General features: G+C 33.4%; 6 protein-coding genes across 12 annotated transcripts; 3 read left to right on the top strand and 3 right to left on the bottom strand.

The window, feature by feature from the left end:
• Positions 1 to 2,352: 2,352 nt before the first annotated feature.
• Positions 2,353 to 20,964, bottom strand: LOC145319381 (uncharacterized). Its single transcript, XM_080161491.1, has 7 exons — positions 20,848 to 20,964; positions 19,869 to 20,012; positions 18,956 to 19,106; positions 18,227 to 18,266; positions 3,770 to 3,855; positions 3,262 to 3,369; positions 2,353 to 2,487 (listed from the first exon to the last, which is right to left on the bottom strand). Exons 1-6 carry the CDS (start codon positions 20,868 to 20,870, stop codon positions 3,274 to 3,276), a joined length of 540 nt encoding a protein of 179 aa, XP_080017617.1. The 5' UTR covers positions 20,871 to 20,964; the 3' UTR covers positions 2,353 to 2,487; positions 3,262 to 3,273.
• Positions 20,965 to 24,924: 3,960 nt separating this feature from the next.
• On the top strand, positions 24,925 to 39,363 carry LOC145319382 (rhodanese domain-containing protein CG4456-like). Of its 6 annotated transcripts, none has more exons than XM_080161496.1 (8): positions 24,968 to 25,040; positions 27,341 to 27,422; positions 27,801 to 27,843; positions 28,182 to 28,250; positions 28,658 to 28,709; positions 38,677 to 38,784; positions 39,066 to 39,097; positions 39,155 to 39,363. In XM_080161496.1, the coding sequence occupies exons 2-8, from the start codon at positions 27,353 to 27,355 to the stop codon at positions 39,156 to 39,158; spliced, it is 378 nt and encodes a 125-aa protein (XP_080017622.1). In that variant the 5' UTR covers positions 24,968 to 25,040; positions 27,341 to 27,352; the 3' UTR covers positions 39,159 to 39,363. The 6 variants fall into 6 exon arrangements, with proteins under 6 accessions (XP_080017623.1, XP_080017621.1, XP_080017622.1 ...); XM_080161493.1 differs by lacking the exon at positions 24,968 to 25,040 and adding an exon at positions 25,344 to 25,485; XM_080161497.1 differs by lacking the exon at positions 39,066 to 39,097 and having other exon boundaries at positions 24,925 to 25,040.
• Positions 39,364 to 41,770: 2,407 nt separating this feature from the next.
• LOC145319365 (uncharacterized) lies at positions 41,771 to 103,168 on the bottom strand. 2 transcript variants are annotated; one of them, XM_080161466.1, is made up of 19 exons: positions 103,012 to 103,168; positions 57,789 to 57,876; positions 56,816 to 56,888; positions 56,276 to 56,327; positions 55,666 to 55,798; positions 54,475 to 54,548; positions 54,108 to 54,161; positions 53,580 to 53,702; positions 46,097 to 46,240; positions 45,621 to 45,694; positions 45,243 to 45,312; positions 44,766 to 44,842; positions 44,467 to 44,505; positions 44,278 to 44,318; positions 43,656 to 43,828; positions 43,438 to 43,565; positions 43,136 to 43,355; positions 42,929 to 43,072; positions 41,771 to 42,589 (listed from the first exon to the last, which is right to left on the bottom strand). In XM_080161466.1, exons 1-19 carry the CDS (start codon positions 103,021 to 103,023, stop codon positions 42,419 to 42,421), a joined length of 1,890 nt encoding a protein of 629 aa, XP_080017592.1. In that variant the 5' UTR covers positions 103,024 to 103,168; the 3' UTR covers positions 41,771 to 42,418. The 2 variants fall into 2 exon arrangements, with proteins under 2 accessions (XP_080017592.1, XP_080017593.1); XM_080161467.1 differs by lacking the exon at positions 44,467 to 44,505.
• A 4,831-nt stretch (positions 103,169 to 107,999) lies between these two features.
• LOC145320125 (degenerin unc-8-like) lies at positions 108,000 to 120,537 on the top strand. Its single transcript, XM_080162565.1, has 20 exons — positions 108,000 to 108,043; positions 108,981 to 109,038; positions 111,151 to 111,199; positions 111,469 to 111,529; positions 112,029 to 112,046; positions 112,512 to 112,549; positions 112,651 to 112,696; positions 113,130 to 113,199; positions 113,529 to 113,629; positions 113,959 to 114,080; positions 115,423 to 115,492; positions 115,775 to 115,852; positions 116,707 to 116,750; positions 117,013 to 117,106; positions 117,759 to 117,869; positions 118,052 to 118,092; positions 118,278 to 118,357; positions 119,655 to 119,709; positions 119,894 to 119,993; positions 120,484 to 120,537. The coding sequence occupies exons 1-20, from the start codon at positions 108,008 to 108,010 to the stop codon at positions 120,535 to 120,537; spliced, it is 1,326 nt and encodes a 441-aa protein (XP_080018691.1). The 5' UTR covers positions 108,000 to 108,007.
• LOC145319364 (uncharacterized) lies at positions 120,387 to 122,830 on the top strand. Its single transcript, XM_080161465.1, has 5 exons — positions 120,387 to 120,526; positions 120,606 to 121,401; positions 121,671 to 121,746; positions 122,005 to 122,092; positions 122,697 to 122,830. The coding sequence occupies exons 2-5, from the start codon at positions 120,668 to 120,670 to the stop codon at positions 122,762 to 122,764; spliced, it is 966 nt and encodes a 321-aa protein (XP_080017591.1). The 5' UTR covers positions 120,387 to 120,526; positions 120,606 to 120,667; the 3' UTR covers positions 122,765 to 122,830.
• Positions 122,402 to 143,401, bottom strand: LOC145319362 (carbohydrate sulfotransferase 11-like). Its single transcript, XM_080161464.1, has 15 exons — positions 143,349 to 143,401; positions 142,147 to 142,239; positions 141,605 to 141,689; positions 141,179 to 141,219; positions 140,859 to 140,937; positions 138,987 to 139,074; positions 138,799 to 138,880; positions 136,915 to 136,968; positions 133,246 to 133,317; positions 132,495 to 132,581; positions 128,152 to 128,218; positions 126,602 to 126,673; positions 126,055 to 126,101; positions 125,143 to 125,205; positions 122,402 to 123,683 (listed from the first exon to the last, which is right to left on the bottom strand). The coding sequence occupies exons 1-15, from the start codon at positions 143,375 to 143,377 to the stop codon at positions 123,518 to 123,520; spliced, it is 1,125 nt and encodes a 374-aa protein (XP_080017590.1). The 5' UTR covers positions 143,378 to 143,401; the 3' UTR covers positions 122,402 to 123,517.
• Between the last annotated feature and the right edge of the window lie 778 nt (positions 143,402 to 144,179).

Genomic DNA, 144,179 nt, shown 5'->3' with positions numbered 1-144,179 from the left:
ATTCTTTAGGGACAGAGAATAAGGTAATACCTATATTGCAGTGCGTAGCTTTTGCACTATAGCTGCACTAATTTTCTTTCACAGGCTGCCTTTTTTGTTTTTTTTTGTAAGTACCAAAATTATGAGCTAGGAAGCTTTATTTGGGCTAGAAACAAAACAACCAATTTACATTCAACTAACTCTTACATTATTTTGCTATCCCTACACACGTGAATGACACTGCTCAATTTAATGCATTTTATTCTTAAGTTCTTCTTAGAAGCGAACTTACTCTATAACTAAGTTCTTTACTACTTTAATTTACAACAAAAGAACAATATATTTAAAACCCATTCAAAATAATTTTTTTATGTTATCAAACTACTTGGTAACTTCAAATATCTGTTCTTTAAAAAAATTTAGTCGCAGAATAAGGACATAAACCCATAGAGAGGTGGGACAATGAGATGTTTATTACACCAGTCCCAAATTTTTAATTACGTTTTCTCATTCGTTGTTTTGTAAACTTTGGGGACTTTTAATGAATTTTGATTGGTTGCTTTATTAGGTTGCGTGTCTACAGAAGGAGTAATTTTGTGTATCATCATTGGGGATTTATATCATTTTATTGGCTGTTGTCTTATCCCTTTAGATACCTATAAGTATATTTTTTTTTTTGATTTTATGACTGTTTAATTTTTATGCCCAAATAAATATGTTTGTTTACCTACATTAAACTATATATTTTCTTGCACAATGTTTTCTTTGGTTAGGTAATAATTATTATCAGCATAAGGTACCTGAATATTTTTAAAAGATTCAATCTTATTCAAAAATTCGTTTCAGAATTACAATAATTTTTGATGGACTTATAAGATAACAGATTACGGTTCTCATTTTATATTTGTATTCTTGTTTTCCACAAAATTAAGAAACACAATTTGATGTATAACTTGAAATATGTTTAAGTTTTGGATACAACAAACTTGAAATGCTTTAAATATTCTATTTGCGCTGATTCTTTTTATATAGGCCATGGCCGTCGCTTTGTCAAACAAAGTGAATTGGTAGTTGATTGGCGGATTTGTATATTTTTAAAGATATTTGCCCTCGATGCCAGACTAAACATCAAGGAATATTTGTTCTATCCTAACATCCATGGTATTAAGTAATTAAACACCCAACAGAAATTCAAATCTTTGATTACACGACTTTTGTCTGATGGAATTCATACATGTGCCATAGCATGATAATTCAACCACACTCTTACTATTATTGTCACGTCTGGCATAGATGCATTAGGTATCATTTATAACGTCTCTAGTACGACATGTTGTGGTCCAGACTTGAAACCAACACTTCACCAATTATACTAATTCAGCTTTTATTAGGGGTGTATATTCTGCATGGGCTCAGGGGGGGGGGGGGAATAAAAAATAAGTGGTTGGAGGGGAAAAAAATGTAAAAATTAAGAAAACTGAAAACATTTTTTCCATTTCGCCCCCCTCTTTGGTTAAAAAAACTAAAAAAATGTGTGGTAGGAGGGATAAAATAAATAAATATAGAGTTCTTTAAATATTTTTCTATTTACCCCCCTACTTTTAAGAAAAATCTAGGGGGGAAAAAAATAAAAATTTGTAGCAGGGGAAAAAAATAAATCTTGTGCAGAATATAGGTACACCCCTGGCTTTTATTCAGCTTATACCAACATTGAAATTAATTCAGAAAACAAGGATGACAACATCCATAAAAGCGAAGCACTGAAAAGGTAGGACAAATGGACATTGACACTTGTATAGTGTCTGAACTGAATAATCAGAATATAAAAGTAACTGCTTGATACAGGATATGTTTATGGACATACTTACATTTTTAGGACTTGATTATAGAGATGCTTCGCTTAAATATTGTTCTTTGTAGTCCCAGGAATCAATATACCAAAAATCAGATAAAACAGATAATTAGATCACATAAAAATTTGTCTTTACAAAAGTAGAAAAATCAACATGTTTAAAATGGAAGTACGGACATTCTGGTAATGATTATAGAGTTGCTACGCTTTCTAAATAGTACGTACGGACGGACCGACCCTAATTATAGAAAAGATTAGCTTTTAAAAAATCACGAAATCAAAACGTGATTTTTTAGTTGTCATTGGGGGGCAACACTTATAGACGTTAACGACCTTTCATCTGCAATCTAAATGTGATTTAATATTTATTTCGCTTGTTTGTTATACTTTATACCTGGCTTTTGTCAACTAGATATGTTGCTCCTTCTCTCTGAGTAGTAGATGAACTTACATTACAGTTAATTATAGAGTAGCTTTGACATTTCCTAGCAATGTATTATTCAACCATACAAAAATATTAATTAAAAATTAACAAAAACTTTATTTTATAAATACATTATAATAAAGATATATAATAGTATATAAATCTGTTTGTGTTTTTGATTTGTTATACATAATACAAACATATCGCCGACCTGCATACGTCCATCAACAATCTAAAAATATTTTTTTTGTAATTACAACAGCTACTTAAATATAGCAGTCAGCCGCTACTTTGCAAACTTTTCTTTCTGTTTAGGTATTAAAATAGTTATTTCACGCATCGTATTATAAACAGCTTTCCGCGGATATAGAATGTGCAATTATAAGATTAAAACCAGTTGAACGATTAAAACGATGTGCCGAAGGCACGGGCTAAAAAAACTGGTTTTAATCTAATGAAGTTATGATCGTACATTTTTAAATTCGTAGAAAGATGGATATAATACGATGCTAGACATAGTTTTTTCGTATGGATGAGAACCGGTTCCTATCCACCGGATTCGAATGAATACGAGAATAGTTATTTCTCGCATCGTATTATAAACGGCTTTCCGCGGATATATAAAGTACAATTATGAGATTAAAACTAGTTTTTTTAGCCCCGAGGTGCAAAAGGCACCGGCTAAAAAACTGGTTTTAATCTTATGATTGTACATTTCTATATTCGTAGAAAGCTGGATATAATACGATGCTAGACATAGTTTTTTCGTATGGATGAGAACCGGTACCTATCCACCGGATTCGAATGAATACGAGTTTGTTTAGCCCAGGTATGCCGAAGGCACGGGCTAAAAATCTGGTTTTAATCTTATGATTGTACATTTTTATATTCGTACAAAACTGGATAAAATACGAAGTTAGGCATAGTTTTTTGTAAGGATGAGAACCGGTTCTAATCCACCGGATATTAATCGGTTTCGAATGAATACAAGAAAAAAACTATTTACCTGTGGTGTAAACTATCTGGCTCCGCCACCACCGCTAGGGCAATCCTTGAGAATATGGCCGATACCTCCACACTTGTAGCAAGTTTTAGTTCCAGCACTAGGACAATCCTGAAAGTAAACAGGTAAGTTTTCATGAAAAAAATTATGTACCCATTCTTTCCTGTAACAAAAAAACCATAGAACACCTGGAAATTATTTCATGACTGTTAAAGCAAAAAATGTAAACCTTAAGGTATTTTTTTTAAACCTCATTGACAGAAAGACTTAAAAACTATGTGAATACTTATACTTTTGGCTAATTATTATTCTTTTTGGTCTAATACACGTAAATCAATAAAATAATAAGTTCTTTTTACACCATTCACCCCAACTCTACTATCGGCACCTCCAGTCAAAAAAAAAGATTTGACAAAGGAATTAAATGATTTGTTACCTACCTACCTAACTAAATAATAATATATTAAGTTTTTAATAATAAGCTAGGTACCTATTCTCCAAATGGTTTTACCTTTAGAATGTGTCCAATCTTGTTACAGTTGTAGCAAATGGGCTGATCACTTTCCTGAGTACAGTTACGGGCAATGTGTCCAGTTCCTATAATATAAATATTATAATGTAAAGTCACCATACTGAGTACATATACGGGCTATGTGTCCAGTTCCTATAATATAAATATTATAATGTAAAGTCACCATACTGAGTACATATACGGGCTATGTGTCCAGTTCCTATAATATAAATATTATAATGTAAAGTCACCATACTGAGTACATATACGGGCTATGTGTCCAGTTCCTATAATATAAATATTATAATATATAGTCACCATACTGAGTACAGTTACGGGCTATGTGTCCAGTTCCTATAATATAAATATTATAATGTAAAGTCACCATACTGAGTACATATACGGGCTATGTGTCCAGTTCCTATAATATAAATATTATAATGTAAAGTCACCATACTGAGTACATATACGGGCTATGTGTCCAGTTCCTATAATATAAATATTATAATGTAAAGTCACCATACTGAGTACATATACGGGCTATGTGTCCAGTTCCTATAATATAAATATTATAATGTAAAGTCACCATACTGAGTACATATACGGGCTATGTGTCCAGTTCCTATAATATAAATATTATAATGTAAAGTCACCATACTGAGTACATATACGGGCTATGTGTCCAGTTCCTATAATATAAATATTATAATGTAAAGTCACCATACTGAGTACATATACGGGCTATGTGTCCAGTTCCTATAATATAAATATTATAATGTAAAGTCACCATACTGAGTACATATACGGGATATGTGTCCAGTTCCTATAATATAAATATTATAATGTAAAGTCACCATACTGAGTACATATACGGGCTATGTGTCCAGTTCCTATAATATAAATATTATAATGTAAAGTCACCATACTGAGTACATATACGGGCTATGTGTCCAGTTCCTATAATATAAATATTATAATGTAAAGTCACCATACTGAGTACATATACGGGCTATGTGTCCAGTTCCTATAATATAAATATTATAATGTAAAGTCACCATACTGAGTACATATACGGGCTATGTGTCCAGTTCCTATAATATAAATATTATAATATATAGTCACCATACTGAGTACAGTTACGGGCTATGTGTCCAGTTCCTATAATATAAATATTATAATATATAGTCACCATACTGAGTACAGTAACGGGCTATGTGTCCAGTTCCTATAAAATAAATATTATAATATATAGTCACCATACTGAGTACATATACGGGCAATGTGTCCAGTTCCTATAATATAAATATTATAATATATAGATATTCAACTTCTAGTCTTAATCTTAAGGATGGAGGTTTTAAATTATGTTTTATAACGTTTCAGTATATCACAATGCCCATAAAATGACAGACATAGGTTGCGTAGTTACTCCATAATTCGCATATCATGCATTTCCAAATATATCCAAATAAATAGGACTTTTCCTTATTTAACAAAAGTAGCAGTAGCTAGTTTTTCAAAGAAAAGATCTACGGGGAATTATGGTAACCACTGAACCTTACTCTGTCTATATTATATTCAAAATTAGATCCCTAGTGATCGGTGTCAATTGCTTTACAAAGCAGGGAAAGATATACTGAAATAAAAAATGTCTGATTAAGCCCGTAGTAGGCTGGTGTTGTCAACATTATTTGTCAATTGTGATTAAGCCCGTAGTTGGCTGGTGCTATTTATGTAATATGTTCAAATAAATACATATTAATTTTCAAAATATATCATTTAGGCTCGTAGCAGCCGGTGTTAGTTATCTGATATTAATAATAATAGTCATAAATAAATAAAGATTAATTGTTAACTATTGTACTTGTGTTCTTTACTGCAATTTGTCCACAAAGGACTAAAATATCCAAAAGTAGCATTATTTCCAAACACTCTAATTTCAAAAAAAGAGGCAAATTTCCAAATTAATGGGGAGGGTATACCCTTGTCAGACTAAAGATTCCAACAATTCACAAAGCGCGAATTTACGTAATAATTTCAAGGCAAAGAAAAGTATAAAAGCCAAAAACATAATAAACGAGCATAAAAATAGCAATTACCAAACAAATTTTTCCAAAAATCACGAAACCTTGCCCGAAGTAGTAAATATTTCCAATACACACGAAACCTCGTCCGAAATCTCAAATATGACGGAAGTAAAAGTGACGACAGAAGCGCCAAAACTGTCGGATTATACACTGTACTCAGATTACAAAGACAATGTAATTTTATGGGACATAATTACAGATATCCCAAAAGCAAAAAGGGGGGCACTACTACTAGCAGGAATAAAGAATGAACACGCCACATTCGGCGATAACATTCAGCGGCAGCTTTTCCAAAAATATAGGCCTACAGAAATAGCTGCAAATGAGAATAGCGTTAATCTGATTATTGAGTTCTTAGACTCACACATAGGAAAACCTTCCAAGCACTTAAAATTTCAATGTCTAAGAGAAATAGTAGAATACAAAAGATCTGCAGGGCAAGAATTTGCAGAATATGCTAAACATTTTGAATATCTTGTTTCCAAAGCAGAAAATGCAGGGCTAAAAACACTATCAAGCGACATTAAAGCAGGATTCTTAATGAATAATGCCAATCTGTCTGTACAACAAATAGAGTTACTAAACTCTGTAGTTGACTTTTCTGATGACGACAACCTATACAACAATGTCAAATCAAAAATGTTTGACATGTTAACTAACGTATTTGGTCTTAAGAATGAAAATGAGTCAGATAAGTTATCAGATGCTTTTCTAGCTCAGCATGAGGAAGCATTTCTAAAATGGTCAAAAAAGAAAAGTTTCCAAAATAATAAGACCAATAACTATCCAAACAATAGTCGTACAAGGAGCGCAACAAATAATGGCTACCTACAAGCAAAATAGCTACCAAAACAACCGTACAAATGGGGCTACAAATAATTACCAAAACCAAAGACAGGATGATGGTCAAGGCACCAATCCTAAAGACGCAAGGGGGCGATCTTTACAATGCAGAAACTGCATGTCTATAAAATATTTACAAGCTCAATGTCCTTATAACTCTAATTATAGACAAAACAACCAAAACCCTAGTAGGTTTAGACAAGCCTTTGTCATAGAAGGGCAAACTTCCGAAACGGAAGACGACATTCCGGAACACATTCTGAGGGAAATAGAAAAGGCTGAAATAACGGATAAGGAAAATAGCGAAAATACCCAAGAACACATTTTCTTTACCCAAGACAAGAGTGAATTATCAAAATTCACGGCAGAGGCATTAAATGCCGCTGCGCTAGATACCTGCTGTAGCAGCAGTGTAACAGGTATGAAATGGCTAAACATATATATGCAAGCTATTCCCAAACACATCAAACATTTACTATCAGGTCCACACCATAGTAAAACGTCCTTTACTTTTGGCAATCAACAATCCCTAACCTCATTGGGTGTTTACAAAATTGCCAATGAAATTCATGAATTAGCTATTGATGTGATTGATTCTGATATTCCCTTGCTCATGTCCAAAGAGCACATGAAGAAATTAGGCATAGCCATCAACCTAATCAATGACACAGCAACAGCGAATGAAAAACCCATTGAGCTACACACCACTAGTGCCAGACATTACATCATTAACCTACTTGATCAAGATGACAAGGAGGATTCAATGGTAATGGAGCACATAATGCTAATTGATCTAGAACAAGCAACCATAAGACAACAATATCAAATGTTAGAGAAGCTCCATAGGCAATTTGGCCATGGAAGCAAATCTAAATTTGTTGACTTACTAAAAGGTGCTGAAAAATGGCATGATCACTTTGATGAAATGATTGACAAAATTATTGATGGATGTGAAGGTTGTATTCTCAAGAAAAGACTTCCAGACAGACCATCTGTAGCCTTTCCAATGGCAAATGATTTCAATCAATGTGTAGCAATGGATCTCAAGATATGGAAAGGAAAACCAATCCTTTACATGATTGACTGTTTCACAAGATACACAGTAGCTACCTTTCTCAAATCAAAGACTCCAGAAGAAGTAGTAAGAGCATTCATGACTCACTGGGTAAGATATTTTCAAAAACCTCGTGAGATCATCACAGATCAAGGAAATGAATTCACTGGATCAATCATGATGGAAGCCATGAGCAAATTGGACATAATCTGCCACACTACAGCTGCCTATAGCCTGTGGAGCAACGGATTATGTGAAAGGAATCACTATTTGGTGGACAGCATACTGCTAAGAATACTGATTAACTTCCCAGAGATGGATCTGGAGACAGCCCTCGCCTGGGCTTGCATAGCCAAGAACTCCTTATCCACAGTGTATGGATTCTCACCATTCCAATTAGTATGTGGAAGAATTCCAAGCATCCCCAACATCATTGATGAATCACCAAATGTGATTGAAATCAAGTCACACAGCAAAGCTCTTGAGGACCAACTTAGAGCAATGCATGAATGCAGAGCAGCTTTCATCAAGTCACAAAACTGTGAGAAGCTAAAACAAGCACTGAGGACAAAGATGAGAACAGCACAACACAATTACTCTCATGGAGACTACGTATATTACCGAAGAGAGAAGGATGACAAATGGCTAGGACCAGCAAAGGTAGTATACCAAGATGGCAAAGTCATTTGTGTAAGACATGGAAGATACTTTGGACAAGTCCATGCAAACAGACTGCACCCAGTCAAACCATAACTGGTAGAGAAAATAAAATCAGAGGAAACACAAGCTGGAAATACCAACACTGAAAACAACAAGGCTGAAAGTGCCAAAGATAAAGCTGAAAATGCTAACACTGAAAACAACAAGGCTGAAAGTGCCAAAGATGAAGGAACAGCAAACAAGCAATGCAATACACAAATGCAAACCAACGCTCCTACAACAACAACACAAGATACCATTGATGTTGAAAACAATATGGACGAAAATGAGGAGGAGAACATGGAAGAGACTACTGAGGAAAGAGCTCCAGATATTCAACAGAACAAGAAAAGACAAGGGAGACCAGCTAAAAAGAATAACAAGAAACAAATTGCTATTCTGAAAAGAGCTGAGAAAGTGCAAATAAAAATGGATGGAGTTTGGATAAACGCCACAGTGATAAGCAGCAGTAAAAGAACAGGAAAATATCCAAACTGGTACAACTTTGCACTAGACAATGGTCAAACAATCAGTGATGATGTAGAAAACATAGAGGTCAAGGGTATATCACCACTCTATGGGTAGTAACCAAAAAAGGAGAAGAACTGAGGGCTAGACTAACAGCAAAAGGATTCCAAGAACTGCAAGATGTACCAAAGGAATCTCCAACAATGCACAAACACACACTGAGAATCATTTTGGCAATTGCAGCAGCTAACAAGTGGAAGATCAGTGCCAGTGATGTGAAATCAGCTTTTTTCCAAGGGAATGAGCTAGATAGAGTAGTCCTGGTAAAACCACCAAAGGAGGCAAAGCTAGCCAAGAAGCTATGGAGACTAAAGAAATGTCTATATGGCCTAAGAGATGCCAGCAAGAAATGGTACGAGAAAGTAAAGAACAACCTGGAAAAACTTGGATTCAAAAAGTCAGTGTAAGATTCAGGTCTTTTCTTTCTTGAAAATAGCAGTGGATGACTAGAAGGATTGATTGGTATTCACGTGGATGACTTTATTCATTGTGGAACAGAGTACTTCAATGATGTAGTACTTAACAAAGTACTGAGTGCTTTTAAGATTGGCAAATCAGAAAGCAATTCATTCATGTACACTGGTTTCATGCTGAAGCAAGATGATCAAGGCATCAGCCTGGATCAGGAAAAATATGTTGAAGGAGTCACTGTACCAAAGATTGAAGCAAAGAGGATCAATCAAACCAAGGAGAGCATGACTCCAGATGAACTGACACTGATCAGACAGATGACAGGAGCTATAAATTGGACTGTGCGGGCAACAAGACTGGACCTAGCATTTGAATTGATAGAAGCTTCTACAAAAATGCAAGGAGGAACTGTTGCTGATCTCAAGGCAGCAAGAAAGACTCTTACAAAGATGAAGAATGTGTCGAAAGTCAGAATCGCTGATCTAAAAGATCTAAAACAAGCAGAGATTTGGGTATTTACTGACGCAAGCTTTGGTAATCTCAACAATGGAGTGGATAGTGCTCAAGGATTCATCATGTTCCTAGTAAATCCAAAGACAGGTGATTGTGCTCCAGTAGAATGGAAAGCAAACAAGATTCAGAGTCACCAACTCTACCTTAGCAGCAGAGACAATGAGTCTAACAACCGGGATTGATGCAGCAATAGCCACCAGATGGTTCCTGCAAGAAGTGCTAGGAAAGAATTTCAACTTCCCAATCACTGCTAACATCGACAATCAAGACACTCATGTGGCTGTACACAGTGCTACAGATGTAGGAGAAAGGAGACTGAGAAGGGAGATTGGAATGGTCAAGCAGTGGCTGACAGAGAAGGAGATAGAGAAGCTAGTCTGGGTACCAGGAGAGCTGCAAGCCGCAGACATCCTTACCAAGAAGGGTGTGAACCCTAGATATACCACACTTTTCTAGGATCTTGCTGTGTCAAGTATCAACTGTTGGGAATATCAAAGGATGACTCCATGCAAAATTTAAGCCGGATCCGGCCAAAACCGGCCGTGAATTTTATAAAAAACCGTTTTTTTCCGGTTTTTAGGGGGTATCTGTAAATCGATTCAGCAAGAGCAAAACCGGTTGGAGGTACAAAAAATTTTAATTCACATGAAATTTAGCCAATGCAATTGCCTACGAAAATGTACTTCATCATCAACTTGATTGGACAACTCTTTCCTCTCCTAAATGTCCATTAAAACCTCGTAAACGGCAAAAATCGCCAAAAATCACGCCTTCCGCGACGAATAACGGCTAAACGGTCAGCCGGAGGCGAATGAAACATAAATAAAGAAATGTCCGCCTCAAAAAGTTGTTCAACATCAAAGAGATGCTCGAGGTCTCTAAAACGACTCCTTCCCCTCCTTTAAGGGGAAAAACTGAAAAAACGTGATTTTCAAAAGTATGCTCACTTCGTGGGTGTGGGGGGCACTGAACCCGTCACCCCAGGGTCACCAAATATAAAGTCTAGGCGGCCCACAATGCTGAATTTTCACCAAGTGAAAGTCTTGTGTCATTATCTCTTATGAGAAAAAAGTTATTAATTAATTAAAATTTCAAATTGTGATTTTTTGATGGATTTCTTTGATGAAATGACAGGCCGGTCAATTTTTATGCCATTTTTGCGGTTTTTGGGCCGTCACGCCCAAACGGTTTGAGATAATCTCACGGGACCTTTGGCCCGACCTAAGTCTGGTTATTTGTAAGGTCTAAGAAAAAAAAATCCCGGATTGGATGAAGCACGACGTCGCTGCGCGCCGTCAAAAATCGCTGGTCGGCTCAATTTGCCCCCTCAAACTCTCACCTCGTGCCATTTTTCTGTGTAAAGATTATAATTATAATCTTTTGCGTAAGTCTGATTTTTTTCCCTAGACCTCACAAATAACCAGACTTAGGTTGGGCAAAAGGTCCTGTGAGATTATCTCAAACCGTTTGTGCGTGACGGCCCAAAAACCGCAAAAAATGGCCTAAAAATTGACCAACCTGTCATTTCATCAAAGAAATCCATCAAAAACTCACAATTTGAAATTTTAATTAATTAATAACTTTTTTCTCATAAGAGATAATGACACAAGACTTTCACTTGGTGAAAATTCAGCATTGTGGGCCGCCTAGACTTTATATTTGGTGACCCTGGGGTGACGGGTTCAGTGCCCCCCACACCCACGAAGTGAGCATACTTTTGAAAATCACGTTTTTTCATTTCTTTATTTATGTTTCATTCGCCTCCGGCTGACCGTTTAGCCGTTATTCGCCGCCGAAGGCGTGATTTTTGGCGATTTTTGCCGTTTCCGAGGTTTTAATGGACATTTAGGAGAAGAAAGAGTTGTCCAATCAAGATCATGATCATTTTACAAGCAGGAAAGTTAAGCTCTGATTACATAAGAGCAATAAAGAAAGACAACTAAGTTTTTCTAGACAAACAGAAAAGAAGAAATTAAGAGACCATCATTTCTGATGTCCCCAAGTCTCATTAATTTACGTTCTTTTACAACCAAATATTTTTTTCTCAAACACTTTCCAAAAATTTCGTGTGTTTTTCCTTTTTGTTTTTCAAAAAAATCTCATTTTTCTTTTAAAAGCACTAAGAAAAATTTTTTTTTCTCTCCCCTCATAAAATATTCAAACTATAATAACAGGATTAACATTTTCAACACAGTAAATCAGACAATAACAAAATTCTTCATATTTCCAATTCCCTTATTCCAATTATAAACATACGTGAAAGACAACTTTAAGGACTCAAGTATAACATATACAGGTTGAGTGGTAAGTAAGTTTTACCGGAAATGCCCAAGTTAAATTTCCTAATTTTCAATCGACAACGCAACTTTACAATCAAAGAGCAAACAAAAAACAAACAGCGGCATTATCTCAAAAGTGCGCATGAGCCCACTTATTTTACGGAAGCGGAACCAAACGTACGTGTTTATTTCTTATTGGTATATTTTTTCAAACAAAAGTTATAAGTTATGTGCATAAAATTATCAAAATTATCTGTTTCGGACTTTGCATCCTGTGCACACCCATCAGAAAGTATCAGCTTGTTTACAAGTCAGCTTAGGTATAATATTTCATTTTCAAAACATATTTTCTTATATTTGGACAATTCATCGGTGAATTTAATTTTAACTACGCAATTTTCAATCGGGTAAATAGTTTCAATTTTTTTTCAAATAAACATATTATCAAATGATGCAAATTATTTTTTTCTTCCTGCGTCATGCGTCGACTTCATTTTTCAGTGACCATAAAAATAAATATGATAAAGGGATAGTTTCACGAAGTGCATTTTAAAAAAATAGTGAACTGTAACTTTTTTCTATTTTAAATAACGTAGTAGTGCATAATATAAAGTTATTGATTAAAATTAAAAGATTTGACCAGGGATTTTCCTTAAAAAATGAGTTTTTCATTTTTATTTTCAACTTCGTTGCATGTTATATATGGCAAAATTTTTTTGTCATAAATACAACTTTAGATAGCATTTACTAGTTAATAGAACTTCAAACTTTTTATACAACAAAATACACAGAACAACAAAGAATGACCAATAAAATACTTAGTATAGTACTTAGAGTAGTGATCTTTTTATATGTCTTAGTAGAATATGTTAGGCATTGGATAGATATGATTGTGATAAAGAATTTTAACATTGGCCTGACCGAACATTTTTTATTTGACAATATCTAAACAAGGATGACAACATCCATAAGTAGCGAAGCATAAACAATTAAATAAGAATTTAGATATTAGTTGACAAAAGCATGAATATTAGGAAAAAATCACGAAACCTTTTCAACATTTGTTAATTTCTTAATATTTATTTATATTTCATCACTATGACTAACAGACTGACGGTCAAAGTAAATTACATACTGGATGCTCAGAACAACGGGAAATTTAATTTTGATATTTTTAACTACAAAAATTAAAAAAAAAACTGACCATAAACACCAAAGATATGAAGAAAAATGTGAAAAATATAAAAATAGCCAAAAACCTGCAAAAAGGCAGTCTGACCGCCATTGATGTGTTCTTGAAACGAAAGGAAATTTAATTTTGATATCTATAACTGAAAAACTTTGGAAATTGGGCCATAAACACCAAGGGTATGGAGAAAAATGTGAAAAATAAAAAATAGCCTAAAACCTGCTTAAAGGCAGTCTGACCGTCATAGTTGTTTTCTTGAAACGAAAGGAAATTTAATTTTGATTCTACTACTGAAAAAATTTTGGAAATCAGACCATAAACACCAAAGATAGGGAGAAAAATGTGAAAAATACAAAAATAGCCTAAAACCTGCTAAAAAGCGGTCCTATCGACATTGATGTTTTATAGTTAATTGTGCTTCTTGATAATGGGAATGTTGTCAAAAAATTTCAGCCTTTTATCTTTTATAGGAGCCGAGAAAATCACGTTTCCCCCAAACTAAGACGGACAGACGGACAGACGGACAGACGGACATACGGACAGAGGGACAGACGGACAGACGGACAGACGGACATTTCAAATTATAGAGTAGCTTCGCTACTAAAAAGTTAGTGATTTGCAACATAAATTACATTATATATATGTTGTATGGTTATTTGGTATTTCCGCGTGAGACAATGTGTATATTGTAAGTAAACCGAACGGTTTTGTTTATTTTTTTTTTAAAGAATCTAGAAAACCTGTCCTATAATGAACCGGACGTTATTTTTTATGTTTTTTAAGTAACTTGTCCTAAGGGGAACCCCTGTTCAATTTTTTTTTAACTCTTGTGAAATATGTTGAAAAAGATTCTCTAAAAATGGTTTTTGGCTATACATATTTGGAAAAAAATAGACCATTCTCATGTAATTTATGTGGCAAATCACTTAAACTTTTTTAGATATTGTCAAATAAAAAAAGTTTGGTCTGGTCAATGTTAAAAATTCTTTAACATACAATCATATCTATCCAATGCCTAATATATTCTACTAAGACATATAAAAGTTCACTACTCTAAGTACCTTAACTCTTTAAATACACTTCGTAGAACTATCCCTTTCCAAGTATAAATATGCAAAATATCGCCTTTTTTGTCTTATTTTTTAAAAACTAGACAAAAAATGTACATATTATTTAGTGAATTTATTTTTTTTCAAAAAATTATCAATTTATTATTCGCTTTCATGATAATTGAATATTTTGTTTTTCAAAAATCAAGAGGATTTTTTTTTCCAAAAATTATAACATGTCATTCTCGAGTCAAGGGCCATATTCTTAAAAGATCCATCATTATTTTTCCAAATCAATAACAATTTTCAAAAATTTCAGAATGTCGTCCAGCGCCGATAGTATCGCTCAAGAGGCCATTGAGGCTGCCCGTGGAGAGAAGCGCAAGAGCCTAGAGATGGAGGAGGCGCAGCCAATCCACATACATGTAGCTGACTACCAGCTAGAGCAATGGACCAACGAGCCGGAGATCCTATTTAAGCAAACTGGGGAAGAGTCCTTGGACCAGTTTGTAGAGGAGAACATCAGCATGATGGAGAGTGAATCGCGGCCTTTATATATCACCTATGATATTATCACTAACTTCTTCATGGAAGCATCTGAAGAGGACCTGTTTAATGCGATGAAAACCCTGATGGATTTTGCCATCGACTCTGGCCGTCACAGGGTAACCTTCTCCACAGGAAGGTACTGTGACGACTTTGAGAGGCACTGGGCCTCTCTGTCAGATGTGAACAACGAAGTCAGGCGCATGACACAGGAGGCTGGGGAGCAATCCCTCAGCCTCCACAAGTGCTTCTTGACAGTTCAAGACGGAGCACTTGCCACAAATGCGGCCGCCTACGCTGAGTTTCAGTCCAAGAAGTCCCTGGGGAGGATGCCATCGGAGCTAGCCGAGCAGACACTGCTGAATTGGATCCAACGCCATCATGCGCATGCGTATCAGCAGTCTAGACGCCCAAAACATAAGGTGTTGGCACCGCTGCCACTCCCACTCCCTGTTTCGTTGACTCATGAGTATGCTAATGACCAGTTTATGGTTAGCATATTAAAGAGTCGGGGTATGTTTCGCGGTCGCAGGACCCGCAGCTCATCAAGGAGAGCCCCGCCGAGAAGGTCATCTCATCAAACAATATCACGTGAGAGATCGGATAGTCTTGTCAGCGGCGCCAGGAATGGACCTAATGGCGCCCGCAGTCCCAACTCACTGGGGATTTTAGAGCGTTTATTGCAGAGGGTCTTGAAGGGCGGCAGGGATCAGTTTACCCGGGAACGTGAGGTGGAGAAGGTAACAGGGCGCATTGCTGCTATGTATCAGCAGAAATGCACTGATTTAACACGCCTCAGCATTGACTTTGAGTCACTACGCCTCGAAATGGACCTCCTCAAAGAAAAAGCCGAAAGTGAAAAGGAGGCTGAGATCCGCAGTCTGCGGCTGGAACTCAAGAGGCTGAAGGAAGAAGTGTCCTGGGAGAACTCGTCGTACGATAAGTTGTTCAAGATCAAAGATGCGCTGCACTTTGAGAATCTCCAGCTCAAGGAGGAGATTGAGAATATGAAGCTGAGCAAAAGAGAGAGGAGGAAGGCTAAGAAGGAGAAGAAAAGAAACAAGTAAGAGACAAATCATAAGTAATATTTGAATATGTGTTTATTACAGGTTTGCTCTCTGTACATCCGATCTCCAGTTGTCTGCAGCTTATTTTATCATATTGTTATTTATTTAATATATGTTGATATATGTTTTATCATGTCTATGCCAATAAAATAAGATGCAGCTTGGCTCTGTGTTTTAATATTATTATCATGTTGACCATTCTTACAGATTAAATTTGGAGGTTTTAAATTATGTTTTATAACGTTTCAGTATATCACAATGCCCATAAAATGACAGACATAGGTTGCGTAGTTACTCCATAATTCGCATATCACGCATTTCCAAATATATCCAAATAAATAGGACTTTTCCTTATTTAACACAATGTGTCCAGTTCCTATAATATAAATATTATAATATATAGTCACCATACTGAGTACAGTTATGGGCTATGTGTCCAGTTCCTATAATATAAATATTATTCAAATCTGATCCATCTGAAGATGTTTATTAAATATAAATCGTTAGGTGAACAATATTCACATAATTATGAGTATGCAGTTTCTTGTTTCTTACTGCGCACTCAATTCTGGCCCGTACACAATAAATCCAACAATAAGCAGCTTTTTTGAACTATTATGGGTTTTAAAAGCTGCTTCATTGTTTTAACATAAAATGTAGTTATTATACCATGTAATTTAACGGTTTAAAAATTACAATGCATAATATCATTCTTGATTTGTTGTTTTCCTTTTGTTGATACACTAGGTAATTAGGGAAAAAGAGAACTTATTTTTTTGGTGATTCTAGGTCCTACTAATTTTACAAGAGAAAAAAACTTGCTACTTCTTGCCTTTGACTATACCTATTGATATATTTGTACATATATTATTACTAATACCTAATCCAAAGAATAAATTTATAAGAGTTTTAAATTCAACTTTATCATGAGATGGCATTTCAATTTAGACTCCAAACTGGAATAGTCTCGTTGTTAAAACAAGATAGAATAAAATACCAGCATCAATAAATTTGAAAAGGCCATGTCACATTATTTATTTATTTCCATAAACTTTTACCTAGAAAAAAAAGGAAATTCTTTAATTCTGAAAAGAGCAGATCTACTATCAGAACATATTAAAAACAAGATTTTTTTCATGAGAATTTATAAAATTAAAAGTATTACTGTCCTTTAGTGTACATACATACAAACCTAATGGATTTTTTATGATTTATAATTTTTTCCTAATCCAGCAAAAAAAAGAAAATCTGATTAGGCTGGCCAAGATATGTACCTTACATTTTATTTAAACAGACAAACATACATGATACATCCTTACAATATGTGAGATAGGGCATCCAATCACTGCATAGGACGACAAAAAAATTGAATTTTTTTAGCCAAAAGATTTTAAATCTGAAACTAGGTACCTACATAAATTTTCGGGTAAGGGAAAAGATAAAGTTAATACGTAGTTCGAGTAGATTTTTTATATTTTACTTAAAGGGGGGGTTTTTAATGCAACCATCTCGTAATCAGTGAGCAAATGGCACTTAGAATTCGAATTTCCATCTGAAATTTTGCACAAGTAATCCTTGGTAGGTCTATTTTCCCTAAATCGAACAAAAAGTTGGAAAAGTAACGGCTAACGGCTGGCGGCTCAGCAGTTTTGCCATTTTTTGGATATCTATAGTACAAATTATTCACGAAACCTATCTCCACCTTATTCTTGTTGCCACTCCAAAACGCTATCAAACGGTTCTAGACGGTAGCTGTTGGTACTAGAAGTTTCAAAAATGGTTATTACTATTATTTAACATGAATTAAACCAAAAATATGTTTTAAATAGTTGATTCCTACGTAATTGATGATGAATTTACCCTGAAAATAGGTAAAAAAAAAACGGCTAAACGGCTGAGCCGCCAGCCGTTACTTTTCCAACTTTTTGTTCGATTTAGGGAAAATAGACCTACCAAGGATTACTCATGCAAAAGTTTAGATCGAAATTCGAATTCTAAGTGCCATTTGCTCACTGATTACGAGATGGTTGCATTAAACCCCCCCCCCCCCTTATTGAATAATTTAGATATATTTATTTCAAGTAACTTATCTGTTAACATACCATGTAAAAAACATCCTTGTGTGTAATTTTGAGGTAGAGATGAAGACAAAGATTATAAAATAGAGTTGCTATGCTTTCATTATTACGTACCATGGCATCTGTAGCACTTGTCCTCTTCCTCTTTGCAATCCTAAAAATATAAATAAATATTTTCTCGTATTCATTCGAATCCGGTGGATAAGAACCGGTTCTCATCCATACGAAAAAACTATGTCTAGCATCGTATTATATCCAGCCCTTCGGCACCCCGGGGCTAAAAAAAATAGTTTTATTCTTTTAAATGTACATTTTATATCCGCGAAAAGCTTTTTAATGTTTATAATACGATGCGAGAAATAACTATTAATATGTCCAAATCTGTCTTCATATTTTTCCCATAACAAGTTGTGACCACTTTACAGGAGCCAGAGCCGAATCGGACAAATTAAACCCCCCCCCAAAAAAAAAAAAAAAAATATTGACCCAACAAGATGTTATTAGCGACGAGTATATGATGCATTATTTGGTTCCAGATATTTCTAAAACTACGAGAGCCGTAAACGATACCCTTTTGTAGCTAAATGGCGGCCCCGTATCCTTTTATTTCAGAAATTATTGTATTCTCTTGAAATATGGCATATCGACGCTTGAATGAAAGTTTAGTTTTTTTATTTTGTTCAGGCCTCATTTAAAGTTGATTAAGCACATACCTAGACTGTATGATTTTAAATTGACTAGACTACACTTTTATATTCAATTTTAAACCGATATATTTGTAGGCAATGCTTAGTGTATGTAAAACATACCTAATTAAACATACCTAACTAATTGTCCACGTACTTTAGCAAAGTGTCCATAGAGGTTACACTTGTAACATTTCAATCCACCGCCGCGGCCATTGTAGTTTCTCCTCCTTGGGTCCTGCCTGTCCTGTCTCTGGCCACCGCCTCCACGCCTTTCCTCGCCCTCAGGTTTCGGCTCGGGACAGTCTCTAAAATTAAAAAACAAAATATTAACACTATGAAAGACTGCATTTATTGAAGAAATAAGGAATGCCTTAACGCGAAGGTAATAACCTAATAAAGAAAACAATCATTCTTGGTAACTAAATCAATTTTAAAAAGATGGAGACATATGATATAAATAAAAAGTATAAGTAATGAATACAAAAATAAACATTTTAAGATACTATTAAAATAATACCTTGCACTAATGGAAAGCAGTAGGTAATAAAATTCGCCATGCATACCATTAAATAACATTGAATTTGTAGAAAGTACATTTGATTTATGTGTTACGTGGAGCAATAAATACATTTTCGTCATAAATATTTGATGAAGTTGAATCTGGCTAAAACTGAGTTTAAATGTTATGCTTGTCCACACGTTTGAGTAGAAATCGATAAACCTTGGCTACATTATGTGACATAGTACAAAACAAACTCATTTAAATGAAAAGAGATATTATGTATTAATGTAGATAGAGGTCCCCTAAAACCAAGTGTATAACTATTTATTAACATCCTTCATCATAAATTAGCATAAAAAATTCTTTTAATAGTTTTTTATTAAATGAAAGAATTATGCCTTGCAATGAACAATGTTTGAAGCTTTTTCTTTAAAACTATTTCATTTTATTTAAAAGTATGTTACGAAAGAGATAACTTTTTACCGCCTCCTGCTAACCAGCCACCGAAGAATGAATGATACGCATGGAATTGTCTGTCCCTATCCCTAACTATCCCTACTTTTACCTGGCGAAATGACCGAGTTTCTCACATCTGTAGCATTTGACCTCTCTTGGATCTCTTGGCTCTCTGGGTTCTCTTGGCTTTCTCTCCCTGGGTTCTCCGCCCCCCTCAGGACAGTCGCGGGCAAAATGGCCCTCTCCATTACATCTTTAACATAAATACAAAACAATTATACAATTAAAGTATCTTTATAGGTACGTAGGACGTACAAAAGCCTTAAATTTTAAATTTATGGAGTGTCAAAAAATTGGATTATGGAGGCATTGTATAATACTATTAAGATACACCCCCCCCCCCCAAAAAAAAAAAAAGAAAATAAATATATATATATATATATTCAAAATTACTGATAAATTGATTCTAATGAGACCAGACCTAAACGAATTATTATATAGTTAACTAGTGACTACGCCCCTAGCATCTAGGGGCTAGAAAAATAGTCTAAAGCCATCACAAGACCTATGTAAAGCTTGTTAGCAAAATCCATCGTTACAGGCAAAAAAAACATGACTGCTGGATATTATAGACTAGCGGCTGCGCCTCTAGCATCTAGGGGCTCTATACCGAAGGAATATGGAAGGGCAGAAAAATAGCCTAAACCATACCTACCCGGACTTGTTGTAAAAATAAAATAGCCTAAAACCAACCCGAGACCTAAGAGTAGATTTACTGTAAAGAAGGACCACATCGGTTCAGCGATTAGCGAGATCCTTCGCTACAGACAAAAAAAGCTTATTACTTTATTTATTAGGGAAAAGGAAAAATGGAATTAACGATATTTACTTACCAAAGGGAATTTAGAAATGTTCATATAGCGTTGTTTCGAATTTTTATTTTACTTTGAAATTTTAATTAATTTTTATAATTAGGTAATTTAGATATGAAATAAGAATTAACTAGTTAGAGTCAGAAATAAATAGATATTACAATATTAATTATTAATTTTTCTGGTACTAAAATACTGAAACAAAATAAGAGCTACCTATAACAAACCATTGAAGACATTTTAAGGCCTGTTAATTGCTTTTAAAGCCAAAAAATGCTTATTCTCGCAGTATTTGAATTATTTCGAAGATACTTCTGAAGTTCTGCTCGGGATTGAAGTTGCAAAAGTAGCGTGCGTACTATCCAATGTTTATTCTTGGATTTTTAGATAGTGCAACGTTTAGTATTTTTTATTTAATATTTTTTAAATATCAGAAACAGCATTAACTTTATTTCTAATCATTTTGTTTTTAAAACAAGATCATAATTTGAAAAAATATAGTTTTAGATTTTTTTATTTAAAAAAAATAAAAATTGCAACATACTTGATCAGCTGACTTCAAAATAGGGTGTTTCAAAGTTTTGTACCGAAAAAAAATATTTTCCAAAAATAAAATATCCAAGAAAAGTATTTCTACGCTTTTAATATCTAAAACTTCATTTCATACAATTAGGGGGGACATATCAAATTTATTAGTTTGAAACACCCTAAAATTTTGTATTTAGAAGCAGACGGAAAGTTTGTTTACGTTGAAGATAAGACCGCTTCAAGTTTTATTGCCCTAAAGGCTTTTTACGTTCAAAATCAAAGATGGCATTTCAAATATTAATCAAGGTTTTGTGCATAATATGTTCTTTTTGTATTAGTGAAATTAAAGACAATAGAAGTGTTGTAATTTTATAAAAGTTGTCCAAGGATTGTAAAGGGATAGTTGCATGAAGTGCATTTCAGAAAAAATGATTTCAAGCAGCGCATAAGTTACAAGTATACAATCAAACATAAATAATTTTGTTTTACAATAAATAACAAACAATTAGACATCACTAAATTAGTCGTAATGGTGTTTTTGTGAAAATAAGTCAGCTATATAAATTGCTTTATCACAAAAATAAGATTTTCAAGTCTTGATATTTTTAAACCTACATGGTAAAAAATTGAAATTCTTTCAAATATATATGCACTGTATTTGTATTTTAAACCGTTAAACAGGAAAAAATATATAGTTAGCTAAATTCAAGTTTGAATGCATTTCGTGCAACTACACCTTTCTTTAAATAATCCTTCGTTACGTTTTTTTATATTGATTTTAATGTAGTCTCTTCTGACCGCCCCCAAGTGCTCTGATTCCAAAGAAGATGGAGAAGAAAATAGCCTAAAACAGTCCTTTCAAAACAAGACCTGTCGCTAATGATTGTATGCTTTAGAAAAAGAAAAATTTACATTTTTTCATTAAGTCTTGGAATAGGGTTTATTAATTTACAGTTAATGATTTACCTAATATTATAATATTTTTTTATTATTTTTTGTTCTTTTTCTATTACATGGAGTAGCAAGTTTTGTTAAGTTTCTTTTGCCCGTTAAGATCTCGCTAATCAATTGAGTTTTCGATTACAGAGAAGTTTCACGTGGGTCTTATGGTTTTATGGCCATATTTTAATACAAGTTTAAGTATTTTAGGCTACTTCCGTCTTCTAAATGTAAAATGTTATAGTTGCAGTCGCTAATTGAAAATAAAGTGAAGCTTTACTAGGAGTAAATTTCTCAATGTGTAGTTGCGAGAGTTATTTTACGCTTCAAATATTATTTTAGTTGCTAGGCAAATTGTACGTATTCTTTCAACTATTTTAAAGCGCAGCTTTCTGAACAATATTTACTATAGAAGGCTGGTGTAATATTTGTTCAGGGATCAATTCTCATGGGAATGGTTGAACTAACTTTCCCCTTGTAGATGGAAATCTCAATTGGTCCAGATGTCTTAGCAGAGGGCAGACGGACTGCCATATTTCTCTTTCATAGTATGATTGTTCTGAACAAATATTTAAAGCTGTTGAGATGTATGGAAATTTCCCTATTGAACTTAAAAAAATGTACTAGCACTTTTAATCAAGAATGGAGGCTAGTTTTCTGACTGTCATAATTTATTCAATAGCCGTGTCTGGTTCTAACTGAACTTTTCATGTTAAAATGTTACATTTTGATTTCATAAATAACTAACTATCCTTTTGCAATAAATTGCAATATAAATGTCATTGCGTGAGGCCAATTTTGGGATCTAATTCGAGTGATATTTAATTTTAGTACATAATTTAATTATTTAAGGATAAATCTGGATTTTACTAATACATGCTTGGTTTATATGCTGTCAATCTTGTCTTTTTAGCTGAGCTTGGCAGCCGCAACAGTATTCAACGGTTCTTGTTCAGCAAGTCTCGCTGTTAGTGTAATTTGTAGCCAAGGCAGTCGTATTTGCCGCTAAAATATAAATAAAATTAGCAGCCAAATGCAAGGTGTCTTGTTAAGTATTTTCAGCCAAATTTTTTTAGAATTTCTCTTTTTATTATTTAATTCGCCGGGAAGCCGCCGAGCCCTGCTTTTTAGCTCTTTAGTTTTGGATATAAAATTATTTATTGATATATTGAATATGGAGGGTGCATCTTAATGATTTCATGTTCAAAAATAGTAAAACTAGAGATTTTAAGTCAAGAAAATACTGGTTTATCAAGGATAAAATCAATTTACTTTAAGGGGGGGGGGGGGGTTAATGCAACCATCTCGTAATCAGTGAGCAAATGGCACTTAGAATTCGAATTTCCATCTATAATTTTGCATGAGTAATCCTTGGTAGGTCTATTTTCCCTAAATCGAACAAAAAGTTGGAAAAGTAACGGCTAACGGCTGGCGGCTCAGCTATTTTGCCATTTTTTTATATTTATACTGCAAATTAGTCACGAAACCTCTCTCAACATAATACTCTTTTCTACTCCAAAACGCTATCAAACGGTTCTAGACGGTAGCTGTTGGTACTAGAAGTTTTAAAATTGGTTATTGCTATCATTTAACATGAATTAAACCAAAAATATGTTTTAAAAAGTCGATTCCTACGTAATTGATGATGGATTTACCCTGAAAATAGGCAAAAAACGGCTGAACGGCTGAGCCGCTAGCCGTTACTTTTCCAACTTTTTGTTCGATTTAGGGAAAATAGACCTACCAAGGATTACTCCTGCAAAAGTTCAGATCGAAATTCGAATTCTAAGTGTCATTTGCTCACTGATTACGAGATGGTTGCATTAACCCCCCCCCCCCCCCTTTATGTTTGTAATCTTTCTCAAATTTGTATATTTCACTTATTAATTGACACAAAAAATATCTTATGTTTTTATTAATAGTTGTTAAAATGTGCTACTTATGTCTAATTGCCATAAGGTTAACTGTCTGATATTCTCTTTATGATTTAGACAAATTTAAATCAAATATCTAAGTTTTCAAGTCAAAGTAAAAAAAAATAATATATATTAACATGTTTAGAATGTTATCCTTCTAATATGCCTAAAAAAATCGCAATGGCATAGAGCTAGATTACTCAAACAAGAACAAAATTCTTCAGTAGAAAATGTATATAAATACTAGCGGCTTCGCCCCTAGCCTCTAGAGGCTTTGCCCCAAGAGGTATAATTTCATTTAAATAATTAAAAAGAAATTGCGGGGGGATTTTTTTTGTTGGGGGGGGGGGGGGTTGGGAGTGCCCTACCCCATAAGAAAATAGCCTAAAACCACCACAGGACCAGTAGGTATATTCCCTGAAAAGTAGAATCCGATCGGTTCAGTGGTTACCGAGATCTTAAGGGACAGAAAGACGGACAGACATCATTCTACTTTGTTTTATAGATATTTCGATTTAATCAAGCTTCCTCAATTGTATTCGTTTGAGAATTTCTGTACAACGTTTAATAGGCACTAGCGGCTACGCCCCTAGAGGAACTAGAGAAGCCACACTGTAAATGAGAACAGTGGTTAGCAAGATCTTTCAGTACAGACAGACTGACAAACACTTATTGTATTGTTACTTGTTTTTTTTTAAAAGATTTTTAATGATATGGGTGATTTTAAACAAAAATATTTAAGATACAATTTTTTTATTCTACTTTTATTTAAAGTTTTCCAGGGGCCAAATAAGGAGTCAAACGGTACTTTTACTCGATGAACTTAGCGCTTTATACTGGAAATAAGAGAAACCTGTTCATAATTCATTCTTGCGTGACAAACATGAAAACAAAACTCAGCTGATAGTACTCTCTCTCTTTCCCTCCCGTCCCGTCAATCATTTTCTCCCCAGTAATTTGGTATATAATGTGAGTTGTGTTTCATTACTTTACTTAGTTACTACAGACAGTCAAGTCAAAGCAAAGGTAATAACAACGTTTATATTGACTTTCATATTTTATCTTTGTATTAATCAGCCATACTGATCATATCCTTGAAGGGAATTTGATAATTTCAACTCTAGGATCAGATTTAATCATTGGCTTTATTTAATCCTACTTTTTAAGGACAAACAAACCTTTAATTGCACAATCTTTGCCTGGAAGGCCTTACTGTTCACGATATTTAGTTAAGTTTGTTTTTAATCCAATTTATTTTCCAATATGTTAAGTGTATGACTCAACATAATAGATGAAGATTTTAACATCTTTAGTTTTAGCCGAGATTCGAACCCGAGGGCTTTTCGTGTTAGTAATTAAAGCTTTGTTAAACTGCATTTTAATATACTTGTTATTATTGTAATAGAAAATATTAAAAATGTTATCAGTAACTAAACGATTAACTGGTGTTTTATGTAGAAATTTTCATCAGGTTTGGGAAATGTATGATAGCATTGATAACATTTGTGGGTTTGCACTGACTTATGATATTAACAAATTAGTTTTATTAAAAAATTTAAATCTAACACTACAGTAGTTAATAATTCAATGTACATGTTGATTTATTTAAACCTAGTTAACAATGATTTGGTTACTTGCTGCTTTCTAATAAAATATTGTATGTACAAAGTAGGAGAAAATATTTTGTACACTAATCTAGATTAGAATTTAGAGTTCTAACTTTTAGTTTGTGTAAGTGGTCTCGGTCTGTTTCCTATATTTTTATTTTTGTTTTTAAAAGTTTTTTTAAAGCAAATTCTAAATTTACAAAATATTTTGTTTCATATAGATTTATTTAGGAAAGACTAATGTATACTATTAAAAATACATTTATATTTTTAATTTTTCAGTCAATATATCCCTATTAAAGCAAAAATTTTAAAAATATTATCTGCAATTTACAACAAAAAAATTTCTTTACTGAGACATTGTGTTTTTTGTTAACTAACTGCATGTACTCTATCCCTGTAATTGATTAACCATTATTAACATCATTTTTTAGGGGGGGGGGGGGCACTTTTTCACCTATGATTTTTTTTATACGTCAATAGATTGAAAAGAAACAGTCTATTTTGATGTGACAGATTTAGTTGGCTAATATGTATATTGAGTAGCTTTGCAGAATTAGCTGAAAACTGTCTCATTTTATTTAGTGGTCTTCAGCGCACATCCTCATTTTTGAAAATCAAAATTATCCCTTTGAATAATTAGTTAGGAAGTTACGGCTCTGCCAGTTTAAACCATCAAATCAAGATTTATTATAAGTCACACCAGATTTAATCCAACAATTTGCAACGCCTTGGGCACCAGTTTAATTTACAATCGAATGCCTCCCTCCTTCCTGCATTTTTAGAATTAATAATGTCAATTCCTATTTTTCTATTAAAGTGTTGCTGATCTTAACTTTTTAAAGCTAATAATTCTAATTTAAACTTTGAAAACCTAAACCAAATTTGATAGAAGCATAACTGCACCTAACATCTTTTTATTCATCCCCAAAGTGGACACACAAATTCAACCTTCTTTTAACATTTAAAAAATTTCACATGCAAATGGGTAGTTGCACGAAATGCATTAAAACTTGAATTTAGTGAACTACATATTTTTTCCTATACCATGGGTTAAATTACATCTATAGGGTATATATTTGAAAGAATATCAATTTTCTACCACGTAGCTTTATAAATATCAAGACTTGAAAATCATTTTCTTATGATATATGCAACTCATATTGATGTTTTATTTTCACAAAAACAGCATGCCGGCTATTTTAGTGCTGCCTAATTGTTTAATATATATACATATGTTAGACAGTATTATTTCAACTTATGCTTGCAATCATCATTCTGAAATGCACTTCGTGCAACTATCCCTTTTCAAAAAGTTGTTTAAGTGTTCTTTTTATACCTAACCTTTTAAAAGTACATTTTTGTAAGATATCATTATTCTTGTATTATCAAATGTTTTGTTGCGGTTAAACAAACAAACTTTTGTCTTCACGTAAATGTTTATGAGATCCGTCAAACATTTTATAAATAGATGACTTTTTTTAGATTTAAAAAAATCATGCTACGCTTTACGAGTTAAGGTTAGGCGACTGAGCCTCTGACATCTAGGGGCTCTGTCTTCAAAGCCAAAAACCATCCCAGGAACTTTGATAAGCTTTTAGAAAAACACAATCAGTTCAATTATTAATAAAATTTAAAACACCAGGCAAAAAAATATCTCGCTTTTTCATGAAATAGGATTCCTAAAATAAATTAAATAAAAATTCTATATTTGTTTAGAATATAATCAGAATGTCGTCCGAAGTTGTTGGATTTGCTGAGGTGAGGAAGGCCGCTGAGGACCAGTCTGCCATCATCATGGGTAACTTTGCTCTTTTATTGTATACTTTGCCTCTATGGGCAGAACAAATAGCCTGAAACCATCCCAAGATATTTATAAAGCTCCCTTGAAAAAAACAACCAATTTTAAGTAGCAATTTCCGAGACCATGTGCTTCAGCCAAAAAAAAACTTCTTACTTTATATTATAGTCTCAAGGCTTTGCATCAAGAGGGTAGAAATCAAATTGCACTGCATTGGGGTCATTGTGGGGTCCAACTCCCTCTAAAGTTTATTAATATGTAATAAATAGAAAATATTTTAACATATATAAAATAAATAGACTTTTGTGAGCATATATAAGTTACATACCTAGAATCTGCTAATAAATATCTAAAAATTAATGGAAATTATTTTTGTAGATGTCCGTAATCCTGATGAATACGCTTCTGGTCACATTCCCAGGTATAGTGTTCTCATCATTCTCATGATAAAGTAACAGGATGTTTGTCTCTTTGTACCGAAGGATCTCGTTAACCGCTGAATCGATATGGTTCTTCTTTACAGGGTAGGATAGGGATTACGTTCCGCTAGAGGCCTCTAGGGACGTAAACCACAAATAGATATTTCCTGGCATTGTAGGTTGAAATACATTTTCATTTGACACTTGTGTTTTGTGTCTACTGCAAATGTTAGAAAACTTTTAGAAGTGTCATTCCCGCTCCCTTTTTTTATACAATAAATTATAATAATTATAGATAAATACCGATCACTTACGTATTATCATAATGTATAATTTTCAGCGCTGTTAACCTACCCCTTCCCGAGATCGGCAATGCTTTTGGTATGTCAGCCGAACAATTCAAGGAGAAGTAAGTCATTTTTCTTCAAGAAATAAATAGTTTAATAAACTCAAAAAGCCATAAGCTAAAATGCCTTTGTTGTCAATTAAGAATCAAATGTAAAGAGTTTACTCTATCTCAAATCTAGGTCCATTAAATTACAAGTTCAATGTTAAATTCACTAGGATAGAGGGTACATTGGGCTGTAATTTATATTGACCAAAAAAAACTTTGATTAAATCTTGATTGGGTCGATCATACTATCAGTGTCCAAAATTAGTACCAATATTTTTTTATTTAAAAAAGGAATAATTTTGTTTATCGCAATTTGGGCATTTACATCAGTTTATCGTCCACCCTATAAAAATTTTTAGGAATGCTGAACTCACCAAACCTAATTTGAATTTGAATTTGTTTAATTTTCCTCTTTTACTTAGGTACAATTTTGAGCAGCCCGCTAAGGATGCTGCTATTATTACCAATTGCAAGGTAAACCTTTTTTAAAAGCATAGCTTTTTTATTTAGCTCTTTCACATTCAGGATATATTTTATTGTAGGCAATAATAGTTATTTCTCGTATCGTATTATAAACGGCTTTCCGCGGATATAGAATGTACAATTATAAGATTAAAACTAGTTTTTTTAGCCCCGAGTTGCCGGAGGCACCGGCTAAAAAAACTGGTTTTAATCTTATGATTGTACATTTCTATATTCGTAGAAAACTGGATATAATACGATGCTAGACATAGTTTTTTCGTATGGATGAGAACCGGTTCCTATTTACCGGATTCGAATGAATACGAGAAAATTGGATTATCTACTTTAAAACCTTTTGTATAATACGTGTAGCAACGAATATAATCTAAAAGCGCAGCTACTCTACAATCAAAATTAGTCTCATATCTTTTACAAATGCTAAAGTTTAAATTAGGGATGGGAATCCGTCGAATTTTTGGGCCGGATTCGGATTCCGGATTCTGAAGGAATCCGTCAAAAAAAGTGACGGATTCTTGCGGATTCCGGATTCTTATTTTTGGCGGATTCCGGATTCGGATTCCGGATTCTAGCAGTATTTTAAAAGGCCGTCCATCACAGAGGAATAGCTTTTTTCGTTAATTTATCTCTATGTTACTTGGTTGAAGCGTTGACTTCCAGCATAACTAAAACATTTACATCACATTAGTAATTATTAAAATTTGTTATGTAGAATTTTTTTTTTGATCATTGCCTTCAAACAGAGGGAGTTGTAAGAAAAAAGACGGTAATTTTAGCCTACCAATTTAGAATCCGGAATCCGCTATAAAAAACGGATTCTGTAAAATACGCCATAAGTACCTTTTTAACATTAACACCATAAGAATCTAATACCACTGCACATGGCCTAGCCACAACATACTTTCAAACTCTCTCTGAAAATAAAACAAGAAGATTAAACAATATAGAAACAGAAGGTAAAAACCCCAAGAGTGTTTTTACTCTCTGAAATATAGATAAACATAATTAAGTATTAATATTTTATTACAACAAACATAGTTAAAACTTGGCCTTCCTGTTACTACACCAGGTCATATAACTTGATCTTTTACAAACATTAATACAGATATCTTTGGCCTTCCTGGCACTTCAGGTACACAATAAATCTTTGGGCTTCCTGACACTTCAGGTATTAAATAAACTCTCCATCTAAAATATGTAGACACAATGAATCACAAACATTTATATCAATTTCTTTTTGTGACTCTTTTTCTTCCCTCCTTCATACAGAGAAACCAAAGCATCATATTGTTCTGAGATCCTGTCCAACTCAGCTTTTACTTGCTTGAAGCCATCATTAAGATAATCTTTGTCAGCCTTCAGCCGCTCAACATGGTCATCTAGTTCTCTGTTATCATACCTAGACGCTTCAAGATCATTCTCCAAATCTTCTATGATCCTGTTCTTTTCCTCAATGTCTCTGTCCAGATCATATACTTCCTTCTCATAGTCTTCAGCCTTGTCCCTCCACTCTCTACTTTCGTCTTCCTTCCTTTCACATCTATTTCTCCAATAGTCTCTGTCAACCCTTAGCCTGCTTACGTCATCTGTAAGGTTGTCTATTTCACGCTCTAAAGTCATCATATTATAATTTCTTTCTCTGTCCTCTGTACGCAAACTGATCCCTTCATCAGTTGAAGCTCTTGATACAGTTCTGCTGGAGGATGTTGAAGATGCACCAGAATATGCTGCTTGAGCTGCAGTGTCTGCTTCCATATTCAACCGATGTGCCACAGATGCTCTCACCCTAACTATCATTGGATCATGTCGGGTCACTAGTCTCACGGCAGGTGTCCTACCTCTCCTGCTGAGCTGATTCATAGCTATTTCATTTACTGAAGCAGGACGCTCCCTACAGTGCTCAGGGGCTAAACCGCGACTGATTAAAATATCAAGCATGTAATCATCTGTTCTCCACCCAGGTGTAACATGTAGCGGCGGCGGGATTACTTCTCTCACACCCTGACGGCTTGCTGGCCTGTTGATGCTACAAAAACCAGTTTTGAATTGTTCAATCGTAAATTTTCTGATCTTTGCCAATCCCTCCGCTGATAAAGTTCGTCCTAGCCCCACCTTTGTTCTGTACTCCTCCCACATTGGGCCTTTACAATATAATGTGTAGCCATTACCTAAAGGTTTCATCAAAAATCTGTGCAAATTGAATGGACCCATGTTGTCCCGCAGGGTTTCTCTCCTTATGAAAACATTAAGCTCACCTATCTCCGGCCAAACATTACAATGTTCCGGGACAAAATACATGGTAGGTACCTGTAACTGATGAACTCCAATTTTTCTGTTCTCTTCAAAGATTGTGTGTAATTCCCCTTCAATGACTTCACGAGCCAATCCTCCTGCATAACGTTGATATATGCTCACAATTATTTTTTTAGGAACAATTGTGTCTCTTATGATCCTCAAAATCTCTTTGGTCGTATCAAAAATAGATGGCAAGTGCAATGTTCTCCATTCTATACCCAGATCCTTCACATTCCAGTCACTCGGGGGCATGTTTAAGTTGGAGACGATTATCTGTAAACATGGCTTACCTTTTTGCTTGACATTCACGGCTACAGGAATTTCATTTGAGTTACCTTTCACAGGTTCTGGTTCAATTGTCATTTCTATGTCTGGAGTGTCATGAGTTTTCTCCTCTACAATAGGAGTAAAAGGCTCTTGGTTGATATCCTCCTCAAAAACAGCTAGTTCCTCTTCTTCTCCAAAAATCATATCATGCTCCTCAATATTTAAATTTAAATCGCTATCCATGTTGAAAATTCTGCAATAAAAACAAAACAAAAATCAATCATCACTGTATTTTAAATGTGTAGTGATAATAATAGACTGTGGGTATTTGATAAAATAGGGATAATAAAGTATAAATTGCAGCAGTGCCAAAACAAATATTTATATACAAAACATACTTTAATCTTACAAGCTAAGAATAATTCCTTGAACTTTCCATATGCCAATACAAAAAAAAATGTATGGGAAAATAAAGACAAAAAAACTTCTTATAACGAATAACTTTCATCATAAATAAATTAAACACTTAAACCGTTCTAGAATTAAACTTAACAAATGAAAAAAAATCTTCGTGTTTCTAATTGTCACTTCTAAAAAAAACACGCTAAATTAGCAAAAAAATAACTTTTAATAATGAAGAAATTGTTTAAGTAAGAAAGAAAATTATTTCCATTCGATACGCATGCCGGTTTGTTTACATATTTGATGCGCTCGTGTGTGTGTTGTGAATTTGTTAGTTTGCGGCATTTATATAGTGATCCCAGATGCCCTAAAATGACGCGATTTTTCTGTAATTTCGTACTTTTTGGCATATGGATAAAAAAAAACTTTAATTTAATTAATTAGTGCAAGATCTTCTGCACTAATCCTACCTTCTTGTAAGATTTGCAAAATTGGCAGTTTATCTACCCCTTTTTTGGTTAATACATCTGCAATCATGTGTTTCCCACGGATCCATTTTATTTCAGTGACCATCCCCTGTTCAATCTTTTCTTTCACCATTGCAATGTCAGCTCTTAATTCTCTCTCAGTCACTTCTGATTCAGAATATACGGCTATTCTGGCTGATCTGTTGTCTGTAATTGCCTTTATTGGTAAATCAAACTTTCCATTGGACAACTCTTTTAGCTGCTTGCGTATTCCAATAGCAGCATCTAGACCCCATACCAGAGTTAACGTCTCAGCACCTAAAGTGCTGTTCACTTTGCGTTTTATCTTGTTGCTCTTCCAATCAATGGGGGCACACAGACCTGTTTTAGTATCTACTATCAGAACAATGTAACCTCCACAACTGTCAGTCTTGTCGTTAAGATTTCTGAATGCAGCATCACAATAAAGCCAAATCTGTGCATTAGCTAGGTCTTTAATAGCTGAGATTTTAATAGATGCATTGGCTTGTAGAAGTTTAGCAAGAGTCTTTTGCGCATGTGCAAGATCTTTCACTTTACCTCCTTTAAAGTGAGTTGACTGTTCTATTAAATCAAAAGAGAATTCTGGCGTTGTTGCTCGGACAGCCCAGTTCAAAATACCTGTAAGCTTCCTTAGGATAGTTAGTTCATCTTGAGTCATTTCATCCTCTTTCCTAAGTAATCTTTTGGCATCAAGATTAGGAACATCAATACCTTTGACGTAGTCTTTTTGGTCTAGAATGATACACTCTGCTGTCTGTTTCATTCTGAAACCTGTATACACAAATTCCCCTACTTCAGCTTTGCCAACTTTAAATAGACTTAGAATCTGTGGCATGATTTCTGAATTAAAAAAAGTATTACCAGCATGCAAAAAATCATCCACATGCAAACCTATAAATCCTTGTAAACTCCCATCCTTGACAAGATAAAACAAAGCTGCATCATGACTTGACTTCTTGAAACCCAATTCTTGAAGCTTTCCCTTGACTTTTAGATACCACTGTCTTGAAGCATCTTTTAATCCATATAAACATTTAAGAAGTTTCCAAATTTTATCAGCTATCTTCGCTTCTTTGGGAGGTTCCACATGAACTATCCTCTCTAAACGTGATCCTTGGAGAAATGCAGATTTTACATCTGTGGTCTCTATTATCCAACTCAAAGATACTGCTAACAGAAGTATCATTCTCATTGAGTGTTTCTGAAGGGTTGGAGAATCTTTGGGAAATTCTTCTTCCTCTTGGAAACCACGAGCTGTCAATCTTGCCCTGACTTCATCCCCTTTTTCTGTCAAGACCCAAGTGGTGGTGATCCTATCCTGTCCTACGTCATCAACTATCTCATAAGTATCAAATTCTTTTAGTTTCTCTAATTCCTTGAACTTTGCTTCCATGGCTTCAGGAGAGTTCCTTCTCTCCCTCGGTACCATCACAGCTAACACTTCTTCATCAATCCAACATGTTAAAGCATCTGCATCATTCATGATTCTGATCTGTCTGTTATTGAGATTATCTGTTATTGTATTGCCATTGTCTAGCGTTACAATCCACAATGCTTCTTCATCCTCTGTTCTTGTATGTTTCGGGTCTGAGTCATCATCAAGTATTCTTACTTCACGTCTATTGAGATCCTCATTAAAAACATATCCATTATCCATCTCCACATTGAACCATCCTTCATAAGGTCCTTTCCGTTTTCCTGCTCTATCAATGACTGTTGCTGGCTCCCATTTTCCATTCTCTTTGATCTCAATTCTGTCTCTCCTCACTACTTGCATTCCTGCTTTAATAAGATTTCCATATTCATCCTTGAGATATACCTTTCTTTTTCTCTTCTTTTGATTATTATCTTTATCATTTTCTGATATAGGTGGTGCATTTGTTGGTTCATTTGATGTTTCTATTGTTGGTTCATTTGATGAATCTGAATTGTTCTGTTCTATTGACTCTAGGGTATCAGAAGCTTCATCAATTGTGTTTGCTGTTTTTGAGGTTTCCTCCACATCTGCAGATACAGTTCCTGATCCATCACTATGTCCATTGATGTCTTTGATAAGGTTTCCATTACCTTTGCTCCTTAATCTTCTTCCATAATGATCATCATTATCATAATCAAAAAGTCTCTTTTTCTGTCCTGCTTTCATCTCCTCACCATGTTGCTGAATTTCTTGCTGTCCTGCTTTAATCTCATCACTTTGTTGCTGAATTTCTTTCTGGATTTTATTATTGTCATCTTTTTCTAGGTTATCATCCCCATTTTTGTTGAATTCTTGTCCAACTTTCAGCACTCTGTTTACACTTGCTTTGTATCCTACACCATTCTGTACTATAGATAGTACCTTTCCATCCTGGTATACTACACGAGCAGGACCTCTCCAAAACTCTTCATTTTCACGCTTGAAATAAACAACATCATTCCTATGAAAAACAGTTAGATTACACCTAATTTTGCTCTTTAATGCTCTTTTCAACCTTTCACATTTATCTTTCTTCGTAAAAGCTTCTCGGGTAGCATAAATTGCGTCAACGATATCCTTGAAACTCTTTCCTTGGTTATCATTATCCCAAGTAGCCGGGGGATCATTCAAAATATCAGGTAGTTTGATGTTTCTGCCAAAAACCAATTGATGAGATGAGAATCCCATGACATTGTTCATTGAATTCTTAGCCGTACAGGCCCAAGCAAGGGCTACTTCTAACTTGATTTGCGGCTGGTCTCTTTTGACTGATCTTGTCATGACGTCAACTGTGTAATGTGCTTTTTCCATCATGCCGTTTTGCCAAGGACTTTCGGCACCGGTACAATCAGTCCTTATGTTGAACTTGGCAGCAAGCGCTTTGATCTCTTCATTCTTAAATTCACCACCGTTGTCTGTGAGTATTAATCCTGGTGTACCAAAAATCTGAACCCAATTCATAAGCAACGCATTAACAACATCTTCTGGTTGTTTTCTTCTTATTATAGTAGCTGTAATGAATCGTGTGAAAGTGTCCATAATATATAAGATATAGATATTGTTTTTCATATCCCATACCTTTATATCCATAGCAATTGCTTCATTGAAGTCTTTGCCCAAAGGCATTGCAACGACTGGTCTATCAGGGTTTCTTCGCCTCATTAGGCACCCCTCACAATTATCTACAATGTCATCAATCATTTTTGAAAATGAATCCTTCCATTTTCCTGCTCCTTTTAACAAATCAACAAATGCTCTCTTCCTTTGATGCCCGAATTGAGCATGGATCTTCCTCAATGTTTTGAGTTGCACTTTCTCGTCTGCATTGTCAAGATCAACAACATGAGCTTCAGATAGTATTACATCATCATCATGAATCAGATCTACAATGTAATGACCTGCTGATGTTGTCTCTAGAATTAAAGGTTTACCTTTTATAAAACCTTTATCTTCTGCTAGATCTAAAGCTATTCCTAACTTTTTCATGTCACTCTTTGAAATAAGTAATGGAATGTCCGAGGTAATAGTGTCAACTTCTAGGATGTTCAATTCCCCTCCTATTCTTACCGGCAATTTGTATCTTCCTTTAGATTTTAAAGTGCCTTGATTGCCAAACATGAAGTTCCGTTTACTTGGCAGAGGCCCTTGAAGCTTCTCCTTCATTTGCTTTGGCAGAGAATTGACATAAATATCCATCCATTTCTCACCTGCGACCGTGCTGGTACAGCAGGTGTCAAGCGCACCATGATTGATCGTTTCAGATGTAAATCTACTTAATTCATCCTTATCTGCAGTATACAGATTCACGCAGAAGGCACTTTCACTATCAGATTCATTCTTGTCACTTTTTGCATCATCATTGTCTGACAGTTCAAAATAGACTTCCTTTTTCTCATCTGAGCCCTTTTCAACCATTAAAACTTTTTGAAACCTTTTGTTTCCTGCCTTGATGATGTTCTTCTTTTGCTCCTTGTTCTTGTTTTCTTGATTCTCAAAAGCATGCTGACAGTTTTCTATCAAGTGCAGAATGCTTTTGCATGCTAAGCATTCCATAATCTTTCCGTCTTTACCTATTGGGTTTGCTTTTCGTCCTCCAAAAGATCCAGAAACTGCGTTTGATTTCTTGTGATCATTGTTGCCATAGTTTTTGGTCTTTTTATAACCTTTTGAATATGAGTTTCTCCCTGCTGGGGGTTTCCAACCTTTGGCAACTAATACTTCATGCTGTTGTTCAGACATTTCTTCTGACAGAAAAGCACTTTCTTCTTTGACAGAGATTTCTGACAGAGAATTTGTTAGCATTTCTTTCAGCTTTGTCTTCATTCTTTCGTAAAGTTTGCCCTTGTTTTCTTTGAATTCTACTGTGCCATAAATAACTTTTAGATCTCTATCTTCAATCCTGCCGGCAATGAGAAGCATGAAAGCCAGACAGCTGTCTGTAAACTCCATGCCCATTTCCTTTACTTTTTTCATTCTTCTGTCAAATTCCAGAATGTACTCTCCAAAGTCTTGTCCTTGTGGTCTATCAAATCTTGTGAAGTCTCGTAAAGTCTTAATTTCTTGTAGGATCGGATCTTTCTGAAGTCTCTTTTTAAGGTATTCCATTATCAAAGTAACTCCTTTTGGATTATTTGTAATATTTTTAAGCCTAACATTTTGTTGGACTTCGGTTCTTAATCCTTCAATATTGAATCTAGATGAGTTCATAGGTATTTCCATGAATAGTGCTGGTCCTTGTTTGTGAAGTGGAAGATCCGTGGTTGCGGACCACATCTCCACACACTCTTCAAAATCATCATAATCATTGAAATCATCTAATTTTGGAATTTCTATGTTGTTTCTTCCCCCTTCATAATATTTATATTCTCCCCTTTCTTCAATTTGCGAATTTTCAATTTTTGCGGTTTGCGATTTTTCCGGTTCCTTCCGGGTTGTTGTTTTATCTGACTCTTTCTTGTCCGACATTTTTATCTGAGATCCCTGTCTTGGGGTTTATTTGATCTTTTTACCTTCTTAATTAATTTTTAAAAAAAAAATTATTTAAATAAAAAAAACTTTAGGATATGCACTGATTTTATAAAAAAAAATAAATAAAAAAACGTAATTTTAAGTAAATTAATTTAATTAGAAAAGAAATTTTAAAAAAAAACTTGCTTACGTAATGCCTTACTATCTAACAAAGAAGACGACATTTAAAAACGACATTTATCGCGAAATTTGTTGCCTTTAGTAGTATACTACTTTCCCGGCTTATGTGTTAAAAGAAATAGATTTGGTCTTTTTCTATCCTCGTTCCGCTTCGAAGAAGAAAATTTATATTCTTTTTATCTAGATTTTTATTAAAAAAAACGCAATTTAAACTTATACTATTGTACGCTTTGATCTTTGTAACTTAAAGTTACTAGCTTGCTATTACGCTATTAATAGACTTTATAAGAAGAACTTATTCCTTGGTCTTCATTTCTTTCCGTTTCGCTTTACGAAAATAATTGTTTATTACGCTATAAAAATTCTTCTCTAAACCAATAACACTTTGTTGGTTTCTTTTAGAGCTATTATATTTATATACGTTTGACGCCTTTAAACTATATATAAAATAAAAGCACTTTTACTCTTTGATCTTTCTTTTTCCGTTCCGCTTTACAGAAAAAGAGTGTTAAGTTCTGTTAGTTTTTATTTCCTTTTAGAAGCCGCTATATATAACCAAAAGCTTATAAAAAAACTTGAACTTCATGACTTCCAAGAAGTCACTATTAAACGCCTTTAATTATGACCGATAATTTTTGCTAAGATTCAATCTATTAAATTGCTTGACCTTCGTGCATTCCTACTTTTACCAAAAAAATAAGAAAAAGAGAGATGATTTTATGTGTTTTACTATGCCATGTGTGTTTTATATCAAAAACTTATGATGTGCCGTAGACCGTTTTACAACCGTTGCAAAGCTGCTACCATTGTAAAATACGCCATAAGTACCTTTTTAACATTAACACCATAAGAATCTAATACCACTGCACATGGCCTAGCCACAACATACTTTCAAACTCTCTCTGAAAATAAAACAAGAAGATTAAACAATATAGAAACAGAAGGTAAAAACCCCAAGAGTGTTTTTACTCTCTGAAATATAGATAAACATAATTAAGTATTAATATTTTATTACAACAAACATAGTTAAAACTTGGCCTTCCTGTTACTACACCAGGTCATATAACTTGATCTTTTACAAACATTAATACAGATATCTTTGGCCTTCCTGGCACTTCAGGTACACAATAAATCTTTGGGCTTCCTGACACTTCAGGTATTAAATAAACTCTCCATCTAAAATATGTAGACACAATGAATCACAAACAGATTCCGGATCCGGATTCGGATTCCAAAATAGGCCGAAAATTGGGCGGATTCCGGATTCGGATTCCGGATCCGGATTCCCATCACTAGTTTAAATATTTTGTTAATACATATAATTGTGAGACAAAATTATTGATATTGCGATTAATTTTTAATAAAATATTTTTGCTTTGTTCAGATGGGTGGTAGAGCCAGCAAAGCTATCGACGCCCTGAAGGATGCTGGTTTCTTTAACCTTCAACTATACCAAGGAAGCTACAACGATTGGACAGCACAGGGAGGAGAGGTAATACAAGGGACAAGGGATGGTACTTGTACACTGTACTAGGAGAGGTAATACAAGGGACAAGGGATGGTACTTGTACACTGTACTAGGAGAGGTAATACAAGGGACAAGGGATGGTACTTGTACACTGTACTAGGAGAGGTAATACAAGGGACAAGGGATGGTACTTGCACCAATGTACACTGTACTAGAAGAGGTAATGCAGGGGATAAGGGATGTTTAATTTATCCTTAAAAGTTTGGGGATTTGTTTGAGTATGACCAATTATTTCTTTATTTTAGACAACCTTCACTGAAAAATTATACTGGTCTAGGTAAAACATTACAATTTTTATTTTTTTTATTTTTTTATAATTATGTTTAAATTTCAGGTAGAAAAACAACATTAGAAAGGAAACAGCCCCTGGAGACAATCTAATAAATTAATAGAATTTTTAAATTAATGAAAAATTCTACACAGAACCAGCACATCCGTCCTGTTCCTATCACCTCCTGATTCACATGAACACATTCACTCATGTTCTCATTCTTAATTAATTTACATGTCCTCATTTCATGAAATAAAAGCTTTATATTTCAATTTTCATTATTTATCCTTTATCCTATTACATAAAGTAATAGGTTTTTTTTCTCTGTAACGAAGGATCTCACTAACCGCTTAACCGATTTACTTCTCCTTTTCAAGGCATCTTCATATATGTCCCAGTATGGTTTTAGGCTATTTTATTTCCGGATTTTGTCATGGGATGGTTTTAGGCCATTTTTTGCCATTTAATAGCTCTGAAATACAGAGCCCCTAGATGCCAGGGGCGCAACCGCTAGTTTATGGAAATACAGAGCCCCTAGATGCCAGGGGCGCAGCCGCTAGTCTATGATATAAGGTAAAAGGATGTCTGTCCGCCTGTCATTCTGAAGCTTAAGATCTCTCTAAATGCTCCCTTTAAATATACCTATTGGTTCAACCATGTTTGATATAACCCCTTCTCCTAATAAAATTTACTTCATTCCCAAGAAAAGAGATAGCCAGGGATCTTAAGGGATTAGACAACCTTGTAAGTAAGTTCAGCTTTAATAAATTGTTACTTGTTACTTGTTGAAAGTCATCACTTTTAAGGGAGAAAGAGGACTAAAGTCAATTTAACACCATTTATACAATACTAGCGTCTTTGCCCCTAGCACCTAGGAGCTTTGCCCCAAGAGGTAATTAAAAAAAAATTAAGTACCCCCACTAAGGTACCCCCACTAATTTCTGTTAAAAAAAAAAAATTAAGTACCCCCCCCTAAGGTGCCCCCGCTACTTTCTCTATCTAAAAACAAATGGGGGGGATTTTTTTGTTTTTGGGGGGGTTGGGGGTGTCCCACCCCCCAAGAAAATAGCCTAAAACCACCACAGGACAAGTAGGTATTCACCCTGAAGAGTAGAATCCGATCGGTTCAGTGGTTACCTAAATCTTAAGGAACGGACAGACAGACATCGTTCTCAGGGAGTAAGGGAGGGGACAATGGGCAATTAATTCAACTTAAGAGTTTTCGCTGAAAAGCAATGAAAACCAGATTTATCCAGCAAATATGACCAAAATTGTAAAGGGATCATGGTAATATAATTTAAAACAAAATTACTTCTATGAAAAAATCATTTACTTGAAAATTAAATTACCAATACAACACAATGCAATGTAGTAAACATTCTGTAATTAATCACTAGAAAAATCTTGTTTGGAAATTTGTCAACCCTTCTCATATATTTTTAACTGCTACCTAAATTCAAGGGGTTCTTAGATTTCTAATACATAAATATCACACTAGAGTTTCTAGGGTCAAGCTGGGCATAGACCGGTAAGGGGCTAAACCGGTAATTTTTGACCCACCTTCATAAAATGACCTTTATCTCCATGTTCCTTTCGAATGACAGAAAGAAACACTAAAGCAAATTTGTTTCTTATTAAATTGCCTACTTTAAAAAGTGAATGCAAATTTTGTGAGATGACTTTTAAGGGTACTTTTTGGGTCTCAAAGTCGGACGAAAATTTTTTTTTTTTCAAATAATTTTTCACCTAGGTGTATAAAGGTCAACCTACACAAATATTGGTAACACCTAGAACTGATCCGTATAAATCGTATAAACTAAGAATTGCACGCTCTTTCCAAATCCGTTGAGAGCTCAAATGTAGAGTTAATATTTTTTTTCAAAAATGACCATAGTTTGCATGGGGCTATTTTCGGTAACGTCAAAAAAAAAATTCAAAATTGATTTTTATGATCAATTTTCAGGTTTTCTTTGGTAAAATCTAAAATTCAATATGGGCTTTTTAAGAATTAGGCCAAAAAGTGAATAGAAATGTTTTTTTTGTTATAAAAAAATTAAATTTTTTTTTTACAGAAAATTTTTGTGAGAAAAAATGATGTTTGACATAGAAGGAATAGTCCGATCCTTATGAAAATTTTTGTGGATATTCCCTATAGATTTTTTTAGGTTGAAAAGATGTAACCGGATTAGCCCCACTGTGGGGTAATGTTCGGTAAAGTCCAATTATGACAAACTTCTAAAAAGTCCTAGGATAATGTCCTTTTAGGACCTTATAGTCTTTTGCATAAGCTTTCTAATGGTCTTGGTTTCATTTGAAAATATTAATATTTACCCCATTTTTTTTCTTCAAAAAACCGAAAAAATTACCGGTTTAGCCCCGCCTCACCCTATACATGAAATGACATTTTCTTGGGAAAAAATATTTGTTAAAACCAGCCATCAATAACAAATTTTTCTGTCTGCAATATTCAAAACTAACTCAGCTAGTTAGCGGGGCATTGATGCGCTAGTTCCCAAAGTCAGTCATAAACTGTTGAATTCGTGCGCATTCCCTTTACGCCAGTACCCAAAGTCTGAGACTCTTAAAAATTGAATATTCGATCCATTGTCCCCTCCCTTACTCCCTGCATCGTTCTACTTTGTATTATAGATTATACAGTTGCACAAATATCAAAAGCAATTTTACAAAATGTTATGTATTTATTTGTGTGCTTTCAAAATATCATAATAATACAAATATACTCATGAGGTACAACAGATTTATAGATACAATATCAAATGGCGCAATTAGTTTAATTTTATAGAAAGAATTGCTACGAATTTTCAAATTTTATTCTACATATTTTTATCTCCGGAAACCCTAATTGAAAAAAATTAAACTAAAGTTTTCCATAAAAAGCTTTCTTAGGTTATTCTTCTGAATGTAAATATGAGAGAAAAAAAATAACCTTTTTAAACAATTTTATTTAGCCATAACTTACATTAATATAGCCTTCATTAATGTAAAATGGACAAAAGCTGTATAATAGTTGTAATGCCCTTCAAATGTTCTTTATGCCAATGTTGTTTGTCTGTCAGAAGATTCTACAATTTTAGAAAGCCAAGCTTCTTCGCTTAGAATTCAAAGTTATATGGCAAGATTTTTTATTGAGACCATTAAGAAATAAAAAAAATAACTCCAAATTTTAGCATGCAGCAGTTAGAATTTTTTTTAAAAGCCTTTAGACCAGAAAATGTTTCCATAATTGCTGCATTTCTGCTTTAAAAAAAATAGAAAGACAAAACTGGTGCCACAAATTGAAGGCACGTTTTTCATTAATTTACTTCATTATGTGCAAACTTTGCACCAATAGACAGGCTCACACTTCTGGTTACACTTCTCCTTAGGAACTAGTCTGCAGTTTGTATCCTTCACATCCTCACACTCTTCCTTCGGTACTGTTGTACATTCTTCCTGAGGATACTCCACACAGTGCTCTACTGGTACATCATCACAAACCTAGAATATCAAAGTTTTGGATCTAAATGTAATATTGTTAATAAACTAGCTATTTTGATGTGGTAGTACTCAAACTTCCTGGACTTTGATAGTTGTTATGCTGACTGTAGTGTTCTTATGTATAGGGATTAGATACAACCAGCATCCTTACAAAATCCTACCTTCCTAATAGAAGCATACTTATTATTGCCTAATCTCGGATGGAGTAGGGCAGGTATATAACTTTTATCCATCCTATTGGATAGAATCTTTAAGTAATGTTTAACAGGAATTATATCGCCACATTTGTGAAATTGCATAAAAGTGCTCAAAAATTTAATAGGCAATGAAAATCTTAACCTGTCTAGGAACAGTTTGGCAGTGTTCTTTAGGTACATTGAAGCAGTATTCTCTTGGTACAGTGTGACACTCTTCTCTTGGCACAACATGACATTGCTGGGCAGGATAAGGATGACATTCCTCTTCTGGTATAGTTTGGCATACCTAAATTAATGATTGTGTAACATGACTATTCAATTTGTTAGATATCTTAATTTAATGTTTAACCTGTCTAGGTACTGCATGACACTTCTGATTTGGGACACTGTGACACTTCTTCTGTGGAACCTTTTGACACTTGCGCTCTGGCACCTTTTTGCATTCCTGCTTGGGAACACTGCGACACTGTTGTTTGGGTACCTCATGGCATTCCTGTTCTGGAATGTTGACGCAGTGTTGCTTGTTGACTGTGTGACAGTATTCTTCTGGAACTGATTCACAATGTTGCCTAAAATTTGATACATAGTCATAAATCCTGAGGTATAACAAGGTTTGGTTTATAATAATTATTTTCAAAATAATGCCTGTACCTTGGAATTTGAACACAGTGATCTTTGAGTACAGGAACACACTTTTCTCTGGGCTTGTCCACACAAACCTTTTCCTGCTTTGGATGACACTTCTTCTTATTGACCAATTTACACTCTTTCCTAGGTACCTACACAAATTATTATTCAGATTGTTGTTAGTTCTCAATATTTTTTTTGAAAATTATTTATTACTGAATCATTGGCAACAACAAATTCACCTTGACTGGTTTACTATGGCAGGCAAGTTTTGGCACCGTCTCACACTTCTGTTCCAAAACAGGATGGCAAACATGTTGTGGCACATTTCTACAAACTGGATGAGCTATGCTGTTGCAGACTCTGTGAGGAACTTTGTGGCATCCAGGTCCTCCATATTCTCGTCCAGTGCGTCCTAATAAAACATCGTATTTTATTTGCCCTGTTAGTGGGTTTGATCTTTTAAAGCTCTAAATCTTTAGAGAGAACATTTTTGCAATATGGTTCTTGTTCCTTGATAAAGATAGCCTATGCAGACAGGATTGGCAATGATATCTTGTTTAGGTGCATCTCTGAACCAAATCATTTTGCTTATTTGCTGTGCATGATTATATGGTCAAATGCCCTTTAGACTTCTAACCCTTTGATTGCATGACCATTGTCTAACTTTGCATTGAAATTATTTTTCCTTGTTTTTGGCAAATGCATTCGTCCTACTCTAACTATTAGTGTTGTGCACCTGACATAGCTGCAGTAGGAACCACTTTTAACAACTTTAGTTATGACCCAGTGTTTGGAAGAGATTCACTAGTTTTCTTGGTCCTAACAAACTCTTAAGAAAAGTTATGAATGGCTCCTTCATACCTGGTTCTGCTTCTCGTCTCCATCTGCCACCATATCCTCCACTAAACAAATAATATTATTAAGAAAATTACTTTTGGAGGTTTCCCTAGTGTCCAATATAATTAATACCAAATTGTGCATGATGGATGTTAAACCAATGTTGTCAGTGCAGGCTTACTCATTTCCTTAATATGTATCTATTTTCTGTACCTGGATTTCCAATGACTTGACCAAGAACCTCTAGACCTACTGTAAATAAGTTCTATTAGTAACAATCAGGTTAAAATTTTACACCCTAAATTTACTTACTTTGCTTCATGTATGTTTAATTACCTATTGGAAAATGAGCCTTTACAAATATTACATCTAAAACCATACCATGCTTTGTGGTGTGTAAAGCCTTGTGGGGTAAAACTGATATTTATTTCAAATGGCGATGACACTCCATTATTGAATGCCACTAAATCTGATTGAACGGATTAAGGACATACAAAAAAAAGAAAACTTACAAGCTGGGAAGGCACTGAGTGAGATACTCATTCTTACATACAGGTTTCTGTACATGAGTACATTCTGGTTGCACCTGTTTTAGATCCTTTGTTAAAGCTAAATACTTCATTACAATAGGAAATATTTTATCAGATTACTAATTCTATTTTATACTATTCTTACGTTGCATTTTTGTAAGTTAGATAAGTATTTATCTTTTTATTCAGACCTATTCAAGAATTTAATTATTTCTTGCAAAGATGTAAAAAATTTAGCAGCAATAGGGAATGCTTGTGCCTAACTAAATCGTATCACTGGTTGTTTAGGTGTAAACAATTTTCAGAGATTATTTGTACAAGTTCTGGGCAGGTTTTAAGCTCCCAAAAAATATAAATGATTTTTTTTTCATTCTAAAACAATAATAAAAGGAGAGGAAGCCAGGATAATTAGAAATCCTATTATCCAGGAGTTTTAATTTAAGTAAGGACTAATTCCTGAACCCCACACTGCTGGCTATGGACAGGTTTACAAACTTCTTCTGGAACTGATTTGCAATCCTGTTCAACTCTGAAATAAGATTATGTAAAATTGGACTATATTTACTCTACAAAAAACATAAAGTTGTATGTTTTTTTCTGAAGCTTCAGATTTCGATGACTAGTGAACTGATTGAATTCTCCAAATTAGGAGAGTGGTTTTAGGCTTCTTAGTTTTAAGATTTTGGGATGGCTATGCTAGGGGCGCAACCACTAATAAAGTAATATTTGAATGTCCCTGTATTTGTTTTACACATTTCTTATTTTTATTTATGAAAGCTTAAAAGAAGTTTTAAACTCAAATTTATGGATAAAATTTTTAAAACTTGATTAACTTACTTTTCATCATAGACAACATGGCATTCTTCTTCTGGTACGTCCTGGCATTCCTCCTTGGTCACCCACTCGCAGGTCTAAATTAAATCAAGGATAATAGTATCTGTGAGAGCCAAGCTCAAAGCATTTTACATTATAATCTGAATAATAGGACATGACTCGTAGTGTGACCTCAACTACTGTTTTCAAATATCTTGTGATAATTGTTGATACTACCATGTTTTTTTTTATAATTAATTTATCTTATCTTTATTGTCTTAGTTCTATCTATATAACACTATTATATTTACTCTTAAAAATGTAATTTTCTCAGCTTTGCTCATGATTTATGAACATAATTGTTCTTGTTCAATTAATAATGTTAAATTTAATTAAGTTCATGCTTTTAAAAAACATGTTGTATTATCCTTGAATATTGAGAAGCTGACTAAATATATTGAACTCTTATTCTTGCCTTAATAAAAATGGCAGGAATTTACCTTTTCTGGCAGAGTAACACATTCTCTGTCATGAACTTTTTCACACTTGGCCTCATGAATAGTCTTACAAACGTTTCTGTGGACAGTATTACATTCTTTCTCAGGGATATTCTTACACTGCGGTTTCTGCACAGTTCTGCACTCCTGTCATAAATAAAATGGTTCAAACAACAATTTAAAGTTATCATTATATAGTCCTACAACATTTGTCAACACTTCCCTAAGCTTTCAATCATATTAAATTGTGAGTGTTAATCAGCTTGTGTCCATGACACTATAATTATTAATATCAGGCCCAACAGACAGGAAGGAAAACTTACCCCCTTATTAGTTTCAAAACTAAAATCATTACTTAACAGGATGTCTGGATTTTGTGTGGTAATACGGCAGCAGACGGACGGGTAGTTTACAGAGTTGCTACGCAGTGGCTTATCAAGTCAAGCCTTCTGCACTAATCCTATTATATCACCATTCACCTCATGACCGCAGATGACCCCGTCGCGCAGCGGTCAGATTGGACTGGCTAAAATAGGGGAGGGGCACGGACACTTAGCAACCCCGCGCCCCTCAGGCAACCATACAACCGGGAGATGGTGCCTTCCCTTTTACTACAGCTTACCCCACAGATGTCTACCGCCGCGGGCTACGCCCTTGTCTCCCACACCCCCTTCAAACCTAACTTATTGTTATAATCTATTTTGTATATATATAGTAACCACCCATTGTAAATGTATTCAGTTAAATATAATTTCTGTATGAGTAAATCCTGCTAGTTTGTTTTGGTAGAATACTTCAAGGCTAGGGGCTCGTTGGATTCGAACTCGCAACCGGTGAGCTGAAACGTTTCGGCTTACCACAACTTGGTGTCAGCTGTGAGATCGAGCCCTACAGAAACTAGCCAATGGACCCTTTTGCAAGTAAGGGGACAGTCAGCTGCCAACTGAGAAGCCAACTGACCCGCGAGACGGCCTTTTTAGGTCGATTTTCCATCATTTTGAACGCATTATGTAGGCCTCTGGCCTACGGCAAGCAGATTTAGCCTGCTAAAAGCGCCAGTTTATGGCGTTTTTCCGTACCGTGTGGGAGTAGCGCTAGGTGCGCAGCCACGGTAATCGGATAATTTAGCTCAGACGGCTACAGAACTGAGTCTAAATTGGCAAGTGTAGCTGGGACAAGCCCCAGGACACCCAGGCCAAACCTACGAGACGGACAGCTAAGTGCTGGTCTCCCTGAGAAGGCAATGTGTGGCTGCGAAGCTTCAGCACACAAGTAAGGCCTACCACTGCGACGGATAGCAGAATTTGAGCCAAAGGCACGGCAGGACGGGACATTCCCTGCCGTTACCTCCCAGGATTCGAACCCGAGGCGCTGCAGGAAGGGCCATTCCCTGCCGCCATCTTTCGGGATTCGAACCAGCGGCGCTGCAGGACGGGACATTCCCTGCCGCCACCATCCATCGACCCTTGCAGGACGGACATTCCCTGCTGCCATTGCTTCCAGAATCACACCTAGAGCTCCTAGTGATAACTACACATAAGTGTTTATAAATGTCAACCAAGTGATAAAAAGAAATATAAAATTGTTGACCCAGTGAAAATTGATAAGCTCTAGTGATTCGAAGCTACAGTATAAGCCACCACCAGCGGTCTACACACACCATGGTAAGCGATACTACCATAGCTGCGGTTCGGCCACCGCCGAAGTTTCTGCCGACCCCAGCCGAGCGGGAGGCCCCCTTGTCTCAAGGGCAGGACCTCCACTTCCCCTGCCACATCAGGGTGAGGTTCCCTACTCCTGACCCTGCCCAGCACGTACAGGTTGATGCCATGGTAGATTCTGGCAACCGTGTACCAGGGTCTGCTGTTATTTCTGAACACCTCATGCACGCAATGGGCGTGCAGCGGATGTTGGTTCCAGACAACACCCAAATCCTGACTGCTAATGAGGAAGGGCAACCCCTTCAGGTAATCGGAAAATTACATGAATTATATATGGCAGTCTCACACACTCTTATACTCCATCTGTACCACGTGACTGTGGTACGGAATCTCTCACACCCTCTGAACCTAGGAGGGTACTTTCTCAAGGAGTTCGGAACTAGGCTCTGTTTCGACATGCAACCCCTCCTGCTTGTGGGTGCGTGGGGAGTTTATCCCACTCCGTGGCGTCCCCATAGACCGGGAGACAGCCGAGAGAGAGTTGAGCTACGAGGGGCCTCTGCCAGAGCAGCCGCGTGTAGTCGAGAAAGGCACGCACTGGGTGGATGCTGCGCTGAACGCCCACAGGGGGACCAACCTGCTAGCCATGGGAGTGCCCCCAGTACCCAAGGTGCCTCTGGAGAGCCTGCCAACGACGTTTCCAGCCCTCCAGCCCTCCAGAGCCTATCTTCTCCGCCGACACCTTTATCAACGGCCAGCCGTGTCCACCTGGCCCCCTCTACCTGGGGCCCCCAGCCATCCAACCGGCCAAGTCCGAGCCCAGGCCCGTCAAGTCGCGGTCTGAGGCACTCGGAGCCGCGCCCAGCCCCCAGGAATCAGCCTCTCCCGGCGCCGTGCCCGTCAAGTCATGGCCGGGCGCCCTCGGAGCCACGCATGGCTCCGACACCTCAGCCCCTCCCGGCGCCGAGCCCGTCAAATCGCGGCCGGTGGCCCCCGGAGCCGAAGCTGACCCAGTGCCAGCCACTTACAGGCTAAGTGCTGTCACTCCAACCAATGGCCAACCACCCCAACTCCGTACGGCCAAGCGGGTGGTCTTGCCTGGCCGCGGTGTCATGGCTGTCCCTGTTGAGCTAGTGGGACACCACACCAAGGATGCCATCCAGCTGTCTGCCCCAGAACAGAGGTTTGGGGAGTATCTTGTCATACCAGAAGGCCTGTATGCGCACAGGCCTGGCTCCGCCAGCGTGTTCCGAGTGCTGGTGGTAAATGAGGGGGAGATGCCTCTCCTGCTGAACGCCGGCCTCCCCGTGGCTGGGGAGCTGGTAAAGCCCAACATTCTGGAGGTCTTCGACAAACCTCCCCCTCGCATCCATTCGTTCCAAGAGCCTGTTGAGCCCCCAGATATGCAGCAGCTGTGGGCAGCCCTTGAGATGGAGGAGAACGAATTTCTGCGCAAGGACCCCCTGCCCAAGAAGGAGGTCTGGACCCTGCTGTCAGAGTACAGGGATGTCTTCTCAAACTCTACCCCAGGATGCACTGATGTAGTAGAGTTACAGCTGCGCCTTAAGCCAGGGACCCAGCCGATCCGCCAGAGATTTCGGGATCTGAACCCGCGGCAGGAGGCTGAGCTGGAAAAACAACTGGACACATGGTTGCAAGAAGGAGTCATAGAGTCTTCGGACTCAGCCTGGAGCAGCCCCCTGGTGCCTATCAAGAAGAAGGACGGGAGCACCCGCTGGGCCGTCGACTACAGGGCCCTCAACAAGTGCCTTGAGCTGGACAGCTACCCCTTGCCCAGGATCCAGCAGCTGGTAGAACGAGCTGGGGGACACCGCGTCTACAGTGCCTTAGACGCGGTGGCTGCGTACTACACCATCCGAGTGTCCGAGGATAGCCGGCCCTGCACCGCCTTCACCACCCCCAGAGGCTTGTACCAATGGAAAAGGATGCCCTTTGGCCTAGCTACCGCACCATCTGTCTACTCCAGATTTATTGCAGGGGTCCTGAACCCATTGGGCATGGCCAACCTCCAGTCATATCTTGATGACTTCCTGACCTTTCATCAAGACACCTGGGCCCACCTGGCTAGGCTCCGGGAGGTCTTGGAAGCCCACCGCAGGGGAGGAACCCGCCTCAAGCCAGCCAAGACCAAGCTGTTCCGAGCCAAAGTAGACTATCTGGGCCACACCCTCAGCCGTGAGGGGATAGCCATGCAAGAGGATTATATTGACCGCATCCTTGACTGGCCGGCCCCCATCACCCCCAAGGACCTGCTGGCGCTCCTGGGGTTCTTTGGCTACTACCGCTTGTTCATCCCCGAGTATGCCGACCTCACCTACGAGATGAATTGGCAGAAAACGGCCAAGACACTGACCTGGACAGCCGAGATGGAAGCCCAGCTGGTACAGCTCAAGGACAAGTTTCGCCAAGCCCCCATCCGAGCGCCACCCAGGTTTGACTTGCCAGCCGTGTTCCAGCTCACCACAGACTTCAGCAGCCGTGCCATCTCTGCCATACTCAGCCAATGCCAGGACGGCAAGGAGAGGCTCATTGCCGCCGTGGGGCGCAAGACAACCGACCCCGAGACTCGCTACCCGTCCTGGAAGGGAGAGATGGCCGCCATCATGTATGGGATTCGGAAATTTCACGGCATCTTGTCCTACCGTAGCTTCCAGATCAACACTGATTCCTCAGCCTTGCTACAGATGAAGTCACTGAACACATCCACAGGGATGGTGGCCCGCTGGCAGGAGGAGCTAGTGGCCCTAGATTTCACTGTCTGCCATCGTCCTGGCACCCAGAACACCAATGCTGACGCCCTCAGCCGCCGGGAGGATGATAATATGCCGACAGCGTCCGCCGAAGAATTAGCAGAACAAGCTGAATACCTCCACCACCTTTGCCAGCTAGGGGAGCCCGCAGCTGGCAGACCCTCCGCAGCACGGCTGGATCCGGCCCGAGTCTTAGAAGCCCAGACCCAGGATCCCATCCTGCTCCGTGTCCGCCAGTGGGTGGCCGACGGAAAGGCCCCAACTAAGGCTGAGCTACGAGGCAAGGACCAGAACGAGCAGCAGTATGCCAGCCGCTTCGCAGCCCTGGGACTCGACGAGCATGGCTGCCTCACCACCACCGACCAGACCCTGACAGGGGAGTGGACAAGATACCTGCTGCCTTCGGCCCTCCAGCAGGTGCGTTCTTCCTGGCCCATGGAGCCCCCATGGCTGGGCACTTTGGGATGGACGCCACTATTGCCCGCGTCGCCATGCATTTCTGGTGGCCCAACCTGTCCCGTGACGTCCGCCTGATGGTTCAGACGTGCCCTGAGTGTGTACAGAAGGTCACCAAGGAGAGGCTGAAGTTAGGAATACACGTGCCCTCCCGACAGGGGTATCCACAGCAAGTCCTGTTCATTGACCTGGTGGGGCCCCTACCAGAGACGCCAGCCGGGAACCGCTACATCCTCACCTGTCAGGATGGGTTCAGCCGGTTTGTCAGCCTCTACGCCATCCCCAACAAGCGCACTCTCACGGTGGCTGAAACCCTACTGCACCGCCACCTGGCCACGTTCGGATGCCCCCTGAAGATCCACTCCGACAATGGGATGGAGTTCACTGGCCAGGTATTCAAGGAACTGGCCTCCAAGCTCGAGATTGGCCTGACACATCCACCGCCCTACAACCCGCAGTCCAACCGGGTTGAGAGGTTCCATCGGACGCTCAACACAGGCATGCAGCTTTTCCTGGATAGAGATGACAACAACTGGGAGCCCCACTTGCCTGCTATCGCCTTCGCCTACAATACCAAGGCCTGCAGATCCACGGGCGTGACCCCTTTCCTGGCCTACTTTGGGAGAGAGGCCAAGCTCCCGGTGGACTTGGTACTCCGGCTGCCAGACACTGAATATGCCTCAGTCCCAGCCAACGTCCAAGCCCTCCTGCAACGATACCACGCCGTGTACGACGCAATCCAGCAGCGAGAGGAGGGAACCATCCGAAGGAGCGCGGCCGCTTACGAAGGCACGGCCAAATACGAAGTTGGAGACCTGGTCTGGTATCTGGCCCCCCGCCTGGTGCCAGGGAAGTCAGCCAAGATTACCAAGAGGTGGACTGGCCCTTGGAAGGTAGTGAGACGGGCCACGGACGTCCACTACGTCATCAAACCTGCCTCTCCAACAGCCAAGATCTCGGAAATCACCGCGCATGTCGGCCGACTGCGCAAATACACAGGAGATGTCACTGCCCAGCAGATTCCAACAGACATCCAAGGCGACCTGGACGGCGACGAGGACGCCACTGAGCTGCCAGCCGAAGCTGCGGCGTTGCCAGCTAGTGAACCAGGACAGTTTCCAGTGTACCAGCCGGCAGCTGCCGCCCCACAGCCGAGCGGCCAGGATCGTGACCCGGTAGAAGAGAACCTGCAGCACCAACCCAACGAACCACCGCTGGCGCCGCCAGCCCCAGAACCGCCTAGGGATGCAGTCTGGAACCCTGATGCTGACATGGAGCCCCTGCCTGCCAGCAGCGAGCCTACAGGAGAAGAAGCGGCCACTGAGATGGAAGTAGTGGCCCCAGAGGGTGAAGCTGAAGCGATGTGTCCCCTACAGATGACAGCCGTCCCCATCCGGGTGGGAGCTAAGAGGCCGAGCAACCTGGACCAGGCAGGCGCCCCCATGGAATTCTACGCGCCTTCCTCCATCGTTGTTCCCCCCTTGGGAGCCTCTAGAGTGAGCCTAGGCCTCCGTGTTCAGTTACCAGCCGAGACAGAGCTAGTCCTGCAAACAAGGCCAAACTTCCAACGACGGGGCCTGGCTGTCGCCAACCCTCAGCTGGAAGCCAACCGGGAGTTGACAATGCTGATATCCAACCACAGTCAGACCGAGCAGCGAGTGTCCCGCGGAGCCTGTATAGCCAGGGCTGTCCTGCACCGAGCTGTGCCCCAGGAAGATGTTGTCGTTCGCAGACAGAGGCTGCCGTATCCCCAGGTTCAAGGCCTGGTGGCTCGGGAGCCCCGCAGCCCTTGAAGGGGAGGTTGTGGTAATACGGCAGCAGACGGACGGGTAGTTTACAGAGTTGCTACGCAGTGGCTTATCAAGTCAAGCCTTCTGCACTAATCCTATTATATCACCATTCACCTCATGACCGCAGATGACCCCGTCGCGCAGCGGTCAGATTGGACTGGCTAAAATAGGGGAGGGGCACGGACACTTAGCAACCCCGCGCCCCTCAGGCAACTATACAACCGGGAGATGGTGCCTTCCCTTTTACTACAGCTTACCCCACAGATGTCTACCGCCGCGGGCTACGCCCTTGTCTCCCACACCCCCTTCAAACCTAACTTATTGTTATAATCTATTTTGTATATATATAGTAACCACCCATTGTAAATGTATTCAGTTAAATATAATTTCTGTATGAGTAAATCCTGCTAGTTTGTTTTGGTAGAATACTTCAAGGCTAGGGGCTCGTTGGATTCGAACTCGCAACCGGTGAGCTGAAACGTTTCGGCTTACCACATTTGTACCGAAAAACCTGGCTTGCCACTGGATAGCCTTGGCTCTCCCTCTCTCCTATTGTAGGGATCAAACTCACATCCCATAATTTAAATTACTTAAATTAAATCCAAGGAATGGGCCAATAGTATTCAAAAAATGTAAACCCGCCAGATAAGCAACTCCCTGATCGCTACTTTTGTCTTTAAGTTCTAATTGTACATGTTAATAAGTCAACTCTTAATATTGGGCAGTAGTCAGTGCTATTTTAATATCTATTTAGACGAAGTGTGGTACATACTCGAAATGTATTAACGGGTCCTTTTTTTTAACTTACTTTGCTTGGAACATTAGTACATTCATGGGCATACTCTGTCTTGCACTTCTCTTCATAAACAGTATCACACTTGTCCTCGTACACAGTGTCACATTGTTCCTCATACTCATGTTTACATTCCTGGTTAGTCAACATATCATTATAGACAGATTTATAACTAGCAATTTTCGTCATTAGCCTAGATTTTTAAATCTGTTTTTATGCCTGTTTATAAAGCTACAGTTCTTATAAAATCTACTTCATTTGGACAATTTTTATAGATTTTTAATGCAATGCTGTTCAATTATGCAATTCGCTATAATGTATTTTTGATCATATTCACGTTGAAGGTTTAAAAAAAGCAAGATTAAAATAAAATATTTACTGGCGTCTTTTTCCCTTTCATTTTGCCTTATGCATTGTTACTGCATAAAATCCTATTCTGTGGAAAAATAATTGGATATCTGTGTGCTTTTTATGATCTTGGGAACTTCAAGATTCATTCAAGGGATCCCTGACTATTATGTTTTTTGTCTAAATATTTTCCTGTTCAATAACTGTATCACATTTGTTTTTGTTAACAAGCTGACACTTTATTTCCTGGTCATTAAAACTTGGCTCTCTTTAATATTTTTTAAAAAAATTTAGGCGATGCTTTTCTTAACATCACTCAGTGTTGTTGCGGAAAACTTTTTACTATCTCGATCTTCTTTCAACCTATTTCTATTAGTGTACTTTTGTTTTGTGTGTCTGTACATTCTTTAGAGTAAATAATAAGCTACGATTTGATACATTTTACTTATCATGGTTTTGTTGTAGATTTTTCATTTTTATAAAATACAGACAGACCAACAATCAATACAATAACGCAGTATATTCTAATTGGTAATTCTCTAGAGCAAAGTTTAAATTCCTGAACAGTTTGGCAAATATTTTCATGAACAACAGAGCACTGATTCTCATACTCATGCTTGCATTCTCGTACATCCTCTACAAAATAAATTTGTTTATTTTTAAAAGCAAAGCTTTTCTATAATTAGGGTCTGTCCGTCCGTCCGACTGGAACGGATAGCTTAGTGATATAAAATCTAATTGATCTGACTTTTGGCATACTGATTCCAAGGACAACAAAGTACAATGTTATAAGCGAGGCATCTCTATAATCAAGTTCTAAAAATGTAAGTATGTCCTTAAACATTATCTTGTATTTTAGCAGTTTTGCAACAAATTTACTTAAAATTTTGTTTATACGTATACATTTATATTTTGATTTGACACTCTATGAGTGTTAATGTTTGTTTGTGCTACCGTTTCCGAGCTTCGCTTTTATGGATGTTGTCACACTTGTTTAATTAAGGTCTTTCAGCTAAGTGATAATTTTTCCCGGCCCCCTCAAATCAAATGTTTTATAGAATTTAAAAAAAAGATAGATAACAAATACATAAAACGAGATAGAAATTTTAAATATGGATCCTTCAAATGTTTTTATTTTATTTAGGTAATACAGTTCTTTATTTACCCTAATAACTCACCAATTTCCTTCCAATTGGCTCCTAAGAATAGAGTAAAACGAGAGGGAGAAAGGGTTAAATAACTGTATCTCCCCATCACAATGTCCTTGTGTCGACTCTCACTTGGTCATTGAAAATAGACCAATGGTGTTCGGAATATAACCACAGCCAAGTAGCAAAAAAATATTTAATAGCAGACAAAAAGGTAATTGAAAAAGGGAGGGAGGTAGCTATCTGTATATACATCTATACTGTAGATCTGTTCTCCCAACTATAATCATATGTTTTGTAAAAGTTAAAGTAACATAAATAAAATCTTAGATATATCAAGAAATAGTTTCACGAGGTATATTAACGAGTTAAGGAACTTTTTATTGATCCTTTTATTATATTGTTTATTTATTCAATTAGCTTATAATTAAATGGCTCTTCATGTTCACCTTTTTTAGATTACAATAAGTGTATATAAATTAGCCTTATCTGCGCGCTGTTTTACAGAACCTTAACCGCAAAGCTGAGTAAATTTTCCATGACACAATCAGCCGCAGCTGCCGACCATTTATTTCAATACTTTCCGTTGAAATGTCCCTTTATACCTGTTACACAATGATGGTCATATTGAGTGGAGCATTTCTTCTCATAAGAATGTGTACAGTGAGGTTTGTTCACTGTGGTACAATGATCCTTGGTGATTGTGTGACATTCTTTTCTTATGGTATTGTGGCACTCCTACAACACAAATATACTCATATAAAAGTAACAGGGTGTCTTTCTGTATTTCTTTCTACAGAGAAGAATCTCACTGACCGCTGAGAAACAAAGAAAAGTCCCCCCTTGAAAAAAATTCCCCTCCAATTTTTTAGAAATTTTTTTTAATTTGAGGGTTGGCTTTTACCCCAATCCCCTTTACTAAATTGCCATGTGACCACTCTAGGGGCGTATTCGCCAATAAATTATAAATTGATAATATCAAAATGAAGCTTATGAAAAATTTTATTACTAAGAATTTTAAAACTTTTAAGGTTTAGCAAGTACTAAAAAATGCAAAAATTGACTTATAGAATTGGTCCAGACAATCTTGTTTATCTCTAATAGCAGACGAGTTGTTGAAATTTATCTCTACATTGAATTGGACGGACAGATAATGTAAGTCAAAGAGATGTTCGACTACTAAAATTATAATTATTATAATAAAAAAACTTTTACCTGTGTATCTTCAATATGACAAACATCATGGCATTCCGGTTCATTAAAACACCTTAACATTAATATGTTGTACATAACTAAATTAAAAAAAAAACTATTTGGCAACACTAAATATGTTACAGTTTTGTCTATTTAAGTAATAACATGGTTCGAGCCATAATTTGAACCTATTAATATATCCCCTACAATTATATTTAAATGTATTATGTTTTCCTCAACACTTAAGGGATTAAATGCTTTACTAAAAACTAGGAGCTTCGCTCAGAGACCTTTAGTAACACTTTAAGGATAAGGGGACGACTCCCAACGTTTGATCACAATTTTAAAAAGGGAAAAATTGGATTTTTTTTCTATGTGCGATTTCTCTTCGAAGGGTGATGTGATGGTGGTACCCTTCACCAAAACAGTTATAAACATTCCCAAGACGATCACTACAAAGTTGAACCATATCGGTATATCAATTAGAAAGATCCTTGGTACACACAGACAGACACAAATTCTGTTACTTTGATAATGAAGAAAAGCTGCGCTGCTTCTAACCTGTAATCTTGTCTGTCAGCTGGAGCTAGCTTTACAAAGTTACAGTTGTCCTCCGTTGAGTTGCGAAATCCACCTATAATAAACAATCTTATATTTTTTTACAATCATCAGTAGATCACATGGATTTGAACCAAATCATGCTAAATTAAAAGTAGGTACGTATTACCTCCTGGGAAGCTACCCCCGATGTCCCCTTACTTTCTATAACAAGAATGCGAGTATTACCTCCTGGGAAGCTACCCCCACAATCCCCTTACTTTCTATAACAAGAATGCGAGTATTACCTCCTGGGAAGCTACCCCCGCTATCCCCTTACTTTTTATAACAAGAATGAAAGTATTACCTCCTGGGAAGCTACCCCCGCTATCCCCTTACTTTCTATAACAAGAATGAGAGTATTACCTCCTGGGAGGCTACCCCCGCTATCCCCTTACTTTCTATAACATTAATGAGAGTATTACTTCCTGGGAAGCTACCCCCGCTGTCCCCTTACTTTCTATAACAAGAATGAGAGTATTACCTCCTGGAAAGCTACCCCCACTATCCCCTTACTTTCTATAACAAGAATGCGAGTATTACCTCCTGGGAAGCTACCCCAGCTATCCTTTTACTTTCTATAACAAGAATGAGAGAATTACCTCCTGGGAAGCTATCCCCATACTTTCTATAACAAGAATGAGAGTATTACCTCCTGGGAAGCTACCCCCACTATCCCCTTACTTTCTATAACAAGAATGCGAGTATTACCTCCTGGGAAGCTACCCCCGCTATCCCCATACTTTCTATAACAAGAATGAGAGTATTACCTTCTGGGAAGCTACCCCGCTTTCCCCTTACTTTCTATAACAAGAATGAGAGTATGATATCCTGGGAAGCTATCCCCTTTCTTTCTATAACAAGAATGAGAGTATTACCTCCTTGGAAGCTACCCCCACTATCCCCTTACTTTCTATAACAAGAATGAGAGTATTACCTCCTGGGAAGCTACCCCCGCTGTCCCCGTACTTTCTGCCTCCAACTCCGATGATGGCTAGGAGACTAAACACAGATATCAACCAACTCTGAAACAAAAAAATACAACATAAGAATATAATTTATTATTACTTGGATCTTACACCAGATTATCATGTAATCTAATAAAGTGAAAATAACGACCCCCCTATCCCTCCCCTCAACCACTCCCTTTATCCAAATCCTTCCTTTCCTACTGGAAGAACGAAATGATCAATAAGAGATGTCCATTTTATAAACTTAAATTTACGGCATTTTTCCCTGTCATAATATCCTCGTACAATAACAAATTAATGTTGTTGGTTTCTTTTAAAAGCGAAGCAACTATATAGAGAGGTTTGTCTGTTCATCCGTCCGTCTTTCATACCACACAGTTTTCTTAAAAATTCTTTTTTCTGTCTCTTGTCTTGCTTGGGAAGTTAAACCATCCTCAACAACCTATTGTAAGAATTATATCTAACCCTTATTTTAAAGCCAAAAAATTAAAATTATAACTATTTATTTACCTATTTAAAAACATTATGACTTTTTGTGTTAAACATAATGATTTTTTTGTAGCGTTGATGTATCTAAATTTTAAATTTTGCATGCTAATTAATACGTAATATCTGTTATATTACACTTAAAAATAATCTGTCCAAATTTTTGGTGGATTTTTTGTGATGTGGCACTGCCATGTTGTCAGCAGATTAATGCAAAGATTGATGGGTAAGATTAATGCAAGATAATTTGCATGCCAAAGTGTTGCTTCAGTGAAGCTAAATTTTACAAAGATAATTACGTACAATAGTTTGAAATTATAATAAATACCAAATTAAATATCTTTCAACTAGAGACAGAGAGAATCAAGAAAGTGAGTGAGTGAAAGAGAGACAGAGAGACAGAGAGATAGATAGATAGAGAGAAAGAGAGAGACAGACAGACAGACAGACAGAGAGAGACAGAGAGAGAGAGAGAGATACAGAGATACAGAGAAAGTAAAGAGATAATTAAACATAGTTGAAATAATGAAATTAAGGCTGTAGTGCATTTTTGCGGAATAGAGAATCGAATAGAAAGCAGCAATGCAGACAGACACTCTTACTTGTAGAGAAGATTTGCTTCTTAAAATTAATATAATATAAATATATTGCTTTGTATTTAGCTAAAATATAAAGTTTTTCCTGTTATATAAACAATATACTCTAGCCATAGTGTTATTATTAAAATGGCGTTAAATTCAAGTTTTATTACTGTTTTAATTTAACTCATTTAGTTTGTTTGTATGGATACCATATGACAGAGGGATCCCTGCAGTTTTTTGCAACAAATTTATTTGCACAATATGGGAAAAGCTATCAGGGTAAAGAAATAAATTTCAAAGTCTCCAACAAAATATTTTTGCTCTTTACCTGGATGACCCTGCCAGGTTTGCTGGCATCCTGTGCCCGCCAGGATGGAGAAAAAAAATCCAACTCTCAGTTATGTGTCATACCCATACTTAAAAAGTCACGCAGTTTGGGCTCTTTATCCTTCACACACAGAAAATGAGATAGAAAAAACCGCCCCCCCCCCCCCCCCCCCGACCATTAAGGGTTAAAGGACAGTCTACAAAAGAACCTTTTTTCTTTATTTAGATATAAACCATAAATCTTTACATAATGAAAACTTAAAATCATTTCTATACCTATATTCCGTTTAGAGAAAGAGTACAAATGAAAATGAGTTTAAATTTCCTTTAAAATAAACAACAAAATTATTTTCAATTATTTTTTCTTTTATCCAATTATATTAAAATTTTGAATATATGAAAAATAGCTTAGTAAACTAAAATACATTGTTATTCAGTTAAGAGTGTCTTTTTTTCTTCAAATTCTCTGCATTTTCTATTGTAAAAAAGGAGCAGGTTGAATTATTCAATATGAGGAAAATTCTATTTCTAGGTACCATAATTATTTGAATGAGTCAGTAATTGAGGGAGAAGAAGTTTGATAGAGATATTATCTTACAGTGATAAATTACGGATTGAGAGATCGGGCCATGGAAAATAATTTAATTTTATCCAATTCCTATGTGTTTAACATTGCTTTCTATTCCGAAAAAATACTTCCCTAGCTTCCCTGAAAAAGTGGTACAGATTCCTATATACACCATTAGTCCCTCCCTCCCTGGTGATGCGTACAAGTGATACCTATTGTGCTAATATGAGATGACAGAAGGGTGGATAGGAATGAAAGGAAATAAGAGTGTAGAGATCAAATTATAACATCAACTTTAACAATATCTCTTTAATCCCTAGTGGAGCACCAATAACCCCCTATAGTACGTTATTCTTTAAAATTGTTATGTTAGGAAGGTTTATGGTTTATAAAGGTTCAGAAAAGACCTAAAGGGTTAATTAAAAAGCTAGGGGAAAAATTAGTTTTGAAGAAGGAAAAAATTTAGGGACTTTTCCCAAAAATTTAAATAGATGGTTTGGTGTTATTTTGCTTGTCGATTAAAAAGACTTTTATTTCAAATATTAAAAGAGCAAATAGTAAAATATTAAGTTAATTTAATCATCTAATATCTTATAGCAACAGAACAATTTGGTAGGTGCAAAAATGTTGTGCACGCGCGTAGAGAGAGATACTGCATTGAATCTTATATTTGTCCGTAAAGATATTGCTTACCACTGAACCGATTGAGATCTCTATTATTAAGAAGATGCACATAAGTCTCATGATGGTTTGAAGCTATTTCTCTGCCCTTCATCCACTTTGAAGATAGGGCGCAGCCGCTATTAGTGTAAAAAGATCATACTAAGATATTATAATATTGTTCTAATTTTATCAAGTAAGATTTTTAAAGAATTTTTAACAAAAGCAATTAATTTTCATTGCAGGCATTAATTATTCGCGCCTTACAAACCATTAATTACTATCAACATTCAACACTAACAAATACAAAAATCCTTAGCTTTTACAGAAATTTAAAAAAAGGAAAAACGTTTTAGAACAACGTTTTCTTATTCTTAGGCTCTACAACTTTGGGTTCTTTAGTGAATTTTGATTGGTTAATTCATTAAGTTGAGTGTCTAAACGTTTCAACTACTAATCTTTATCTGCAGATGGTGTAATTTTCTGTATCATCATTGGGTATGTACTATGTACATACATTTATCGGCAATTGTCTATAACTTTAGACCCCTAACAATTTTGTCTGTAAGTATAGGTGTTTCACTCACAATATTGTAGACTTTTATATTTATACGTAGCGCAATAAATAAAATAGTTTATAAAAAAAAGCGAAGGCGCCCCTAGCATATGGGGCTGCTCTGTATTCGGAGGGCAGAAAAATGTCATGACACTTTTCCAATATTTGAATATAACAATTGGACAAGAGGACTTTTTAATACTTTACTTATAAAGAAACTGTGAAACTAAAAAAGAGCGTAATTGTCTTTTTTCATGAAATTATACTCTTCATTGTTAAGCCTCTAATAATCGTGAAATTAAGGCTGAAGACAAACCCTAAGTATTAATGGCAGTTTAGAAAACCAGAAAACCAGACCTAATGAAAGATACAGAGTTTTATTAGAATGACCATTTATAGATTTTATAAAAACGAATAGTTATTCATTAATTCGTATTATAGACAGCTTTCCGCGGACAGTAAAATAAAAAATTATAAGATTAATTGCAGTTTAGTTACAAATCTCGTGTAAGACAAATTTACTTTATTCCTGCATTATTGTTACATAGCTTTTTTTTCTTTCCAACGCGTATTCTATTTATACTACTAACCCACCAACATAATTTTTACTATGTTATCGCAACCTTTTAAATAAAAAATTTCGGGTATAGTCGGTTTCGTGATATCGCCTCTTAAGGGGCGTTTTGACGTATTTTTACAGTAGCTTGTCTCCCATTCCTAGCGCCTTCGTGGGTTTCTAACAGTGCAGGACAATCATTAACATTTACCTAACCTAAAATAACCTATCAAAAGCTACTGTGAAAATACGATGAAAAGAGGCGATGTTAAAAAACCTACAATACACCAACTTTCCAAGCTATTAGGTCTAATAGTAGTATAAGTCAAGCCCCTTTTTTGATGATTGTAAATAAATGTGAATGCACTTTAGGAAATACCCCGGGGGCATCAAGTAAAACTCAGGAATAAAGGTATATGACAATCTTAACCAGTCAAAAATTAATTCTAGCATGTAAATTATTTTTTCGTCTACTAAGGTTTTTTTTAACATTTTGAACATTGCACTGATTTTTTTTCTAAGAATTAAATATTTTCTAGATTTTTTGCTTAGTTAAATTTTAGCTTTTTCTAAATTTATCTATTCATGTAACCCTGAGTAAATCAGAGTCTTAAAACTGTAAGATCATGTTTATTAACATTCAAAAGTAGGACATAAAAGAAATTAATTGCAAAAGTTTTTGAAGAATGTCCTATTTTTTCCTTGTTATTTATTAGTTTTAGTGTAATTCACTGTCCAATGTCCCTTTCCTCGCAAATTATTTCAAAATCGAAGCTTTACTATAATTAGGGTCGGTCCATCCGTCCGCCAGTAACAGATAGCTCTTATCGTTAATTCAGGGATGTTAGAATTGTTCCATTGATTTCAAACTTAGCATCTTCAAACTCTACAAGTGTTCATGTTCGGTTGTTATATCGTTTCAGAGCTTCGCATTTATGGATGTTGTCATCCTTGTTTTAGTTGATATTTAGAAATATTTTCGGAAAGCCCTGCTCTTAAAAGAATAATATATAGAATTAGAATAATAAATTTTCAAATAAATTGTTAAATAGAATATAAACATTACAATTTGAAAATAAGAAACAATTAAGAGAAAAAAATATTTTTTTTCATTCTTGAATTTAATTTATACAATTTTTTTTACTTTAAGAATCTAATGTAAGGTTTTAAAAATTATATTTGAACATTTTGAGGGGACTTTAATATGTATCTTATTTCATCGAAAGCTCGAGTTAGAAAAAAAACATGCCAGGATGAAATAAAGATACATGAAAGATATAAAAATATGCTTTTCAATGACTATACATTCTTTTCTGAAGATGATTAATTTCTAGAGTGATTAAGCTTTATTTAGTTAAAATACCACGGAAGATTATATCATTTGATTAGAACTAGGAGCGTATAGTCGTGGTTCTGAACAACAGGATATGAGAGCTACGCTTATTAATATTTATATCTAGTTTACTTTTTAATGCAGCAATGTTTATTTACATAATTGTATTTATTATTTTTTCGCTTTTTGAAGTGCTCATTTATTCAAGAAGCTTTTGATTCTTTTATTCTTTGTAAATGTTCTGAACTAATTTTTATTATTTTTATCAAAGATGACTTTTGAAAGCCTCTTTGAAAATCAAAAGTAAAATTCTTACTTCTCAGTTAGGTACATGAATATATTACTGTGGATTAGGAAGGCTTATTTTCTCCTATTTTTTACATATAGTTTGGTTGGGTTAAAGAGTCTTTGTGACAGATAGATAGATAATGAGAGAGACAGACAGAGAAAGAGAAATTAATTAGATAGGTGGAAAAAAAAGATAGAAAATGATTGTGTTAACTATCACAAAAAAAAACTAACAAAATAGAAAGCAGCTGAACATAAAACGAACATAATAACAGATTACTTATTGAATAGCATCGCTATTAAAGACATTAGATCTCCCAATGCACCGAAATCCATTCGTGTATCTCGCCGTTTGACAATCTTCTTCAAGCAAAGTGTTGCAATTTATTTTGCACACAAAGAAAAAAAATCTACCAAAGGAATCAAGCTTAGTCATCTAGTTATATATTTTTTTATTTAATAACCTTTTAAAAGAACAAATTTTTATAAGCGCAGCTTTTCTAAATTTAGGTTAGGCCAGCACGTCCGTGACGGATAACTCTAATTGTCAAGTATGGCATTTCAGAATCGTCCTATAGATTTAAAACAGTGAAAGTACAATTTAGAAAGCGTAACAACTTTGTAATCATAATCATCAAAAATATATCTGACGCCAACGTATTTACATGATAAAATTTCATATTTTAATGATTTTTAGAAAGATGTTTCCCAAGACGTTTAAGCACAATGTTGTAAGCTAAACATCTCAAAGAGTAAATGTTAAAAATAAAATTAAAATAAATTTAGATTGATTTTTTAATTCTTAATGATTTTCTTATTTGATAATTATTTATGTTTATTTGACAGTCTGTCTGATTTGCTAACCTTCGCTTTTTTGGTTGTTATCATCCTTTTTCTTTGAGAAATCATTAATTTAAATTTTTGGAATTCTTAGACTAATGCAAGTTAGGTGTGCAAGAATCTTAATATAAAACTAATCTGTGAATTAATTCAGGGATCTCAAGGGATAAGACAATGGCCGATAATTGATGTAATTCCCGAATGATGATACACAACATTCCCTCTTCTGCAGATTACTATATTGGTTGAAACATTTGGACACGAATCAACCAATCAAAATTCATGAAAAGTCCCTCAAAGTTGTTAAGCCAACTAATAAAAAAACTTTATTAAAAACTTTAGGGACTAGTGTAATAAATAGATCATTGACCCTTTCCTTCCTGGAAATTATTGCAAAGTACTTTATTATATGTGGAACAAAAAGCACATGATCAAAGATGGCAACATATATAAAAGCGAAGCTTAACAAATTACACAAACGCGTATTGACAATTAACGTTAAGTAGAGGTCAATAAAAATCAAATTATAGCAATTCGTCGGTTAATTTAGGCACTCAAATAAAAAATGGCTGTTGCTAAGTCCTGGTTAACACCATGATTATATTGCCCAACCTCTAAGTATAAATGGTCTGTTAATGACTTGGTAATGATTTTAACATTTGTTTGCTCTGGTTCTAATTTATTTAAAGTTTATCTAAAAATAATCTTATCGATGAATCGTAATCAATTGTTAAATTAGTCTTGGGGAGAGATGATTATTATTTTGATTAACTTAGTTTTTTAATCATAAGCACAGTGCCATTTGTGATATGCAATCAATTATCAACAAGAAATATTATTTTCATATGTAGTGCAGTAATTCACATTATAGTTTGTAACGTCATATTTTTTCTAATCTTTATAATTTATAAAAGTAACGAAATACATTTAGATTAAATGATAACTGGTTCTAGAGGTAAAAAATCTTCTCAAATTTTGTATTCTTTTTATGGTTTTCCATTTGCAAATTATAAGTTGCTTTTACGGGTGCGTTTTGATTTATCCTTTCATAATAACAGTCAAAAGTTGAAAAGTTTTGATAAAAAGCACCCATTTTCAATTAGTTCCATTTAATGTTCATTCTTTTTATCTCTTTTTTTCGGACTCTTTCCTCTGTCTCTCTCTCCCCTCTTTATCTATCTCTCCCTCTCTCTCTCTCTCTCTCTCTCTCTCTCTCTCTCTCTCTCTCTCTCTCTCTCTCTCTCTCTCTCTCTCTCTCTCTCTCTCTCTCTCTCTCTCTCTCCCCTCTTTATCTATCTCTCACTCCCTCTCTTTCTCTCTCTCTCCGTCTCTCTCTCTCTCCTCTTTATCTATCCCGCCCTCCCTCTCTCTCTCTCTCTCTCTCTCTCTCTCTCTCTCTCTCTCTCTCTCTCTCTCTCTCTCTCTCTCTCTCTCTCTCTCTCTCTCTCTCTCTCTCTCTCTCTCTCTCTCTCTCTCCATCTTGTTATAAAGTTGTTTTTCTATCAAAATTTGGATATCATTTGGAAGGGGAAAAAAGTTTTTTTTGTTGATTTCAATACTATAAAAGTAATATTAATTAACATCTCATCTTTGAAATGAAGATATAAAAAAGATTTGCAAATTATTTTCCCTACTGTGCGTGCATAAAAATAGCAAAGTCATTTTTTGGGCAGTGCAGCATGTAATAATAAGGAATGTTCGTCAGTTCGACAATTTTTTGACATGCAAATAAACGTATTTTAAGATACGTATTCTGTATTATTACTTAAATATACTAAACAAAAAGATTCCTAAACCTAAAAACATATTTTAAAGCAGTATTTTAGTAGTTTTTTGCCGTTGTACATTTAGTATATTCTCAGAATACTGTCAATAGGTCACCTAAATTAAGTATTTTTAAGAATATCTAGGGTATCAAATAAACCTATTCCTTTTATATTAGATTACAACTTCTTTGTTTATTGGCGGAATTAAAACAAACAAATACTTAATACTTAGAATTAATAACAATGCTCATATTTTATTTCTGATTATTTGATTTAATTAACATAACGGTTTAGTAAAAAGTCTAAAGCTTTATTGACAATACCTGCCAAAACATTTTACATTGAAATTACACAATCTTTTTCATTTTTAATAATTCTGCTATAATCTTTTATACAGCTACTTGCTTATTCAACGTTCATCTCTCCAAATATTATGAAAGCAATAAACATAAAGCAAGTTTACGGTGTGCAATTCGTTCAACAAAAAAACAGTACTATCTAAAACCAGTTTCATGAACTAGAATCGAAGCATTACAGAAAAAAAATTACACATATTATTATTGTGAAAAGAATATAAAGTTGCAATTTTTTGTATATACTATAATACTTTTAGCATAAAAAAAAGATGACATTTTGCATAATAAAAAGATTTTACTACATTTTTATCTTTGCAAGCGAATTTGAGTACATATCCAAATACGAAACAAAAAATGGTTTGTCAAGAAGCTTTTAAGTTTGTTAAATATATCTAGAAATTTTCTTGGCAAATATATATCAAAAATATCCCCCCACACATCCCTCTTATATTCTAAAAATTAACAGTTCTAGCCCCTTCTGGGGAACTTGAACCCTCCAGGCTCTTCTGATGATTATCTAACGAAACCTAACCTAAAACAGGCATAAATTATGAGTTTCCTGTAATTATTTTAGGCCCTTCTAAACACAAAAACATAAAATGGTTTTGTAAATGGGAATGGCTTGATTAAATCCTATTAAAGCTTAAAAATAACAACTAGATTATTTTTTAATTAGAATTAATTGTAATAAATTCATCAAGTTTAGCTACACGTAGAAGTTTTTAAAAAGCTCTCCCAAAATTAGAAGGGGGGGAGGGCATGTGTATCTCAATTTTAAATTATAGAGATTATACTTGTGCAGAAAAGAAATTATTTAAATTTGTGCAACTTGTATTTTTAATTATTTTGTAAAACCATTTCCCTTATATGGAAATAATAAAATTATTTTTTGTGGTTTAACCTTTCCTTTTACTATGATAGGGCTCTTCCTCAAAATGCATAGGGAACACAGAACCCCCTCAACCCCCCCCCTTATTTTGAAATAATTGAAAATAAGAGATTTTTTTATGCCCAACTACTTCAAGTTCTGTAAATGTTCTAACACTGCTGGTGAGGCACTAACCTGACCTAACGAACAAATACTTCTTTCTACCCTTATTTCAAAATAAAGGGGGTATTTCTATGCTTGACTATGCACTTTGAGGGAAACCACCAGTATAATAATACTTAACATTTAAGAAAGGGTTGAAATAAAAAAAAAACCTATTATTTGCAAGCATAAATTTGTCTAAAAGTAGCGCAACAACATAATAATCATACAGCAAATTTTAAGTGCATTTCTACAGAAGGCGTGTTTTGCTTTTGAATCGGTTGTTTACATTTCTTTAATCTCAGTATTTTTAATAAAACTAACTATCTTTTTTTGTGTGCATGATTTTTGTACCAAGCCATTACTTGAAGTCTATCAATTCTAACAAATGACGATAATCAAATTTCAGTCAATTTTGTCATTTTAAGATTGTGCTGCAATATATCTCTGCTTAATTTTAAAGATTACAAGAATAAATTTATTCATAGACAAAAAAAACGGCCGTATAATATCCACTTTTTCGTTTTCTTTCATTTTTTATCTTGTTAGTTGCGAAGCTACTCTATACTTCACTTTGTCTGTAACGCTAGGGGGGAAATGCAATTTAATTTTTAGTAATGTGCAATACAGTATATAATTTACTTGGTCCATCTGTCGGTCGTGCTTCAAAAGAAATAGATACTTTTATTTTTGTTTTGTTGTCATTTATCCAAAATTCTCCCCTTTCTTTTTTATGACAACTGATAATCTGCTCTATAACTCACTTTGTTCGTTTGTCCATCCATCAGTTTTTTGTGCTTCGCTGTTTAAGAATGTTGTCATCCTAGTATAAATATTTGTCAAAGTGAGTGAAACTGTGTAGAACACATTGTGCGCTTGTAAAAAGTTAAAAATGACAGAGACAAAAGAGAGACAAGATAATTAGATGGAGTTATATCAAAACCCATGGAAAACAAGGATTACAACATCCATAAGTAGCGAAGCACAAAAATTATGAAATGAACTATAAAGCAATTTCATAAACAATAACCATTAAAATCGAGGAATCGATACAGCACCCCAATCTATAAGCAACTCTTAATAAAACTTTGTGGAAAAATGTAGAATGTGAACTTATTCAATCCCTGAAAATTCCAGCCGTCTATCTTGAAAAGAAGCCAAGAAAATTACGTTTTCCCAAAACGATTCAGATGGACAGACAGACATTCCAAATTTTAGAGTAGCTTTGCTACTAAAAAATAAACGTATAATAGGCTAAGTGGAAGAAAAAATGGGGGAACAATTTCACATAATGATCTGAAAGTAATTTAGTTAGCTACATTTTCACAGAAAAAAAGGAACTTTAAACATAAATATAATGTAGTATGTTTTTTGTTTACAGCAGTTAGGCTCGGATATAAATATTTTTTTTTCAGGAAAGATTTTACATTAAAGTAAAGAGACTCTTCTTGAAAAGCATTACATTTTTCCAAATTATGCTCCCTTCAGGGGCTATAAATAGGAGAAAAGCTACTGTGAAAATAAAAAGAATCGCCCCTTAAGGGGCGTTGTCACGACAGGGATTATACCCAAAACTTATTGTGATATGTAAAATAGATGAAGCTATTCGAAGAGCTTGTTAAAAATTCTATCATTATTATAAATATTTCCTTCAATTATTTACCATTCCTTATAATTTCTGATAATTTTAATGCTTTGAGACGCTCCCATTTTCACCCACACTTAATAACATCCTATTTATGTTTTAAACAATTTTAAACATGGAATAATATAGATGAAGAACAAAAGCATGTTACTTGTATAATAGTTAGGAAGCATACATAATATGATTAAATGTAGTGCAACAAAAATGTATTTACATCAAAATACAGTAAATGTTGTCATTTTTCCCAAAAAACCAGCTATGAACTGATACTTGTCCTTATTTTTTAAATAATTAAGAAAAGGTAGTTTTTTCCCTGCAGTGACTTAACCATGCAGGGCTATCCACTACTAATAAATAACCTTACCTAACCTTTTTCAAAGTGATAAATAAACCAAAGAACCCCCCCCCTCCCCACCCTTTTTTTTAAATCAAAGAAAAGAAAAGAGCGGGGAAGGAGTATTCAGTGCTCAACAGAGTATGTTTTGTGACAGTTCCGGAAATGCCATCAGGAGCCCATATATCTTTTTTTGTTTTTAATATCTTAATTTTAATATTTGCCTACCTAATTCTTTTTCTATAATGTTCCATGGGTTAAAACTAATCTCTCCAAGACACATTGAAAAATTTAATTTTGCACAAGAGTGAATGGTTTTAAGGTAACGTAGCTTATAATTATTAAATTACTTATTGCAAAGCACCTATCTAAGTTTCATGATAAACAACTAAAGCAGAATTGTAAGGTAAATACATATTTTTAAGTTAACCTTTAGGCTTTAAATAGCAAATACTTACATATAGAAAAATCAAGATTTGCTGCTATTTGGTGTAGTCATCGTTTTTTGAAAATAAAAGAAAGGTTGTAGCTTAAAGGATTTGGCGGATAAAATATAGAGTAGTTACGCTCCGTCCAACACGAAATATTATATAAGCTGAACACATAAAGATTGTGTAATTTCATTTTTTTCTTTTTTTTTATATAATAATAATTAATCAAATTATCATTCTCATGTAAAAAGATTGATATTTCTTTAAGATGCAAAAATGCTCAGGGCTCGGCAGCCGCAGCTGCGATCAACCGTTTATGATATTTTTTTAGAAAACTATTTTAGAAAATCAACAACTGCAAAAATTCGACAGCAGCGATTAACAAAGCTATCAAAAAGTCAAGAGAGAAAGACAGTTATGTTGCCTTTGGTTAAAATTATTTCATAACGCTCTGCCCCGCAATTTTTGGAAACAGCGTATAGTGTTTAATAAAAATAACGTCATACAATACTAAAGACCAATGATAGGCCAGTATACATTGAAATTGACCAATAGTAAATTGTATATTAGCTTATCATTGGTAATTTGAATTGTATGACGACATTTTTTATTGGACATAATACGCTTTTTCATCGGCCGCAAGTGAGCCACCTTAATTATAGACAGCTGTCGAGCCTTGTATAAAACATTTGACTAATTAAATTGTTGGCTAGATCATGCAATTTTGAAAGGCTTGCGCTGCTTAGGGAAAGGAGTTGATAATTACCAATCTTAATTGATTTTGTTAAGATATATCTTTATAATATAGATTTAGATATATATAAATTTAAATAATAAAATCAATCTTCACCAAAATGATTTATGAGAAAATATTCCTGAATAAGCTCACAAATTTTATGGAAAAATCAATAAAATTACTTGTATGTTGTACCAGATTTTCATGTACCCCAATAAAGTGACACCTCCAGCTGGCTTCAAAAACGATACTCCCCATCCATACCCTTATCCTCGTCCCCTGTTCTAATACTGGATGAACGAACTGTCCCATAAATAATCTCTATTATAGCACACTTAATTGACCGTAATTTTTCCCTGTCAATAAATCTACATTTATTCTATATCCATTTCAGTTAAAGACTTAAGCATTTTTGTGAAGTCTGGCAAATTTAAATCATTCAAAATAATAATTTGGGATTTTATAATAAGAATAAAAGCAACACATAATTCAAACATTTAAATTTCTAAATATTTGTCTATATTTATGGTGTTGCTGCTCTGTAATCCTAATTGCTCTCTACTGGGTTCGATTCTTAAATATTGACAGATACAGAATTAACTACAATCCGTTCATGTTAGCAACCATAATTGACGACAACTTTCCCCTGTCATAAATATCCACGTATATTCTAAATCCATTAGTATTAGTATTTTATTGCTTACTAGGCCTCTAGTGGGACTTTAAATGTTTTTTTTTATATTTAAAATATTTTTATTTGTGTTTGACGTTTATGTTTGCGTTGAACTCTCTTTTTAAAATTGAGAACGTAAAAAAATTTTGATTTTTTATTATTTCTCTTGTGAGGGTGGTGGTACCCTCCCCCAAAATAGTTCAAAAACCTTCCCGGGACCTTTCTGAATCTATCCTGTTAAGGAGAACCCGATCGGTTTAGCGGTTAGCGAGATCCTTCGGTACAGACACACAGACAAACAAACAGACAAACATCCTGTTACTTTAGTATAAGGATAATTGCTTTACAAAATGGGTATTTCCAATGCCAATATATATATTTACTATACAGTTGTAAAGATTCAATTGTTTCCAATATTAGAATAAAACCACATTTTATGAGTATGATTATGAGCTTTTGGTGCTTTGGCCTTGATCAGGGATATTAAGGAATAAGACAATTGAAAATAAAACTATGATAACCATGATATTCGTGGGTAAAATTATTGGGGGAAGAGATTAGACGCTGAAGTTTTGTTCAAAATAATCAAGATTGAAGAAGAGTCCCCGTTTTTAAGCCAACAAATAAGAGATTATGTTTATAAATCTTTGGGTACCAAAGGCCATTGCCTCCTTGGGTTTTGATAATTTACTGTTATGGGACAAAAAGATTTTCGCCATTCAAAAAGTATACCTGACCATATAACATGTCCCAAAAACATTTTAAAATAAGCCAATGATTGAAAATAAGGGAAACGTATGATGAACGTTGAAGGCTCTACATTGTTTATCTTTTGATATCATTTTGAGTTTAGAACTTTGATAATGAAATTTGCGTGACAATTGTTTTCTAGATTAATTTATTTTCTGTATCTTCTTGAGAGAGAACAAACATTTAATTATGTTTTAAATAGAAATGTTTGCAAAAGGTTTATAAAATTGTAATGTAAGGATGTTCTATGATGATTGCATTTTTTATATACTTTTCTAAATATTAATATTAAGGATAATGTCGTTTTAAAAATTTCTATGTCAATCATAAATTTACATAGGACAAGAGTTCATGGAACATTTTGATATTTATCCTCTAAAGTAAAAGATGTAAAATTACATGTTACTGTAACCACCTTCGGGGCCTTTACCCTGCGGGGATACCCTATCCGTATGTAACCTAATCGAACACAGTAAAAGTGTCTGACTGATTATGACGTAACAAAAAAATTAGCCAATGAGAGGCCATTTTTAACCAATGGTAAAATTTATAGTGGCCTCTCATTGGCTAATTTTTTTTGTTACGTCAAAATCAGTCAGACACTTTTACTGTGTTCAACCTAATCTAACCTGACATAAAGTAAAAATAGCTCAGGTCAAACTACGATCCAAATACTATCATTAGAAATATACATTTGCCTGTTATTGCTAAAGAATTAAAGATATTGCAAGTAGCGGTTAGCAAATTGTTATAAATTATTTAAGAAAATAGTAAACATGAATGGTATTGATTAAATAATAAATTAAGTTTGATAAGCTAAATAAGCTATAACATGGAAGATTAATATTGGTTCTGAAAAGTTTATTAATTTTTAACAATATTGTAAGTCAACAACATATTATCTTTTTAAGTATTTAAAAAAATATATTCCAGTATGGTTTTAAACTCAATTATTATCCGCTAGGTTTGACCTGGTTCTCAGCCATACTGAAAATTATGTATAGCATTGCATTACATATTAATACCAGTTTTGTTTATAATAAGCTGTCTATAATTCGATGCGATAAATAACTATTATTTTGCGTAGCGCACCAAAATATAATATCTCGGCTTTCCATCCTGTTTTAAAAACTTTGCTTGTCTCCGGGTTTTCTTGTAAAAACAGGGATGGGGAGGGGACAATTAGAGATAAAAAGATGAAAACTCTTCCCCCCATCAAAAAATGTATACTAACTATTATGCGCAGAATTTTACTTAATAATAATAATTTGGGAGGTGAATAAAATGAATCCTCCATTGTCTGATCCTTTTCTGTATTCTTTTTTTAGATGTACTAAATCATAAGAACACAATAGCTATTCTTAACCACAAAATTTCATCAACAATACTCAACTAAAATCCAATTTTAAATCAAGAAGAATAAAATTCCAAGGAGCATCATCCGTTTAAAATTAGAAATATTTAGTAGCGTAGCTACTTTAAATAATGTCCGTACGCACGTCCGTCTATTGGATATCTTATAAAAATTTATCCCTAGCGGGGGGGGGGGGTAAATAAATTGGATTAACCCCCCTTCCCTCCCACGTAGGGAATATTATAAAATTCTCTACAAATTGTAGAACACATTCGTCCAGTGGTTTTTGAACACAAACATCCAGCTACCATATACATAAGATTGCTCAATACAAAGTTTTAATGCGCCATTATTGTATTAGAGTATATTTTTATTGCGTAGGACTAACTATCACACCTGTAAAAATCATCACAGTTACAGAAACCACCCACAAAACCTCAAACACTTATGGCTTTAACACAGCCAGAGGTGTGCATGAAACAAGAACTGTTGGAACTGATGCTCAGTTTACTGAGAATATGAAAGATGATGGTGAAACCCGAAAGGAAGCTATCAACTTGATGACAGGACCAATAAGTTCTAAGCAAAGCTGTAAGATAGGAACCTGGAATGTTAGAACAATGTATGAGTCAACTAAAACAGCCCAAGTAGTTAAAGAAATGACAAGTTACAATATCGGAATACTTGGAATTGCAGAATGTAGATGGACAGGACAAGGACAAACCACAACCAAAGATGGCCACCTAATACTTTATTCTGGTCATGAAAGTCAACATATGTATGGGGTTGCTATAATTATCCAAAAACGACATGTCAATTCACTAATAGACTGGAAACCTATATCAGACAGAATAATTAAGGCTAGATTCCAATCAAGGCACTGCAAGTTGACCCTTATCCAATGCTATGCCCCAACAAATCACAAAAGTGAAGAAGTAAAACAAGAGTTTTATGATCAACTGCAATCAATCAGAAACTCAGTACCCAAACATGACATGTGTCTAGTTCTTGGAGATATGAATGCTAAAGTAGGAACTGACAGGACTGGAGTGGAAAATGCAATGGGACACTTTGGCATAGGTACAAGAAATGAAAATGGAGAACTTTTACTTGAATTCTGTTTAAATAATGATATGGTCGTAGGAGGTACATTATTCCAACACAAAAACATTCACAAATATACCTGGACAACACCTGATGGACAAACAAGAAACATGATTGACCATATTATGATCAATAGAAAATGGGTCAAATCAATGCAAGACTGTAGGAGCTATAGAGGAGCCGACATATTCAGTGACCATGAACTAGTTGTCAGTAAGATTAAATTAAAGCTGAAGCGTACTGGCCATGATAAAAAGAGTGAGATTGGCAGACAATATGATTCTTCAAGATTAAAGGACCCAGTGATAAAGAATGAATTTGTCTTAAAACTCAGAAATAGATTTCAAGTCTTAGAGGACCTAAATGACGAGACTGAGATCACTTGGACTTCAATTAAAGAAAACTTTCAATCTACTGCTAAGGAAATCCTAGGACACAAGAAACCAGAGAAAAAGGACTGGATCTCTGAAGAAACATGGAACAAAATAGAAGAGAGAAAGAATCTTAAAAACAAAATTCATAATGCTCAACATTTGGCTGACATGGGCAATTTAAGAGCTGAATATACTGCTAAAGACAAAGAAGTCAAAAAGCGCACAAGGAAAGACAAGAGAGATTACATTGACAATCTGGCTGAAAAGGCCCAGAGAGCAGCTGACTTCGGTAACATGAAAACAGTATACAACATAACCAAGCAATTAAGTGGCAAATATAACAAAAAGAGTGGTGAAACTATCAAGGCTAAAGATGGTAAATTACTCACTACAGAAAAAGAAGTTGCTGAAAGGTGGAAATCGCATTTTGAAGAAGTGTTGAACAGACCTGAACCTGAAATTACTGCTGAACCAGAACCAGGACATGAAATAGACATAGACACAAGACCACCAACTATTCAAGAAGTTAAAGCTGCTATACATAGTCTAAAGAACGACAAAGCACCTGGACCTGACTTGATAACTGCTGAAATGCTTAAGGCAGACATAGATCTTTCTGCTAGGACTCTGACTGATCTCTTTGATAAAATTTGGAGACAAGAAAAGATACCAACTGACTGGTCTAAAGGTATAATCATAAAACTACCTAAGAAGGGAGATTTGAACAATTGTGATAATTGGAGAGGAATTATGCTGCTTTCTATCCCAAGCAAGGTCCTATGTAAAGTTATTTTAAACAGAATTGATGAGAAAATTGACAATAAACTAAGAGAAGAACAAGCTGGGTTCCGTGCTGGAAGAGGCTGTGTTGACCAAATTTTCACCCTTAGGACAGTTATTGAACAATGTGTTGAATTTAACAAGCCACTCCATGTAAATTTTGTTGATTTCTCTAAGGCCTTTGACTCCATACACAGACAAACACTCTGGAAAATACTAAGAAGTTATGGTATACCTGAAAAGATGATAATTATGATAACTAAATTTTATGACAACTTCCAAGCCTGTGTTTCAGTTGGAAACAATAAGACATCTGATTTCTTTAAAATAAGCACTGGAGTTAGACAGGGATGCATTTTATCACCTATTCTATTTATATTGGTCATTGACTGGGTGATGAAGAAAACCACAGAGGACAAAAAACGTGGTCTCCAGCTGGGCATACTAGGACACCTAGAAGATCTGGACTTTGCTGATGATCTGGCACTGATTTCAGAAACAATTAAACATCTACAAGCTAAGACAGATAGACTAGTCAAATACGCAGGACAAGTCGGGCTCTTTGTTAATGTCAAGAAGACTGAAATTATGAATATACCTACAAACCCTGATCAAACTATAACAATAAATGGTGAACAATTGAAACAAAGCAACAAATTCACCTATTTGGGGAGTGTTATCAGCAGTGAAAATGGCTCAAAAGCTGATATTAAAACCAGGATTGATAAGGCTAGGGTTGCTTTCAACAGTCTACACAACGTTTGGAATTCAAAGAAACTTGCTCTGAAAACAAAAATCAGACTTTACAACAGTAATGTAAAATCAGTTCTTCTTTATGGAGCTGAATGCTGGAGAACTGTGAAAATTGAAACAAATCAACTTAATGCATTTCACAATAGCTGCCTAAGAAGAAATTGCAAAATATTCTGGCCAAACAAAATATCAAACATTGAGCTGTATGCTAAGACCAAGTGCAATAGTATTGAAGCAGAAGTGAAATTTAAAAGACTAAGATGGCTAGGACATGTGCTCAGAATGGAACAAAATAGGTTTCCAAAAAAGTGCTTAAAATGGAACCCCACCACTGGTAAACGTAAACGGGGACAACCAAAAATGACCTGGAGGCGGAGCACTGAAAAGGACCTCTTTAATTTGAAATTAACATGGGGAGAAGCTGAAGCACTTGCCACAAAAAGGAATTCATGGAGGAGCAGGGTGGCCGTATTCTCTGGACTCCACAGTCCAAAAGAGAGACGCGACTGAACTGAATATTTTTATGTTAAAACTGTAAATTTAATAGTTTTATATCGCATTGCATTACAGACAGCTTTACATGGATATTAAAATAAAAAATCAAATGATAAACCAGCTTTGTTAGCCCCGAGGGGCAGAGAACCTAGGTCAAAAATCCTTTTCTTAATCTTATGATTTTCATTTTATTATTCGTGGAAAATTGGCTGTAATTTGATGCTATACATGAATTTTCAGTATGACTGAGAACCGGTTCTAATCCATCGGATATTAATCGGTTTCGAAGCCAAACTGGAATTATTATTATGCACTAAAAGTACAATTATATAATAATAATTCTTGTCCTATCAAAGCATTATCTTCTCATAATTCTAAACTTTCACATAGGGATCACAAAAAAGTGAGGAAAAAATATTTATTGGGTTTTCGTGTTTCTGGGTTTCCGTGAGATTTTTTGTCAAATCTTCAGCTTATTTTGCGAAAAAAAATGTTTTTAACTTATGAAAGTTGTCTTCAATAGTTAAGTTTATAAATACTTTTTACATATACACTTCAATTTTAGATGATAAATGATATCTTAAAACTAGAGTTGGCTCGATATAATTATCTCCCTATTGGCTAGTTTTCTATATGCATATCTATTTCTCAATAAATCTATTTTCCTCACCCGGCATTACTATCTAAAAGAAAGTAAATATTTAATAATTTAAATGATTTTAAAAAGATTTTTTAAATTATATTTTTTTCTTTACATTACCATCACCAAAGGGTTAATGATGATGATTACAATTTTAGTTTAATATTTGAACACACAAAGTGTCGCCACAATCGAATTCTTTTAAAATAGAGTTTTCTTAAATTTATTATATTATAAATCTAAATTTTCTTTTTTATGATTAGAAATTAAATACATTGATATAAGGTAAATAGCAACATGAAATTAAAGAAAGGAATTTATTTTAAAAAAAGTAAAATAATGGGTCTTATCGTTCTGGGCAATGAGAGTTTATTATGGATTATTGGAGCACTATGAGTTTTAAACAAATATTCCTTGGAAAACTTGAGCTCGTTTATAGACATTTATTTCCTATATAGATCTGACATGGATCTTGAAGCAATTAAGCAGGCCGTTTTGTACATGTTAAAAATTGGAAGATTTCATTAAATAAAAGTTATCGCAAATATACTTAGTAAATGACATATCTTTCTGTATTTCATAATATTTTTAAAGTTCTAAACTAATAACAATTAAAAAGCTTTTAACTCAATAATTTTTGCAATTTCTGTTCTTACAATTTTAGAAAATCTTTAAATTAATTACATTTTGGTAAACTAAACATGACCAATGGAGTTAAAAATTGCAATTTTTGATGCAAAAAATAGGAGGAATTTTTTCAAGTAGAAGCGAAGTTTTTTTTACTTATTTAAACCACAAAACTAGTATGATAATTTCTCGTTTTCCTTTCGTTTTTCCATTTTTATGTTACCTCGTTCATTTTGTGCCTTTGTGTGTATATTCGTCCATAAAGTCACGTGACAAGTGTATAATTAGCCGACTAAAGACTTACCATGCAAATTATAGAGCAGCTTCTCAACAATAAAAATCTAGGATATTAATTATATTTTCAACATTGTTTGTCAGTTCTTAGAACTTTGTCTAAAAATGTTATTTAGAAAATCAACGAAAAAATGTAAAATAAAAGTGCATTCTCCACCTTTAATTTCCGGGGAAGGATGTTTCCCCACCCAACAAAAAAATCTACTCTTAAAATGACAAATGTAACTGAGTGTTCTTGTATAGCAACAGAGACAAAAGTAGCCATATTATCATCGAAAACCATGAAGTTTTTCTTCGAAAGTAGCGTTTTTTTTAAGGATTTTTAGAATTGAATCTTATTTTATTTTACGAATTAAAGCTTTTTTAAAGGATAATTTATCCTTTATTTCTGAGATTTGCTGGTGTCCAATCCTTGTCAAAACAGGATTTTTAATAAATATATTATTAAAACATAGATTATAGTGCTGGAATAATTAAAAGCTTTCTGAAATGCAAGATTCTTACCAAAGAAAAAAGTGTTTTTTTTCCTAAAACGCATTAGATAACATTTCATATGTTGATTTGGCGAACATGCAAAAAGTTGCTAATGTGATACTTACAAAATCATTTATTTAGCTTTTTAGCACTTTCTCGGACATGATGGAACACCCAACTGATGTTGTGTGAGCAGCAATGCAGATGTAAAAATGTGGAATAATGTCAAAATATTTGGTAGAGAAACAACAACACAAACCAACAACACTCTTTTGATGTTGGGCTGTTGTTCAGGGATTCAGAGATAGGCTAGCTAATTAAAGTATCTATATTTTTTATATACTATTCTATTATAGAAAGTAGTAATGTTTTTTGTTTTGTTTTTAGTTTAAGAATACAATAACTACAGAACTGATTAAGTTATTCATTTTAGGTAAGCTTCGCATTGGTCCTGAGAAAATTTAGGCTGTGGTTGGCACCCTTCTTATCACTTTGAAAATAGAGTCCCTATATTTTAGGGGTGCAGCCGCTAGTAATAAATATAAATAATTTAGAAGCTATTAGCGATTTTATTAAAGTTTTTAACTAAGGTAAAAGTCGAATGTATCAATTTTGGGGGCTATCAAAAATCAATAGTCCCTGCAACTCATAACCACGCACTTTTAATTCCATCTTTATTCCACGCATTAAGATTAATTAACTTTTTATACACTTTGTATTTATTACTTCAATTCATCAAACTAAACTTTTTCTTGTAAATTTACGACGGAACTTTACAAATTTAAAGATGGAAAGAGAAATATGATAAGACCTTTTGACACTATTTAAATAGAGCCCTAACTTTACATCTTTGAATTTAGAATAAGATAGAAAATGAAAATTAACAGCCTATTTGTTATGATAACAAGATAAATCATAATGAATCGCCAACAAATTTTATATAGAAAATAATAGTACATATTTTCTTCAGTAAACATTATTTAAAACCTAGAATTGGTTTAAACAACATCATCAAGTTATGCTCTTTTCATTAAGTGCTTTGTATGTGTTAATGAAAATAAACATAATAACTTACTTTTACAGAGTACCTACATTTACAAAAATAAAGTAAACTTAAATAGGAGGTTTCATAACATTATTTAACGAAACCTGTATGCAAAATCCCCCCCCCCCCGCAAAAAAATAGTGATACGTTTATGTAAAGGTAAAGTGGTTTAAATAAAACACTAATAAAAAACCCTGTATTTTCACTAATGTCGCAAAAAAATGTCTAGCTTTTTATGACAACTACCCATTTTATTTATGTAAAATATTCTGACTGCTTAGCAGTTATTGATAATTACAGCAAATTTTATTAATAGCAAAATATATCAGTAGTATTTATAACCGTATAGCAATACAGACGCACGCTCTACAGACTTGTACAAATACATACATACACGCACACTTACGATCACTTTTATCTGATAAATACAATTTTTATTCACTTTAAACTTCTTTAAAATGTTATTAATTTCTTTACTACATTGCTATAAATTAAAGTAAATACCCTTGCATTATTATTAATTTATCATACGAATAAATTATACTTGTTGCTATTTCATAATACAAAATTAACTGCTTTGTATTCTAACTTTTTAAAAGTCAAAGTTCCTCCCTTAAATAAACCCAAATAGTTGGTTATCATTACCCTATTATTTTACACACAGAGATAAGGGATAAGAGGATTTATACAACAAAAAACCAAAACAATGACAAGTTTGCATTAGGTAGCGCAGCAATAATATCATAATGATTAGCAAAACCAATATTAATAGTAATTTTTTAAAAAGACATCGCACTTCAATACAGTATCTTTTTTGTAGTTTATCAATTAATCGAAAGATTAAATAACTTAATTTAAATGGCGCAACTACTTTATATATACTGTTTGTCTGTAAGATACTTTATCTATGTACCATAAAGACGGTGGAAAGTAAAAGATAATTCATAAACGCGTTTTGTCATTCGTAGAAATTAAACTTTGGGGTGTAATATGAAATACTGATTGGGGTCTAATAGCAAAATGTAAATTTTCTTTCAACCAATGATAATTATCCACATAAGAAAGGTCATTTATGTGGTAAATCAAATATTTCCAATGTCCTTTCCCCGTATATCCCTGTGATAAACCACCACACCCTATCTCTCAGGCGAAGTCCCAGACTGGTATATGGTAACTTGGTAAGGGAAATTATGTTTGCGTAAAAACTATAAAACTGTATAATGAGCAATAAAGAAGAGGGGAGAATCTGTTTTAGGTTTGGTAACCCTTGACCTCTCCGAGCCCATAATTTTTTTTAGTTAGGGCTCGGCAGCCGCGCTTTTCGGGTGAGCTACAGCAATTTAATAAGCCTTTCAATCATGTACAGCCGCTGGATCTAATATTTTTTTAGCCACAGCCGCTACCGTTTCTTTAGATTCAGTCGCTAAAATTGGTACACGCTCTAGCTGTGCTGTTAAATTTAAATTTAAGCGCAATTAATCCATACTTAATGTCGACAAGTATTTACCACAGCTGAACCATACAAAAAAAGCAACTGCCGAGCCCTTAATTTTACAATCTACATAATTTATTGACAACAATTTAAATAAAGGAAGAAAACTATTTTAAAATATAATTTTTAAATGATAATCAAAATTATATATTAATATTAACGCTAAAATGATAGGCAGTGGGGAGGTATGCCAGCTTCTTAAAGACCCCCAGAAAATTTCTTCCTCCCAAAACTTTTAAAATTTTTTTTAAATCTAAAAAAAATTGGAAAACACCAACAAATTTAGGAGGTTTCTCCCCTAGAGTCTTGGGATAAAGACACAACAACAAATATTTAACATTATCAAATACCTATCTAAATATCTTTTTGAAATTTTCTTAATCTTATAATACAAAGTAGCTTGAAGTTTATCTGTCTGTTTGAAGCTTAAGATCTTGATAACCGCTGAACCCATTGAGCTCAATTTTCAGGGAATATACCTACTAGTTCTGTGGTAGTTTTAAACTATTTTCTTGGGGGTGGAACTACCCCAACACTCCCCCCCCCCCCAAATACAGAGAAACGGACCAACCACAGTTCATTACCTAGAGGCTTGGCGCGAAACCGCTAGTGTCTTATACAGCAAGTGAAAAATGCAAATGTAATGAAACCAAACCTTTTTTATGTATTTTTTTATGAAACTTTATCATTAAAGCGTCGACAAAAAGTCTAGCTTCTAAATGGTTATTATTGCCATTATAGTCTCATATTTATAAATAGGGGGATAGGACAATTGACAACAATTTAATTTCAGTTTTCAAAGATGAGGAAATAGAAATTCTATCTTTTTATGACTAAAGCTTTAAATATATAATTTAGTTCAAATTGATAAAATAATATAAATGCAGTGTTGTTATAGTGGTATAGACGTTATTTTATGAAAATTTAAACAAGAACAACAAAATTAAAAGTTTTTACAACAATATAAGCATGTTGTTTAAATGTCATTAGACTTTAATTTAGACACATTAATACTTATTATGCAAGCCACGACCACTTTTATGCAAAGCATTGTCAAAAGGATTCGTTGTTTTGACAAAAAAAGGAATATATATGCTTTTTATTATGTTAATAAATGGATTTTTTCCCCGAGTTGCACACTTTTGGTTGTTTTCAACTTACTCAATACTTATTTAGATATAGTTATAAAATCGCATCTTAACATATAAGCTACACATTTCAGTCTACTGGAGAAGTATTTAATCAAATAAAGTAGTAGTAAGGGTTTTGTCTGAATTTTAAGATTTCAATAAATACTGAACCGATTGGTTTCTCCAATGTTAGTGAAGCTTCACATAGGCCCTGGGATGGTTTTATACTATTTTTCTATCCTTCCTTACCCCAACTAATACAGCGCCCCTAGTCCGCTAGTAATTAATAAATGAAAGAGCAGGTACGCTACTGGGCCGGCTATATTAAGAATTGCATATGAAATTATTATCATTTTATTAGCTGATCAATATCATACAATGATGAGAGTTTAGCATAATTGTGGTTTTAACAGGAATTCGATGATAGGACAATCGGCGATAAACCCCACCTTCCCCCTCTAAATATATACGAATTCTGACTTTTGTAGATATAAATGGGGGGGGGGGAGGGGTGAAGATTGTAAAGTGATTGCCACCCTGATGTTTAACAAAAGAAGTAAAGAATAGAGAAATATCGCATTAATAGTCCATTTATTTCATATTATATTTTTCCTGAAAAGTTAAACCGGAGTATAAACTAAAAAACTTTTTTTTTGAAATTAAGCGATGCAGCCGCTAGCAAAGTATGAAGAAGTAAGCTGACCGTACTAAGTCTTTCAGATATATAATAAGCTTAATATCGCTGGATATTCTTTTAGTTTTTCAATATTGTAATCCTACGTTTTAGTGAATCTTTAAAAGAACTAAAATGGGGGTTTAACTGGTGGATAATGCGTGGCTTATGCTAGGCTTCCAAGCTTTGTTTGATTTATTTAATTAAGCAGTTTAAGATGTAACTTTTTTTCTTGTAATTTACTTAAAAGCTTCTATGGATGTTGACATAGTTATTTGTAGTAAAAAATGTATAGTTTGAACGTAAATGCACTATTTCAGAACATTAGCATTTTTTATAATTTATAATGTTCTGTTGGCAATGTTCAACACTTAGTTTAAGATGTTAAGAATATTAAATGCATGAAAACAAAATTATTTTGATAAAAATGTAGGAATTATGAAATAATGTTATAACAAGGATGATAAAAGTAGAGCGCAACAAATTAGAAAATTAGATAAAATAATTATACATGAAACTGCAACACTTTTAAAATTATAACACTGTTATTCTGATTGTAAAGTCACTGTGTTTTTAAATAAAGATTCCTTAAATAATTGTTAAAATTGGTAGGACCACGTTAACATGATATACAATTATAGTTATCAGTTCTGCAGTACATGCATACGTCCAGAATTGACCTTAACGTAAAATAGCTTCGCTATTAAAATTCATTTAGCATAATTTCTTGAGTGGAATGTTTTTTTTTAATTTCAAGGAAACTTTCATTCATTTTATATTAACCTTATTACAATTTTTTTGGCGGTTTGTCATGTATTATATAACTTCAAATATTATTCATTGCAATTGTAATAAAAACTTCAATTGCTTATAAATCATGAATTTATGAATATATATTGTATAACTTTAATTCATATAAATAAATTGAATAACATTAATTCATATTATTCACTATTCAAACCTTTTTGATAATATAAAAAATTACACTGTAATAAAAAATGAAGAACAATCAGTGTAATAGATATTCATATAAAAAAAAAAATTTAAATCAACATATCCGAATCAAACAAGTATGACAACATTCATGAAACCAAAGGTCAGAAAGCTTACTTTCATTCAATATAAAATAAAGAAATAAAGGTACTAAATGTTTAAATGCGGTTATTATAGATTTAAAATATTAATAATTATTTAGCAACTAACTTCTAAATGTCAAGATGTTTATATTAGAAATAATTACGGCTTTGAAACTTTTAAAATCTTAAAATATAAAAGTGTCATTTGAAACCAAAATAAATTAATATAAAGACTATAATTTTTCGTTGTTTACCTTGCCTAACTCAAAATTTTTAAAGAAAGGAACTTTTCCCTAAAAAGTGGTTTGCTTTTGTTAAATAATTGTTGTCAGTTTAATTTCAATTTAATGTTGCAACTCATTTTCTTATTTCATTTCATCATAACAAAAGTTTGGTGGTAGAATCCCTTATCTCAACAAATGACACCTACACCAACCCCTCTTATTTCCATGTAAATATAATTAAACTCCATACCATACATGGTAAGCTCTAAATAAACCTAACGGTCTATTCTATCTTATCTAATCGAGAATTAGAAAAAAACTAAGACATTCAAAAACAAGAAGTTGAAGGAGAACCCAGTAATAGTGTCTGACTGATTATGACGTAAAAAAAAAATTTAGCCAATGAGAGGTCATTATTGACCAATGGTAAAATTTATAGTGGCCTCTCATTGGCTAATTTTTTTTCTTACGTCATAATCAGTCAGACACTATTACTAGCTTCGTTGAAGGAGGGTTGATTAGGACCCTAGTGGCAATTGGAAGGACACTGCCAGGTTTGTTTGGTTTTCATTGAAAACAGTCAGGGTGGGGCTAAATTAGATATTTCTAATTTAGTTTTTAAGTAAAAATGTTTAAAAAAAGTAAAGATTTTCAGACTTCTTTCTATTTTAATGTAAGTTTCATATAAAAAAGGTTAATTTGATTAAAGTTACTGTTTTTTGTCTGGACTCTTAACTACAATACCTTCTTCCCTTATCTATACAACATAAGAGATTCTAAAAAAAGTTAACTTATTTCCACTGTCTAATCCCTTCATCCCAAGTAATTCATTCATCTTTTTAATTAGTTTGTCATCATTGCTATTCAATAATGAAAAAAAACATCGTTTTGCATTGATGAGAATTTTCCTATTTGTCATTATAAACTTTTTACCTAACTTATTTATTTTTTCAAGAAGGTTAATTAGTTTTTGTTTTGCTTTGGTTTCAGGTTTACTTGAAATTTTCTGACTCATTCTTTTATTTCTAGTGCCGTAGCTACTTAAGAATTAGTTTAGGTTAAGGGATGAACAAAAATTTTGGCTAACATTTTTTTTATCAATTATATAAAGTTTTAAATTGAAATTGTCTGATGACCTTAAGCCATAATGATTATGCAAAATATGCATAGAATAAAACACTATTTATTACTGTTAACATTGTATAAGCTTTAAACCATAAACAAGGAGAATTATGTCCATGATTAGCGCAGCAGTAAATAAGTACAGTAATCCTAAAATATAAAGTAGTTACTACTAAACAGATCGAGGTCTCTGTTAAGATTTTTTAGACCTTGGCAAGGTTTTGGACCATTTTATTTGTAGATCAAAATTTTGAGATGGGTTTAGGTTATTTTTCTACGACCTAAATAATTACCCCTGTAACATTATTTTATAAAGAAAAGGCATCTATGGCCTCTGTATTAAAATGGATAGGGAAGGGCAAAAAAATAGCCTATACCAACCAAAAATCTATGCGAAGCTTCTCTAAATAAAGAACTCATTCGGTTTGTTGATTATCAAAATCTTAAGTTACAGACCGAAAAACCTTACTACTTTATATCATAGGCTAATAAGGTATGCCCAATGTGATAATTGGTAATGTTCAATTTTGAACAATTTGTGTTTTTCTTTAAATTTTCAAATCTGCTATTAAAAATCAATGGTTGTAAATCTATATAAAGTGACAGACTTTTGTGAAACAGAAGCTGAATCAAAGATCAGCTGTGCTACTAAAAAGAATGGTTTAATTATACCATTTTTTTTTACAGCCAGCAGCTATAAAAAGTGTTATGAAAAGCAAAGCTTTTCTAAAAGTTGGAAGTTTAATTAGCAATTCGTCACTAATATTTAGCGAATCATTTCTACTAGTAGTTGGATGATTAGTTAGCAACGTCACTATGAATATTTGTCAGGGAGGGAGTGGATATTGGACTGCAAATTACCTTGATGGTTCCAAAAGTTTAAAAACCACATTTATCCTTTGCCTCTAAATTTGAGGACTTGATTTTAAACTGTGAGTGTCCAAACTTTTAAGCCATTGATTTTAATTACAGTAGGGTTAAAACCTCAATATATTTCATCAAAAACAAGTTGTGATTCCACTTTACATGACGCTATGGAAATCTATTATTCAATTAACAATCCCTTTATAATTTCCTACAAATTTATTGGATTAAACTGGATATCATGCCCTTTCTTTGATAACTCTTATATTGAATTAATTGCCCATTGTCCCCTCCCTTACTCCCTGAATTTTTGGTATATTGTCTTTTTCTTGATCTTTTTAAAAGCGAAGTTTTTCTATAATTAGGGTCGGTCCGTCCGTAACGGATAGCTTTTTTCGTTAATTTAGGCATGTTAGAATTGTCCTATCGATTTCAAATTTTGCTAGGTGATTCCTTTAGTAATTAGGTACGATTTAGAAAGCGTAGCAACTCTATAATCATTACCAAAATGTCCGTACGTCCATTTTAAACATGTTGATTTTTTTACTTTTTTAACAACTAATTTTTATGTGATCTAATCATCCGATTGATCTGATTTTTGGTATATTGATTCCTGGGACAACAAAGTATAATGTTATTAGCGAAGCAACTCTATAATCAAGTCCTAACCTCTGCAACTTTCAAGCAAAGATATAGTAGGCACAAAACCTCTTTCGCACGAGACACAGCTTGCACAAAGCTATCTGATTTCATCAAAACACAAAGACAGAAAAACACAAACTATAAAATTGAATGGTCAATTGAAAAACTAGCAAACCCTTACAATCAAAATTCCAAAAAATGCAATCTTTGCTTGACAGAAAGCTTCGAAATAATGAAAGCTTTCAAATCTAACATACAAACTTTAAAGACCAGAAATGAAATCTTCAGCAAGTGTCCACACAGAGAAAAGTTCCTTCTTTCAAAGTGCATGACGTGAAACATATTCAAAGCAGTATTTTTTTATATGATATGTATTAATTTGTAAATCTGCAAATGATAAATATGACCTATTTTTGTCTATTTAAAGATTCCCTTTAAACACCTCCCCCTTTATATAAAGATGTCAATTCCCCCCCAACCCCAAGAGGATATAGGCAGTAAAAAAAACCCGCAGGGGGCACAATTTTCTAACACTTCTTTCTCATTTAGTCTTTAAAAAGGATTCAAAATGCATGGACATATATCTTTTTAACTCTTATAATTGGAACTGATGATCTATTTTTATATAGAAACATATGTATTCCACCAATAAATAGTTAAGAAATTAAATGTGTTTATACATATAATAAATAAAAATGTAAGTATGTCCATGAACATAATCCTGTATAAAGCAGTTTTTCAACAAATTTACTTACAACTTTGCTTCGAATCTTATACATATATTCTGATTTTTCAGTTCTGACACCATATAAGTGTTAATGTCCGTTTGTCCTACTGTTTCAGTGCTTCGCTTTTATGAATGTTGTCATCCTTGTTAATTTGCCATTTAGGTCTAAAATGCTTATATTCTTATTTTAATGTAGCTAAGCTTTTATTGATGTTTTAATCATTGTTTCTCTGAAGTGTGTAAGAATTAGGCTTTATTGTCTACAAACAATTATTATATTAATAATCAATCAATAATTGAATAAAGTAATGAAATTTATAAATTAAGAGAACTATTTTTATTTATTTGTTAGGAGGTTAGATAAATCTTCTTGAGGATAAATATTATCCACCACAAAAATTTTCCAGTATCGCTTTGAAGCCGATTAATATCCGGTGGATTAGAACCAATTCTCAGCCATACTGAAAAATTTCCATAACATCGTATTATATCCAGTTTTCTACGAATATATTTTAAAGCCCGTGCCTTCGTCATCTCGGGGCTAAAAAATTGTTTTAATCTTATAAGTATACATTTTTATATCCACGGAAAGCTGTTTGTAATATTATGCGTTAAATAATTATACCAACCTTTGAAATTTAAAAATTGTATCTTTTACTTTTAAAACAACAAGGATGATTTTTTCCATAAAAGCCATAGTCAATAAATTAGAGCAAAAAATGAATGTACTTTGTGATAATTCTTGGAATTATTTGCAGAATGATTGTCTTATCGCCTAACTTTTTTGCAAATATAATTGCATGAAAATAGTTAAACATATGTACGTCTATTATTGCATGTCTATTTCAAGTAAAGAAAAGAAACAAAGACGCTTGGGTCCATTAAAATCCATTAAGAATACCCGTCTTAATATCCATTCGACTGATTGAGTTCTCCATTGTAGATTAGATTTATATGGCTCCCGGGATGGATCTAGGCTATTTTTATGTCTCCTTTCTTCCTTTACGAATAGAGATACCCTAATTGCTTGGGGCAAAGTCACTGGTACATTTACCATAATGCCAATTTTTAATTTATCTATTTAGATAAATAAAATTGCATATAAAGTTACTAATTAATATAAAAATAATGTATTTGGAAATTCTGACCAATTAGAGATTGTCTTATAACTATCAGCCCATCGGATTATAGGAAATCTAAGACTAACCACAGGGCTTCTTAAAAATCATCTGCCAAAAATATACAAAGTTAATTGTAAAGTAGCTTCATTACCAAAAAAAATATAAATAGTAAAATGTTAAGTTTTACCTTGAAATGGTGAGACATATATAAGGAATTAAATACATGAGTTTATAAAATGTCAACCATAGTACTAAATTATAATGTCATCGGAATACGTACATTATCATGTTACGAGTTTTCTATAAGACTTATCTTAAATATAAGATCTTAAAATGCAAGGTTTTGAAAATCTTTCTTAGGGTTATCCCAGGGTCTTAAACAACATTATCCCTGCAATATATAAAATTAGTATTATTGGTTAAAAAGTTTAGAATATATACTGCTAGTTTGAGTCAACCAATCAAATTTAACATAGGAGAACGGTCAGTTATGAACACGATATCTTATTTGTTGGCTAAACAATCCTTTGGATACTTAATGAATTCTGATTGAATGATACAAAACAGCAGTATCCAAACTTCTACACCAAAAGTGCATGATATGTTATATCCAAAGCTTTTAAGCCACCGAATGAAAGTACATGCTTTTAAAACTTGGGTCCCAGTATAAATTGCAGTCAAATGTACCCTCCCTTCCAGGCCAATATGAACCATAAAAAGAAAAATGTTGCATTTTAAATTTTAGCAATTTTTTTGATATCTTTAAATGACATCATCACATGATAATTGATAAAGTAGCAAAAGCACCAATAAAAACATTCTAGAAAATTTCTTATTTTTAACAGGAATAAAGATTAGATCAGAATTTTTTTAAATCCCTATTTTTTCACCGTGCCAAAAAGCCCCTTTAGTCTATATTTTGCTCAGAAAATAAACCCCGGAGGGACCCTAACCTTGCGTAGCTTTCCTTAACCATACCTTATCAAGTCGATCATAAAACATGCAAAACAAATTCGTTTTTCTTGAAGTGGTCGTATGCTCCACTCGTGATTACAGGGGATATTACTGATCAGATTAACAGAGGGTCAACAGGATATCACGAGCTAAACCAGCCGCAACTAATAAAAATACTTTATTGGGTATCCTATTCTAATTATTAGCAACTGAATCATAATCCTTATCCTATAATATATCCTTCTATATAAAGTAGTAAGCTCATTTTTGTCTGTAGCGAAGGATCTTGCTAACTGCTGAACAGATATGGTCCTACGTTACAGTAAAGCTTCAAAGTGGTTTCAGGCTATTTCTATTCATAAAAAGTCTGTGCATGGTTTTAGGCTATTTTTCTGCCTATTTATATCCCTTTAAATATACAGCCCCTAGATGCTAGTGGCGCCCCCGCTAGTTTATAATACAAAGTAGAATGATGTCTGTCCGTCCCTCCATCCTTCTGTCTGTCTGTACTTCTGTCCGTCCCTTAAGATCTCGGTAACCACTGAACCGATCGTATTTTACTCTTCAGGTAATATACTTACTGGTCCTGTGTTGGTTTTAGGCTATTTTCTTTGGAGGTGGGACACCCACAACCCCCATACAAAAAAATCCCTCCCCCCCCCCCCATTTTTTTCCAAATTTTTTTTTAATTACCCCTTGGGGCAAAGCCCCTAGAGACTAGTGGCGAAGCTGCTAGTATAATATAAGGGTTTTTGTCTGTAGTTAAAGTTATAAGAAATTGTTGGTCCGAATACTTTGCAGTTTTGAAAAAGCTTTATAATTGTCTTGGGGCGGTTTTGGACTATTTTCCAAAACTCTATCCTCCCGAAGAGTCTAGGGGCGATATGTATAAAAAGTAACAGATGTCTATTTGTGTTTCTGTCTATCTAAAGCAAAGGATCTCGCAAACCGATGTACATTTATGATTCTCCTTTACAGTGATGTTTATTATAGGTCCAAGGAAAATTTGTATTTATTTAAAGGGTGGGTACATAAGCATCCCACCCTAGAGAAAAAAATGCCCCCTCCCCCTCAAAATACTCTATTCTTATAAAATTGAAGGTTGAGGGTCGACTTCCTCCCTTTAACCCTCTTTCCTCAAGTTGTAGAGGTTAGTGGCCATAGGAGGCTGCATGTAAAAAATTAACTAAGAATCAGGCTCAAAGATTCTGCAAGATTGAATTAAAATAAGACCAAACCTTTTTGGCACAAAAAGTTTCTTTCAATTTTCAAATTTTCATGCAATTTTCCTCGCCAATTTTAGTTTTAAAAAATATTTTTCAGCAGCGCAGCAACTAGATAGTAAGTTTTTGGTTTAGGTTTAGAATCCATGACTCTAGAATAGTTTTGTCTTTATGTAGTTTTCTTTACTTTAAGAGTTAAGACTCTAGGGGCTAGGTGTCGTTTCAGGTACTAGACCTCCACGCACCTTGAAACATACATTCAATACTTATGATTGCGTTGTAAAGCGTCCATTCACCCATCAGACAACCAACTCTCTGAGATGCACGACCTTTGTCTGAGAAGTCCCAACTGCGCATGGTAGCGAGTTGCGCCTGTTTTGGACCAAGGCATTCCCCCCACTCTAACTATTTACGTCGCGCATCTGACATAGTAGCAGTGGGAACCATTATTACGTCTTTAGTTATGACGCGGTGTCGGACCGAGATTCGAACCTATCACCTTCCCGACGACGAGCGGATGCGCTACGTGTTGAGCCACGGTCGCGGGTTAGTTTTCTTTACTTACGTCATAGTCATTCAAATCAAACTTATTTTCTTAATGTCACACGATTTAAATTTAATTTCTATATTACAGTTCACCTTTCTCTTTTCATTTACATTTATTTTAAAAGATTGTTGTTGCTGCTCCGCTTTGCATATTGATAATTTTCCCTGTTGAAATAAAATTGTTTATTGCACGGGTATCTTGTAATCCTATTCTTTCTATAATAACAAGGCATGATAAAGGGATAGAAAAATGGGATGAAAAATAAATCTTACATTAAAATAGTTTAAGTTACCATCTGAAAAAATCTATGATCTATCTATTTACTACTATGATAAACAAAATTGTCCCTTGGTTGGTTACATTGTTACTTTGTAGACCCCGATCAAGATTAGCCAATCCCCTAACGAGTAAAAAAAAAACTTCAGTTTGCTAAAAAAAATCCACTTAACTGTCCTCTCCCTCCCTGGATAAAATTAATACCTAACACTTTTTTTTTATATTTTTCTTAAACACTCACATTTTAAAAGAATTTTTTTGTAAAGTTTCTAATAATTAAAAACAATTATTTTGATTTATTTTCTATTATGTATTGTAAGAAAAATTTATTAAAGTGTGTACAGAAAAAGTTTTACTTTTAAAAGTAAACAAAGTATTTAATTATAATTATTTAAAAGAAGGGTAGGAGCCTTGGCATTAAAGTAACAGGTGGTTGTAGTAGACTTCATATTCTAACTTTTAGAAAAAGTCCAGTAAACATTTAACAAAAAAACACGTATAAGTGATTGTATATGCCATTGTCCTTTCCATACATAGCAAAATCTACAATTGTATATAAGTTTCTAAACACATTTTAAACATTGTTGTAAGGGTATAACTGCCTTCTGCCTGAGATTACCTAAAATTGGCATAATTAACCAATTTTGCGATGATTTGTGTTGCGTCCAACTTAATTCTCTGTTATTGCGTCAAAATTAATTTAACCCCATACAAAGATTATACATAAATGCATTTAATTTAAATTTGAGTTCAATATTTTAAGGCATAGATTAGAAAACATGATTTAAGAACACTATTTAAACAGTAAATCAGGATGTCCGTGGTCTGTGTGTGCTGAAGCATATTGCTAACAGCTGAACGGATATGGTTCTCCTTTACAATGTAGCTTCTTATAGGTCCAGGGAAAGTGATACCTATTTTGGTGGAGGTTAATACCAATCTCCCAAGAAAAATTCTTTTATATTTTTTTACTTGTTTGAAATTTATTTTTTTCAACAATTTTTTCTGTATTATGATTTTTATAGGTATAAATACAGCAAGCTCACTTTTACTGCGATAGTTATGTATTAAATAAAGCGTAGGCATTTGAAACTAGGTTTCTGTGAAGTCTAATTATTTGTTTGGTATTAGATAAATATAAATTAAAGCCATATTTAACATATTTTCAGAAATTCCAAGTTTTTAAAAGGATGTAAAACGCCTCTTCAAAACTTTATTTTCAATGTTAAAAACACTGTAAAGCAATAGCTTTTTTGCGCAACTACCCTATATATACTCTACGGTTTGAATTAAATTATCATAAAAATACTATGTGTATAACTGCTCTTTAAAAATGGTAAAAAGAAGGAAAAAATTTCATTAATAATTTACAAAATTCCATCCAGTGTCGTACACAGGGTTTTATCACGGGGTTGTAAACCATAAGGTTAAAACATGGCTAACCTAATTTCAATTTTAAGAGGTTGTTAATTGACCCCTAACTACAACCCATTTTCACTTAAGATTTGAAAATAAAACGAGAACAGTAAAAGTGTCTGACTATGACGTCAGAAAAAATTAACAATTAACCAATAAGAAGCCAATATTCACTGTGGTAAAATATATAGCGGCCTCTCATTGGTTAATTGTTAATTTTTTCTGACGTCATAGTCAGACACTTTTACTGTTTTCAATAAAACTGAGAAATTTTAACTAATTGAAAGCTGAGCATCTAAAACTTGTTGAATACTTTAAATTTTAATTAAAGTCTATTCACAGAAATATGATTAATGGGAATATTACTTAGTGAGCGTTAAACCAACGTTAGAGAAATTTGTGTACTTAAAACTAAAAAAATATCTTATTTTTTTTTCTTTTAAAAATATTCTTATAACTTTTATATATTTATATACTATTATCAAGAATGACAACAACTTTCATAAGCAAACCAAAAATATAATAATTAAATAACAAAAAATTCCAAATAGACTGACAGACATTGTCAAGGCTCTGGTGTTATTTAATAATTAATAATTAAAAACATACCAATATAAGCAAATCAAGGTACAGACTATATCTCTGGAAGGTATAGACACCCCCCCCCCCCCCCCAATGGTCTCCACAGAGGTTAGAATATGAATAAACTTTCCATTCCACATTATTTTTAATTCATTTCGTTCAATTAATTGTGGGGCTCAACAGGCACTATGTGTGAAAGCACCACTCTTTTGTAAATATGCATCAACACTGTGTACGTAATTATATATTTGTATAAATGTAAAGTTTGTCAACCCTTGCAAGGCCTTGCAATAAGATAAAAATCTTGTAAAAGACAAATTGATGTTACAACAATAGATGGGAATAAAAGCTCACATTTTTTGCACCAAGGGCGTATTCTTAGCCTATTTTAGGGGGTTACAAGAAAACTGAAGTTGCTCTAGCTTGAGTGAATAAACATTGAACAAAGGTTGACAACATTCAAGAAGAGTGGGATTAAAAGTGCTAAGCGATAATTTGATTTTTTACATATTGTGATAGTTGCTGAATTGATAGTTATTTATCGGGGCTAATAAAACTAGCTTTAATCTTATAATTTTGCATTTAATTTCAGTGGAAAATTTTCTGTAATACGATTCTACACATTATTTTTCAGTATGACTGAGAACCGGCTCTAATCTGGCTGATATTAATCGGTTTTAATGCCATACTGAAAAGGATTTATAACTTTTAAAATTACAGAGAAAAATATACTAAAAAATCTAATTGTGTTAAATATTATGGATTGATTTACTTCCATTTAGTCCACCAATTTAAGAAATGTTTAATTACTTTATCCAACACAAATTTCTTTATCATTTTTATAATATTAATTTTTTTTAAGTTGACAAAATCTCATTTTTCTTTCCCTGAATACGCCAATGTCAGGTTAAAGATAAAGATAGATGTTGAGACATAATGAAGACATGAGATGAGCCCATAAAACAAGGAAAAGCTGAAGATAGAAACGAAAGAAAAGAGCTGCCATTTGAAAGTAAAATCAAAACCAACTATATCATAAAATGACTTATCTAACGGAATTTAATCATATCTAAAACCTATTTAATGAAAACTTAAATCTGTTTACAGACAAGATTTAAAATTATTAAAAATTCCAAAGAAAAACTACAACATACATAAGAAGCAAGGAGCTAAAAATCTTAAATAGACACACAAAAAAGGACTTTGTTCAAAGATCATAAAAAATGAGAGAAATTAAAAGAAAATAAAGAAATCTTTCAAAAAATAATATTTATATCTTTTATGGCATGACCGTCAGACCGACGTTGTATGCTGGATTCTCTGCGATAAGGGGTCTCAAAGCAAAAAATCTGCAGTTTATCCTAAATACCACTCAAGAATATTCAATTTCTCTCATAGCGTTACAGACTAACTAAAGGACGAACAGACAGACAAACTGAATTAAAGAGTAGCTTCCCTATTTAAAAGTACTTTCATTTTAAACAAATACGAGAATCTTAGCTAAAAAGTTATTGAGATGCTTCGCAGGTGAAAAGGGTGGGAACGGTTAAAAAAGAGGTTGGTTATATAATTAGGCATAACAAATGAAAACCATGATAAATTCAAGACAATTCATTGCATTTAAGATTGTAGATAAAAACATTGTCTTAGATTTGATTTCTTTTCACTAAACCATGAGGATGTGCCACTAGCCAAAGGGATGTTAAATTTTGCTTTAAAAAATTAATCTAAGCATTTTGGGTTAGAAAAACTCTTTACCAGGAACATTAATCAGCTTTTCTAGATATAAGCTATTTATAAAATAGTATGATTTTTCTTGTCTGAAGCTTAAGATTTCGTTAAATACTGGATGGTTTTAGCCTCCTTTATTTTATTTGGGTGGTTTAAAGCTATTTTAAGCCCATACACCTTTAAATACAGTGTCCCTAGATTTATCTTAAGAATTCTAATTGTTTAAAAAGGGACTTATAAGAATGAAATGAAAAAATGGACCTTTAGTTAAAAAATGTGTAAATTAAACGATTGTTCAATGTTCAACGAGATTTTGGATTTTTCTTCCATATTTATAAATGTCTAATGTTAACACCAACAAAGATTTGTAGAGTAGCTTTGCCACCAATGATATCGGTACGTAAAGAGTAGGGTACGACTATAGTTCAATTCACCTTATACACTAGACTAATAATTTCCAAAAAAAAAACATTCAAAGGTATAAAACATTCATACATGCAAAACTCAACAACTCAAATAATTTAGCAAATAAATAATAACGATTATAGAGTGACAGTGCTTTTAATGTTTAACCATTTAGAAATCTTAACTATACTTAGTTTTCCTCTGTTAAAAATTAGTATGAAATATTTAGGCAATATATATAATCGTCCTAGGAGTCACCGATAACATTAGAATCAAATAAGTGTTTCTTTCTTTCTTAAGTGTAATTATAAAATTACTAATATACCTAATTTTTACAAGAATTTTTAAGCCTTCAAACAGAAGGAGATTCTTATGTGCTTAAATTTGCCATATAAGCCAACCTTTATGGAGAAACAAACAGACATATCCTAAGAAACAGAAAAGCTTTGCTTTTCAAAATATCACAAATTGGCAATACAGATGCTAAAGCAGGAATACAGGGATATAACAATGGGAGGTAAATTAATCCTAAAAATGTTTAAGTGAACCCTATAAAAAAATGATGCATTGTATTGTAGTGTCAATAGATGTCTTGCATATAGTCAATCTAAATATATTGATAATATTTATGTCGACTATATAGCTTTCACAAAAAGGGGTAAAGGCTGACGTAATATGGACACAACGACAATTTATTGACACTAAAACTACATTAATCATTGTTTGATAGGAAAATTCTGTCATTTGCATTTTATAACTTTCAAGGAAAAAGAACAGTTTTGAATTATTTTAAGTTGAATTATCTCCTGCCTTGCTGTGAAAACTATAGCAATGCTTTTCATCCCATAAAATAATTATTAAAACCAAAATTCCAAGCCACAGTTACAATTTAGTATGCATATAGTTTTATTGGAGCAATATTTACTATGAAAAAATAAAAGTACATTTTGTATAAAAGTAGTCTGCAAAATTTGTCTGTCTGTGTGTATTTTTATACTTAAAGATATGGCTAACCGCAGGATCGACTATAATTTCTTCGTGTAATGGCTTCTAAAAAATTACCCCAATGAATTATTAATCGATTAAAAAAACAAAAATCCTCTTAAGGCTATAAGCAAATCCGCAAAAAGGTCTTTTAGCAAATGATCTAATAAAGATTTCTTAAGTCGAAATTAAGCAATTTAATATAAAAATGATAAACTTTGTAATATTATATGATTTGTTTTCAAAGTCGTCTTAAATTAGATTTGATCTGAAACTATCGGCCTTAAAACAATAAAATAAAAACATATGAATATGAATAAAATTAATAATGATTACTATTCATAATCTTTCTATGTTAAGCAGTTTTTTTAAATTCATTAGACATACAATAGGAGCCATTGTTTGAAACTAATTGTATAATTATTATGAATAGTTTGATTTATTTGGTCATTATAAGTAGCAATAATTCTCTACAAGTATATGGTATGTTGGTCAAGCTGTAAAATGATATGACGTCACACTTAAATTTAAAGTTGTTTTGATCTGATTATAGAGAAATAGATCTTATGAAAAAATGGCTATTTCTGGATAAATTAAAGAAGTACTAAACCTTGTTTATATGAAAAAGGATTTTTTGTCCTTGAGAGGCGCCGCAGCAATAACAAAAGTAAAAAAATAGAAGGAAGTATGAACATTTTTAAATTATAGATCAGCTTCGCTATTGATAAAATACTTTACTGCTGTTTAATTTATCATGCTTGTTATTTTCTACCCTTATTGAAAGCGAAGCTTTTCTATATTAAGGGTCGGTCCATGGGTTAAAATTGTCCTATCGTTTTCAAACTTTACATGGTGATTCCTGTAGTAGTTAAGTAGGTACGATTTAAAGGGCGTAGCAACCCTATAATCGTTACCAGAATGTCCGTACGTCTATTTTAAACATGTTGATATAATTATTCTATTGATCTATTTTTTTGGAACATTGATTCCTAGGACAACAAAGTACAATGTTATAAGCGAAGCATCTCCATAATTAAGTCATAAAAATGTAAGTATGTCCTTAAACATTATCCTGTATATAATTAGTTTTTCAAGAAATTTTCTTAAAATCTTGTTTCGACTTTAATAGATTTATATTCTGATTATTTAGTTCTGACACTCTACAAGTGTTAATGTTCGTTTGTCCTACCGTTTCAGAGCTTCGCTTTTATGGATGTTGTCATCCTTGTTATAATACAATTGTTAGCAAGTCTGAATATTAGTTTGGCGTAGACATAATTAGGATACTTTTTACTGATACTTTTTAATCAATTAATATCATTATTATGTAAATAGTACATTTTTTGCAAGAAACAAGGTTTATTACAATCATTAGTAGCCAATAACAGAAATATCAATAACTCTTAATAAAATATCCAGAAAATTTTGGTGTAGTCTTTTTCGTGGCAACGACTCTTAAGGTGCATTTAGTCGTATTTTCACAGTAGCTTCTGATAGGTTATTTTAGGTTAGGTTAGGTATAGTTGCCACGGAAGGTACTATACCCGAAAATTTAATCAGACTCTTTATATCAGTAAAATATTTTTTTCATTCAGTTTGGCAATCTTACTAAGCAGATAGAAAATTATCCGGCAGAAATCAAATTTAGCCCAAAGCATTATTGAGATGGTCAGACAATATATGAGTTGTAGATTAGAAGATGCTCGTTGAGCAGAGGAATATTCCAAGAAAATCTGGTTGTCTTACTTTGAATGTTTAGAAGGGGAAAAAAGAAAATTTCGCCATTGTTAGCTTATGCCAGAGAAATTTTCTCAAATCTTCCATCCTATCTAGATTTGTTTCATTATTCTATCCACATTAGTATGTACTTACTTATGCATTAAAAATATCATTATGTCCAAACTATGTCAGCTATAGCCACTTTTATTTTATGCCATAAAGTCGACATAATCCATTGAATTCAGTTTGAATAAAACATTACTACAATTTAAGACAAAGGTATATGACTAACGGAATGGAAGAAAACATTGTCAATTATAGTGTAGCGTCGCCAATGAAATCTTTGCATTTTTAATTACAGATTTCTTTGGTTTTGAGTCAGCATTTGATTAATTAATATTTGACAACAAAAATGTTATTTTCTACATTTTTTCGCAAAAGTAAAATTACTGATTGTTTACGAAACGCATCCAATAACGATTGACCTTTAAAATATGGCTGAGTTTTTTCCTTGCCTTAAGTTTCGAATTTTATTGTCAAAGCTACTTTATAACTCTAAAAATCAGCATGTAAGCTTCGTCCAAGTATGTCCGATTGAGAATTTTACCTAACACTCCCATTAAATTGCCCTTAAATTTCACCATCTGGAAAAACCCTGTGCGCGCAAAATTTATAGAGTAGTTATTAAAAAAATAAATATAAAATGCAACTATTAATTTTTCTCTGTCCTTTATTATAAACTTTTTGTCAGCTTGTCATTGCTGCTCTACTAATGGACAAAATTTCCCTTGTTTTGTTATTGGGTGCATTCAAAGTATGTCAAAACTAATTATTCCAAACAAATCGGTGCCGTCCAGAATATTGATAAGTGCACCACCGTCCCCCCCCCCTCTCCTATTTTCATTTTTAAAATAGTATCTTTAACCTATTCTGGGAGCTCTAAAAATGCGGGGGCCCTCATAATTCTTATTCTATCCTAAACTTGCTTAAAATTAACATTGAACAGTTCGTATGTGGTCCATTTTTGGGCAATGTGAAATTGCCAACAAATTAAATATTATTCAATTATCTTTTTTTTCATTTCTGCTACAAACTACGAGTTTATCTCTCTCTCTCTCTCTCTCTCTCTCTCTCTCTCTCTCTCTCTCTCTCTCTCACTCACTCTCTCTCTCTCTCTCTCACTCACTCTCTCTCTCTCTCTCTCTCTCTCTATCTCTCTCTCTAATTCTCTCTCTCTCTCTAATTCTCTCTCTCTCTCTCTCTCTCTCTCTCTCTCTCTCTCTCTCTCTCTCTCTCTCTCTCTCTCTCTCTCTCTCTCTCTCTCTCTCTCTCTCTTCTCTTCCTATCTCTTTCTGTTTAACTGTTTGTTTTTTCTATGCATATTTATCTGTTTAGTATATCTTTCTTAAAAATAAACAAATAGCCTTTTCGTTTCCTTTAATCAAAACCTTTCTTATATTATTTTACAATATTCTATCAATCTTAATTTCTTTCTCTCTCTCATTCACTCTTTCTCCCTCTTCCTTTCTTTTATCCTTTTCTTTCGCTCTCTTTGTAATTGCATTTCGGGTGCAACGAGTAAAATCGTATCCAGAGAAGCAAGGCCAGATACGGTTTAATGTATCTATATTTTCAAATCTTCGTTCTACTCTATAGGTCTGTATTGGATGTCTGTTATTCTTCCTTCAATTAAATATGCAATAGCTTTCTATTTTAATACAATTATTATTTTTCTTATATTCCTTCAAAACTGTTTTTATCTAGTGAATTAGAACCGGTTCTCATCCATACGAAAATATTATGTCTAGCATCGTATTATATCCAGATTACTGCGAATATTAAAATGTACAATCATACGATTAACACCAGTTTTTTTTGCCCGTAACTTCGGCATCTCGAGGCTAAAAAACTGGTTTTAATCTCATAATTGTACATTTTTATCCGCGGAAAGTTGTTTATTACCTAAATTTTCAGTATCGCTCTACTATATATGTAAGGCATACATACAAAATATGTCACTCATGTAATTATTGCTTAGCTAGAGGCGTTTATACCTTATAATAAAACATTTATGTAGTTGTATTAATTTAGGGTAAATTTCACATACAGTGATTTATATACAATACCTGCAAAAGTAAAGATTTGTCAATAAATTTACAAAAAAAACTAAGAATTGCCTCAGGGAAAAAATGTAATGGCTCCACATCCCCTGTAATATGCACAAGATGAATTTGATTTTTGTTTAGGCACACCTAGAAACCAGCAATTTTTTGGGCAGTGCAGTTCCTCTATAACTAGAGCCTGTCAGCACGTCTGTGTAAGTTGAAATAGTGGACTATATATTTTTCTCTTTTTTAAAAAGTTACAAACAAAGATTGGTTAAAACATATTAAGTTATCTAAGTTATATATCATAATTAGTAATTTGTCAGCAATACCTCCCGAATATTGAAAATAATGTCTTCAAATTCAAACACCAATTGATATAAATTTTTAACCCAAGCCAGGGATGTAAAAGCATTTTATTTTTTGCGGGATGTTTAGTAAAATAAGTGGTTTCAAAGATTTAATACCCCTTTGCCCCCACCCTAGAAGTTTATGCCCCAAGCTGATCTGTTTTCTTATAAATGCATCTTTAATATGTTTTGCTTGTTTTTTGCTGCGCTTCTTTATGGACCTTGTTGATCTTGTTTTTTTTAGTTTCCCTGTTCCCCATTCCCAATGCAATGATGCTCAGGATAAAATTTTATGTCGACAAAATATTATTATTTATGTTTTACAAATGAAACGTTATTTTCAATATAGATAATACATACTTTAAAATATACAGTGAGGATAATAAGGGAATTAACAATTAATCGGTGCTTTCACTTAAATCAAATCTTGACCACCCACCCCCTATTTCTAATTTTTACTCTCCTAAAAAAGAACTTATCCAAATAAATATTAAACTTTTATCGATAATAAAACAACATAACTACATAAAAAAGTTATTCTGCTTACCGACTGTTTCAAGGATCTTTTGCTTGAGACAAAAAATAAAACTCTATAGATAATATGTTTAAATTTTTAGTTATACTCATCAAACCCGACTATTATTGTCTACTTAATTTCCCCTGTAGAAAAATAGCAAGCAAGCAAGCCTAACAAATTCTTTTGGGTTCAAATCAAGTCAGAGATTACAAGGTGTTCATTCAAACAAACAAAATAGTTAGACTCGTTTAATAGATGGGATGTTGCAACACGTCCTAAGACAGATTAAAAAAGGTTTCCGAGCCATACTAATAAATCATATATCGCATTAAAGAGTGAAACAAAAGTCATAATTTATTGTTTGATGGCCCTGGCCTTTGGAATGCAATATATTGTGTCTAAGCAAATAAAGAAATACAAGAAATCATAAAAGTAGGTTCGAAACGTTCTAAGAAAAGGTTTCTGATTGAAAGGTTTAGATATATGTATACAAAATAGAAAACATGAAACTTATCTTTTGACATTTACAACCAAAAGCAAAATGCATCGAAATTAATTTGTTATATGCGAATGGCCATTTTTGCTATTCTTTATCATTCGTTGTTTCTAAAAATATAAACTGCATTTTTTATCTCCTATCCTTACTCATCTTGACAAAAACATTTTTGCTATCAATATTAATCCTAACACTATCCTTAAAATGTGATACAAAATTATTATCTTTAAGATAAAAGAAAGAAGGTTATTTTGGTTGACTATTAATATCTCAAAAATGTCTATTTTTATTTCATTCTTTAATAACTCAGCATTTATCTATTATGACAATATTTTTAATTTTCACTTATTATCATATGTGGTAATTTGATAAAATCCGTCATAATAAATAATTATACACAAATGTTACATAACGTAAAAAGACAAAGTGACCCATTGCATTGTACATCGCAGAGTTGTTGCGCTTCTATCATAAATTATGCGTTTTATTGGTTTGAATAATAGCACCTATAGTTGCATTTTTTTGGCAATAGGTTTAAATGTAGAATAAGGCAATCGTCCTTTATTAACTTAAATTATAAATTTTCATCAGAAATAAAAAAAATTTGTCTAGAGCTAAAGATCTCATAATTGCTGGTCTAATTTTGTTGCAGTTTTAAGGTTAGCTTTATGAATATGATGGGCTAGGTGAGAAGTAAATAGTTTTTCTATTATAAAAGTTCATTTCATATATTATATCAATTTAAGTATAACACTTATCCATATAATATATTGAATTATAAGCCAACTAATTATTTTCATATACTTTTAATATCATAAATCTGTGATAAATACTCTATTCTAATTTAGAGTTTAAGTATTCAAATCTAATTAATTTTCGATTCGAAAATAAATTTGCATTTAAAAATTAAACTTGTATTATCATAAAGATCTATTAAAAAACAAAAAAAAACCTTACCGTTGAAAGCATTTCCTTGCTTTCAGATGCCTTTCAAGTGATTTTAGTTGTTCTGTATTCCGCTAGATGGGGGTGAGGGAGCCAGGTGCTAACACTCGGAGGGCTAGAACACAACTCATTTATGATAAGCGCTACTCATAAATATACAAATTGCATTTACAACAATTTTTACCAAAAATTGGTCTCTCGTTCAAATTCTTTTTTTATGCCCCTTTAATCTACAAATCTTAACCACGCCCCCCCCCCCCCCCCTATAGGCTCTTGTTTCCGGCAACGTAAACATATTTAAAAAGTTCGGCTTTTCAAGATTTCGCGCGCCGGCCATTGAAGCTTAAAACTTCATTGCGCGATTTCTTATACCCCTCCCCCCCCTCCTTCCCTTCCAAACTTTCTTCCACTCTCTCTCTCTCTATAATTTATACTTTTTTGCTCTCTTAGTTTGTTTTGGTAGATCACGACAACTTAACAAGGACATTCTCATAAAACTGCAAAAGATGAAATTTCAAAAATAAATTCCTTTAATTAATTAAGTCCTACGGATTGTTGACTTATAAAATTTAGAGTTGGCTTTGCTTTTGCTTTGCGAACTCTATTAAAATAATCTTGCAGAAAAAGACAGTCATTTCTGTAAGATTTTTTTTGCTGTAATGTATTTCACTTTTACAGAGCTATCAACAAAATGTTTAAAAATCGTATACAGCTACTTGGAAGCGCATTCAAAAGTACACTTTGCGCGTCCGTTTTCACGCATGGAACCATTACACCACCCCTTTTTAGAACCGTGGCTACATTTTAACCCTAAATGTCCGAATGTCCGTCAGTCAGCTAAATTTAGTGGAAATTTAGTATGGTTTTCTATTTGGCTTTTCAAAATAGACAGCCTCAAGTTTTAGAGATTCCCTAGACTATTAAGAATAAAGTATTTAATTTACTTTGTCCACTGGTCTGTCAGTCATACTAAAAAAAATAAAATAATATATAAAAATAGGTAAAGAACAAACGGGAAAGGTTTCGTGATTTATACGCGTGTCCAGGATTTTTTTTGTGTTTTGCTATTTATGGATGTTGTGGTCTTGATTTTTTTCGTGCTACTTTTCTTTCAAAGCTAAAATACCATCTAACATTCTAACATAACATTTTCCTTATTGTTGATTCAAATCATCAGAACAAATTAATAAATAAAATATAATGTTCTTTATTAGTTTGTATCTAAACTTTAATCAAAACAAAGATGACAATTTTAAAATTTACTAAAATAAGATCAAGATTCATTACGAATTTATTAGAGCAGATGCCTATTGAATATGAAAATCTTTAATGAAAACTTTAGATACTTTTTTTTAATTTTGAAAATTTGAGTACCCTCCCAAGCCTCCCCCAAAACCCCAAACAAAACTATGAAAATGTATATTGTGTAATGTTTTTTTCAAGCATTAAGCTAATAAGAAAAACGATGAAATCTAAAACTCGATTAAGCACCCAAACTAATAGTAAGTCTTTATGAAACTTGGTCAAAATATTTTGAATGTTGACTTGATTAATCACTAAAAAATCCAACTGTTTATCTATATATCAATTCAAATTATTTGATAGAGAATACATTTAGTTGTATGTACATTGTACAAAGAGATGAGCAGGTTTTAAGCTATTTTCACAAGTAGATTAAAGGCTGGTTTATTACTTTGAATATTTCTGTATAAAATAAATGTTTTACCTTTAAACAAAAAATAATTATTTACTTTTATAAATCAATAAATTCAATTAATCCCTCATTAACTTATTAAGTCAACATGTTAATAACCAACCCCTTTCATAATCATCATAATTAATTACAAAACAAACAAAACCTAATAATGTACATAATCAATTTATTTGAATGTTTTATCATAACATGGATGACAGCATCCATTAATAAAAGCGAATTTCTTAAACCATAATGAGGGACAAATAAACAATAACTCTTGTAGAGTGTCAGAACTTGGTAATCAAAACAATAAGTTTTAAGTCTAAACAAAATTGTACATAAATTTAGTTCAAAATTGGGTAAATACAGGGTGCAGAAATAGGACATACTTTTATTTTTAGGATTTGACTATAAAATACCATGTTTATGATATGGGACCTTTTTTAAAGCCAAACTTTTCTATAATTAGGGTCGGTCCGTCTGTACGTCCGTCACAGAGAGTTAGCTCTTTTCGTTAATTTAAACAGGTTAGAATTGTCGTCCTATCAATTCCAAACTTTGCATGATGATTCCTATAGTAGTTAGGTACAAATTAGACAGCGTAGCAACTCTATAAACAATACCAGAATAACCGTACGTCCATTTTAAACATGTCGATATTTAACTTTTTTGACAACAAATTTTTGTATGTTAAAATTATCAGATTCTTCTGATTTTTTGAAAACTGATTCCTATTACAACAAGGTACAATGTTATAAGCGAAGCATCTCTATAAACAAGTCCCAAAATGTAAGTATGTCCTTAAATAGTATCATCTATTAATGCAGTTTTGCAAAAACTTTTCTCAAAATATTGTTTGTACTGATGCATTAATATTCTGCTAATTCAGTTCTGACAATCTACAAGTGTTAATGTTCGTTTGTCCTTTCATTTCAGAGCTTTGCTTTTATGGATGTTGTCATCCTTGTTGTTCTAGGAATCATTATTAAAAAAGCAGATAAATAGCATAATTATATGAAGAAAAACTGTGTTGTGAAAAAGTTTTAAAATCAGCATGTTTTCAATGTACACTATACACATACTATCTGGAAGATTCATTCTTACCTAATTGATATAGGAATCACATGCAAAGTTTGAAATCGATAGGACAATTCTAACATGTTTAAATAAAAAAAGAGAGCTAACTGTTCCGAACGAATGGACGGACGGACCGACCATCATTAAAGAAAAGTTTCGCTCTTAAAAACTGTATAAAGAAACGTATGATAATTAATTTTTTTATGCTTAAGTTAATTATTTTCTGTTGACATGAATCAAACGAATTCTTCTTGTTTCTAGAAGACCCTTCTTAAAACTTTTTAAAAGTTTGCAAAAATAATCGGTGGCGTGCGGTAGGGGCGTTAAAACATCCTCCTTAAAATTCAAATTTTCAAGACCTACCTTAATCCTAATTGTTTCACACACCTATGGTGAATCGCAGAGCACGCCACTGCTTCTAATATTGGAATGACAAGGACGCTTATCTCTTTAATCTGTCTGGCATCCTTTTATGAATGTTCTCGTCCTTGTTTATATGAAATAAATGTTTAGCAGAACTGATAATTATATTTTTTTGCAAATGGGTTTACATATTGAAATGGCCTCTCTCTCTCTCTCTCTCTCTCCCTCTCTCTCTCTCTCTCTCTCTCTCTCTCTCTCTCTCTCTCTCTCTCTCTCTCTCTCTCTCTTTTAATTTATGCTACTATTGTGCGACTTCGCTTCAAACTCTGCTACGATATCGGTGGCGAACTCGCATGCTACCTTTTGCTTGCAATGCCTATTTTTCAACGTTTATCAGGTGGTAATTCATGGCGAATGGGTTTCAAGGTAGCATAGGACTCAGTACATATATTGCACGAGCTCGAAGGCGACTCTATGGCGAAATATCTTGCTGGGTAGGAGTTGTTAATGTTAAGTTTATGCTACTTATACGTGACCAATTTTTTGGTAATGCTGATAAACATTTAACTTGGGTAAACACAAAACAATGTTGGGCCTTAACGGACCTAAATCTAATGGTTTGCATCCTGATTTAAAATACTATCCGTGGAAACTTGCCAAAACTAATTTTCAGCTATTTCACAGACCAATTAGGTAGAAAAAGATGGATCCTCTAATTCCTCATAAAATGAATTAAAATCCCTTTTACAATAGTAAAAGTAGATTAAATCTAAAAAAAAGTAAAATATGATACTAACAAGGATGACAACATCCATAAAAGCGAAGCACTGAAACGGTAGGACAAACCGACATTAATACTTGTATAGTGTCAGAACTGAATAATCAGAATATAAAAGTATAAGAGTCGAAGCAAAATTGTAAGTAAATTTGATGAAAAACTGCCTGATACTGGATAATGTTTATGGACATACTTACATTTTTAGGACTTGGTTATAGAGTTGCTTCGCTTATAATATTGTACTTTGTTGTCCCAGGAATCAATATACCAAAAATCAGATCAAACGGATAATTAAATCACATAAAAATTTGTTGTTAAAAAAGTAGAAAAATCAACATGTTTAAAATGGACGTACGGACATTCTGGTAATGATTATAGTGTTGCTACGCTTTCTAAATCGTACCTAACTACTACAGGAATCACCGTGCAAAGTTTAAAATCTATAAGACAATTCTAACATGCCTAAATTAACGAAAAAAGCTATCTATCTCGGACGGACGGACGGACGGACCGACCCTAATTATAGAAAAGCTTTACTTTTAAAAAGAGATTTTTGGAACCTTATAAGTAAATAATGAAAGGAGTGTTTTACCTTATTTTTATGATAAAAAAATGAATTTTCTACGGTGGCTTATTTTAATAGACAGGGAAAAATAAAAAAAATATTTTCCGTAAAATTAGAAATTACTTGGCAAACAAATTACTTCTTAATGTATATTATATGACAAGATCAATAAAGGTTGATACGTGCTTGTAACAGGTTGTATCAACTATGTCTATTAACAAATATTGATATTTTAGTAATATTTGGTGCATTATAAGTAAGTACTTTTAAAACTGGATAATGTATATTTAAAATAGCAAAGCTTATTTTTTTAAGTAATGGTCAAAGTTTTAAAATAATAGTCATATTTTCATATGCACATAGAATTTATATTCCAGTATGGCTTTGAAACCGATTAATATCCACTGGTTTAGAACCAGTTCTCAGCAATACTGAATAGTCACGATGCAATAAATAACTATTATATTAATAACAGACTAAGCTTCTTTAATAAAACTTGTTGACATTAATAATATTTATTACAGATTCAATGGGTAGATCTAATTATGTATCAACAGCTTGGGAGGTAGTAATAACTATTTTGATACTATTATAGTATGTATGGTTAGCTGATAATCTTGGATATTTTATTCCTATCCCACATTAGTTGATGGAAAAATACACTCCATCCTTATGACATCATTATCTTTACCTTCAGTAGTGGGATATTTAGTGTCCCATTTGCTATTGGTCTCTATGAAAAACAAACGATTCCATGGACTTCAGTTAAAAAAGGAGATATAATTTCGCGTTACGTAAAATCCTGAAAATGTCATAGGGATTGAATATATATTTCCATTCGTTGAAGTACTGCTGGATTTAAGCTAGTACTGAGTACAATGAAAATAAGTAGCATCGAATAAAAAAAAATTTAAATGAAAAATAAAATAAAATATCAATCTTTGTTGACGACTTGGGTCATCTTGCGATCTGCGGACAACTATCTATATTGTAATACTGTACATACATATGTAACATAAATTATGGAAATTTCATGATTTATCCTCTTATATAAGTTTTTTATATATTCATTAATTGAGAACCAAAAGACTTTTAAAGTCCACCAAATTTAAACAAGAACAGTAAACCCATTAGAAAACGCTTAATATTATCTAAGGGAAAATATAATGGGTACATGGCAGATTTACCCCTAGCAAAAATACAGTGATAATACTGTCATAAACACAGTGATTTGACTGTCATAAACTCAGTTTTACTTTCAAATTTACACCTGCATTTTAAGGGGGTATGACAAAAATACAGTTATTGCACTGTCATATTTACAGTTTTGCTGTCAATTATACACAAACTTTTTGTCAAAAACTAAGTGGTTGTATTTTTGCTAGTGGTAAAAGTGACAGCACCCCAATTGACTGGGTATTGGGGGTGTTTGTACATCGGAATTCTCTTTATACCTGAGAACTAATCAATTATTGGTTAAAATTACCATAGTCTAATTTTAGGGATTTCTTGGCAGGACAAATATAATTGGATTAACAAATGCTGGTGAAACAAAATCAGGTGACAATTTTTAAAATTCAGAATTACGTAAATTGCCGCTAAAATGAATAATTCAGGTCTTCTTTAAAAAATACTCGTATATTATTGGATATCTTTTGACAAGGAGACAGTTGGTTCATTTTAGCGGCTAATTAAAAAATACAAAGTTCACCACTCAAAAAAGGAACCAAAAATTTTGATATTTTAAATATGATTTAAGCTGCTGTATAAATGATATATATCAGTAAGTTTGCCCATCACTGCTTTATAGTTATTTTATTTCATATCTACATTTTATATATATACATCATATGTTTATAATCTTTCCTTTTTTTAATAAAAATTTCAATTTACCGTGTCTTAAAGACTTATGGCAGGAATAACCAATAAGCGAAATAAAACTGAAATAATATTTGGGGGGCAAATAGAGAGGTCGTCAATTTTACGATGTGTTGCCCTCCGACGACAGCTGAAAAACACAAATAGGTTTCGTGATTTTTTTCTGAATAAATGATCTTAAAAACTGTACTAATTTATTTACCCTATTATTTGCTGATGACAGTAATTTTTTAATTTCTGGTAAAAACTTTACAGAGATAAAACTGAAACTAAACAATGAACTTAAAAAAATATCTGATTGGTTTAGGAGTAATCAAATGAGCTTAAATCCTGATAAAACTAAAATTATGATATTTAATAAAAACGAAAATACTATTGATTGGAATGCTCTTAATATTAAGCTAAACTTTAACAATGAAAATGAGTTTGATCCTGAGAAAATAAAAATCTTAAATTATGTCAATTCAAGTAGCAATATTCCTGCAATTAAATTCCTAGGTGTATTTATAGATCCTTCTTTAAATTTTAAATATCATGTAGAACATTTACGTAAAAAAATTTCTAGTTCCTTATTTCTTATAAATAGAGCTAAACATATACTGAATTTAGATAGCAACAAAATGCTTTTTCATTCTCTTATAAATAGTCATTTACTTTACTGTTTACCTGCCTGGAGTTGTGGTCTTAAATCTACTATAGAACCATTAATTAAATTGCAAAAAAAGGCAATAAGAATTGTTTTTAGTAAGAAACACATCTCACATACAATGCCTTTATTTAAAAAAATGAATGTCCTTCCTTTACATGAATCAGCTAATTATTTGAAATTATTATTTATGTATGATTTTATAAACAGTAAGCTACCAAGTTCCTTTCAAGGTACATGGCTTCGCCGTAACCAATTACATACCAGAAATCTTAGAAACTCTAATATGTTTGATATTAAAAAACTGAAGTTTAAATCTATTGAAAGATTTCCTAAGTATCATTTTCAAGAATTATGGAATAACCATTGTAATAATGATTTATTAACCCACAATCAACCAAGAAAAAAATTTATTAAAAATCTAAAAGAATCTTTGTTATCAAGCTTAATTCTAGTGTGTAACAACCCATTATGTCAAGAATGTAGATAAATTTATATTTCTTTTCAATATTGTTTGAAATCTGATAAATTAATCAAAACTTATTTGTTGAAAATTTTTTAAAATTTCTATTATTGCAATAATGGTGTGAGACTTGTATGCCCAAATCAATCCTTCCTATTATCATTCTTTCCTCTCCAATATGATTTTTTTATTGCTTATTATCTTTTTTTCTATTTTTTTGTCTTATTTATATGGCCTGTATGAAAACAATGTGTGAATACACATTACTGCATACTCCTAGTTTTTAGGAAACTGCCATTTGGGAAAAAAATATTTTTATAAATTAACCATATCAATAAAATTTGACTGTATATATAAATGTATATAATATTTATTTAATACATTTATGATTGTAGTTTTTTTTCTATGTATGTACACCCAAGAATAATAAATCTAATCTAATAAGTAAGACGAATGGTTAACGGACCCAACATGCAAACTCCTCAGAATGAAAAACTCAAGGCATCAAACTTTTAAATTTATTCAACGTTTCGAGGGCAAAACTGCCCTCATCATCAGGAATTTTTTTCGTCCATGTACATTATTAACAAAACACAAATTGAAAAAAAAAACTAATCTAATAAGTTTTGTTATTGGTATAAGCTGGACTTATGATGTCATTTAAATAATAAAACTATTAATTCAGGAATTAGAAAATGGATTTGGCTCATCTTGTTCACTGTTTTCTTTGCTTTGTAAGTTAAACTCGTTACTTCGCCCCTAGAATCTAGGAGGTCAAAAAATAGCTTAAAACAATTTCAAGATATTATATGGAGCATTTATGAACAGTTCAGCCAATTAAAAAGACAAAAACTTACTGCTTTATATCATAGAGGGATTACTAGTATTTTTATACTTATTTACACCTGTAAAGTCAACTTTTGGACTTTTTAAAGTCTTATAATCATGTACTTCTTTTACTCTTTTACTTTAATTTGTCATCCCAATGCTAATATTTGTTTAGAACCCTGCGGGAGCTTGTAAAATTGTATGAAAACATCAATAAAACTGGAACTCAACTAGAGGAAATTTATTACATTATGCCTAAAACGTTTTACCTTTTTTGATAATTGTAAACAGTCCAGCAATTTCTTAGATCTTGTAGGACACACGAACACACACATACAAACAAATTACTACTTTAGAAATTTTTAAATACTTACAATTCGTTGTTTTTTTCAACTTGAAACAAACTAGTCCAAATACTTGAGAAGAAAATAATTTAGCGGACAAATACTTATGAATGAGCAGTGCATTTGATTTATTCTTTGGTTACAGTGCAAAAAATGTTCCTTGTATATTTTTACTTTAAATCAATTTATTAGTTTCATGCAGTTTTTTTCTATTTGCTTTAATGCAATTTTTGCCGAGCTTTGGTTCAATTGTTTAAATTAATTACATTTTTTCCTTTTATAAGCTACTTTAAAAAAAAAAATTATTGCTTATATTCATTGTACAAACAACTTTTAAGTACACGTTAAAAATTTAGAATATTTTTTTAATATGTAATTTATTTTCAACTAGATGATTTCAAGGCAATCGGTAAGGAACCTTTACATAATATTTGTAAGTGCTTTTAGTATTTTAAGATCAAAGATTTTTCACAATTTTGATTGCAAAACTGGGTGATACAATGTTTTATTCTCATTAACAATACTCTTAAAGCTTTTAACGTTCTTTGACGTTACTTAAAATAAAATTTATAAATAAATTCAAAATAAGGGAAGGGTTCATTTAGCAAACCTCGCGATGGGAAATAATCCCGCGTGGCCCATAACTGCATTCCCTAATATAACCTAAACTAACATGTTCTAAAGTAAAAAACAAACATACAAAAAACTAACCCTCCCCCCTTCTCCTCTACATTATTTTCAATTTATTTATTTCAAATAAGAGGGCTTGGGAGGGGGGGGGGTGGTATCAGTGCTTAAGTGAATGCACCAGCTTCGATTTGATGGATGTCATCTTTTTTTAAATTTTCTTTTTCATCCTTTTTTTTGAACTTAGGAATACTTTCCTGCGGTTACTGTTTGCAACTTTAACAGGTTTTTTAAAAATTTTTAATTCAAATCTTTTGCAATTATCTTATTTTAAGATGATTTAAAAATACAGATGAAATAATAGAAATAATTAGTTTATTTTTAAGGATATCCTGTTCGAACTTAAGGAGTCTTGTCTCTGAATGTCAAAAGGTATATTTTCTTTTGTTAGTTAAATGTATGTATAATAAGTGGATATTGTGACAGGGACATTTTTGTCGTCAATTTAGATTGTTATTATAGTCCTCAGACACGTTCCTCTATGGTTAGGGGAGGGAATGGGGTTAAGTCATAAGGAGGCTGGGGTATCGTTATATAAGCCAGCAAGGAAATACATTTTATGTGGGTAATCAAAAATCTCTCACAATATCCACGTTTTCTATATCCATTGTTGTATAACAGAACAACACAAAAGGTCAACTTTAGGTTTGAATGTACTAAATATTCCTAAACTACCACTAGTTTTTATTTCTCAGTCTTTTTCTAGAAGTCTTAATTATGTATTTACATGTGTGGATCTACTCCGAATAGAAATATATTTGTGATTTTATTTGAAATTGCTCCTGGAAACATAATTATTTTAAAGGACCCTGAAAGCTGCTCTGACTTTGATGTTGAAAAATTGCTTTACTACAGCCAATATGCATGTGGTAATGGTAGGGATTTAATTATCAAATTAGATATGGAAGGTTTTATTTCTTTGAAAAGAAAAAATATCACGTTTTTACTTTTGTTATGCTTGATAAGAAGTTAAATTTAATAGATAAGATTTTAATCAAAAATTTAACTTGAACTTTTACTTATTTTATCTTACGACAAAAATAATTTTCTTATTACTGAATTTGTTAAGATAAACTATAATTTAAAAAAATAAATTAAACGTTGAAAAACTGGAAAGGTTTGGTGAATATTTTATAATATTGACGTAAAATCTGCAAAAATAGACAAATTCCCTCTAGTTCTATGTTTAATGATATTGTTATAGAAGCAGGACAACCAGCCCGTAGAAAGCGCCAAGCTCCATCTGATTCTGGTCCTGGTCCTGGTCCTATGTTTAATCAGGACACTCCAGAACTAACAGAACAGGTATTGTATTAAATAACGGAAGAATATTATACCCCCTCCCCCCATTTATGCTTTTACACACTGTCATTAAGAAATTAAGGTAAAGATTGGGGTACTTTTGCCCTGAGCCTAACTTTGAAGTGCTTCCCATCACCTCATATAACCACACCTAAAGTTTAGAAATAAACATAAACCGCAGATAACCCCCTTCGTTCGAACGATACATCACTGCGAGCGGCGAATCTTTTATACTATATTATTTCACAAAGCTAAAGGAACATAACTATTTATAGCTGCCTTATTGTTTTGAAATATAAATTTACTACAATTAATACATTTTTATAATTAAGGAAAATAAGTTTATGCAATTCTACATGAATTTTTCTGATACACGGAGACAATTTCTTGGACAGTCTTTTGACACCCTGATCAAGGAGTGTGTATTCAATGAAAGAGACTGTTTAAATAAAACGTAAGTATGCGAATCAAAAGCGAAGCTTTTCCGTAACTAGGATTGGCCTGTCCTTAAAGGATAGCTCTTATTGTAATTTAGGCATGTTAGAATTGTCTCTTCAGTTTCAAACTTTACATGATGATTCCTGTAGCAGTAAGATACGATAAAGAAAGCATATCAATTCTAAAGTCGTTTCTGAAAAGTCTGTACGTCCATTTAAAACATGCTGTTTTTTTAATTTTTGGAATAAAAATTTTTGCTAAAATAATTTTTTGGAATAATGTTCCTAGGACAATGAGGTACAATATCATAAACGTAACACCTATAAAAAGTCCTTAAAGTATAACTATTAATTTAACAGTATCCTGTATTAAACAGTTTTGCAACCAATTTACTTACAATTTTGTTAAAACTTATACATTCATATATATTCTTCATTTCAGTTCTGACACTCTACAAGCGTTGTTATCATCCTTGTTTGTTTCTATAGAAAAAATTCTCTTTACTTACTTTACTTCATGAAAGCTATCTAACACATTGCCCCATAAATTGTAAAAAAAAAGGAGACTATATGCATTATGATATGATGTTATATAATCAAACATTTATGATTTATCAATACACATAAAAATAAGAAGAATTAAAGGGCATTCAAGATTCACAGTAGCACTATGTAAGTAGTAGTCCGGTGCTATAATGCGAAAATTTTTTTTTTGCAAATATACTTTTGTAAAGGAATAAATCTTATCAATAGAACTAATATTTCAGGAATTATTACAAAAATTCTGACCGCTCATAAATCAATACTAAACGGATTTAGATATTGGCATGTTGAGAAATGAACGAAACTCACATAACAATAAGCAATATCGTTTGTCTTTTTACCAGCTTTTTAAGATAAGGTCAGGTCAATTGCCTAGCATATGATGTTGGTGCTTTCCCACAAAGTGCAGGTTGAGCAGTGATAATATCTATCATATTTTTTTTTAAATGAATATAAGAGGAGGGGGAGTTGTTTCTATGACTAACCTCTATGGGGGCCCAAAACCCTTAGTGCTTAGTACTCAATTTAACCTACCCTAATCTAACCCAAAGCAATAAACAAATAAACGAAAACTTTCCGTTATTTTCAATTGCTTTCAAAATAAGTTTGGGGTGGTGTTATTAGTGCTCCAGAGAGAACTGTGATAGCGTCATTACTTTAAAGTGACAGACGAAGACACCCTAGTCAGAGAGTTGCTGCGCTTTTTAAGAAATTAATTCAAAATCAGCTTTGATTGGCATTACTTTCCCCTAAAATCAATTATTTCTGGTATTTTAGTACGTTTCTTGGAATAATACTTTTTTTTATATTTTTTAGTTTATTTCTTGTTTCCACGACTCCCAAATATGGCAACTGTTACACCTTTAACCAAGCAATTAATTACAAGGTAAAAATGTTTTATTCACGATAATTGAATTGAATTAATAACGAAAACAATTATGTACAAGAGATGCAAAGAATTTAAAAATGAAAAATAAATTGAATTTGGTATCTGACTCGAGGTTCCTACAAATGTCTTAACATAGTTCATTAATTGCTAACTAAAAAAATTCTGCTTTGACTTGTTTTGTGAGTATACATGTGATGAGTCATGTCACTGCTAACAGCTATATTACTAATAAAAAAAAATTAGCTCTTTTACTAAACTTTGCAATGTAACATGTTTAAGGATCCATTGGCAGGTAAAAGATTGATGTCCCAAACTGGAAATAATTTTGGTCTCAGACTTGTATTGAATTTGGAACAGGTAGATTTAATAAAAATATGTGTCTACACTTTTCCTTCTAAGAGAAAGAAACGTAGCATTAGCTATTACCATATCAAAATTTAGTTAAAGGTGTGATGCAAAATTTGGCATTAGGATTGGCAATTTAAAATGACCAAATCCAATAAAATTTCCCGGTCTATCCAAGGAGTTAGGTTTTCCCTAGTCTTACATAGATGTAAAGAAATATGTGAGACTAATGAAATATGACTCCTTGGACAGCCCAAGAAGATATGGGCCATAATTAGAGGTTAGCCCACTCAGAGGCGTCCAAGCTTTTTTTTGGGGGGGGGGTTAAAATTTTTTAAAGGGGGGGGTGGGGAATTTGGTTTTGGGGGTGGTAAAATGGCGCGCAAAGCGCGCCGCAAATTACCCTCCCTGAAATCTGTTGGCAGGGGTAAATTTTGTTTACTCCCCCCAAAATTTAACCCCGTGGTAAAAATTTTGGGGACGGTAATTTAAATCTTAATAAATATTTAGTATTAAAAATGCGCGCGAAACGTTTGGGGGGGTTATATGGCACCCCCAAATTCGTTTGGGGGGTGGGTATTTCCCACTTTACCCCCCCCCCCCCCTTTTACGTCTATGAGCCTGATATTCCTAAGAAGAAACATCAAATAATACGTCTGGTAAATGTTAATAGCCACAGTAAGAATGTATGCTATCCTTCCTCTTTAAAACTGTACTTCCATTTTGATTTACTTTCAGTTTGCAAGAATATCAAACTAAGTTTAGTTTCAGTGGAATGCTGGAAAATTAATCCTTAAAATACAAAGTATAAAGGTTGATTTTTTATTTCGTGAATTTGAATAGTTTTGTGATTTACCTTGTTGTAGAAAGATTATATGATGACTGGATTGACTCAAAGTGCTGGAATAAGGTAAGATAAAAAATACAATGCAATTATTGCTCCTTTAATCAGGAAGACACAGTTTAAATAGTCCATCAAGATCAAAATATTTACTTTTTTTTAAATTTAAAAATTTTATGTTATTCTCACCATAATGTATACATACCTATGTCTTATTAAAATATAATTTGCTTTCAAAATAAGATAACATTATTTTATACAACCTTTTATTAAAGATATACTATACTTTGTTGTCATACATATTTGAAATTTGATTACACCTTGAATATAGGTTTACAGTTCACTCCAGCCAAGTTCAGTCCAGTCCTGATAATCTTGGTTTAGATCTTCATCCAGCTACTACAGCTATGGTTGCTCTTAAACAGGTATAGTCCTGATAATCATGGTTTAGATATTCATCCAGCTACTACAGCTATGGTTGCTCTTAAACAGGTATAGTTCTGATAATCATGGTTTAGTAAAGTCCTGATAATGTTGGTTTATATATAATATAGCTATGGTTACTCTTAAAGTATAGTTCAGATACTCTTGATATAGATCTGTATCTAGCCACTACAGCTATGGTTACTCTTAAACAGGTATAGTTCTGTTACTTTTAGTTAGAGATTCATCCAGGTATGATATCTCTTCTTAATGGTAGAATTTACTATGATCTAGTGTAAACTAGACCTGATACTCTTGGTTCATAGCTAATCTAGCTACAAATCTGTGGTTATTCTGTTGAAGCTGCATTTATTTTGGAAGCTCGAAAAAGTGACTCCACATATTATGACGTCATACGATAGAATAGCCAATGAGAGGCCAGTATACCCCAATGGTAAATTTTATGCTGGCCTCTTATTGGTTATTCTATCGTATGACATCATAATCTGTGGAGTCACTTTAACTTGTGCTATTACTGCTTTCTTTTTCTCATAATCAATTATAAAAATAGCTAACTGGCTATCTTATCTTTAAACAATTGACAACTGCTTAGAAAGTATTTATTTGATGATTTTAAAAACCTATAAATTTTAGGTTAACTATAGCAGACTGCCTTACCCCTACAAAACCGACTGTATGTCTACCTGGGACCATACTGACTATACAATCTTCAATAGCTCCAAAATTTGGCCATACTCCATTGCTGTAAGTTATATTTTTTTAGTAATTGTATATTTTGAGGATGGGATATTTAGCTTGAGAAAATCTATTTTGCCTTCATAGTTTGTACATTCATCAATAATTAATTTATTTTGAAGGAAAACTATAATGTTTTTTTTTCAAAAAATTTTTATTTAAATAATCATCCTAACATAATAATTATTTAGAAATGCAAAAGATACTGCATATTGCATGAAGTAATAGAAAGGTGACATATTATTAAATTAAGTAATTTCATTGTTCATGATAATTCAAAGTTTTATCTAAAAAAGTTAAAAAGAAAACTATTTTACTGGGAAAATCATTTTGTGTGCAAAACAAACCAGAAAGAAAAACCATTGAACCAACGCATATAAAGTATGCAAAAAATAATCTACTATATTTTTATTTTAGTTGCAAGTGTTTCCATCCTTTGTATGTAGATATAGACAGTGATAAATTAGGAAATCCACCCTGCAACCTAACTACAAGTTGTAAGTAATTTCATCTAATGCTCTACACTGTTAAAAAATATTTTTTTTTTAGCATCAGATAATATTATATATTCTTCACATTAATGTATAGTATCAATCTGTACGTTCTATGAAAAAAACCTTATTACGATACAAGGAAGATTCCAATACTGTATTGAGTATTACTTAGTGTTCTATGGAGTAACATGTAGTACTAAATAATGTATTTGTCTGTATAGTATTATCCAATATGCTCTTTGGAATATTATTCAATACGGTAGAAGTAAATTTTTAATACTCTCCTTCGCAATTTTTGATACCCTCTATCATAATTTTTGATACTCTGTAGAGTATGAAACTGTTTTACTTTGGATGAAAGATCAGTTTATAATATATGATTATTATATGTACATATACATTTTATTATATCAACAAACATACCAAGCAGAGCCATAAAACATTAATTTAAATGTAAATCTAGTAAAAAAAATAACTTTAAAGATGTTTAGGACTAAACATGATCCTTAAAAATAAAAACTATGGTCAGCCATAATTACAAAAATCAAAACTATAAATCTGAGCATAAATTGTTACATTTCGTCTTTGTCTAAAACGACAAAGCATAGAAACACTTCCATGAGAGGTGTGCACAAATGGTGTCTGTTTCAATTATTCTTTACAGTACAGATTCGTACCCTAGAAGGTATGAATAGTTACTATTTTAATAAACTATTCTCTTGCGTATTGTCTGATACTCTACAGCGTATCAAATAGTACTAAATTAATAAACATTTCTACAGCGTATTTTCCAGTACCCTAGAGTGTATCAAATGATACTATTTTAATAAACATTTCTGTAGCGTATTTTCCAGTACCCTAGAGCGTATCAAATAGTACTATTTTAATAAACATTTCTGTAGCGTATTTTCCAGTACCCTAGAGCGTTTAAATCGATACTAAAAAATGTATGGGTTCTGTATAGTAATAATTATTGTGTTAAATAGTATTACATAGTGTTATATATTAATTATATAGTTGTAGCGTACTTACAAGTCCGATACTCTCCAGAGTATCAATTGATACTAAATAAAAAAATATTTTTAACAGTGTACCCAACAAAATTGCAAAATTCACTCATTTCTTTAATCAGTGTTAATCATTTGAAACACTATTATACTTACAAAAAAAAATAACTGTTTTGTATATTTTCAATTAATATGTGTTATCATTTTAATGTTGCTATTGCATTTGTAATTAATCAAAAATGTCCTTAATTTAAGAAAAACTTGATTTAAGTTAAACTTTTATTCTTTTTTAGCTGAAAATTACATCTGCATCCAAAAGATTATGACTGAATTTGATGCCTCTAACAGGTGAGTATAATTCAAGAAACATAAGATATACTAACATTCATTTAGCAACATATTACAAGCAACTCTACAACCTGTTTCAAAATCCTGTGTAAAAATGTCAAATGTGCCTGATATAGCTGAAATTATTTCCACCTCACTTTAGATTAGGGCATATTTATAATTGTTCTTTTTTCATTTCTATGAGAACCTGCACCTGTCAACCATCATGTGAAGAAACGGATTATGAAATCACAATGAGCAACAGTATGTGGCCTTCTACGCAGTATAAGGATTGGTTTTTTTTTGTAAAGAACATGTCCTAACTTTTATGATTTTTGTTTAACCCATTAGTAACGAGCTCCCAAAGTTCAAAGTTTTGATTCGCCCGGGTTCAACAAAAAATAATCAATAATTACTCAATAGAATTAAAAAAGTAAGGTGTCAAATTAAAGATCTTACTATTTTTGTTCATAATGGCAATTTTCTTTTTTTTTGTTGCGTTTTAGTACCTTAAAACCAACTTAATTTCTTTTAAAAACTTAAATTACTTTAAAAATAAGAGGTCTCCAAAAAAAACCGATTGCATATATAAATTCTATGGATCATTTTACATCTACTACTTACTAAAAGCACTGACTAGCTATTTTTTTTTAAATCACAAAAGTTAGGACATGTTTTTTTTAACTTTTTTGTATTTCAGAATAATTATATAAAATAATCGTGAAACTAGAAAAAAAATTATAGAGTAGTTAAGTCATTACCAATGGAATGACTTATTAATATTTCTAATTTTAGACTGCAGCTATCAATGCCTACATAGGCCAACCTACTGCTGCAGGTAATATTTAAGACTTAAAAGTAATTTATTTCTTAAAGCTAAAAGAAGAAGATTAAATGGTCCAATTTGATACATCTAGATTCAAGTACGACTGCTCAATCATCACAGACTCCTCCAACTCAAGCCGTGCAAGGTGCAACTATGGAAACTGTTACATCAACAACAGTGTCTGCTGTAAGCTTATCTACTTTAGGTAGCACTGTTGATTCTACTTCTACACAAGGACCTTCTCAATCCAGTACTTCAGAAGCTGTGTCTAGTGGATTAACTTCAGAAATAACATTTACAACAGCAGACTCAGCAGGAACTACACTAGGGCAGTTTGCAGATGAAACAACAGCAAATACTAATCTAAAATCAACAACTGTAGCAACCACTTCTGTATTAACCACAGGTTTACAATCAACTACTTCTTTACAATCCACAACTATTCCACAGTCTATTGCAACAACACAGACAACAACTACTTTTCAACCAACAACAGCTGGAACAACATCAGCATCTACACTAGCATCAACTGTTAGCAATTACCTTACAACTGGATCAACAACAGCTTCTTCTTTAGAGACAACAACTGCAACAACATCGTTAGTCACTGATATAACAACTACATCAAGTTTATCATCCCAAGTCCCTTCAGCACCTACTACATCAACACAATCCTTAACAGTACAAAGCAGCAATTTCAATTTTGTAAGAAGGAAAAGACAACTGTCCCAAAGTGGAACACAACCCCAGGCTGAAAGTATATCAACTGAATCTGGAAGTACAAGTTCTCAGAGTGGAAGTTCAACAACTCCATGTAGTTCCTGTGCAACCACGAGTGCTAGAACAACAACCACAAAAAGTACTGCAAATGCGAAGCCTGACATAAGGTTTGTTTAGTTATTAAAAAGAAACAAGGATGATTGCGTCCAATAGTAGCAAATTCGTTTTCAGATTAATAGAATGAAAAAGAGTTTGTTGTTTATACAAAATGAAAATCCAGCTAGAGAGTAGTATTACTGTCAGACAGAGGCAGAGACAGACATTTTTACTCAAAGAGTAGCTTAAATACTAAAAAGGCTTTAAAGAACATCATTCAATTCCTTATATAAAAATAAGAATGAAAATCATATTTTTGCAATTATTATTTATATTATAGTGAAAATCTGATAAACTTGAACATTTACATGGCTACTCTGGATACAAAAGTTGTTGGAGAATATGCAATTTATTCTGTAAGTTATAGATTATTCTAATATTAAAATTTTCTTTTATTAGAGCTTAACTAAATAAAATCAACCATAAGTACTATGTTAACTTCGGACTTTAGAGCAAAGCTTTTTTGATTTTGTGTTTTCTATAGTAAGATCTGTTAGCTTTTAAATCTAGTTTTATAGGTACGAGAACTGATATTTTTTCAATGCTATGCTTCATATTAATTATATTATTCTTGTCTTATTATCATTATTTTATATCTTTAAAAACCATTTAAGGTTGGAGATGGCTCCTTGTTTGCAGCTCTTGGAGGTGTTTTCTCACTTTATCTTGGAATCTCAGTACTGGGTCTATTTGAATTCCTAGGTATTATTTTCAAACAAGAATAATCTTAAGATTCAACTTTTAAATATAGTGCTGTGACTCGTGGCAATTAGCAGGTTAACCTCATCTAAAACCACATTATAACTAAAGACGTTGAAAATTGGTAATATGAATTCCCACACCTTAGAAGAGAGGCACTTCATTACCATGCAATTACCAGTTGCAATTTCCCGAAAAGGTCTTAAAATCAAAGAGTTGGTTGTCTGCAATACTTAATAGGTCGGACACAAGGGTTGTACCAATCGACCCTCAATATTAGTTAGGGAATAGACATAAACAATTTTGTCAATATATGATTATATCTATATTTATTGTAGCTAAATTTATTCATAAATATCTTTCACAGAAGAAATTTGAAAATTATAAAAATAATTTGTCTATGGTATTAATATTTCTCGTATTTATTCGAATTCGGTGGATAGGAACCGGTTCTCATCAATACGAAAAAACTAAATCTAGCATCGTATTATATCCAGCTTTCTACGAATATAAAAATTTACAATCATAAGATCTTATAATTGTACATTCTATATCCGCGGAAAGCCGTTTATAATACGATGCGAGAAATAAATATTATTTTATTTAGAGTTTCTAGTGGACTTATTCATGAGCACAATCAGATTAATGACCAATACTAGGACAGAAAGAATTTAATATTAATGTAATATTACCCTCTGTCATTTATGAAAATATAAATGTATTTATATAAGGATTATATAATAATTCAAATAAATAGCTCTATAATATAAGCAATACTGATTAATTTAATCACAATAAAAATTTTATAATAAAATTTTTATAATAATATAACATATTATATATAATTGCAATAGTCTACTTTGTTTTTTAAACAATAAAAAATGGAAATTTATAATATGCCTAAATTTTCTCAATTTTTAGTTTTTCCTATTTTTTTAGGGAGGAGTAGGTTGCGCAAAAAGTTGTGAGTTTTGAGGCTTAAAAATGGTAGTAGAACGATGATATTTACTAAATATGTGTATTCCGTATTGAAAAGAACTATAGACACAGTTTTAGTCCCTTTCGTGACATCGCTCCATAAGGGGCGATTTGTCGTATTTTTAAAATGGCTTTTTATAGGTTATTTTGGGTTAGGTTAGGTTATATTGGGTTAGGTGATTGCCCCACAGGGTTAGGTAATTGGCCCCGCAGAGCCCCCCGCAGGAACTAGAAATAGGAGAAAACCTACTGTTAAAAATACAAAGAATCGCCCCATAAGGAGCGATGTTTTTTTCTAAAAAGTTAACATACATTTTTATCGTTCTACTACTGTTTTTAACTTAAAACTCACAACATTTACGGATTTTTATCGCAACCTAGTCCTCCCTTTTTCATTTCATCTTTATTTTTTTTGTATGAAGATATAAATATAAAATTATATTAGTATTATTATTTTGTAACAGTAATACTTGATTCATTCTTGTTTGTGGTAGCTTCAGAAGTGTCAGTTCCATTCAGGATATCAGGTTTAACCTGTTTATTATACTTAGACAGGTCAATATCTCTGTACTCTTTGGGCAGAAACATAAACATGTTCATGTCAATTGCAAAGGTCCTGAAAACAAATTTTGTTTTGATGTCACAGAAAAGCAGTGGTGTGCACTGAGTTCTTCCGTGGAAAGATTGCTTAAGCACCCAAAAACTTTTACACCCATATAAATGAAAATTGAGAGGGTGTGGGCTTCAACGGGTGTAATATACAGACATCAAGATAGGTGTTATTTTGATGTAAGAGGGATATGTGACTTTTTTTACATTGACACTCCCCTCAGCTGTATTATTGGTAAATACCTAGAGTGTATTAGTGTATTAGCCTGTCCCGGATTTGAAAAATTTTGTTAAATTTTTGCCCCCAGCCAAAATATGGTTGATTTATGCAAAATATTTCTTGTGTAATGCAAAAATTGCAACGATACAAGTACTGCAAAGTTTTTCAAATGTGCAAAAAAACAGTTTTTAGTGCCTTTTTAAGGCTTTTGTACCATACCAATTTTAAAGGTTTTTACAAAATTTCAATTCCAGTGTGTCGATTTAAACCTGAAATTAACCAAAAAAATGGGGGCAGCCCCGATTATAATATATGTAGGTGTAGCAAGTAATCTTCCAAAGTCAAAATTGTCAAAATTGCATACGAGTTTCAACTCTACATTAACCTGTCCCGGATTTGAACAATTGTGTTAAAAGTTTGGTCCCCAACCAAAACATGGTTGATTTATGCAAAAACAATGCAGAATATTTTTTCTGTAATGCAAAAATTGCAACGGTACAAGCACTTTGAAATTTTGAGGCCAACCCCTTATGGAGGTAAAAAATTCATTGCATCAAAACTATGGCTTCATGGTGCTCCAAGGAAAGGCCTTGAGGAGTAGAATCATAAACTTTTGTCCGTTTCAAAATATCTCGTTCTTAGCCTGAGAAAATCACCAAAAACACCAAAAAACTTCTACAAATTGGACAATTCTCAATAAACTCTAAAAAATGGTGGTTTTTACGTCATTTCTAAAGCTAGGAACGAGATATTTTGAAATGAACAAAAGTTCCTGATCTACTCCTCAAGGCCTTTCCTAGGAGCACCATGAAGCCATAGTTCTAATGCAATGAATTTTTGACCTCTATAAGGGGGGCCTCAAAAATCCAAAGTGCTTGTACCGTCGCAATTTTTTCCATTACAGAAGAAATATTTTGCATTGGTCCTGTTTTTGCATAAATCAACCATATTTTGGCTGGGGGCAAAAATATTAACACAATTTTTCAAATCCGGGACGGGCTACTTTGTACAACTAAACATCTCTCTAATTTTCAAGGGGTGGGGGGTGAATACATTGCCCATCTGCACGTCTATGTAGGAAAATATTCAAATCTATGACGTTATGAGGGAAAAGTGTTTTGTTGTCCACAACAAAGTACACTTCTGACACATTATGACTTTATGCCTTAGTCTGTTCTTATATCTTGCTACTTATGTTTGGTGTTATTCTTGTTTATATGCCTTTTTAGAAAATAAGTAACGTAACCTGATGAGTTTGAAATAGAGTTCTTCATCAAGCATGTTTAGGTAATCTACGGTTGTAGATTTACTAAAAAAATATGTATTTATTAAATCAATTTTTTTTATTAGAAAATTACTTTTCGGATCATGGAAAGAAAACGAAGTAGCGGGTTTCGTCGTATTTTCACAGTAGCTTTTGATTGGCTATTTTAGGTTTGTTAAGGTAAATGCTAATAATTGCCCCTCAGGGTTAGGATATTAGCACCGTACGGTTAGAGTATCCCCCACAGGAGCTAGAAATAGGAGAAAAGCTACTGTGAAAATACGACGAAACCCGCTACTTCGTTTTCTTTTCATGATCCTACTTTCCTATCAGAATTTTAGCGGTTATTTGCTCTTGTACTTTTAAACTTGCATTTATTGTCGGTCTTCTAGGCAGGGGCGTCCAAGCTTTTTTAAGGGAGGAGGGGTAAATGGCAAGCGAAGCGCGTCGCAAATTTTTTTAAAAATTTGCTTGGGGGGGTAATTACCCCCCTGAAATCTGTTGGCAGGGGTAAATTTTGTACCCCCCCACCCCCGAATTTTTTTTTTTTTGAGGGGGGTTGGGGTAATTTAAATACTATTAAATATTTAGTAGTAGAAATGCGCGCGAAGCGTGCAAAAAATTTTTTTTTGTTAGGGATTATCTATTTTGGGGGATGTGTTTACCCCCCCAAAATTGTTTGGTGGGTAAATATCCTCTCCTAAATGGTTGGGGTAAATTCGTTCAAGGGGGGTAATCCCCACTTTAACACCCCCCCCCCCTTGGACGTCCTTGCTTCTAGGTCTCTACTTTAGGTTATTGTGTCTATCTCCCATTCTATACTTTTATATGTATTCCTCCTATCTAATCTTGCCTCTCTAGCGACTCAAAAAGCTTAGATTAACATAAACTTACGATTCTTTTCCTTTTGTCGGGTTTATTCGTATTCCACTGAACTCAACCTTAAGATATGTATATATTCATTTTCATTTATTTGATTATATAATCTAAATCTAATAAATCTAAATAATAAATTTTAAGAGAGGTTATTTTTCAGTTTTCCATACGTACTTTATTGTTTTTTTCAGGTACTTTTCTGTTACTTTTATTTGTACTAGCGGCTACTTATTTTTTTTTGTTTGGGGGGGGGGGGAATTTTCCTAGGGGCGATTTCTCTTAGGAGAGTGGTGGTACCCTCCCCAAAATAGTTATAAATCTTCTAAGGACCTATGAGAAGCTATACCCAGTAAAGGAGAACCATATCGTTTCAGCGGTTAGCGAGATTCTTTGGTACAAATAAACAGACATACATCCTGGTACTTTGTTATTAGGATGTAATATTAAGAATTTAGAATATTTTTTTTAAATTAAGCATCTACGTCCGCTCAAGGTTAAAATTGTTATCTTGACAATAGAGGTATTCTGCATAGAGAGCTAGCCCATGTAACATATACACAAGTACCTTTTCTAATTGCTGAATTACAGATAGATCTCTGGTTATAGTCTCCATTTTAATGATGTATTTGTATGGCACCTAAAAAGTATATTCATGATATAGTTGGCACTGAAGGACGGTTTGGAAGCAGCTATTAATGCCCATTAGAAATGACGTCATACAATACAAATGACCAACGATAGGCCAGTAAACATTTTACCATTGGTCAATTACAATTTATACTGGCCTATCATTGGTTATTTGTATAGCATGACGTCATTTTTTATAGGCACTATAAGCTGCTTCGATTCGCCTACAATATGAGAAAATTATGTATTGCTTTTTTGTAATATTACACAAACGGGAATAGGTTTTCATATTATTCTGTCAATATAGTGAGAAATGGCAAAATTTATATTTTCTATTTCTATGTCCACGTAGGTGAGAGAGAAATTCATGCCATGTGATATTGACAGAATATTTTGAATACTTATTCCAATTATCAATATTACGTCAATACAATAAATATTTATTAATTACCAGTTTTAACACTTGCCAGATCAAACTAATTAAATTTCGAAATTGATCAATTATTTGACAAAACGTTTGATAATTACGAAAAGTTTCAATATTTAAAAAGAAAATTGCACACTTTTTTCAATGCCATCAAATTCTTTTTGATATCATGAAATTTCACATTTTTCTATAAAGTAAACTCAAGGCGTTTGAGGGAGGCAGTTTGGTATAAAATAAATACCTCTTTAAGGACCTCTTTAAGCTTCCCCAAAAGAAAGCGTGAGCTTTACAGACAAACAAGAAGAACTTAGTTTTTTAATAGGATACTTTATAAGAGATGCGCACCTAGCATCTAGGCGCTCTGTACTCAGAATAGCTTAAAACCATCCCAAGACTTAAATCTAAAATTAATTAATCTAAAACAATCAAAGGACCTATGTGAATTTTACCTAAAAAGAGAACCCAATCAGTTTAGTAGTTATTGAAATCTTAAGCTTCAGACAAATACTAGTACGGCTTTTTATAATAGGATATAAATAATCGGATGGAAGTGTGGTAGTCCGACAGACTGTCGCTTCCTAGAGCATGCTTCGCTCCTAGCCAACTCTTGATAAGATATCAGGTGGCTAATCTCCTCCCAACACATTCCTCAGCAACCCTTCTATTGTTTGACCAGCAGATTAGCACGGTCAAAACTGCCAGCCGCTAGCAGGGGGAAGGGGTTGCCCCTCCCCCCTCATGTTTCAGCCAACCTACCCTTTTCCGGGGGACACCAGCCTTACCCCCAAATGGACCTACCCTTCTTCTTCTCACCTGGACAACATTTCCCCTTCATCTCCATTCCCTTTTTCTGACTACCCAATATCTATAATTTGTGTATATAAGCTATGATTTTATAATGTAATATTAGTTCTAAATAAATCTTCAATCTGTAACCACTTGGAGTATTTGTTGATAGAATCATTAAGGCTAGGGGCTCTTTCGCCGGACTTCGCCAAATAGGGCTTGAATCGCTTCACCCCTATTACAGAAGTGACTGTAAAAAACTATAAAAATCTAACCTTACAATAATCGCAGCCAGAATAAAAAGGACGAAAATGCCAGTTAACCTCTCTGCTACAGCGTGGACTAGAATAAATATATGAATATATGCAACAACAAAAAATGAATAAAATTCGTGCATTTGTGGGAAACCAATGCAATGCACATAGGGGCAACAATTCACCACTCCCAAATCAAGTTTTAAACATTCTATGAGTATTATCATACCCAATGTACATCAGATTTCAAAGGAATCGTAAAAATACGCTTTTTAAGTAAGCATTCTAATGCATGGAAGTCAAGAAATGCAAAAATTTTCTTATAGAAAAAGGCATACTTTTTGTGTTTCACCAACAATTTTAAAAGTATTATAAAATCTCTTAGAATTAACGTAATTAGACAAAATAACTTCTGATGAGTCATGCATTACATATATTTTGAAAGTATAAAAGAAAAAAACACAAATTGAAGAAATTAGTCCTAAATAATTCTAGTTGAAGTCAAGATTTTAGTTTTTATTTGTTTGTTTTTTAATCAACATTTAAGAAGAAAGTAAGAGGAAACATGTTTTCGCCGGGTGTCGCCGGCTAAAAAAACGATATTTGATTACCCAAAGACATATTTTAATCGCCAGTACCGGTTTCATTTACCCCCCCGCGCCCCCGTAGAGGTTTTTAGCCCATTTTCTGAACGTGGGTGCACGAAAAGCTTGTAAGAAAAGGCGTTTAAATGCGCTTTTAAAGTCAAAACTTCAGATATAATTCAAATAAATAAAAGACACAGAAACATAGACATATTGGGAAATATTTATTCTGACTTAGAATTAATGTTAATAATAAATATTTTCAAGTTCTATTGCACTAAATGATGGGGGCTAAACCTAAATCTAAACCTCTTTATGTTTGATGTTTTAATGTAACTAAATAATCGTTTCTATAGATTATTACAAATATCAGGGATCTAAAGGGATAAGACAAAGACAATTATAATACCCAAAATTACCCCTTGTGTAGATTAAAGTTAGTAGTTAAAACATTTGAACACACAACTGTAAAACTTTGGGGACTAGTGTTATAAACAGCCCAATGTCCCCTACCTTACTGCGGAAAAGTAAAGTTAATATGCAAATAATGTGAGGTTCTTATAATCATTCGAAATTGGAATTAGCAAGTAGTCTATCTGTCTGTCTATTGGTAATGCTTTGTTATTAAATTATGTAGTTACAGGGTATTCATGTTTAAAGTCAGCAGTTTTATTTAGAAAGGGAGGGGACTGTTAATTACACTTGTCCCCAAACTTCAAAGTTTTATAATAACGTTTTTATATTCGTTAGCATAATAACTTCAGGAAATTTAATTGATTTTTTATTGGTTCGTTCATTAAGAGGAGTGTCAAAACTTTTCAACCACTAATTGTCATCGACAGACAAATAATTTTGTAATATAATTTATTAAATATGTATTTATTAAATAAGTATCAATATTGGGGATGTACATATTAATAGGTTATTGTTTAGTTCCTTAGATCCCTAGGTGTTAATATATAATACAAAGTAGCTTGATGTCTGTTTGTCTGTCCGCCCATCCCTTAAGATCTCACTAACCACTAAACTGATTGAATTCTACTATTCAGGGAATATATCTACTGGTCCTGTGGTTGTTTAAAGATCTTTTTCAAAAATAAAAATCCCCCTCAATTTTTTCATATTTCTATAATTAGGGTCGGTCCGTCCGTACGTCTGGTACAGTTAGCTCTTTTACTTAAATTAAACAGGCTAGAATTGTCCTATCGATCTAAAACTTTTCATGCTGATTTCTACAACAGTTAGGTACGACTTAGAAAGCACAGCAACTCTATAATCGTTACCAGAAAGTCCGTACATCCATTTATAACAAGCTGATTTTTACTTTTTTGACAACAAATAATGGTTTTGAATGTTAAAAATATCCTATTCATCTGATTTTTTGAATACTGATTCCTATTTCAATAACGTCTATTGTTATAAGCGAAGCATCTCTAAAATCAAGTCCTAAAAACGTCAGTATGTCCTTAAACAGTAACATGTATTTAATCAGTTTATTTAATCAGTTTTAATTACAATTTTGTATAGACATGCATTAATATTCAGTTCTGACACTTTACAAGTGTTACAAGTGTTTGTTTGTCCTTACATTTCAGAGCTTCGCTTCTTTCATGGATGTTGTCATCCTTGTTTAATTACCTCTTGGGGCAAATCCATTAGAGGCTAGGGGCAAAGCCGCTAGTATACATATAAACAGTAAACAAGAATCATAATATCATTATAAATATAGATATTAGTTAATAAAAATTTATATTAATCATGCCCACATTTATAATGGATTTATTAAACATAAAAATAAAGTGAAACTTGTAGCTTGCTAAAATAAGGATCCCCATCCACCCCCATTTACACCATCCCCTCCCCTCCTACTGAAATGAATTCCATGACCCCAAATTTGACACTTTAAACACTAAAATCGGACTACAATTAACCTAGTTACACTTTAAAGGGCCCAAAAAGCTAGTGATAGGGTAGCTGCGCTACTAAAAAATTTTCATATTGCTCTGATAACCAAAACCCCTAATTAGACATTTTAAACACAAAATTCAAGATAGTTGATTAATAGATAGATGGATAGGTAGATTAATAGATATATGGATAAGTAAATGGATAGACAGATGGATAGATGGATGGATAGATAGAGGGATAGATTGATGGATGGATAAATTGATATTTGATGGATAAAGAGATGAATAGTTGATGGATAGATAGATAGGTCGATATATAGATGGATAGAGAGATGGATATATAGATGGATAGATAGATGGATATATAGATGGATAGATAGATGGATAGATAGATGGATAGATAGATGGATAGATAGATGGATAGATAGATGGATAGATAGATGGATAGATAGATGAATAGATAGATGGATAGATTGATGGATAGATAGCTGGATAGATTGATGGATAGATAGATGGATAGGGTAAGGGGGGACTATTTTCGGGAGGGGTTAATCTGGTAATTTTCTATCTACCTTCATAATAATAGGTAGATGAATAGATATATGGATAGATAGATGGATAAGTAAATGGATAGACAGATGGATAGATGGATGGATAGATAGATGGATAGATTGATGGATGGATAAATTGATAGTTGATGGATAGAGAGATGAATAGTTGATGGATAGATAGATGGATCGATATATAGATGGATAGACAGATAGATAGATAGATGGATAGATAGATGGATAGATAGATGGATAGATAGATGGATAGATAGATAGATGGATAGATAGATGGATAGATAGATGGATAGATAGATGGATATTTAGATGGATAGATAGATGGATAGATAGATGGATAGATAGATGGATAGATGGATGGATAAATGGATGGATAGATAGATGGATAGACAGATGGATAGATAGATGGATAGATATATGGATAGATAGATGGATAGATTGATGGATAGATAGATGGATAGGGTAAGGGGGGGCTATTTTCGGGAGGGGTTAATCTAGTAATTTTCTATCTACCTTCATAAAATGACCTTTATCTCCATGTTCCTTTCAAATGACAGAAAAAAACATAAAAGCAAATTTGTTTGTTGTTAAATTACCTACAAAAAAGTATGAAATGAAATTTTTGTGAGATGAATTACTAAATAATTAAATCCCCTTTTTGGTTGATTTGCCCCAATGTGCAATGGTTATAGAATAAATGGATATTGTGAAAGATTCTCGCATACCCTAAAAAAATGGTTCTTATAGCGTTAATAAAATGCTAACCTATTCGCTCCTTTTATGAGTGTACCCCATCCCCTCCGATGGTTATGTAGTAATGTATTGACCGATATCCCGATATCTGATGACTGTTTACAAACTAAATTGACGCAAAATTCCCTTGTCACAAATCCACGGTAGGCCTTTAGCAAGGCTTGGAAACGCTACAATCGTTGTATAGCTATCCGCATAAAAACTATCGGTTTCATAGCTTAATCAATTTTAATTTCAGTACAAGGCAGTTGGCCTTTTTTACAATAAGCCAGGAATAGTTCGAACTAAGCATTAACAGCTGTGAGTTTGACAAGCAGAAAACTTTTGAAACCTATTAATATCGGCTAGACAAGAACCTATTCACATTCATACTAAAATAATCACAAATAGCATAGTATTACAGACAATTTTCTCAGAATATTAAATAAAAATCAAAAAATTAATACTAGTTTTGTTAGAATGGGCCTTCCGCCCTGCTGGCCAAATAAAACTTATAAATTTTCATTTTAATATCATTGGCAAGCTGTCTATAATACGATGCGATAAAAAATACTTACACACAATAATTTGTTATTTCATCAATAACATAATTGATATATGATGTGAAATTTAAGTTTCCATACGTCTCTAAAATCTCATTTCGACTAAAACAAAATTAAAGGATAAAAATGATCATAGTTATTTCTTTCATCGTATTATAAACGGCTTTCCACGGATATAGAATGTACAATTATAAGATTAAAACTAGTTTTTTAGCCCCAAGATGCCGAAGGCACGGGCTAAAAAAACTGGTTTTAATCTTATGATTGTACATTTTTATATTCGTAGAAAACTGGATATAATACGATGCTAGACATAGTTTTTTCATATGGATGAGAACCGGTTCCTATCCACCGGATTCGAATAAATACGAGAAAATGTATTACATATCTTTTTATTTTAAACCCTCAATCCTTTAATTTTAAAGACATTATTGCTAGTCAAGAGCATTACAGATACTCTGAACCATCATACTGTTTATAAAGGACGGACAGACAGTTCAAATTATAGAACGGTTTCGCAACCAAAGTTTGCTGTTAATTGGTTAGTTAGGGCCTACACAGCCGCGCCGCAGACGCGCATAAGCCTCAAATCTAAACCCGCTTGTGTGCATAAAAAAATTCCAAAAGGATGTTTTGTCTGTTTATAAAAAGGTCTAGACATCCAGGTGAATGTTAAAATTATTATATGACGATTTCACTGAGGCCTACACGCGGCTGACGCGCTGGTGCCGAGCCCTGGTTATAATCATATTATGATATTATTTACCTTCTGCGGAAAACTTTGTTGTCCATTCTATCCATATAGTTCAATATTTTGTTGATGTAGGTCGATACAAGCCTAAATATTTATAGGTCAATATTTTGTTGATGTAGGTTGATACACGCCTAAATATTTATAGTACAATATTTTGTTGATGTAGGTTGATACAGGCCTAAATATTTATGATTCAATATTTTGTTGATGTAGGTTAATACAAGCCTAAATATTAATAGTTCAATATTTTGTTGATGTAGGTTCATATAAGCTTAAATATTCATAGTTCAATATTTTATTGATGTAGGTTGATACAGGTCTAAATATTTATAACTTAATATTTTGTTGATGTAGGTTGATACAAGCCTAAATGTTTATAGTTCAATATTTTGTTGATGTAGGTTAATACAAGTCTAAATCTTTATAGTTAAATATTTTGTTGATGAAAGGTTAATACAAGCCTAAATATTTATAGTTCAATATTTTGTTGATGTAGGTTGATACAAGCCTAAATATTCAGAGTTCAATATTTTGTTGATGTATGTTGATACAAGCCTAAATATTCATAGTTAAATATTTTGTTCAGTTGATGTAGGTTGATAAAGGTCTAAATATTTATAATTTAATATTTTGTTGATGTAGGTTAATACAAGCCTAAATATTTTGTTGATGTGGGTTGATACAAGCCTAAATATTCATATTCAATATTTTGTTGATGTAGGTTTATACAGGTCTAAATATTTATAATTTAACATTTTTTTGTTGTAGGTTGATACAAGCCTAAATATTTATAGTTAAATATTTTGTTGATGTAGGTTAATACAAGTCTAAATATTTATAGTTTAATATTTTGTTGATGTAGGTTAATACAAGCCTAAATATTCATAGTTTAATATTTTGTTGATTTAGGTTGATGCATGTCTAAATATTTTTAATTTAATATTTTGTTGATTTAGGTTGATACAAGCCTAAATATTCATAGTTCAATATTTTGTTGATGAAGGTTAATACAAGCCCAAATATTTATAGTTCAATATTTTGTTGATGAAGATTGTACAAGCCTAAATATTAATAGTTCAATATTTTGTTGATGTAGGTTAATAAAAGCCTACATATTCATAGTTCAATATTTTGTTGATGTTGGTTGATACAATCCTAAATATTCATAGTTCAATATTTTGTTCATGTAGGTTGATAGAAGACTAAATATTTATAATTTAATATTTTGTTGATGTAGGTTGATACAAGCCTAAATATTCATAGTTTAATATTTTGTTAATGAAGGTTGATACAAACCTAAATATTGATAGTTCAATATTTTGTTAATGAAGGTTGTTCAAGCCTAAATATTCATAGTCCAATATTTTGTTTATGTAGGTTTATACAAGCCTAAATATTTATAGTTCAATATTTTGTTCATGTAGGTTGATACAAGACTAAATATTTATAATTTAATATTTTGTTGATGTAGGTTGATACAAGCCTAAATATTCATAGTTAAATATTTTGTTGATGTAGATTAATACAAGCCTAAATATTGATAGTTCAATATTTTGTTAATGAAGGTTGTTCAAGCCTAAATATTGATAGTTCAATATTTTGTTTATGTAGGTTAATACAAGCCTAAATATTCATATTTCAATATTTTGTTGATGTAGGTTGATACAAGCCTAAATATTTATAGTTCAATATTTTGTTCATGTAGGTTGATACAAGCCTAAATATTTATATATTATATAATATACTTAAAAGGTTAAATTATTTTTGTAGATTAAAAAATCTAATCTTTAATTTATTCATCACCCGTGCTAATGTAAATAACCCCAAGTCAAGGGATAGTTTCAGGCTATTTTACATCTTCCTTCCACAGAATGTAAGGGGCGCAGACGTTATTTTTTTCATAATATGCACGCATTTTATCAATTCAAGAAAAAAAGTACATATATTTTACATTTATTATTAATGGCCATTTTATAAAATTGTAAAACAGCTGTATCTTTTCTTTATTTAATATTAATTTTCACATTTCACAAGCTGTGTAGCTATTCGTTAACTGTGATATGTATAGACGTCCGTCCGAGCGTCTTCTTAGATTAAAACAATTCTTGATTTGCTGGTTTTAGAGATAATACATAAAATACAGTAACGATTTTCTATACATATTTTTAGTAGCGAAGCTACTCTATAATTCACTATGTCCGTCCGTCCATCAGTCCGTCCGTCAGTCCGTCCGTAACGCTATGGGGGAAATGGGATTTACTCAGCTTCTATAAAAGATAGGATGCTGAAACTTTTTGACAACATTCCCATCACTAAGGAGAATAATAAAAACTATAAAACATCAATGACGGCTAGACTGCATTTAAGGAGGTTTTAAGCTATTTTTGCATTTTTCCCATTTTTCTCCATATCTTTGGTGTTGATGGTCCGATTTCCAAATTTTTTTGAGTTATAGATATTAAAATTAATATTCCTGTCGTTTAAAGAAAACAATCATGATGGTCAGACTGCCATTAAGCAGGTTTTAGGCTTTTTTTTGTATTTTTCACATTTTTCTCCATATGTTTAATGTTTATGGTCCGATTTCCAAATTTTTTTTTGGTCATAGATATCAAAACTAAATTTCCTGTCGTTTAAAGAAAATAACCATGAAGGTCAGACTGCCTTTTTGCAGGTTTTTGGCTATTTTTAAATTTTCCCTTATTTTTATGTATGTAGTCCGATTTTCCAAATTTTAAAACTTTTTTGAGATGTTAGTATCAATATAATTTTTCCCATTGTTATGAGCATCTTTTATGTAATTTACTTTGACTGTCATTATCATACAAAATAAAAGAAGGTTTTCTGTTTATTTTCTCCTATAAATCTATTCTTGATTTTATAAATACACTTTAAATCTACTTGTACGTATTCCCATCCATGATTTTCTGTGCTTCGCTACTTATGGATGTTGTCATCCTTGTTTTTTAATGGGAGGGGTTGATCAATATGAATAAACACTAACAAAACAATAATGTATAAGCTTTTTTATAATGCCTATAAAAAATGACGTCATACTGACCTACAATTGGTCAATTGAAGCTTTCCAAATGTCAAAAAAAAATCAGCTAAGTGACGTCGTTAAAATGAGGGATGATTGGAGAAGTGGAAAAGAAAACCCCTAAAAAAGAGATGGATAATCCCTTATTTTTATGACGTCACATGGCTTATTTTTTTAGATACTTTGTAAAACTTCCTGCCATTGGTAATTAAGTCTGTGTATTGGCATATCATTGGTCATTTGTATTGTATGACGGCACTATAAACAGCTTCATAATGTGTATTAAACTATTAGGATAGTATGGTAACAACATTTTTAATTTAAGATAAAAAAAATATTAAGTAGAAAAGTACATATTGTCCGTCAATAGTAAATAGATATTGTGACCGTCAAACGGACGTATAGTCATAAAATTATAATAAAGTTGCTACGGCATTAATTTAATGAATGCAATTAATGTTGCACTTGCAGCTGTTTATCATTAATTAATATTAATTTCATATAATTAAGATTCTATAACATGAACTTAAATATGCCACCTAAATGTATCAATTAGCAATGAAATATATCAAGGTTTTGTCACTTTTGTGAAGGAGAGACTGACGAACAAACGGACATTGCAATACTATTGTTTTACTGACCTGTCTAAAGGATGTCTAACAATGCTAAATGAAAATGTATTCTCAACAAAAGATCTGAAAATCAAAACCAAAATTACAAGATTAAAACCAGTTTTGTTAGGCCCCAGTGGCCCCATGAGGGTAGGGGCGATATCGCTAATAACCTTTTATAAAAGTAATAAGATGCTTGTATATGTGTCTGTCTAAAGCTAAGAAACTCACTAACCGATAACTGGTATGGTTCTCCTTTACACTAAGACATCTTACAGAGTTGGTTTTAACTATCATAAGGGAGGGCACCTCCACCCTCCCAAGTAAAATAGTCGATAGAAAAAATGAAACATCAAAACCCTCACTCGCACTGCCCCTCTATTGGCCCTTACTGCCTCTAGGGGTGAAGCCGCTGGTAAACCTTTTAAATTATGAGTCATATAAATAATTTGGAGACGATGGGAGGTAAAATGACACTTAACAAAACAGAAAAAAAGTCATTTACACATCAATTTTGAAAATAAATCTATTAAGACACATAAATTACATTATTTGAATTCATTTTGTCAAAGCAGTTAAATATGATTTCTATAAAAAAAAACAGCTGATTCTGGACAATCAATTGATTTACAAAATAAATGAATATTCTGTTCATACAATGTATCAAATATAATTTATAAAAGCTCTATTATGACTAATAATGAATGAGTAGTAAAAAGAAATGAACGTACTATTTTAACATTTGTGTACCTTAGACTTTAACAAAGCATTAATTAATAAATGCTAAACTTTATAACCTGAGGCGCAGATCAAGGTTGTTGATATAAGTCTGCCTCAATGTCTTTGTTTTATATTTAGCTGCTTAACAACGAATTGCGACCCTTTTTGAAAAGAAAAACTTTTATATAATCAGGGATGAACCGTCGATGACAAACTTTGCATGGTTCTTTCTGTAGTAGTAAGGTTCGATTTAGGAAGCGTAGCAATTCTGTAATAGTTACCAGAATGCCCTTACGTCCATTTAAAATATGATATTTTAAAACTTTTTTTTTCTATTCATCTGATTATTTTTAAAAAATGAATACTGTTTCAACAAGGTACAATGTTATAAGCTAAGCATCTCTGTAATCTAGTCTTGAAAATGCAAATAGGTCCTAAAACAGTATTCTGTATTGATGCATTTTTGTAAGCATTAAGGTTTATTTGTCATAACGTTTCAAATCTTTGCTTTTATGGATGTTGTTATCCTTGTTTTACAGAAACTCAACGCTTTGCTTTTCCTATAAAGTAAGATAGGCCGCGTCTTACTCGTTTTAAGATAAATATAATTATACACACATCAAGACCTAACAAAAATATGAGGTTTTATACTAAACTAGCGGCTTCGCCCCTAGGCTCTAGGGGCTTTGCCCCGAGAGGTATAATTACATCTTCTATTACCTACTCAGCAGAAGAAAAGGCAAATGGATCGAAAATTTTCGCAAAATTCGCTCAATTCGTTAAAAAAAATGGGGGGGATTTTTGGTTTTTAAGGGGGTTGGGGGTGTCCCACCCCCAAGAAAATAGCCTAAAACCACCACAAGACCAGTAGGTATATTCCCTGAAGAGTAGATTCCGATCAGTTCAGTGGTTACCGAGATCTTAAGGGACAGACGGACAGACAGACGGACAGACGGACAGACATCATTCTATTTTGTATTATAGATTATCCCGTATAGAAGAAAATTTTGGTTACCAAAAAGGTCATTATGTGAGAAAAATTTGTTTACATCTTTTATAAAGAGCGAAAACAAGTCTTTTTTGATTATAATAAATTTGAACGGCTTGGATAGTCTAATTTAAAAAAAAATATATTTTACAAGTTTATTTTTTATTAAAGACGATCTACTGTGCATAATTAAAATGAATCTGTACCTCATATCTTCATCAGAATTAAACTGCGGAAATGAAGATGTTAGCTCTGGGATTACTTCTTCTGATCGGATCTTATGGAATTCTAAATTAAATATTTTATTTCTGATGTATGTTTTTATAATGATTTAGTTTGTTTGCACAAATTGAGTCAAACAACAAACAAAAACAAAATGTCATAAAATACTTACTATGATAACTATCTTTTTCTCTCATTATTGATGGGTCAGCTTTCCCCATTAGAAAAGCCATTTCAGATGCTAACCACGTACTTCCAACCTTGAAACATATTAACAAGACGTTAAAAACCGCGAGATGGCCACCAACAAACCGCCAATTTAGGCGTTGCTACAAAAGTCCAACTCTACAAAAGACCAACGCCTACAAAAGACCAACTAGTCGGTTATACAAAAGACCAACGCCTACAAAAGACCAACTCTACAAAAGACCAACGCCTACAAAAGACCAACGCCTACAAAAAATCGTAATGCTAGAAGGTCTATAGCTGCAAATGGTGTACCGTCATATCTGTATTTATCAAATTAATGAATATAATGATATAATGTATGCTTTAAATAGATTACAAACGACACAATTACGAGAAAAAAAATAAAACAAATTTTTTCGTATCAATGTAATATAATAATGGCTTGAAAATCTTCCAAGAAAATTTTTTAAATCTTCCAATTTTGATGATAAAATCTTCCAATTTTAATGATAAAAATCATTACACTCAAACATTTTGCAACGAATGGTAATCTTTTCATGAAATGGCAGAAACGGGGCTGAAACAAGCTGTTTTTTTTCTATTTCTAACAAGGAAAAGAGAATCCTAGAAGACGAACATCGGTACCAGTACATGAAATTAAGATCTAATGCCTTATTGGGTCTGCCGGCAAAAGAAGGCTTATAAATGTACAGCCTATGCTGTTATAAAAACCAAAAATGGAGTTGAGTACTTAAAAAGTACAATGGCAAATTACAAGCGCGCCTTCATTACTGAGTACATGTTTGGTCTTAAGAGCTGAAGGGATCTGAGATGCCAGTTTTGTACATCAGAATTGTAAATTTTATATGTGCTTGTATTAATATGTACATAAATTAATTATGCATTACTTGAATAAATTTGATGCTTTGTTTTATTGTTTTTTTTTGTAGAGTTGGTCTTTTGTAGGCGTTGGTCTTTTGTAGAGTTGGTCTTTTGTAGAGTTGGTCTTTTGTAGGCGTTGGTCTTTTGTAGGCGTTGGTCTTTTGTAGAGTTGGTCTTTTGTAGGCGTTGGTCTTTTGTAGAGTTGGTCTTTTGTAGCAACGCCAATTTATCACTGTATTGCTGCGTAAAGATTTATTTTAAAAATATAGTTGCATCCGATGATTTTTATAAGTTTAAATATCGATTTCATGAAGCTGTATTCTTTGCGACTAGCTTGCAGGTGACTTGCCATTATGGTTCGAGAGACCTCGAGTACCCCGTCCCCTATTCTAATGCAATGACATTGGATCTAAGATTTGTCAGCTTTGACTTTAAAACCGATTTTTTGGATTGGCTTTTAGTAGCGAAGCTACTTTATACATATTTCTTGACTGTCAACCCATTCGCAAGTCATTCCGTAACGCTATATGGGGAATGTGATTGTTTCGGTTTCTATTCTGTAGGTAAGCTAGTTGTCAAAGCACATATTTTCAAGAAAAATGATGATCTGCATAATAAGGCAAGCATTTGTCTAGAGTATGCATATGTACCTTTATTCTATATAAATTTTTAGATGATTAATTAATGTTTGATAATGTAGAAAATATTGTGCATTTAGAATTGATAAACGATTAAGAAGCTATAAGAAATATTACACTTTGTTAATTTGTTAAATATTTTGCTAAGTTTAAATTGTATTTAATTGTCGATATTAATCAGAGTGCATACGTCACCTACACTACACAAATGTTTAATGAAACATATGATAATGTCAATCAGCACAGTTTCAAAATAATTAATTCTATTTCTAAAGAAATGTAATTTTGAACAAATAAGATTTTCTACTAATGTTAAAATTTTTAAATTTTCCTACCTTTGGATGCTTGCAGTAAGTTATATTGTGGGATTTCAAAAAGTACAAGTCTCTGTCAGATTTATTTAAAACATTAGGCCTGAAACCAAAAAAAAAACTTATTTTTATGGGAAAAAAACATGAAAGTTTTTAAAATGTTAAAGTTTTTTGGTGATAGTTTTTTGTTTATAATTTTCTATTAAGCAGATTTCTATAACAGTCAGGCAGACGACTTGTGTAAGTTTTGTAAAAAAAAGTAGCAGAATTCTTTTCAAAATAAATTGTTTCTATCCTTTAGTTTAGATGAAAAATAAAATTTATCAAATTAAAAAAAAAGTTACCAAGTTTCACACATCATTTTAATTCTGTCTTTTCTTCTTTTCTAAAAAGTATAATTCATTACCTTATATATAGTAAAAGAGTATCTGCTTTTTCTTGTGCTCAGAAATATCAGAACTACTCTATAATTAGGATATATGTCCTTCCGTACGTTAAATGTCACATCATATTTAATGTTATTTTTTATGTTTTTTCTATTATTAGTTTAATTTCATTGCTGTCCTACTTATGGATATATTTTCCTTTGTTTTATTTTTATTTTTAAGGTAGCTGGACAAAGTGTTTAAAAAAATCAGCCTTGTGACGTCATAAAAAGGAGGGATTATTCATCTCTTTTTTAGGGGTTTTCTTTCTCACTTAACCTCTCATATCCCTCATTTTTATGACGTCCCATGGCTGAGACACTTTGTCTGGCTACTTTTTGAGACCTGGTCCATGAAAAATTTAGCAAATACTTCTTCATCTATGGATTGCAACATTCTACGAGATCTAAATATATGCCGCCTTTCTGACCTAAACAATTTATTAATTTCAGTAATTCATTTTGTTGTAGAAGGCATAATGTTTATAGAATAAAGATAATCAGATCGCAAATTATTAAAACAACCACAAATTGTCCAATCCATATTGTCAATTTCAATACTCGGAAAGGTTTAATAGCTAACTGGTGGGGGGGGGGGGGGGGGCATTCACACTATTTTTGGATCATCGAAATCCGATCCCCGTCCGCTTTTCTTCTTATATTTGAATGTTGAATTTTTTTGGGGGAAAACTTATTTCTTGCTCCTTAGGGGATCTCTAACCATGCGATTGCAAATACGATGCCACAGTGATGAACATAAGTCATTTTTCTTCTTCAAACAAGAAACCAAATAAAAAATCTTTTTTAAAAACCTACAGTAAGTGTAAATGGACGAACCGCTACCCCCCCCCCCCATAATCTACAAATATAAGTGCCCTCTTTTTTTACCTCTTGTCCATAAAATAGAAGGCCAACATGATAATGCCAGTGAAGGTTAAGAGCAGAAATTTATAATTAATTTTAACATGAAGAAGATTACACCTAAAACATAAGCATAGCAGCAACAACAAACTCTGTGTATCAAAGAGACGTACAGAATTGGGGTGTATCCAACCTCCTAACAAAATTAAGGGGGGTAAATAGACTCCCCTTTGTTATCCATACCCCTACAGCCTCCCGATACCCAACACTAATTCAGCTAAAGGGGGGGAGGGTCTCAGGGAAAAAAGTCAATCACCCGTTTAACAAAAAGGGGACCTCAAAAAATTTTTCAATCCAGAGACAAATTTTTTATATTCAGTGGGTGGGTTGAGATTAGGGATGAGGGGAGGGGGTGGGTATCAACTCCCCTGACAATAAAATACACCCCTTTTGTTGTCTGCTGCTGTTATAACCCCCCTAACTAAAGCATTAAATGGAAATTATGTGATTATATTCACCTAGAAATTATCAAATACAATCAAGAATAGAAGGATATGAAAATAGGAAACATAAAGTATTTTGCCAATAGTTGAAGAAGGAGGGGGCTTCAGGAATTCTAATCTATTTACTTAAGAAAGAGGATATTTATGTCTCTGTCTATATATTTTTACCGAATGATCTTGCTAACCACTGAACAGATATGATTTTCCTTTACAATATGTAGCTACTAATAGGTTCTGGGCAGGTTTAGAACTATTAAGTATGCCATCGGGATAATTAGACAATATTTAATTTTAGAAAAAGAGTTGCCTGATTATAATTAAACTTTTTTTAAACCAGTCAAAAACAAGTTTTAGGCATCCGCTCTAAAAGAAAAAATTACCACTATTCAAACAAATATTGGCGGGAGGGAATTTTTTTCCAGGGGGTGGTTTTCTCTTTAAAAGGTGTTATTACCCTTACCCAAAATAGTTACAACTTCCCATTACTATCTATTAGAAGCTCTATTGTAAAGGAGAACCAGATCAGTCCTGCGGTTAGCATTATCTTTCAATACAGACATCCTGTTACTTTTAAATAAGAATTATATCAAAATGAAACATCCAAAATGTAAACAAAATTCTTGTGTTTTAAGCACCAATATTTTTTAACTTTTCACTGCACTATTCATGATATATATATATATATATATATATATATATATATATATATATATATATTGCGTCCACCTGTTTTTGATCACTGCCTGCCTCATCATTCAATGAACTAAACTAAACTAAACTAAATTGATATATTATGTCATAATTTTAATTTAACACCTTGTCACCAGGGAAAGAGGGAGCCATAGACGTCCAAGCTTTTTTTTTTGAGGGGGGGGGTTAAAATTTTTTTACCCCCCCCAAAATTTTTACCCCGAGGAATTTTTTTTTGGGGGGGGGTAATCGCCCCATTACCCCCCCTTGGACGTCTATGGAGGGAGCAATGCTGTTTTTTTGATTTTTTAAACCTTCTTTCCCACAATAATAAAGAAAATGTATATTACACTAGCGGCTTCGCCCCTAGCCTCTAGGACTTTGCCCCAAGAGGTTTGATCAACCTAATTTTCCGTATTTTAGATTTCTTAAAAAAGTAAAAACTAAAATTTGTAGAGGGAAGGGGTTAGTCGACCCCCCTTTTTCAATTTTAGTTTTAAAAAGAAAAAGGTGTTTTTTGGAAGGGGGGGGATGGGTATTGTTCATTTTTTGGGGGGTGTTTGGTTGTTCCACCCCCAAAGAAAATAGCTTAAAACCATCTTAAGATCTTAAGTTTCAGACAGACGGTTACATATGACATATGAAAGATTTGTCATCCTTGAAAGTCTTATCCATGAAATCCCTGCCATACAAAAATAATATTCACGTTGAAAAGAGTGTGGTGGGGTAGAATTAAAGCATTTTTTAGACAATTAAAATTAGAAGTTCTAGTAATTGTGCAGGCAATGATTTTCAGATAGTAGTGGAAACATTTTAATTCTATATACACAAGGAATATTGGCGATTCCCATTAAGGTTAGCTGTTTT

This window comes from Acartia tonsa, chromosome 5, assembly GCF_053477335.1.
Source record: "Acartia tonsa isolate MP-2025a chromosome 5, ASM5347733v1, whole genome shotgun sequence".
Lineage (NCBI taxonomy): Eukaryota > Metazoa > Arthropoda > Copepoda > Calanoida > Acartiidae > Acartia > Acartia tonsa.
This window is presented reverse-complemented; position numbering and strand designations above follow the sequence as displayed.

Bases quoted from the DNA above. Each gene is read 5' to 3' on its own strand.
- LOC145319381 (XM_080161491.1), bottom strand. From the start codon at position 20,870: ATGTCTTCAATGGTTTGTTATAG. The intron at 20,013-20,847 runs GTAGCTCTTATT...TTTATGTTAAAG, and splicing joins TCTTCAATGGTTTGTTATAG to ATGTAATGGAGAGGGCCATT. The intron at 18,267-18,955 runs GTACGTGGACAA...TTATATTTTTAG, and splicing joins TCTATGGACACTTTGCTAAA to GATTGCAAAGAGGAAGAGGA.
- LOC145319382 (XM_080161492.1), top strand. From the start codon at position 25,432: ATGTTATCAGTAACTAAACGATTAACTGGTGTTTTATGTAGAAATTTT. The intron at 25,486-27,340 runs GTTTGGGAAATG...ATATTTGTTTAG, and splicing joins TATGTAGAAATTTTCATCAG to AATATAATCAGAATGTCGTC. The intron at 28,710-38,676 runs GTAAACCTTTTT...TGCTTTGTTCAG, and splicing joins CTATTATTACCAATTGCAAG to ATGGGTGGTAGAGCCAGCAA.
- LOC145319365 (XM_080161466.1), bottom strand. The intron at 54,549-55,665 runs GTATAAAGGGAC...TTTATTTTGTAG, and splicing joins TGACCATCATTGTGTAACAG to AGGATGTACGAGAATGCAAG. The intron at 54,162-54,474 runs CAGGAATTTAAA...AGTTTTAATGAC, and splicing joins AAAATATTTGCCAAACTGTT to CAGGAAATAAAGTGTCAGCT.
- LOC145320125 (XM_080162565.1), top strand. From the start codon at position 108,008: ATGGGTAGATCTAATTATGTATCAACAGCTTGGGAG. The intron at 112,550-112,650 runs GTTTTTTAAAAA...TTTATTTTTAAG, and splicing joins ACTGTTTGCAACTTTAACAG to GATATCCTGTTCGAACTTAA. The intron at 115,493-115,774 runs GTAAAAATGTTT...AACATGTTTAAG, and splicing joins ACCAAGCAATTAATTACAAG to GATCCATTGGCAGGTAAAAG.
- LOC145319364 (XM_080161465.1), top strand. From the start codon at position 120,668: ATGGAAACTGTTACATCAACAACAGTGTCTGCTGTAAGCTTATCTACT. The intron at 121,402-121,670 runs GTTTGTTTAGTT...TTTATATTATAG, and splicing joins AATGCGAAGCCTGACATAAG to TGAAAATCTGATAAACTTGA. The intron at 121,747-122,004 runs GTAAGTTATAGA...AAACCATTTAAG, and splicing joins GAGAATATGCAATTTATTCT to GTTGGAGATGGCTCCTTGTT.
- LOC145319362 (XM_080161464.1), bottom strand. From the start codon at position 143,377: ATGATGAGGCAGGCAGTGATCAAAAACAG. The intron at 139,075-140,858 runs GTAGGAAAATTT...ATATGTTTCAAG, and splicing joins CTTACTGCAAGCATCCAAAG to GTTGGAAGTACGTGGTTAGC. The intron at 132,582-133,245 runs GTAAATAATATC...ATTTTGTTTTAG, and splicing joins AACAAAGTTTTCCGCAGAAG to TCGAAATGAGATTTTAGAGA.